The following is a 144,179-nucleotide window of genomic DNA, read 5'->3' on the forward strand; positions in this document are numbered from 1 at the left end:
TTGGAGTAATTACCTTTGTACTTCTTATACAGGATGATTTTAAAAGAACATAAAATTATCAAAATTTTGTTTAGTATATATATTCAGTATATAGTATATTTAGTATATATATACTTAGTATATATGTTTACTATATATATAGGAACATATAGTCAAACCCAATTTTTAAAGGAATTATCACAATATTTTTTCTAATTTTACTAATCTTCAAAATTATCCCCACAACACATATAAGTCCTGAGGTCTAATTTATCCCAAACCCTTGGTAGCCTATCACCAACGATGAAATGGTAGCCATAATGCAGTGCTTCATTTCTTCAAGCATGTGAGTAATATGTGGTACAAACACAGAGTTCTCAGTATATCCCAAGAGATTTGGGTGATCATTCATCCAAACAGTCAATGTTTCAAACAAAACACTCATCTTGATCCAAGGAAAATGCTTATTAAGGAACCACTGGAATGTGTGATGGAAATGAAGTAGAAAATGAAGTTATTAGAGACTTCCTGTGGCTACAGGGGAAAAACTCACTTCCTTAGCTTTTGGAATATGAGATCACTGCCATTACGGTCTCCATAAAAAAAGAATGGACTGAAGATCCATTATGGTCAGCCCTCTGTATCTACAGGTTCCGCATCTGAGGATTCAACAAACCACTGCTCATAATGGGCTTTTTTTACATTCCAGAAAGCAGAATTTGAATTTGCCGTGCACTGGTAACTATTTACATAGCATTTACATTGTGTTAGGATATCCACTTGTTCAGACAATTTATTGGAAAAAACTATCCTTAATCCACTGCTATGCAGTAGCACCACTGTCTAATCAAGCTTCTATGTACTGACAGCTGTATTTCTAGACTCTATTTTGTGCTGTCAATTTATTGTCTCTTCTTGCGCAGATAATAGTTACTCTCTCGTGGTTAGAGGTGGAAATTTATCTTTAATTTTATTTCCATCATCTCAGATTTAAGCAACTTGTTTCAGCTCCCTCAGTATCTTTTCTCAATTTTTTTTTTGGTTACAGCACCCTGATTTTAATGTGGGGAGCCATCCTATCCCCCTTTTCATGTAGTTTTACTGGGACTGTTAATTGAGGTGCCCACCCTTCCCTGACCAAGAAATAGTAATATAACTCAAAATGTTTTTCAGACTCTCTCTCTAATAAGAAACATAAACTCAGTGATACAAGGATAAAAAGTTTGAGCTGATCCATTCCAATCCATTCCTAAAGAGATTATCCATTAGTCCTTATACACCACGAATATTAGCCAGTGAATTTTATTAGAAAAAGCCAATCTGGACACATTGAAACACAAAACAATTGATCAAGTCTTCTCTGAATCGAAGATGTAAAGATATATTACCTCCAACAGTCCACTACAAAGTTATGGATGAAAAAGGAAGATCAGATTCCTTATAAGAAAAAAGATTAAGAGTTCAATATTTTTCAAAAGAAGTGCCGCCATCCAGGTACTAAGGATAAAGCACTGGAAAAGGAAAAAAGACTGCTTTACTTAGGAGGTAGTCTCAACCTAAAAGTGTTCATCCATCAAACTGGGGAAAAAAAATTTTTTAAAGCAGTGCTATCCATTATTGATGAAGGTACAGAGTAATGTGCACTCTCATGCATTGCTGATTGGAATATGAATTGCTGCAACCTCTTCTGGAAGCTAATCAGGTAATATATACTAAGATTCAAAATACATACTCTCCACCAGAAACACTGTGTTGGAGAAATGTATCCTTTAGAAATAAAAGCACCAGTATCTAAAACGCATATACAAAGATGTTTCTTTCAACTTTGCTGAAGTAACAAAACAGAGGACGGGGGCTTCCCTGGTGGCACAGTGTTTAAGAATCCGCCTGCCAATGCAGGGGACACGGGTTCAAGTCCTGGTCTGGGAAGATTCCACATGCCATGGAGCAACTAAGCCCGTGTGCCACAACTACTGAGGCTGCGCTCTAGAGCCCACAAGCCACAACTACCGAAGCCTGCACGCCTAGAGCCCGTGCTCCACAACAAGAGAAGCCACCGCAATGAGAAGCCCACGCACCGCAACTAAGAGTAGCCCCCGCTCATGGCAACTAGAGAAAGCCTGCGCGCAGCAACTAAGACCCAATGCCGCCAAAAATAAATAAATAAATAAATAAACAACTTTATATAAAAAAGAACAGAGAGAGGGAGAGAGAGAGGGAGGGAGGGAGAAAGAGAGGGAGGGAGGGAGAGAGGGAGGGAGGGAGGGAGGGAGAGAGGGAGGGAGGGAGGGAGAGAGGGAGGGAGGGAGGGAGGGAGGGAGAGAGGGAGGGAGGGAGGGAGGGAGGGAGGATGTGTGTGTCTATCAAAAGGAGAATGAATATATTGTGGTATATTCATGCTATGCAATAGTAGTTTTTTAAAAGAATAAGTCAACACTACTGAACTGTACACTTAAAATGGCTAAGATGGTAAATTTTGCATTATGTGGTTTTTAACAAAAAAAGAAAAGAAAAAAAAGTCATATCCACACATAATGATCTAGAGAAATGGTTAGTTGACATGGAAGCATAGAAAAAGGAGTACCACATCACTAGCAGTACCCTAGCACAGGGACTCAAACTGCTTGGTCTTAGTGAATCCTTTTATGGAAGCAGCTATATCAGATTATCTCAGCTTGACGGCAGCAAGCAGTCCAATTACGTAATTATGTCCCTTGTTTTTATTTTCATGGTTACCCCCCCAAAAAAAAACCCACTTCTTTTTATAACTTGCCTATAAGTGTTGTGACCAAAGGATGCTAATATTCAGTCCCTCTGACAGCCATATTTCTCACTGTAAATTAATAAATTGGCTTTTTGGTTTTAAAACAAATACCAAAAACGCAGAGCTTCTTCCCCACCAACCGTCCCCAATCATCACACATACATAGCCCCCAAGATCTTCCTGCTTTCTCCTCCTCAACATTCTAAAACTCCTCATAAACTTTCTAAAATTCAGATTCTTCTTATGTGTGGCAGAAGAACTCAGAATTGGGGAAGTCAGAAAGAGAATCCATAACAAAGCAAATGCATGAAACTGGTCAGAACTTACTTAAAAGAAAAAAAGACAATTTGGGACTCAGAGATCAGAACGCTGATTTCTGCTCTTTCTACAATGAATTAAAAATCAATTATGTTAGACATTTTCTACCCTACTTCCCTACCCACTCACAACTATTTCCCTCAACAACCCCAACTCCCACCTCTCCCCGTCCTCTCACAGAAGGAAACCGAAACTACATTTCAGAAGCAAAGTAGATGATGGTGAATGCTAAGCATAGAAGGAAATTATTATAATTTTCCTATTTATATCACACAATATAAGCAAGACCTCATTGGTTGAGCCTTCAGAATGTGTCCCAGGTAGTCACACCTATTCTCCAACTCCTGTCTTCTCTCCAACACTTTCCCTCTTCCCCTTGCATCTGTGCTTTTTTAAGTCCTCATCCTTCAGTATACCTACCATCTCCTTTGTGAAACAACTACGCTCACCCCACTCCTTCCTTGCATCTTGCAAACTCCACTGCCTCAGCTGCAGCGAATGTCAGTGGAGTCTGCTCAGTCCTCTACAGATCCCACAAACAGGAATGGAAAGCTCTCATCATTTGTATGCTCACTTGTGTGTGTACGTGAGTGCATGAGAGAAAGGTAGAGAAATTGAGAGGGAACAAGAGTAGGAGAGGGAGAGAGAGAGAGAGAGAGAGGGAGAGAGAGAGAGATCTTGAGTTCAAATTGTCTCCATCATCCAAGGCTGCTGGGCCAGGGGTTTATTCTAAACAAACACAAATCTATCTAAATGCAATGTGGTACCCTGAATTGGATCCTAGACCAGAAAAAGGCCTTTATTTAAAAGAAAAAAACCCTGCTGAAATCCAAAAAAGTTTAGAGTTCAGTTAATAATAATGTACCAATTTTCATCTGTTAGTTTTGACAAGTGTCCCATCGTTATGTAATGTGTTAACATGAGGGAAAACTGGATAAGAATATATGGAAACTCTCGGCATCACCTCTGCAATTTTTCTGTAAATCTAAAATAACTCTAAAAGTTTACTTAAAGATATGTATGCATATATATGTATATATAACACACACATATAGCTATATATGTACATATAAGATTAGATAGATAGACAGATAGATTGGAATTGTGAGAATTTTTTTTTTCCTTCAGAAAACCACCAACTCTAGTTTACTCCAGAATGTGTTAGTGAATGATGACAATTTCCCAGAAGATTGTGAGGAAAGATGAGGAAAAGATTTTACATCATTACACAGCACATGAAAAAAACTTAAATCTCTGTAAGATTATTGTTCTTCCCCCAAAATCTCTCTAGCTGTCTCAGTACTCTCTTCTCCCAATACTATTAAGAGTTCTGGTTATCACTACTGCAAAACAAACTACCCTAAAACTTAATGACTTAAACAGCTAATTATTATAACTCACAATTTTGTTCGTCAGGAATATGGGCAGAATATCAGCAGGATGATTTTTCTGTTCCACATGTCATTAACTGAGGTCACTGGGTCGCTCAGCTAGCAGATGGAATGGTCTGGAGGGTCCAAGATGGCATCCCAAACATGCCTGGCACCTTGGCAGGAATGACTAGAAGGCTGGGCACAGCTTTGGTTTTGAACCATGTGCCTACATATAGCCTCTCCACCAGCGTAGCCTCCAAGCAGTTGGACTTTTTACATGGCAACTGAGGCATCCTAGAATGTTCCAAAAATAGGAAGTGGAAACTGTCAGTATATTAAGGGCCGTGCCAAGAAACTAGCATACCATCACTTGTGCCATATTCTAGTCATCAGAGTAGTCACAGAATCTGCTAGTCACTGACTTGAAAGGAAGAGGCTTAGACTGCACCTGTCAAAGGGAGTGTCAAAGAATTTGTGGCTGTCCTTAATCCGCCACACTAAGCATTTAACACACATTTCAGACTTATTTTTCCAATGAATGAGAAAATTAAAAGTTCCTACCTTCAAAAAGCTTTTTTGCCTTGAAGCAGGCAAAAAAAAAATTTTAAATAACAAGTAATGACAAGGATACAGAGCAACTGGAACATTCACACATTACTGGTGGGGATACAAATGGTACAGCCACTCTGGAAAAACTGTTGAAAAGTTTCTCATAAAGTTAAACAAACACCAGCAAACTCTCACTCCTAGAGCAGAGGTTGGCAAACTATTTCTGTAAAGCCCAGGTAGAAAATATTATATAGGCTTTGTGAGACAAACAGTCTCTATTGCAACTACTCAATTTTGTCATTATAGCATGAAAGTCACCACAGACAATTTGTAAATGAATGAGCATGGCTGTGTTTCAATAAAACTCTATTTATAAAACAGGCAGTGGGCTGGATTTAGCCCTTGGGCCTAGAAAAATTAAAATATGTTCACACAAAAACCTGCACACCAATGTTTACAGCAACTCTTTTCATAACTGACAAAAACTGTCCTTCAGTAGATTAATGTATAAACAAACTGTGGTACATCCATAAAATGGAATTCTACTCAGCAATTAAAGTATTGCTATTCAATACATACAACAAAATGGATGAATCTAAAAGGCATTATACTAAGTGAAAGAAGCCAGTCTCAAACAGTTGCTTACTGGTATGAGTCTATTTATATGAAATTCTAAAAAAGATAAAACTATAGGGACAGAGAATAGATCAGTGGTTGACAAGGGTTAGGAGTGGGGGGAGAATGTACCTACAAAGGGTCAGCACAGGAAGTTTTTTGAGGTGAAAGAACAGTTCTGTATTCTGATTGTGGAGGTGGTTACACAAATTTATACATGTGTTAAAACTAAGAACTGTACACACCTCCCAAAAAAGTCAATGTTAACATGTTATTTTAAAAATAAATAATATGAAGAAAAGTATTTTCTCCACTATAAATTCATCAAACAAAAAGACTATTTCTGTAAACAGAGAACTGGAGTGGAGAGACTATGACTAGAACAATATTTAAATTCCCACTCAAAATTTTGAATAATTTACAATAACATAATTATACAATACTATATATAATTTATTTATACTTGCCTTGTTTTTCACTTTTATCCTTGAAGTTCAGACACTTCTCAACTCTCCCAGCTACTATATGCCTGAATGTATTTTCAGCAGTGTCTATTCTTTTTGTTGCTTCTCACGTGGTTTTCATCATTTCATTATTTTACATTCTTTCATTTCTTCATTGTACTCTTCCAATTCATTTTTCACCTCCTTCTGTTGACTTTCTTTGAGACTTTTGCTAAATCTCTTTTCCCCATGAAGAAACACGGAACAGGTTTTCTGAATTTTTTTGAGAGTATGTAGAACAATTATCCAAACTCTTCCTGTTTTCCCATACCTCCTTTGAGGCATTTTCTTTTTTTAAAAGATTTCTTTCTTACTTATTTTTATTTATTTTTGGCTACATCAGGTCTTAGTTGCAGCAAGCGGGATCTTTCGTTGCTGCATGTGGACTCTTTTTTGCGGTGCACAGGCTTCTCTCTAGTTGTGGCATGTGGGCTTTCTCTTCTCTAGTTGTGGCGCACAGGCTCCAAGGCACGTGGGCTCTGTAGTTGTGCCGCGAGGGTTCCAGAGTGCGTGGGCTCTGTAGTTTGTGGAATGCAGTCTCTCTAGTTGAGGTGCGCGAGCTCAGTAGTTGGGGCACACAGGCTTAGTTACCCCATGGCATGTGGGATCTTAGTTCCATGACCAGGGATCGAACCCGTGTCCCCTGCATTATAAGGTGGATTCTTTACCACTGGACCACCAGGGAAGTCCCTGAGGCATTTTCTTAACCTGCCTTTTGTTGGGGTTCTTTTCTGAACACCTCCTGCAAAGAGTTTAGTCAACTTTGAAGTCAACGAGCACAGCCCACATAAGAATGTCCTCACTTCTGACATCTTTGCAAGTTCGGAGGTTCCCAAAACCACCCTTAGTTCCAATGATTCATGAGGAAGATTCACAGAACTCAGCAAAAGCTACTGTACTCCCAGTTATGGTTTATTACACCTAAAGGCTACAGATTAAAATCAGCCAAGGGAAGAAGTGCACAGGACAGAGGCCAGGAGGGCTCCAAATACAGATCTTCCAGTTGACCTTTCCTCCATGGAGTCAGGACAGCATTACTCTCCTGGCATTGATGTGTAACAATGCACACAGAATATTGCCAACTAGGAAAGTTCATGCAAATCTCCATGTTCATAGCAGTCTCCAGTCCCTGGCCTCTTCCAGAGATAAGCTGATACTGCATGATCCAAAGCCCTCACCATAAATCTCATTATTATCTGCTGTGGCCAGCCGCCACCCTAATCACATTAACTACCTAGTGTGATCCAAGGGCCCCATGCAAATAAGACATTCCTATTAGGCACGATTTTCCAAAGGCTTAGAGACCTTTCCAAGCTGAGGACAAAGGTCAGACCTCTTTGGGGGTAAGGTTAAATTCTTTACTATACATCCTCCAATATATTTTAATTTTTTAAAAAGTTTTCATGCACAGTCTAGTTTTTGAAGTGGACTAGGTACATGTTGAAGAAAAGTATAAGCAGGAGTAATGGGAATCAAGCTGGAGAATTTCACACAGATTTGATGTCTGTAACACCCTTCCATGCAATCTATTTTCTTTGCTGCCACCAGTTTTTTTGCAGAGGATCACAGCAACATCCTTTGGGTTAAGGTATTTTGTGTTGTGATTTACTAATCACTCCTTCCTCCACTTCACTTCCCTTCCAGCAACCTCTTTACTAGGACGCAAAATCATAGAAATACCAAGTAAACTAACACCCCTGTAATTGGCAGTTTTCTAAAGAGATATTTGTCACTTCTCCTGTGACTCATTCCAACCCCTCTAAACAAAGAATCAATGTATATACCTGTGAAAAATTTCAATGAGATCTCAATTCTGCTTAGAGAATAAAGAGACAGCTCCCTTGTTTCAGTCTTTGTTTCAGGATCCCTTGTTTACAATATTTGGTAAGGTATGCTATTTTATAGTTTGTGTCTTACGGTTATGGATTTTATAATTCATTAAAAATGGCACTTTTTCTCTACATTCTCATGTTTGTCATTTTCAACGAGTTTCAAAGGAGAAGAGATTTTTTCCCATCATCTTTTGCAAAAGACCCCTCATTTATTTTGTTTTGGGGGTGTATGTCTCTAGTAATATAGGTGGATTTTTTTTTAATGAATACTCTAATAGAGGAATTTGATTCATTAAAATTTTGACTTGGTGAGTAAAATAAATTATAAATGTCTCAGTGTATAAGAAACACTGATATCCTTGAGCAGAATGCAGATATAAATTTAAAATAAGCAAAGAAAAATGCAGATATAATGAAAAGGTAATACTTAACTCATTTTATGACTGCAAAATGAACAAAATTAGAAGAATGGGCCTAAAGTGGTTCCAGGGTGGGTGGTACGGTAGAATCACTCTGAGAAAATATTAAATAGAAACAAAGGAAGGAGTCTGGATTTTGCATAAATACGTAAATCTAAACCTGTGTCACAGGAATGCTGTGTCCCTATTGCTCTTCATATTGACTCCAATCAGGGCACTGTAATAAATCATGTAGCTACTGTGTTCAAACTAATTTCTTTAATTATTACCATCTGTAGAAAAAATCATGGACTAGAAAAAGACAAATGGTCACTATTCTGCTGCCCTGAGTAAGAGGTGACTAGGGCAAATTGTGCAGCCTGTTACTTAGATTGGTCTGCCTACCCTTCCCACTGTCCAGGACGGCTGAGCTTGCCCAGACAAGGGACTAACACAGGGAGTCAACACATTTACTGTAATTACTAATATTTTTAAACTTATTCCTGCCCTCTTATGCCATTTTTCCAATTCTTCATTCTTGTTATTTTCTCTTTCCTACCTTTATTCACATTCATTTTCTTTTCCATTTTATCCTCTAGAAATTTGGAAAATATATAGCCTATTTCTATTCTTCTTATAATTACCCTTAAATTTTGAAAGAATATAACTTTCATTTAAATATTACCACCATGGCCAATATACAATTCTCCATCAGTTTCAGTATCTAGAGCCTTCCTTGCTGGTCACCATCCACCCTTACCCCAACACATACCTTAGCATCTGAGGCAATCATTTGAGGGTCCAGTTGCAGATTATTAAGCTGTTTTACTTTACAGATAAAAAATTACTCAGACTTAACTATTTTGTTTGACTGGTCTTTTTCAGTACTATTTTATCAACCCATCTCTTCCTCTTCCCTGGATTCATTTTGCAGGAATGAAGATTCTAATAACTATTTAATAGGAGAAAGGTAGAGAAATGGATTTAAGATAGTCTTCAAATCAAAATCAGTAAAAAGTCACCCAGGTAAGAGTCAGTGGCGAGGGCTATGGAAAAAATCAATAGATTTCTATGAAACAAGAGGCTTGGGAACACTGGACACCAGCTGGAGAGAAGCCCAAACCAGGAGCAGTAAGATGCGAGTCATACCTCCTCTCACGAGCCCCCACCCCGCCAAAGGTCTGTGGGGGCTATGGTAGGCGGGGGGGGGTCATCTAGCAGGTGTGGAGGAAGGGAGGAAAACATTAGGCTGGGGCTTTCCCCTCCTGAATAAACCATTGATCACTCGCAAAAAATGCTCTCTCTTCTCAGAGGAAAATGCACCCTTGGTAATGCTGTCTTTTGATTAAGAATCAAGAGAGATGAGTATTTGTTCCCACTAATGGAAGCACGTACATTAAGTTATATCTGAATGGTGACTTCAGCCCCAAGTATAAATGGGCAAAAGCCTAGGTAGACTTTGGTTTTCTCAGCTCCAAAAGTACCTTTTTCTGCCTGGACATCATCTCCAGCAGCTACATATCCCATTAAGATTCTGAGGGCCATGAAAAGATGCACTAAGATATGCTGTATCTGATCTGCTCTGTGCCGTCACTTCATTTGTAATAACATGTTATATCCTTAGTTAATTAAATGGGAAGCTTAAAAAAACATATATTTGCATGGGCAAGGACAAGGATCATTCTCCACAACCCACCTGAAATACCCCAAATGGTAAATTTGAGGCCTTGCACATCTAAAAATTTTTATTTTTCTCTTCCATTGAAATGCTTCTTTGGCTAGGTATAGTATTCTGATCAGTTAAAGAAAATCTTTTTCCCCCCTAACTTTCAAAGTGCTGTTTCACTGCCTACAAAGATTGCATTACAACAAGAGATCTGATTATTTCTTTGTTGACATTTTTTTGTCTGAAAGCTTTTTAGAAATTTCTCTTTATCCTTTGTCATCTCAGATTTCACCATAATGTATCTAGGTGTAGGCCTCTTATAATTTATTCTGTTATTTATTTATTTAGGCTTTATTGAGTTTTTCTCCAGATATATTTGGAGGTGGAACATGTGTGATGTGTGCTGCATCCACCTTCTTTATCTAACCTTACCCCACATACAATAAATCTAGTAAAAACCTAAGATACAATATGGATAAATCTCACATACATAACAGCATTAAGCCAAAGGTGACAATACATTCTCTACTATTCCATTTATATAAAGTTCAAACAGGCAAAACTAATCTCTGCTGTTAGAAGTCAGGATGGGGGTTATCTTTAGGGGGCTACTTGGATCTTGGTAATATTCTCTTTCTTGGTCTGGGTACTGATTACAGAGCTGTATTAACTCTGTGCAATTAATTGAGCCATATACTTACAACTTACACACTTTTATGTATGTTGTACTTCAATTAAAAGTTTTTTTTTAAAACTGGATTTAGATTAACTTGAATTCTCCATTCTTTTTATATGGAGATAACTTTTCACTTACTTTAACCATAATTTTAAAAACTGATTAGGGACTTCCCTGGTGGCGCAGTGGTTAAGAATCTGCCTGCCAATGCAGGGGTCGTGGGTTCGAGCCCTGGTCCGGGAAGATCCCACATGTCACGGAGCAACTAAGCCTGTGCGCCACAACTACTAAGCCTGTGCTCTAGAGCCCTCAAGCCACAACTACTGAGCCCGCGAGCCACAACTACTGAAGCCCACGTGCCTAGAGCCCGTGCTCCACAACAAGAGAAGCCACCACAATGAGAAGCCCGCGCACCGCAACGAACAGTAGCCCCCGCTCACCACAACTAGAGAAAGTCCACCCACAGCAACGAAGACCCAATGCAGCCAAAAATAAATAAGTAAAAAATAAATAAATTTATTTTTAAAAATAGACATGAGTTGTTAAAAGGTGAAGCTGGAGTTGGATGAAAAGAAGGTCAAATGTAAGAAAAGTTAAAAATGTACAATTAGTAAGACTTTGTAAGATTAGAACTATAGTAAAGAAAAAGACTGCCAAGGAGGGTTCCTACACTTATTTCCAGTATAGGCAGCTGAAAGAGACCGTAGTATCTTACTTTTCAGATTCAAGGCAAACATGATTCACTTCTCATTACATTTACTTTCATAAGCCTAAATTACTTGTGCTATCTTCCTAAAACCAGATCCTATCACTTTCCTGTTCAAAAACCCTTTAGTAGCTTTCCTGTACATATAATAAAAAAAATTATTTTAATTCAAACATGGTCAATAATGCCATCTATGATTTGGCTCCCACCTACTCCCTCATCATCTTCTCACAACACGTTCCTTCTCACCCACACTTAAAGCTATGTAGCTTTCCTCAGTTCTATAAAATATCAAGATCTTGGTCTCCTCAGGGTCTCAGACATGACTTCCTTCTAAAATTTTAATTTCCTTCCCCACTGTTCACCTCTTTAGGTCTCAGCTTAAATATCATTCCAGCAAACACACCTTCAATGACTGCCCTTCCCCCAACTTAAGTTAGGTCCCCTAGTTATTCTTCATATCCTATTTGTGATTATGTATTTAAGTTGACATGTCTGCCTACCTCCCGCTGTAGACTAAGTTAGGGCAGCGACTTTATCTATTTGATTCTCCTGTATATATCCAGTTCCTAGCACAGTGTACAGTGGTATACAGGAGGTGCTCAAACACTGAATGAATGAATGAATGCACACAGGATGAATAGCAGATTTGAGAGGAGAAAGATTTCAGGTTTGGGTATTTTTCATCTGAAGTGTCTATGCATTATCAAAGAGGAAATACTAGGCACACAGAAATAACTACCTGGATTTCAGGAGAAAGATCTAGGACAGAAAGACTGATTTGGGAGTACTCAATAAGTAACTGAAGCCATCCAAAGGCTGAGAATATACAGAGAGAAGAAATTTTAAGCAGAAGGGGAAGGAGGCTAAGACCAAGAAAGAACAATCAAATTGATGAGAGATAAATGAGAAGTTTGTGATACCGTTAAGTGTGATACCACTGAGGAGATCATTTCAAAACCAGAGTAAATAATGCGAAATACTGCAAAAAGGTAAGGACTAAGAGCTATCTAGTAGATTTAGTGACAAAGCTACTGATGACCTTGGATAGCATATCAATGGAATGATGAGTAGAAATAAGCCTTCAGTTAATTGAAAACTCAATCAGTGGAGAAGTTGAGAAAGCTACCAAAAACTTGGATGCTTATGTTAAAGGAGATGGAAGGGCTTCTTTCCCTTTTATAAGGAATGAAAGCTGAGCATATTTAAATTATCACGAGATGGAGTCGGTAAAGAGAAATCTAAGTTAGACAATTGCTAGAGCTTTGTATCCCATAGGGTAGGAAAGATGTAGGACCCAGAGCACAGGAAAGAGGGTCAGCCCTAGAATGGTAATTCTCCATTCCACTGCAATTAGAGGAAAGATGGGTTGGATTCAGTTACATTTGTAGATAAGGGGGCAATAATTAAGGAATAGTTTCAACTTCCTCTGTGAAGTAGGAGATGAGGTACTCTGTTAAGATTAAGTAGAGGGCTAACATAATAAATCAATAGAACATGAGATTTAAAATGGACACTATCATGAAAAGTAAAGGAAAGGAGAAAGGAATTTCAAGAGGCACTACAGGCTTATGAGTTTGGAGACAATGAATTTCTAAGAGCAGTAACAGTGTGATTCTTTCATTTCCTTTGCAGCTCTTGCCTGAGCCAAAATGGGGAGACTAAGACTGATATAGGATTTGTATTCTGGAGGGCACATGAACAAAAAGATAAAAGGGCAAAGAAGTTAGAGGTATTGGCAATAGAACACTTAAATGAGAGTGGGTAAGGTGGGAAGGGTGGATAAGGAAAAAGGAAAAATAACAGGTTCCTCACAGAAGAGAATGGCGAAGTCCAAATGATGCCAAGTAAAGGTGTGGTAGGAACAATGGGGTAATAAAGCTGAGAGAAGTGTAGGCTGACAAAATGAATATATTAAAGAAGTGATTTTCCCCATGACAGGTCTACCCTAAGTATCATATTGAATGTATATGTGTACACATACGTGCATAAATTATACGATCAATTTTAATCAGTACTTGATTTACAAAGTTTAATTCTGACTAACCTCAGGTTACTATTTTAAAAAAAAATATGTTAATGCCCTGCTTACACGGTAGGCCACAAAATCTTTCAATGACATACTGCTTTGAATAAAGCAAAAAAGTTAAAAATCACTGGTCTAGGTCAACCTGCTGATTTTACAGAAAAGGAAACAGCCTTCCAGAAGTAAAGTGATTTATCCAAATTCAGCAACTTGCCATAGCAACAGAACTTTAAAAATAAATAGAACTTTGCAGAAAATGTTTTTTCTGTGTTGAAAAATGGCTTACCCCTGATCTTTCTGAATAAAAGTATTTCATAATCATCAATCTTTCTTAAAATCTTTGACAGAAATATTTGTCACAAATATCTATCATGCTTACAAATTAAATACTGTGTTCATCATGCTTATAAATTAAATGTTATAAATGATTTATAAGTCTTGTCTAAAGACCTGAATTTATAATTTCTATAAATTTCTTTCCCAAAAATTATCAAAGAAAAAGGACAAGCTTAGTCGATATAAATGCTACATTTTACTTATACTGTTAATTAAAATTTTTCCATTTCTTCTATAATTTTCCTCAACACAGCATTACACACAGCCACTACTACTAGAAAGGACTGAAATTGGCAAGAGAGATGAATCCTATTTGTCTCATCAGCAGTTTAACCACTCAACAGGTTATATTAAAAAAAAAAAAAGAGCTCAGAATATTTGCCAGCCTTTGAGCTAAATGTCAGAAAAACAATAAGATAGGAACTATCTGCTTTCCCATCTACAGACCACATAATAGATGCTCACTAAATGCCTGTTCACATGAAGGAGGAATTTCAGTCTTCTGATCAAAGAGTAAATATTTTGATTTATCTACTACCCTACACCTAAGGATTAAAAAATTATCACACCTCACACTTCCTCAAGGAATTTTAAATCTGGCTATGGAGATGAGATAGATAGGCAGTATATGCATATGGTGATGATCAGATACCGGAACTTTATACCTACTGGATGTTAGCCAATAAAGTACTCATCTGGGAAATAGACAGTCAAAGTTCTACCAATGATATCACAGTCAAAATATTTTATAATCAGCTGTTTCACCAAGAAAATCATTAGTTTGTCAGATCTCACTTTAAACCAAGAGTTGAACTACTTCATTTATTCCCCAAACTCACATTTTAAAACTATTCCACAAAAATTTAACCTGAGGACATGAAAGTTTCTACACACTAATTCTTCCCCAAAGAACATCCTGTAAATTCTTAAGATTTCAAAATAAAATCTTCCAAAACACCTCACAAATAGAACCAAGACCTCCTCCAAGAAATTCCCCTTGATCCTCATATTTGTAGAGTCCATATTTCAAATTCTCCTACTTGCTAAAATTGATTAGCAATCCCCAAATCAATACTCACACTTTCACATCATTCACAGACATGTGGGGGTGGTGAAAAATTTGAATCGCCCAACGCTAAGGTCAAACAAGGCTATGTTCTAACTTCTTATTTCAGTTCTCATACTGTAAACAAGTGTCCTTTCCATGGTCTTCTAAGTGTCACATTTTTTACATTTTTGTACTTTTTGTTGGAGATTTCACTGTTTAAAATGGCCCCCAAGCAAACCAATATATACAGCATGGATAAACAAGGTCCTACTGTATAGCACAGGGAACTATATTCCATATCCTGTGATAAATCACAATGGAAAGGAATATGAAAAAGAATGCATATATGTGTAAATGAATCACTTTGCTGTACAGCAGAAATTAATACAACACTGTAAATCAACTGTACTTGAATAAATTTTTTAAAATAAAATAAATTAAAAAATAAAATGGTCCCCAAGCATAGTGCTGAAGTGCTGTCTAGAGTGTCTAAGCACGAGACTGTGATGTGCCTTAGAGGAAAAATATACATATTAGATAAGCTTCAATCCGACATGAGTTATAGTGCAGTCAGCCATGAGTACAATACTTATGAATCAATAATATATAATAAATACGGTGTCCTTAAAGAGAAACACACATAAAATCAGGTTATATATTGATAGGTTGAGAAACATATTGTGACCAGAGGCTCACAGGAACCTAAGCCTGTACTTCCCTAGGAGCAGTGGTTCAGCGTGTACTAATTCAGCATTCACAGTGACTACATAATAAAACTACCCCAAATAACAAGAATCCACTGTACTTTGAAAGTGACACCTTTATGCATGTAAAATTAATAAGACAGGGCAAAGAATTTGTTCAACAAAATGAACTACCATTTCCCAACATATAGCATTATTCCATGAGAATACTCAATAAATACGTGTGTCAAGTAAATGGTTCAGAAAATTAAGCGCTCCAGTTTTATGGCAAAGACCCCTCCAGTGCAATATTCTTCCCCAGCCAGCACAAAGGTAGACCATTCCTTCGTCATTAGCTGGAGCACACGGACGCAGCCATTAGAAGCTTAAGTGCACAATCACCCGAGTCAGAGAAGAAAAAAGTTCAGTAAGTCTGGTCTTACGTTGCAGTTCTCATTAGTGTATAACTGACCCCTGAACAACACAGGTCCACTTACACAGCGATGTTTTTCAACAAATATATACTACAAGATCCGAGGTTGCCTGAACCCTCGGAGGCAGAACCTCAGATACCGGAGGGCAGACTGTAAAGCTACGGAGGGAATTTCGACCGCAGGGAGGGTCAGCACTCCTAATTCCGCCCGCACCGCCCGCTCCCCTCCGGAGGCCCGCACCTCCCCACCTTGCACGGGTCAAGTGTATTTTCCTTCAGTAGATTTCGTCGGCTTTCACGACGCTTTGAAAATATCCTGTGACCACACATTAATACCAAGCATGAACAAGTGTCTCAATTTTATTTAACATTTTTAAGTGACTGTATAACTCTATGATACACAATACCAAAAAAGTGCAAAACATTCACCATAAGCATGTGATTATGAAGGTGAATACCCACAACGGTTGCATCATCAACCCAACTACGAACTTTTGCGCGTTTAAAGAAGCCACAGCGTTTTCTGAAAGTTTGCCGGACATAAACAGCTGCTCCACATCTTCTCCCACTACTGTCTTCGGTACTGGTTCAGATTGCTAAGCACATACCCACTGGGAGTTAAGAAGGCGGCGAAAAACACCGCGAGGGCAATTGCCACCGCCTGGAAGAGAAGATGAAAAACGCTGTTAGCGACGGCGGCTTCCGGGTACCGTCACTCGCTGCCGAACAAAATAAAGAACGAAAACCGCTCTAAACGTTTCGAGGAGTTTGGCTGTTGTCATCAAAACGGGGGCCTGGCGAAACCTAAAAAGCGGGAGCTGCCTTCCTAGGCGACCCAATAGAAATTTTTGAGGAAAACTCATTTTCCTTCTCATGGCGCCCCAGTTCTGACCTTTGAACTCTGGAAGCTAGACGCTGCCCACGATTTCCAGCGTTTTAGGGGAAATGCTACGTCTTGGCAATTTAGAGGGCGATCGAAGGTGGCAGATATTCTGAGGTGGGCAACGACAGCTCTGCCCCTCGGACTTCGCGCCCATAAAAGGTACCGACGACGAAGGCTCGGCCCTCTGAGGCCCGCGCGCTTCTCCAGGTCCCTGCTTCCCGCCGCCTCAGGCCCAACCCCGGCACCCTCACCGCGACGCCGCCCCGGCCCCCCACCGGGCCTCTGAGCCCTCCAACTGCGGCCCGGCCACCGAAGCCTCCCACCCGAGCGGCGGCCGCATCCTCCCCGCCTCGGCCACACGCTCCCATCCGTCGCGTCCCGCCTGCGCCGCCCCAGCGGGTGGGCCCCAACTCACGATGCTCGACGCGGGGCGCTGGCGCGGAAGCGTCAAGTGGACCAGGCGCTGGCCACGCTGCAGGACCAGCAGGGTCACACGGCGGCGGGGAAGTAGGCAGACAACCGGCAGGCGCGGCATGACTCTCGGCTGAAGCGAAGACGCGAGGCGAAGACGCGAGGCTCTGCGAGGCGAAGTGACTTGAGATGAAGTGAAATGACGCGAGGCAAGGTTTGAGCGCGCGAGCTCCAGAACTGGGCGGGCAACTGGTCTGCGCAGGCGCCCGGGCCAAAGGGTGGGGGGCCTGCTCCCCTTTTCCCCGCTAAGCCACGCCCGTGCCACGCCCCTTCCGCTCCGCACCCTTCTCTGGCCCGCCCTCTCACACGTCTTCCGTCCTCCCCACACCCATTCCTCGTGCACCTCTTCTCACGTCACACGTGCAATACCCCTGTCGCGGTGCCCCTAGGCCCTGCTTCCTACCCCTCCCACAGTGCCCTCTCCCTTACCTACCTTGCCCAGCCCCCCAGCGCTACGGCACACAGTATCTCGATTTTCTGCCGGTGAGGTGCTGAACACCTCTGTACTTACTTCCCCTTATCTTTCATTCCTCCCTACCTATACCTTTCAACATGCCATTACTTCTGTTTGTGGAATTTATAACATTTCTACTCTGTTCTCTAATGTTAATTACATTTTCCATACATGGTCTATAACTTAATTCCCAACATTGAAAACCAAAAACAAGTATCTGCTGTGTGCTGATGATATAAAAATATTCATGACAGGATCAAATAGAGTGTTTGGATCGAGTAAAGAAGGTGATATAATTATATGTCACTAGACTTGTAGCTCTTGAGGGAGAAATGGAATATATTATGATTTTCAAATTTAATACTATAATAATCCTGTATCTACTCTCTAAGATGATCTAGTTTATTCACACTATTTTACTTTTAGGCTTATTACACAACCAGCATTCTAGTGTTTCTTTTAATTGCCTTGTTTCTACTTCCTGAATTCTTTCTCTGTTTTTGGATTCCTATTTCATTTTGCTGTAGTACATCCTTAAGCACTTCTTTCAGGAACGGTCTGTGGTTGATAAATCTCCTCAGTCCTTGGAAGTCAAAAAAATATTTTGCTCCAAACTTAAATGCTAATTTGGCTGAGTATAGAACTCTGGGCTCAAAATCATTTTTCTTCAGGAATTTTAAAGCCATTATTCCCTTGTTTTCTAGCAGCTAGTGTAACTGATGTGAGCCAATATAATTCTCATTCCTTTGATGTAACCTCTTGTTTCTTCTTGGAATCTTTTTATCTTTGGACTTGTGAAATTTCTCCAAGTTAGGGCTAGATATGGTTCTTTCTTTCATCCATTCATGAGACTTTTTAATTTGAAGACTTGGATCTTTCTTTAGCTCTGGGAGATCTACTTCTATGTATTATTTATGTCTTTCCCTCTATTTTCTTTGTCTGTCTTCTCCTTGTGTCTTTACATGGGGTGGCTCTCTGTGGTCTCTTATGAGACAGGATACCATTCACCAGGGCTCTACTCTTGACCTAATCATCTCCCAGAGGCTATACCTCCTAATACCATCACATTGGGAGTTAAGATTTCAACATACGAATCTGGAAGGAACATAAATATGCAGTCCATTGCATCTAGTAAAAAAAGAATGCAAAACATCTCATTAAAAAGTTTTAGTTCTTAAAAATTATCATCACAAGAAAAAAGATTTTGTAACTGTATATGGTAACAGATGTTAACTAGACTTATTGTAGGGATCATTTCTCAATATGAAACCGCACACCTCAGTTGGGACTTGAACCCACAATCTTCCACCTGAAGCCACACAACTCATCTCAGGACTTAATGAAGCTCAGGTTCTTTATGTTTCAGTGCAGAAGGAATTCAACGAGAGGCAAAGTGATAGGTAAGAAGTAGATTTATTAATATCCTTTGTAAAGGGGTTGCAGGAACATGGGGCATGAGAGGATGGTCATGTCCCAGGTCTCAGGTGAGTTCTTGGGATGGGCCACCAGGTGAGGGTCCTTGGCTTCCCGCAGGAAAGCATTCAAGAGCAAACCATAGTAAAGGGAAAGCAGAGATACACATTCCATAGACAGAATATGTTCTGTCTCAGAAGGTAGGGGCAGCCCTGAGAGATGCACCCTCCATAGACAGAGTGTGGGCTGTCTCAGAAGGTGAGAGCAGCCCTGAAATATGGGGTGGTTAGTTTTTATGGGCTGGGTAATTTCATAGGCTAATGAGTGGGAGGATTGTTCCAACTATTTTGGGGAAGGGGCGGGGATTTCCAGGAGTTGGGCCACTGCCCACTTTTTGGTCTTTTATGGTCTGCCTCAGCACTGTCATGGCAGTTGTGGGTGTGTCATTTAGCATGATAATGTGTTACAATGAGCATATAATGAGGCTCAAGGTCTACTGGAAATTGAATCTTCTGCCATCTTGGACCTAGTAGGTTCTAACCAGTTATTGTTGTGTCCTCAATGGCTGTGTCATTCTTTTAATGGTTGTGCCCTGCCCCCTTCCCTCTTGTCTCAGTTATATACAAATAGCAAATCATTATATTATACACCTGAAACTAAAAATATGTTATATGTCAATTATATCTAATTTAATTTTAAAATTTTTGCTTATCTTTTTACTGAGTATACTTGATTTATACTATTATATTTGTTTCAGGCATACAACATAGTGATTCAAAATTTTATAGATTATACTCCATTTAAAGTTATTAAAAATAAATAAAATAAAGTTATTATAAAATATTGGCCATATTCCCTGTGCTGCACTATATATCCTTGTAACTTATTTTATACATAGTAGTTTGTATCTCTTAATCCCCTACCCTTCTTTTGCTCATTGCTCTTTCCCTCTCCCCAGTGGTAACCACTAGTTTGTTCTCTATATCTGTGAGTCTGTTTCTTTTTTTTATATTCACTACTTTATTTTTTAGATTCCACATGTAAGTGACATCATACAGAATTTGTCTTTCTCTACCTGACCTACTTCACTTAGCATAATACCCTCCAAGTCCATCCATGTTGTTGCAAATGGCAAAATTTCATTCTTTTTTATGGCTCAGTAGTATTCCTATATATATATATATATATATATATATATATATATATATATATATATATATATATATATACATCACATCTTCCTTATCCATTTATCTGTTGATAGACACTTAGGCTGCTTCCATATCTTGGCAATTGTAAATAATGCTGCTATGAACATTGGGGTGCATGTATATTTTTGAATTATTTTCATTTTTGTTGGACATATACCCAACCGTGGAATTGCTGGGTCATATGGTAGTTCTATTTTTAGCTTTTTGAGAAACCTCTAGACAGTTTTCCACAGTAGCTGCACCAGTGTACATTCCCGCCAACAGTGTATGAGGGTTCCCTTTTCTCCACATCCTTGCCAACATTTGTTATTTGTGGTGTTTTTGATGATAGCCTTTCTGACAGGGGTGAGGTAATATCTCATTGTTTGTTTTTTTGATGTTGAGTTGTATAAGCTGTTTATATATTTCGGATATTAATCCCTTATCAGTCATATCATTTGCAAATATTTTCTCCCATACAGTAGGTTGTCTTTTTGTTTTGTTGATGGTTTCCTTTGCTGTGCAAAAGCTTTTAAGTTTGATTAGGTCCCATTTGTTTAGTTTTTCTTTTTTCTTTTTTTTCTTTTTGGCTGCATTGGGTCTTCATTGCTGCATGGGGGCTTTCTCTAGTATGCGCACGGGGGCTACTCTTTGTTGTGGTGCGCGGGCTTCTCATTGCGGTGCCTTCTCTTTGTTGCAGAGCAAGGGCTCTAGGCGCACGGGCTTCAGTAGTTGTAGTATGCAGGCTCAGTAGTTGTGGCTCGCGGGCTCTAGAGCACAGGCTCAGTAGTTGTGGTGCACGGGCTTAGTTGCTCCGTGGCATGTGGGCTCTTCCCGGACCAGGGCTCGAACCTGTGTCTCCTGCATTGGCAGGTGGATTCTTAACCACTGCGCCACCAGGGAAGCCTAGTTTTTCTTTTGTTTTCTTTGCCTTAGGAGACAGATCCAAAAAATGTTGCTATGATTTATGTCAAAGAGTGTTCTGCCTATGTTTTCTTCTAGGAGTTTCATGGTTTCCAGACTTACATTTAGGTATTCAATCCATTTTGAGTTTATTTTTGTGTATGTTGTGAGAAAATGTTTTAATTTCATTCTTTAACATGTGACTGTCCAGTTTTCCCAGCACAATTTATTCAAGAGACTTTTCCCCATTATATATTTTTGCCTCCTGTGTCATAGATTAATTGACCATAAGTATGTGGGTTTATTTCTGGACCCTCTATTCTGTTCCATTAGTATATGTGTCTGTTTTTGTACCAGTACCATACTATTTTGATCACTGTAGCTTTGTAGTATAGTCTGAAGTCAGGGAGCATGATACCTCCAGCTCTATTCTCCTTTCTCAAGATTGTTTTGGCTAATTAAAAAAAAATAAAAGAATATCTACTTCCTTAGTTTAGGGGACAGCAATCTACAGCCCACAACCTGTTTTCCTAAGCAAAGTTTTTTGAAAGCCAAACGCCAAGTTTTTATATTGATTGCATACTGAAATGATACAATTTTGGTATATCTGGTTAAAAACAATACAGTATAAAAATTAATTATACCCATTTGTTTTTAGTTCTTTTACCATAGTGACAGAAAGTTTGAAATTACACATAGGTTTCATATCAACCCAATGTTCTCTTGGACAGCTCTGCTCAAGAATCTTACCCTGAGCAATCAGACCCTGCATGAATGTGCCTAGCTACCTACCTAACCTCATCTCCTTGTCTTCACTCTCCTCTTTGTACATCATGCTGAGTCACACCAGTCTCTTGAATCTACATGGCTTCATTCTGTCTCACTTACGGGTCCCTGCCTGAGAAATCTCCCCTGGACATTCCCACAGCATACTCACTTACGTCATTCCATCCTTATACCATCCTGCAAAAATATAGCCCTCACCCTATTCCCCATGGCTCTCTTTCCCCTTCTCTGAATTATTTTCATGTCCCATCAGGACCATCTGAACACGGTAACTGTGTCTCCTTCACTAGGAGGTGAGCACTGCAAGAGCAGAAGTCTTGTCTGACTTGCTCACCCCGAAGCACCCCAAGAGGCACCTCATACATGGTAGGTACTCAATAAATATATGTTGAATGAATGAATAATGAATGCTCATATCTCTTTGCTCTCTTTTCCTTCCCAACTAAAGATACTGTCTGGAGAGAGTAGCCTCTCCGACACAGTAGAAATTGACAACATAGGCAAGGGAGGCCCTAGATTGTGAAGAGAGGGGATGAATGCACAATGACACATTTCAATATTGGTCACCTGTTTGTAGCTGTGATATGGGAGAGCACAGCTGGACGAGAGATATTAATGAATAATTGTTCCCAGACGTTTCTCTCCTGCTATGGGCCAAAGAAGACTTGAGTTTTGCCTAGTCAGTTTCTTTCTCTCCCTCATCCTTCAAGATGAGATGTCAGAACTATCCCTTTGAACTCCTGTAATGCAGAATCAGGAGGAAACAGAAGGGGCAAAGGACAGGAAACTCAAGACACCATTGGGTGCGATTTTCTGAAGAGCTGAAAAAAAGTTTTGCAAAGAATTGCACTGTGTGAGCAAAGTAGAAGGAAAAATGAAAGGGAATTTTTAGAAGGAGTGCTGTAGTCCATATATCCCATTTAGGACATCTGAAAAATTGAAATAAAAAACTTGAAATTTTGAAACTGTTTTGGGGTGACAAATTATATACCTCAATTGACATATCTGAGCCTGCACCACATGGTTGATGATTGTATGTTTAGACCATTTACATTAAATGTAAATAAATATGAGTTTATCATATTAATTTTTTTTAAGATCTAACTATATACTGCCTAAAGAAAACCCACTTAAAAATGAAGATATAGGGCTTCGACTAAAAGTAAAAAGATGGAAAAAGATATACATGCAAATATTAACTACAGAAAGCTGGATTTGCTATACTCTCAAAGTAAATGTCCTCGCAAAGAATTTTTGCACAGATGAAGAGAGACATTTCATAATGATTAAAGGATCAATTAATTAGAGGACATTAAATTCCTAAATGCTTATGCACTTAATAACAAAGTTTCAAAATAGTTGAAGAAGCAACTGATAGACGCAAAAGAAAAAACAGACAAATCTAAAATTATAGTTGGAGAATTTAAAACTCCTCTTTCAATAATGTTTGTTTTCAACAAAACAAATAGAAAATCAGTAAGGATACGGAAAACTTGAACACCATCATATTGAAGTAACTGATGTTTATAGAACACTCTATTTATCAATACCCAAACACACATTCTTTCCAACTATACATGCAATATTTACCAAGATAGAATATATTCTGCACTATAAAACAAGTCACAATAAGTTGAAAGGATTGAACTCATATACAGTATATCATTTGACGACAATGAGATTAAATTAGAAATCAAAACCAGAAAGGTATCTGAAAAATATCCTCGAATATTTGGAAATTGAACAACATACTTCTAAGTAACCCATGGGTCAAAGAAGAAATCACAAGGGAAATTAGAAAATATTGTCAGCTGAATAAAAATCAAAATACATCAAATTTTGTGGGATGTAGCTCAAGCAGTACTCAGAGGGAAATTTTTGGCATTAAACACATGTATTAGAAAACAGGAGAGGTGTAGTTAAGTCTTTCATTTCTAATTGTGAAATGAGAGACTTTGTTTATTATTAGAGACTTTCTTTCTTTCTCTCTAGATGGGAGACCGGAGGGAATACTGGAGAGATGTTGGACTTCAACATCCTACAAATCTAGGTTCAATTCCTGGCTTTGTTATTTTTTAACTGTGTCACATTGGGCCACTTACATCTTCTCTCAGCCTTAGTTTCCTCACTTGTGAAACTGAATTAATAATACCTATAGTTCAGGAATACTTCAAGGATTAAATGTGCCTTTGGTACACAGAGGGTCACACAATGATATCATGCTTTCCCATGTATTGCCAACAGGGGAGGGCAAATTGTGGGTTAGGGCACAACAAATAGTCAAAGTAGATCTAAAGTGCCATGTACAATATAGGGGTAGGGAAGTAAGAAGTACAAGCTAGTAGGTATAAAATAAGCTACAAGGACATATGTACAACATGGGGAATATAGCCAATATTTTTAATAACTATAAATGGGGTATAACTTTTAAAAATTGTGAATCACTATACTGTACACCTGTAACTTATATAATATTGTACAGCAACTATACATCAATAAAAAATAAAATTTTTTTGAAAACAAAACCAAAAAGGAGAACCATGTAGGAAAGTTGCTAGCCCTGAGACACAGAATCAGCTATCATACTGTTAGAGAAACTCAAACTACGGAATGACCTAAATCAAGATATATAAAGCCCAAGTAATGAGATAATTTCTACCCTTGTACTTATTGTTTCTGTAGTACCTGCCTTAACATAAAACCCTAGACATTTTCCTACAGTTTTCTCTGATTGGTTATTTTTTGATTCCAATGTTGTTGACCTCTGGCGTAGTCTGTGAACCTCTTTTTTAGTAGCAGTAGTAGTAGTAGTAGTAGTATTTAACCCTTCTAAAGCACCTATTATGTGCCTGGAACTGCTCTAAGCACTTCACAAAGTATTAACTCTCTTAATCCTCCCATACCCTATAAGGTAGGCCCTATTATTATCCCCATTTACAGATGAAGAAACTGAGGCACAGAAAAATCAAGCAAGTTGCCCATAGTTATATTAGTGGTTCAGGAGCTTTTTCTTTTTTTTTTTTTAACATCTTTCTTGGAGTATAATTGCTTTACAATGATGTGTTAGTTTCTGCTTTATAACAAAGTGAATCAGTTATACATATGTCCCCATATCTCTTCTCCTTTGCGTCTCCCTCCCTCCCACCCTCATAGGGAGCTTTTTTAATCTCAGGAACTCCTTAGAGATTATTGATGCCTCTAAAGAGCTTTTGTTTATGTAGATTATAACTATTAATATTTACTATATTAGAAATACTTAAATATTTAAAATATTTATTAATTCACTTAAAAATAGCAATAACAAGCCCACCACATACTAACATAAACATTTTTATGAAATATAAATATATATTTTTTAAATAGTGAGATGAGTGGCATTGTTTTACTTTTTTTTTTTTTTTTTTTTTTTTTTTTGCGTTACGTGGGCCTCTCACTGTCGTGGCCTCTCCCGTTGTGGAGCACAGGCTCCGGATGCACGGGCCCAGCCGCTCCACAGCATGTGGGATCCTCCTGGACCGGGGCATGAACCCGTGTCCCCTGCACCGGCAGGTGGACTCCCAACCACTGCGCCACCAGGGAAGCCCTGTTTTACATTTTTAAATCTCTTTACTGTCAGGCTTAATAGAAGACTAAACTACCTGAAAAATAATAAAAATAAAAATAAACTACCTGGATTCCACATCTGTTTTTGTGTTCAATCTGTTGTGATGTCCCATGTCATGTAACCTCTGGAAAATTCCACCATACGCTCTCCAGAGAATGAGTGAAAAAGTCAAATATCTTAGTGTTATTATGAAAAGAATTTTTATTTAATTGTGTGTTTTTAATGAAAATAACGGTGACATTGTGGGCCCCCTAAAAGGGTCTAGGGGACTCCTAAATCCCCATAGTTTGAGCACCTGTGTGTTACATGAGTCTTGTAAGAACTGATTTAATACAGCCTATCCCCACTTCCTGGCCACTGTTGATTGGTTTGAAGTTTGGCTCCTGACTCAAATATTGGGCCAAAGCGCCCCTCTCCAGGGATGTTATGCTTGGGATCAGCAGCCTGAAACTCAGACTCTTTTATTCAATGAATGGTCTAACTTGGGAGCCATGTTGTTTTTCGACCCATGGAGAAAGCCCTTCCACGGTGAGTTAATAACGAAGCCAAGCTGTTGAAAGCAGCAGAGGTAAGCAACAGAAGGCACATCCTGACCAAGTTCAAATCCCTGGTTCTCACTGTTCCTGAAACTCTGATACTCTCCTGTCCTTGAGTTCTGGGTCACTCTTTATTTTCTCTATGATAAATCCTGCTTTGGGCTTAAACTAATCGGAGCTGGATTTCTATCACTTGCAACCCAAAGAGTCTTAACAAATGCTCTGTTAGTCAAGTCTTTTTTTCCCTCAGGTTTTCCCCCACTTTTTAATAAAAAAGTCAACAAAAATGCTGAAGTAAGCTAAGAAAGAGCTCTGTAAGAGACAAGCCTGGCTGAACTAATCCGAATCATGAAAAGTTTAGACTGGGGTGCAGCTGATGTGAGAATCAAGCATCTTAGGTCTTTCTCTGTGAAAAAAACCTTAAATTACTTTTGACAGTGTCAGTAAATCTGACTCCAAATTCAGCCACAACACAATTAAGCTCCCTGCCGGCCCACCCCTACCTCAGGAGGTGGCACTTTTAGCTTCTCAAATTACAGGTACAAACAAATTTCCTCCTTTGATATCTCCAAGTCACAAGAGACTAGCACTGTTGACTTAAACCTCTCCAATTTTCAATAAAGGGCTTAGTGAGCCCCGGATTCAATATATTCTCAGTGACCTACAATGTGGAACCTTCCTGCTATAGTTATATAAAAGGGCTTGATTAGAGCTATAGCCTAGAGATCAGGTTTTTGAGCTCTGTGTATACAATGAAAAAGAAAGGCACACTCGCCCACTTCTTTTTTTTTTTTTTGCGGTACGCGCGCCTCTCACTGTTGTGGCCTCTCCCGTTGCGGAGCACAGGCTCCGGACGCACAGGCTCAGGGGCCATGGCTCACAGGCCTAGCCGCTCCACGGCATGTGGGATCTTCCCGGACCGGGGCACGAACCCATGTCCCTTGCATCGGCAGGCGGACTCTCAACCACTGCGCCACCAGGGAAGCCCAACACACTTCTTTTTAATGAGATTTTTATAAATGTTCATGCTCTAAATGAACTGGTGTTAGGGTTCTAGAAAATTATATAATGTACTAAGACTGAAGTACCTCAGGCTCAAACATGTTCAATTCTCTCCTCTCTAGAAAAAATTTTTAATTGCTATTCCAGGACCGAAGGTCTTCGAGGAATGCAGTGCCTCTCTCTGGGTCTGTTTGTGTCTATCTTTACAATTGCATGACCTCAAAGAGAAACTCAAGATAAGAAAGCGGCAAGAGCAGAGAGCTGCAAGGTGGGAAAAACAGTGAGTTATGCAACTGGTAACATCAGTAACACACTTTTGAATTGAAAGCACAATGCTAATATAAGATCCAACAAAAGCTGCCATCCATTATTACAAAGAATCCTGAGAAACAATTGCCCTTCTGCAGTTCAAAAGATAATCTTGGTGTTCCAAGTTCACTCTTTTTAAATTTGTACATTATTTTTTTAATAGAGTCTTTCTTCAAAATAAAATTATAAGCGATGAAAAGTTTTAGTTTTCTTACATCTCTTTTTCATTTTTAAATCCGACATTCTTCTTCCTCTCCTGAGGCACACCCAGATATTCTTCAATGGATTTCTGTTATGCTGGAGTGAAGAGAGATTGTCAGTTGGAGCCAATAGATCAAAGGTCAGACCTCAGCACTATCCTTTACTAGCTGCAGAGCTTTAGACAAAGTAAGTATGGTAATACTTCTCTTAGAATGCTGATATGGAGGAAATAGAATTTTCCTTTTCTTCATGATTTCAAAAACTCAGCTTCTATATTGTATTTCCAGAAAGATGAGCCTAGGGAGAGGCTTTGGTGGATAGTTACATATGGTAGAAAAATGAAGGATCAGATTGGAGTAACAGAAAATGGGGTGACATTCACTGATGGAGGGAGCAGGGAGTGGAAGAACAGAACACTTGATTGCAAGTGACAGAAATGTACTGCTTTTATCCACCTCCAGCTAGTTTAAGATGAAAAAAGGGGAGTTAGGCAACTTAATGGCTCATAAAAACTAAAAGACCAAGGTTGGATTGGTTTAGGGCACAGCTATGCCCAGGAGTTCAAATGATGTCAGGGCTTCCATTTTTCTCAATTTCTGTTTCTTTCTGCTTGTGGTCCCCATTCTCTCCTATTACTCATGTCTTTCTCCTTATAGCTAAGGAAGACAATTCACATTGTCCTTTAAGGTCATAATTCCAGAGATATAGATTAAGAAGAAACATCTCCTAGGAGAGCCTGCCAGAAATTTCCAGAATAGAGTCTCACTGGCTGGCTTGTGTCACATGCCCACCCAGATCTGTCTGACTCTAGAACCCATACTCTTCACTGCTCCTGAATACTGTCTTAGCACTTTTTAAAAAAAATTATTTTTTAGTCTGTCTTCCTATTGGAGTCTAAGCTCCTCGAGGGCAAAGAATCATTTATTTTTTACCCTGAGCATCTAGCATTGTGCTTGGCACATGGTATTGGATGCTTTAAAAAAAAATGTGTGGGGCTTCCCTGGTGGCGCAGTGGTTGAGAGTCCGCCTGCCGATGCAGGGGACACGGGTTCGTGCCCCGGTCTGGGAGGATCCCACATGCCGCGGAGCGGCTGGGCCCGTGAGCCATGGCCGCTGAGCCTGCGCGTCCGGAGCCTGTCCTCCGCAATGGGAGAGGCCACAACAGTGAGAGGCCCGCGTAACGCATAAAAAAAAAAAAAAATGTGTGTAGGACTGAACTGAAATAGACAAATCTAAACTCTGACATATGATGTGTAAACCAAGTTAATTCAGTATCTAGTAAGTACACCTAAGCGGTATGATAAGAAAACACAAGGTATATGACTTAAAGGGTGGAAAAAAATCATGGAACACTTACGCATGATTTCTGTAAAGGTAAATCTTAACCGAACTAGCATACTAGAGTTCTCCTAGTGTTCAGATAGACAAAAGGACAAGGTGAAACCAGCAGACCTTATTTGGCTTTTCAAAAAGTCTTTGATAGATTTACACATCAAAAGCTTTTAGAAAAATGGGGTTACCCTCGGATTTTAGAATGATATTGTTAGTATTGTTTTAATTTTGTTTGTTATATTGTCTCTAGGAAACAGAATCAAAATCAAGCAGTGAAAGTTAGGAATAAATGAGAAAGTGTAAATAGTGGAGACCGATCTTATTTCATGTTTAATAAATTATCAAGAGGTGGTTTGGATAACGGAATTTTTACTTTGCATATAACAGCTCTTTCAGTTAATGCAGTATTTAGCTGAAGACAAAGGCCAAATAATAGAAATAATGGTACGTGCCTTGAATTTAGATAAGATTCAACTGTGCATTTAGGGGGAAGTATAACAGTATAGGGGAATTGGAGGTGGGCACACAGAGCCAAACCTTTGTTCCAACTAGATGGGCCTATTTCCCTTGCATTTTTTCACTTTTCCATGCACTTCTTGTCTCCTGTCCACACATGTGCTCAGCTGAAGAGACCCTTACCAGCTAGAAGGGTCCTTTTTTTTTGGACAAGGGAATACTACAATCTCTGCTACAATCTCCAAACCTTCGAGGCTTGGGGTTGGGGAGAGATGCGTGGGGTGAAAGGGCGAAAAATGAAATAACACAAATTGGAAAGAAATAGTCTTTCCAAGGAAGTAAGGAGGTGATGAATGAGCACAAGAAAGATACATCAAATCTGAAGAAAGTCCAGAGAAAAGTAACAATCATATTTAAAGAGATAAAATACTTCCATTGAAGGATGTTAAAAAAAAAACTTAAATATTCCAACCAAATGCAAAACGTATAAAATAATAAAGGACAAAGAGATGGTTAAAAACACATCACAAAATTGGAAATTGCTCTTATTCTTTTAAGCTTAGAGATGGTTTGAGAGCAACAAAAAGACTTGGTGGCATGACTTGGAAAACTTGTTTCTCAAAGGGTGGGGAGAGACTGAAAATGAAAATATTTTAAAGGGAGTTTAAAATAAATTCCCAGAGGACAAATACAGGATGTATTGCTAGGGCCTGTCATAGAACTGTGAGAGAGAATGTGTCTGATGACCAGGGTCAGAATGTCTGGGTTCTAGTCTTGTCTTGCCTACTTACTAATGCTGCATGTGCGCCCCGGGGCAAACGACTTAGTATTTTTGAGCCTATTTCCTTAGCTGTAAAAGGTTGATAATAATACCCGTCCTGACTACCTCAAAGGGCGGTTTTGGTGTTCAAAGAAAGCCATGCATTTACCAGTGTTTTGCGAACTGTAAGGTGCTCTATAAACATAAGTGTTTTTGTTAGTGCATCGCTGAACTTACTGCAAACTCCCAGACAAGGGGCATCTAGGGAGAGCGATTTGGCTCTCCCACGCGGCGACTGTGTTTTCATCAATCCTTATCCCACGTTTATGGGGGTATCTTGCTGAGGAAAACTTTTCGGTGCCTGATGAAAAAAAAAAACAAATCCACTATACAACTAGCAAGGTGGTGTCTGTAAAAGTACCATAGAGACAGGGCTTAAGATAAACTGCCAAGAAAAACTCCAAGACTGTCAAAAAGGACTTCTCCGTGGAAGCGCAGTCTTCGCTTTACGAAAGATGTGTCGTGAGCGATAGATCATGATGCCGGCCGCCGAATGGAAACATGAATTGGTAGAACCGGTCTGCGGTAGCGTAGTTATTATAATTCCACTCTAACAGATTTAACGATTTGCCACAATTCCCCGGAATAAGCAAGATGCTGCAACGAGCTTCAGACTCCGAGCGGAGGGCGGGAATAATGCGCGCGCACTCGGCTCCAACCGATCCCAGGTCCCGTGAACGCGCCTCCCCGGCCAGCCAGGGCGCGCGCGCCGCCGCCGGCCCACGTGACCCCGGGCGCGGCGGCGGCGGCTGGGACTGGCGGGGGCTCGGGCCGGCTCCGCAGCGCCGCGCAGGCGCCCCAGGCCTGCGCCGAGCCAAGCCCCTCCTGCTCGCTCCAGGCGTCAAAATGGCGGCGAGAGAAACCTGGAGAAGCCCCGGAGCCTGAGCCACTGACAGGAGCTGAGACGGGAGGTGGCGGCGGCGACGGCAGGAGGAGGATGGCCGGGGGCGCTGGCGCCGGTGCGGACGGCGGTGCAGGCGGCGGCGGCGGGGGCGACGGCCGCGGTCCCAGCGGCGGCAGCAGCAGCAGCGGCGGGAGGAGCCTCCGGGGTGAGTGTCCCTCGATGTCTCTGAGGCTGTGAGCCGAGGCTGTTACCGGCGCGGTGCTGGGCGTCCCGACGAGGAAGGGGCTGTGCGGGGGCTGTGGGGGCGCAGGGCTGGGGCCCGGCCGCCGCTGGGGGCGCGGAGCCGGGGAAGGGTCACTGGTCCGTCTGGGGCTGAGGCGGCGGTGGCAGGCTGACCGGTGCCGGTGCGCTCAGCGGGGCGGGCTGGGCAGTGCGCAGCCGTCCCGGGGGCAGAGGCGCGAGGTGTGGCGCTTGGGGCGGGGAGAGCGGCCCGAGGTGGCCGCGGCGGCGGCTCGGCCGGCTCCAGTCTCGGGGCTACGAGGGGCGGGACTCGTCGCTCCCAGGACGCCGGGAAACCGCTCCCGAGACTCGGGCGCGTGTTTACCCGGCTGCGGGGCTGCGACCGCCCCGGGGTGGGCGTGAGAGCTGCCGTCCGGAATCAGGGGTCGAGGAATGCAGGCCTGTGTACGGCTGCTCCCCGGGGGAGAAGTTAGATTGTCCGGGTAAGTTACTGTTTCGGGATCAAACTGGAATTGCGCTTTGACAGGTTGGGAGAGAGACAATACGGAGTCTTTGGTAAAGAATCCTGTGCTTCGAGTGCTTGAAAGGCTAAAAGCATGCATTTTTCAGTGTCTCATCATTTGCACAGCTGTTTATTAGCCTTACCCCGAAGATGAGAACTTTCTCACCGTTTGGGGGGAGGAAGCCCTGAGTGTTGTTTCTGCTTTGAACTACAATAGCACCTCTTCACATACCAGCACAGATAATAAGTACTCTGGATTAGGCCTAATTCGCAGAAGCAGTCTTGATTTTACCAGAGAACTGTTTCCTCTGCTAAAACATCTTACTGTAATGAGGAAATAGGCATTTTTACAGAATTACTTCGTTTTTTCAAGTAGCAGAATCTTTTGTCTCTGAATAGCATCCATTTCTTTTAGATTGCTGAAATCAATTACTTTCTCCCGGAAATGTGAAAGAAAGATTTGAAATTGCAAGAATCATACATGTTAATGGCAGCTGTGATTAAACTTGTCCTGGAATTTTGAAGTCAGAAAAACCTTTAACGATATGATGTGACTTGTTTTAGAACTGGGAAACTAGGCCCAGGGAGATGAGTGACTCGCTGTGGGTTCTGCAGCTGGCGAGGGATAGGACCAAAACTAGGATCTAGGCCTCTCTCCGCCTTACTTAGAGAGCTCCTTTCAGTACACTCCTGAGCCTCGTATTTTTCATTGATTGCATTCTTCACCACCATCCTCATCCCTGGGTCTTTGTACAGTGTAGTTGAAAGGAGAAATCAGAGAGAGCGCCTCACCCTGATTCTTGACAGTTACTGTCAGTTACCACAAGTAACTCATGAAGATTCTTTTCCCTGACCTGAATTTAATAAAAAACCAACTGACATTTCATTTAGAGTTTTCATAGGTCTGTGACTGACTATATTTCTGTCCAGTTATAGCATTGCTTATTTATGCATGCATTCAGTAAAACCAGTATTCTGTCCCACAAAACCTAACTACTATATTGTTTTGTTCCTCCTTACCAGCATTTAAACAGGTTCTTTGTATCAGGCTCTAATTTTAGGATTTAAAACACCTGTGTTGTGTTTGCCAGGTTGTACCACCTGGTTTCCACATAGCCACTTGAGTCACAGCAGCTTTCTGTGTTGTGTGTCACAGGCTAACCTTCAGAAGTAGTCATGTCAAATGCTTCTGATTTCATATTCTAGTCATTGAAACTCACACACCAGAGTTGTACCTTGTGTTCAGTTACACAGGTGATTATTGAAGATCTGCTTTGTATTTTGCAATACTAGGTGCTACTGGAGAAAGAAACAAGTGAAATATGTAGACTTTGCCCTCAGAAAAGATAAGATGTACCCCTCTGAGCCTAGAAAACAATCTATCAATACAAAGTATGCTGTACACGTTCTGGTTAGAGGGAGATGAGTGAGGCCTCAGGAGTCTAAATAACTTCCTGGAACACTTGGGACTTGAGCTAGCTTCTGTGAGGGTTTAGATTTACAGAGAGATTGGAGCAGTTACTTTGTGAGGGAAAAGCAAGAGTGTAATGTGGAGATTAGCTTTGGGGGAGGGGAATAGAGAGGGAAACTAGGATGAGCTGACAACTGAATTTCCTTGGGAAGACATTAGACAGTTGAAAGGATATGTTTGTAGAAGGGTTTGAGTACTGGATTGAGATTTGGATTTTTATCCTCTTGTGCAAGACATGGGGAGACTTTGAAAGTTTGGAGGCCACACATTAATATGTTAAAACTGCCAAGATGCACCTGTCAGTGATCTGTGGGTTGAGTTAGAATGAGGAGAGAGTGGAATGAACCAGGGACAGTAGTAGCTATTGCAGTTACCTGGGTATGAAGAGATGAGATCCTACACTAAGATAGAGTCACTAGGAAAGATGCATAGCAGGTATCTTTTTGTTGTTGCCGTTTTTATTGTGGTAAAATATACATAACATAAAATTTGCCATTTTAACCAGTTTTAAGTGTACAGTTCTGTGGCATTAAGTGTACTTCACGTTGTTGTGCAGCCATTATCACCTTCTAGCTCTAGAACTCCATTCTTCTGCTGCAGCTGAAACTCTACCCTGTAAACACTAAGGCCCCACCTCCCTTTACTCTTAGCCCCTGACAACCACTCTGCTGCTTTCTGTCTCTACGAATTTGATTACTCTAGGTATTTCATGTAAGTAGAATCATACAATGTTTGTCCTCTTGTGACTGGCTTATTTCACTTAGCATAATGTTCATCCATGTTGTAGCATTTGTCAGAATTTCCTTCATTTTTAAGGCTGAATAATAGTCCATTGTATGTATATACTGCATTTTGTTCATCCATTTATCTGTCAGTTGATACTTCATATGCTTCCACTTTTTGGCTTTTGGAATAATGTTGCCATGAACATAGGTGTGCTCATATCTGTTTGAGTCCCTGCTTTCATTTCATTTGAGTATATAGTCAGAAAATTTTACATTCCCACAAGCATGCGTCAGGGTTCCAGTTTCTCCACATCCTCACCAACACTTGTTGTTTTTATTATTTTGATAACAGCCATCCTAATGGGCGTGAAGTGATATCTCATTGTGGTTTTCACTTGCATTTCTTTAAAGATTAGCATCTCTAAAGCTTATCAGCCTTTTGTAAGTCTTCTTTGGAGAAATAATCTATTTTAAGTTTTTTGCCTATTTTTTAATTTAGTTGGTTTTCTTTGTTGTTGTTGAGTTGTAGGTGCTCTTTATGTGTTCTGGATACCAATCCCTTATCAGATAGATGATTTGCAAATATTTTTGTCATTCCATGCATTGCCTTTTCACTCTGTCGAGTGTACTTTGATGCACAAAAGGTTTTTTTTGGTAAGTTTTTAATTTTAATGAAGTCCAACTGATCTAGTTTTTCTCTTGTTGCTTATACTTTTGGTGTTACATCTGAGAAATTATTGCCAAATCCAGTGTCATGAAGCTTTTCCCCTTTAAAAATCTTCTAAGAGTTTTCCCCTCAAAAAAACTCTTATGTTTAGGTCTTTGCATGTGGATATCCAGTTTTTCCAATGCCATTTGTTGAAAAGACTATCTTTTTTCCATTGAATGGTCTGCCCATCTTTGTTGAAAATCACTTGACCGTACATTCGAGGGTTTATTTCTGAAATCTATTGGTCTGTAAGTCTGTCTTTGTGCTGTCACCGTACTGTTTTGATTACTCTCGCTTTATAGTAGTTTTGAAATCAGAAGTGTGAGGCCTCCAACATTGTTCTTTTTCCAAATTGTTTTGGCTGTTTGGGGTCCCTTGAGATTCCATATGAATTTTAGATAGATTTTTCTATTTCTGCAAAATATGTCATTGTGATTTTTTTGATAGGGATTGCATTGAATCTGTAGATTGTTTGGAGTAGTGTTGACATCTCTTCCGGTCTTCCAGTCCGTAAACACCAGATGTCTTTCCATTTATTTGTGTTTAATTTCTTCCCACAACATTTTGTAGTTTTCAGTGTAAAAATCTTTCATCTCCTTGGTTAAGTTTACTCCTGAATATTTTATTCTTTTTGGTACTATTGTAAACGTGATTGATTTCTTAATTTCCTTTGCGGATTGTTCATTGTTAGTGTATAAACACAACTCATTTTTGTGTGTTTTGTATCCTGCAACTTTACTGAACTCACTTATTTTAATGGTGTGTGTGTGTGTGTGTGTGTGTGTGTGTGTAATCTTTAGAGTTTTCTACATATAAGGTAAGGTTGTTTTCTAGCAAAGATAATTTTATGTCTTCTTTTCCAGTTTGAATGACTTTTCTTTCTTTTTCTTGCCTAATTGCTCTGGCTAGGACTTCCAGTACTGTATTGACTAGAAATGGTGAAAATGCACATCCTTGTCTTGTTCCTCATCTTAGAGGGAAAGCTTTCAGTCTTTGACCATTAAGTATGATGTTAGCTGTGGATTTTCCATACATAACCTTTATTATGTTGAGCTAGTTTCCTTATATTCCTGGTTTGTTGAGTGTTTTAGCAGGTATGTTTTAAGAAAAAAATTCAGTTATGGGTGCAGAGTTTCTACTTGGTGAAAGAAAATTCTTGTGTCATTGGTGGAATGTTATTGTCAGGTTGTTTTTTTGAAGCATGATCTTTGTACATTTGCAGTTATGTTCTGGCTGAAAAAAATACTGCTATAGTTATTCAGTGGGGAAGACTGACACTAATCAAATAATCATACAAAATATGCCTGAGTAACTATAGTACTATTTTGCTGCCAGCTGTATTCCCAGCAGCTGCATAGTGCCAGGCCCATAGGTGCTCACTAAAGTTATTAATTGAATTTAAAAGCAGAAGACTAAGATTTAACCCAATAAGCTAAAAAATATATTGTTTATAATTTTTATAGAAAGTGTTTATTCTGTTGTAAACCACCTTCCCTCTTAACCCAGTCTTGGTACAGTGGTAATAAAACAAAATCAGACTTCTCCACTCTAAAAAGAAACAGGCAAGTGACTTTTGTAAAACAATTATCTTTTTTAAGATGAGACATTTTTCTTTTTAAGTTGATGATAATGGAAGTTGGTTATCAGAATCCAAAATTTCAAAGGGAAGCATAGTTTAAAGGAAACTTTTCATGTAGCTACTAACTTCAGATTTATATTGAAATTCAAACATTCAGTACCTAGTTTATTTACAAAACAAGTTCAAAATTTTTTAATGCAAGCTTCAGTTCTTTTAATTTTAAAAATTTTGGTAGTCTAATTTTTTTTTTTTTTTTTTTTTTTGTGGTACGCGGGCCTCTCACTGTTGTGGCCTCTCCCATTGCGGAGCACAGGCTCCGGACGTGCAGGCTCAGCAGCCATGTCTCACGGGCCCAGCTGCTCCGTGGCATGTGGGATCCTCCCCGACCGGGGCACGAACCCGTGTCCCCCGCATCGGCAGGCGGACTCCCAACCACTGCGCCACCAGGGAAGACCAGGCAGTCTAAATTTGACATTGCAAGTTGAGTCTTTCACAGCATCCTTACTATCTCAAATAATGTAGAAACTTCAAAAACATATAATGTACTTAGTTTTATAAATTGACATTAAATCCATATAATGAACATTATGTTAAAGTTGGAATAAACAGAAATCACTTTAATACAATACACAGAACATCCTTTAAATCACAAGATTCAAAAAAAATCTGCTTTTTTGAGCATTGTTGGAGTTTTTAGACATAGTTGTGATGTATTAGAACACTGGACTGGGAGTCAGACCTCCATTCAGATTCTGATTACTATTTATAGCTTTGCAATCTTAAGCAATCCATTTTACCTGTCTGAGGCTTAATTTTTCCTCATCTGTAAGAGGGAAAACACACACACACAGTGTTTTACGTAGCAGCTTTGCCACCTTGTATTTTTTTATTCCATTCTTTCCCTCCCTGTTACCACTTACTTACTAGTCTGGACTATTTATTGAACAGCCTACCAGTGGAGTCTCTGCCATTTGTTCTCCCACTTTTCCTCTCCTTCTCCGGCTGTTCTCTATATTGCTACCACACTTTTTAAAAAATGCAATTGGAGGATGTTACTTCCCTACCTAAAAAACTTGTGTTGACTTCCCATTGTCTATTGGGTAAAGTCCAAACTCACAACAGTTTGTAGACTGTGTCTAATGTTAGATTTCCCATTACGCTAGTCATACTAAGCTGTTTCTTGTTCCTACTACTTCTGCTTTTCATGTGTTTATCCCAGTGCTTGGAGTTCTCCTGTTCTTTGCCATCCAGGAGACTCTGAGAAGATGACTCATCACCCATTTCAGCAGTAGATTTTGATTACTCCAAGCCAATCAGCTCAAGGCCTTTCCCTGTAAATTAATATTTGTCCCAGTTAGATTGAAAGGAAAGAGACATTCTATTTCTGGGGGAGAGGATTTTTTCCCCTATTGTTTGTGAGCAAGAGAACATGTGGCCCCAATCGCCACTGGCAGCTGTCTTGTGACCACAGGGGATGATGAAACATGCCCTGAGGATGGCGGAACAGAGAGGTAGAACGAACGTAGGTGCATGGCAACATTATTTTATACATGTATTGTGCTGGGCCTGGGGCTTTCCCTACCGCGGGATTTCTCTTCGTGAATATATTCCTATTGTTTAAGCCAATTCTTTGGGGTTATTTGCCATCAGAAATCTGATTCTTACAGTCGTCTTTATTCTTCAAGACCCAGTTCAAAAGTTAGTTTTACTAGTAATCATACACTCACTCCCTTAGTACTTTGGACCTTTCTTCTAGTCCTTATTTACTATATTTATCATCAGTTACTCGTGTGTCTGACTCCTCCACGTAACTCTTTGTATTTTGAGCCAAAGCCTGTAGGATGTAGCACAGTGTCTGGTAAACTATAGATACTCAGTGAGTTGTTAGGATGAAATAATAACATGAGTAAGTGCTTTGTAAACAATGTTTTAATAAATATGAGGTATGTTATTGAGTTTAAAACTAAAGTGAGATGGAAAAATCAATTAGGCCAGGCATGCAAAGTGTTCTTTGCTTGCCCTTAATTGTTTTCTAAAAATATCCACTTAGATAAAAAGTTTGACAGTCTCTTCTAGCTACAATTCCTTAAATTTTATGAACACTCTTACCTCCTTAAAACAGGAATCATGGAAGGAGCAGTAATGAATTGTGTTGTTAGCGTGCAGTTTCCTTCCTTCTTTAGGGGGAGACTGAATGCCAGAAGAATTTCAAGTATAGTGTCTTTTTTTCCCTGTATTCTGAAATTATACTTATTTAATTTGTTTTATCTGGAATTTACTTGTGAGTTGTTCTTTAGAGAAAAATTCCATAACATGCTTCATATGACTTAATTATGCTTGCCTTCAGACTTTGCCAAAATATTTCTTGCTTGCTTGAGACTAGACATGAGAATTTTCTGGTTAGGAAAAAAGCTTTGAGGCAGAACTAGATGAGTTTGTAGTGAATGTTAGTAATAGCTTATGACAGAGAAATCTCATTATAGCCTTAATTATGAAGTCATAGTTCTGTCACATGCTTCAACGGTAAAGTCTGACAAGGGAGGAAGGATAGGGAAGGAGAGTTAAAATTCCCAACTTGGTGTACCTCACCATTTGTTGGCTTCAGTCAAATAAAACTTTGACATAGTAATTTGTAGTTATTTTTAAAACAAGGTAAGGAGGAATACAGTACACATTAGAAATTGTAAAATCATCTGTTGGACTGAGTATGAAAAGACAAATTTGTCTATGAAGAACAGCCTTCTTGTTTTGACGTCTAGTTGTTTGTTCCCTTGGTACCTTAGTTTCCACATCTGTAAAATGAACAGTATCACTCTCTTTAGGGTTCTTTGATTAATTAAGATAATCTATGTGAAAACACAATATAGTGTTCTGAGGATAGACGCTCAGGCATTCCTTTTTTTTTTTTTTAAGCAGAGATTATTTTATTTTTTATTTTTTTAAAAATATTTATTTATTTGGCTGCACCGAGTCTTCCTTGTGGCACGTGGGATTTTTAGTTGCGGCACACAGGATCTTTAGTTGCGGCATGCGGGATCTAGTTCCCTGACCAGGGATCAAACCTGGACCCCCTGCATTGGGAGCGCGGAGTCTTAACCTCTGGACCGCCTTGGGAAGTCCCTCAGGCGTTCCTTTTAATATTGAGCTGCATGAGCCACTTGTATATTTTGGAGATTAATCCTTTGTCAATTGCTTCGTTTGCAAATATTTTCTCCCATTCTGAGGGTTGTCTTTTTGTCTTGTTTATGGTTTCCTTTGCTGTGCAAAAGCTTTTAAGTTTCATTAGGTGCCATTTGTTTATTTTTGTTTTTATTTCCATTTCTGTAGGAGGTGATTCAAAAAGGATCTTGCTGTGATTTATGTCATAGAGTGTTCTGCCTATGTTTTCCTCTAAGAGTTTTATAGTGTCTGGCCTTGCATTAGGTCTTTAATCCATTTTGAGTTTATTTTTGTGTATGGTGTTAAGAAGTGTTCTAATTTCATTCTTTTACATGTAGCTGTCCAGTTTTCCCAGCACGGACTTATTAATTCTTGAATGAGAAAAAGTCTGTCGGTTTGTGTGTGTATGTGTATGTGTGTGTGTTTAAGTAACAAAAACTCTCTAGAATAAAGTTCAAACTCCGTTTCATGGATCATATGGCTTTTTGTTATCTAGGCTCTGCTGCTTCTCTGGGCTCATACCTTATTACTGCCAAATACCTCCCCGTTACACTCTGCATGTAGAATTGCTTTAATTTCCTTAGTGAGCCAGGTTTTGTTCTTTCCTTGGGCCTTCACATAGTCAGATTCCTCTGCCTTTTAGAGCATTATTTTGTCATCCCAACCCCTCCCCACCATTACCTTCACCAAGAAAAAAGTTCACACTTATTGTCAGTCTTAGATCTTATCTCAGATGTCACTTTCTCAACAGCCCCATAAGGTAAATACTTTTAAATATTATTATCAGATACAGAAAAGATAAACAATTTGACCAAGATCACAAAGCTTATAAAATGGCAGATCTGGATCCAAACCTAGACAGTTTGGCTCTAGAGTTCATCTTCACTAATCTGTGCTTCCTCTACATTGTAACGGCCTATTTATCTGCTTGTCCCTAAGTAATTTAAAAGCAAAAATTATGTCTATCTAGTTCATTGTTATATCCTCATGTGCCTATTATCAGCACATAGTAGGTGCTCAGAAAATGTTTAAATGAGTGACTGTCTCTTATTTGAGAGTAGAATTTGTGATTAAACTCCTCTTAGTACCTTTCACATAATACATGTCAGTAAATAGTCTTTTCATGCTTATGATACAAAGTGAAATTTATATGATCAAGTTCATTGTGGCTTTGAAATATATTGCACTTTGTAACCAAAGAGAGTTACAGCCCCATTTTTATAATCACTGTTAACTCATTTTATCCTTTTCTAGCAATGTTACTTGGCATCTTAAACTGGTGCTTTTGTAGGCTTCCTTTTCACATGGTATCCCTGTGAACTGTTAAAGTACAGATTATTTGTAACTCATTTCTAAATGGTACATAGGAGATTTTACAAAATAAAATTACACTAGTATATGCACTCTGATCATTTATATCTATTAACCTTTTAATGGACGTGATTGCCGTACATATATGGAACTTAGAAAAAAACAGAAGTACCCACATTTTAAACCTTGATGGTATCCCAAAAGATAAATGGTTTATCTATATAGAATAGTCACAGGGTAAATAATGATTTAAGGCATGCACATTGTCGTTCATGTTGATGGGAGAAATTGGAATGTTGTATTTCAATACACTTTTCAAATAAGTAATGCCTGAAGCTGCTTCCAGGTTCATGCTCTAATCAGGGTCAGTAGGTTAGAGAACCAGAAAAGTCTTCCTCCTGCATGAATGTTCTCACTTTACCAAAGACTTTGCTTCTTTGGTTAATCATTCTCTCTTCTGTATCCGCTATGCTCTGGTACAGGGTTTCTCAACTTTGACACTACTGACATGTTGGGTCAGCTAATTCTTTGTTGTGGGGCGCTGTCCTGTACTTGCAAAATGTTTAGCAGCATCCGCGCAGCCTCTACTAACTAGGTTCCGGTAGTACCCTTCTTCACTCCTAGTTACGGCAACCAAAAATGTCTCCAGGCATTGCCAAATGTCTCCAAGGGAGCAGAGTCACCCAGTTGAAAACTGATGCTTTACTGCATCATCCCTACTCATTTGTTACAATATCTCCCTCTCTTTCATACACACACCTTTCCAGACTTTCACATCCTTTCTATTACTGCCTCACTTCTTGGCACCTTTTGCAGTCTTTTTTGAAAAGAGTTATAAAACATCTCACTCCAGTTTTACTTCTGGTTCAGTTTCCTCTCTTCAGTTCTATGAAACCACATTTTTCTGGTTTTCCTTTACATCTGTGGCTGCTCCATTTTGGTCTCCTTTATCAGCTCTACTCACTGGACAATGGCATAATTTTTGCTTCTTCCTTACTTTTTCTTATCTCGTCAACTCCTGTCTTTCTTGCCGCATTTCTTTGTATGTTGTCCCTCATATACCTATTAATTCTTAAGCTGTTCTCTCTGTTGAAATGACCTTACCTATGTTTCTCCCTATTTAAATTCTAATATCCTTCAAGAACCAAAGCAGATGTCATCTTTCCATGAAAGCCTTTTGTAATCACTAAAGCCTTTTCTAGTCCTCTAACGTCCATGCCATGTTCCTGTTCTTTCTCTCTGTCTTCCACTTGCAGCTTTGTGTTATTTATGTATTGGAATATGTCCTGCACCAGACACTAAGCTCATCTTTGTATCCCTGACATTACCTGGCTAAGTGCCCTGCACATAGTTGGTGTTTAGATAGTTGTTGCAGCAATGATGAGGAGGTAGCAGTAGAGTGGAAAGGATTTAGTAAAAACAGTAATGACCTGAAAGGTTGTTAAAAGTAGGAGAAAAACAAGAAAACTGAAGAAAATTTAAAACTGCTCATGGAATTCTTTACATTCTCTCCTTTCATGGTTTCTTTGATACGGGCCTTTTCTGGTTTCATTCTCCATTTCTAAGCCCCTTATTTATTAAGGACCCGTTATGAGCCAGGCACTCTTCAAGATACTTGGAATACAGTAACTGGAAAAGGAAACTGTCCCAGTACTGTAGGAACTTAGTCTCTTTGAGGATGTAGAAATCTTAACAATTAATTGCCCCTACAGAGTGGTAAGTACTGAAATTGAAGTGTATCCAAAACTTTCTGGTAGCACAGAGGAAAGGGGTGACTTCTCAATTTGAACTAAACCTCATTCAGATGCCACTTCTTACATGCAACCTATTTGGGTCACTACCCAGCCTGATTAGTGTTTTCCATGCTTTCCTTTACTTTGTTCTCTTTCAGCTACCAAATTATAAGCATTTCCTGTGCCTCAGTACTTAGCCTTCCGTTCATTCTTTTATATCCTTCTCTTTAGGAAATGGATTTAGTTTTGAGGCTTCAGCTGACAAGTTTCAAAGCCATACCAGCTACAACAAAACATATTTTTGTTGTGAAATAATACACATGCAAAGAAGCATAGTAAACAAATTTAAGTTTAACTTATTTTTTTAACAAATTATTTTAATGCTGACACCACCATAGTCACTAAATAGAACAGTGGAAGCATGCTCAAAGCCCCACTCATGCCTCTTCTCAATCACAACCACCTTAAAGGTCACCGCTATTCTGCTTTTTATGGTAATTGCTTCTAAGATTTAAAAAAAAAAAAAAGAAGAAGAAGCCCTGTACCTGAATACCAACTAGATATTTATTCCAAAACAATATAGTTTCATTTTGGGAGACTGGGAGACAGAGGTGGAGGGAGACATTTCACAGTATTCTATCTTGTTCTTGCACTGAAACCCCGAAGAACATCCCCAGGTTCACTAGGAGGACTCACCTGACAGAGCACATAGTCATACTCATGGAGATCATTTATTACAGCACAGGATACAAAACAAAATCAGCAAAGAAAAAAGACACATGAGGCTAAGTCCAAAGAAAAACAGGGGCAAGTTTCCAAGAGGTCTCTTCCGGTGGAGTCACACAGGTCACACTTAGTTCCTCCAGCACTGACTTGTGACAGCACAAGTGAAATATTGTCTACTAGGGAAGCTCATTAGAGACTCAGCACCTAGGGTTTTTACTGATGGCTGGTCACACAGGCATCTACTACCTAACATGTATCAAAATTCCAGGCTCCCAGAAGGAAAGCAAATATGCAGCATAAACCATACTGTTTGCACAGACAGTTTAAGTACAGTGAGCTGTCCTTATCAGTTAAGGAATGGCAAAAACACGGAAAGTCCAAGTTCCCAAAGACCAACCAGGGCCAGCCTTTCAAGCAGGCCTTTCTAAGGATAGCAGTTTCAGGCCTGCTGTGGCTAACTTTTTTCTGCTTGATATTTTTCAATTCAAAGTTTAAATAAATAAAAACTCAGCTTTCAAATTGTGTCATTTTCTCTTAAAATGTATCAACACTAACCCAGTGCAAACCTTCACTTTATATATCCACTACTATCATATGATTGAAAGTATGTTCTATGGAACATTGGACATGGCCTATTATTGGTTTTTCTTAGATTAAAGTTCAGGAATACTGAATTAAGCAAAGTTACACAGGTTACTTAGCTGCAGGACTCTCAGCCTTTTGCAGTGATGTGTGTGACCTGGCCTCTATCTACCTGTCTTGCCTCATCTTACATTATCTCCCTTCCCTACTTCCCCTGCATCAGCCACCTTGGCCTTCTTGCTCTTCCTAGAAGAGCTAAACTATCTAAACTATTGACTCTGCTGTAACTCCCCAGCATCACATCACTACTACCTCTGTCAATAAATAATATCACGCTTTATTTATTTATTTATTATTTGGTTGCACTGGGTGTTGGTTGCGGTAGGCAGGCTCCCTAGTTGCGGCTCACGGGCTCCTTGGTTGTGGCATGCATGTGGGATCTAGTTCCCTGACCAGGGATCGAACCCGGGCCTGCTGCACTGGGAGCGCAGAGTCTTATCCACTGCACCACCAGGGAAGTCCCTCAAGCATTATTTATGTTTATGTATTATTTATATTTATGTATGTGTTTAAGATCTTTCTTCTGTATGCTGTATGTGTTCTTTATGTCTTGTGGGCTTATTAATGTCAATAAATCAACTTATTCTTTCTCATAGCACCCCATGCCTTTCATGGTATTTACCTGAGTGTATGATTTTATTTTTGTAATTATCTGTTTAAATGTCCATTTCTCTCACTTGATTGTAAGCAACATGAAAACCAAGACTATTTTGTTCACAACTATAACCTTCAACACTTGGCATAGAGCACATAATTGGTATTCAGATTCTTAATGAATAATATAAATAATTCTACAAAACTGGGCTATAGTAAACAGTGTTTCCCAAACTAACCAAGATTTTTTTTAAGGCTCATTTCATTGTATTTTGCAAGACTGATGTTGTGTAGAATACACTTTGGGAAATACTGATATACTTTAAAGTGTAAAATACTTTACATAGGTAGGATTTGTAGCTAGGAGTTCGTATTTATTGCATATTCTTGATTGAACCTCTGTTAGGAAGATTAATTTAGTGTTGGTGTGCTAGATGAATTAGACTGGAAGCAGAGACCAAGATTGATTTTTGTGACAATTCAAGAGAAGTAATAAATAGTGACTTAGTCTAAGTGATTTGCAGGTGGGTTGGTGAACCAGTTTGATGTAGAGGAGAAGGATGAGGGAAAGACACCTGCAGTTCTGACACTGGATGCCCAGGATGTCTTCAGCAAACGACATTTGAATAGATTGGAGTAATTGAGTTTCTTCTTCCGGAAAGCATCCTCCTGTTAATCTGGAAAATATATCCATCTTGTTTCCAGGCAACACCAGATAATTAAATTATCTTCATATTTAGGAATTAATAAATTTGTTTAAATTAGCATACTGAATTACTTAATAATAACTGTGCTGTAAACTCTTTAACTGTCTAATGACAGCTTTCTGCTGTGGTTGAAGAGTGTGTTTACCTACATACTCTAATCTGGAGATGACAACAAAAATTGAGAACTTTTTTCTATTTTGTTCTAACTACTTACATAGGTATATATAAATCTGTTTTCTGATGTAAAAATGTTTACAGGAAGGAGCATGAAACTCAGACGTTACTAAAGAAAAGACTGAAACAAGTGACTATTTAAAAAATTTAAACATTTATGAGAAAAGCCATCATAGTTTTAAAAGGCTAATATGAATATTCTCCCTTGATATTTTAACATTAATATAAAAAGTGTCACAAATTAATAAAAAGAACAGCCACATAGAAGAATGGGCAAAGATTATAAAGAAACACAGAGGCTGATAAATATATTGAGATTCACTTTCACTTATAATTTTTTAAAATGAAGATTAAAATAATGAGATCATTTTTTCCTCCATCAGATTGGCAAGGATTAATAATGACCAGAGTTTTCATGTTCTCATGCAAAGTTGATAGGAATGTAAATTGCAACTTTTCTGACCAGTATATCTCCAAATTAGAAATATATATACCCATTTATCCAATAATACTATTTCTTTTTTTTTTTTTGGCCGCACCTAGCGGCATGTGGGATCTTAGTTCCCCGAACAGGGATCAAACTCGTGCGGTCTTAACCACTGGACCGCCAGGGAAGTCCCAGTAATATTATTTCTTGATATTTATTCTAATGGTATAGTTTACAGTGGTTAAAGATAGAGGTAAAAGGATTGCAGGACTGTTTATAATATTGAAAAATTGGAAATGATTTTCAATGTTTTGGTGAAATAAATTATGGCATATTTATACAGTACAGTTCTATTTAGGGGTCTTTAAAAGACAAAGTAAAATTTATATGTACACGTGTTTCTATATCCCTGGTATATTATGAAATGAAAAATTTTTTTTACAGAACTCTTTGTTAAATATCCCTACTTAAAACTATTTATGTCAAAAATGCTAGAAGGGCTTCCCTGGTGGCACAGTGGTTGAGAGTCCGCCTGCAGATGCAGGGGACATGGGTTTGTGCCCCGGTCCGGGAAGATCCCACATGCCACAGAGCAGCTGGGCCCGTGAGCCATGGCCGCTGAGCCTGTGCATCCGGAGCCTGTGTGCCGCAGCGGGAGAGGCCACAACAGTGAGAGGCCTGAGTACTGAAAAAAAAAAAAAAAAAAAAAGCTAGAAAAGCAGAAATCCAATTGTTACTTGTTGATGTGGGAAGGGAGGCAGATTTTAGGGAATTGCCTTTTGTCATACTCTCCTGTGTAGGTTTTTTGTTTTTTTGTTTTTAATTTAAACAACAAAAGTATAATTCTCATAAGTGAATGGGGAAACATTAAGGTTCTGGGGTAGGTAGGATAGAGAAAGTTTAACATGTATCTTGTTCTTTGTATATTATGATCTGTTCTACAATCTTTAAAATTCTTTTGAGTCAACGGTGTAACTCTCAACTTTTCAGACTCTAGTAATAGAAGGCAAAAACACTTCCGGGGAGAGAAAGAAATACAACTAAAAATTACAGAGATGCTAAAAATTATTTTTTTCCATATTTTCAATAAAGAAAATAAACTCATTTTAATCTTGTAAAACAGTAAAACTAAGAGGGGGGAGGGGATGTACACTGCTTGATGGTGGTGCTTTTGTACTGTCACCAAATAGTATGATTAGTTTTCTATTCAAATTAGATACCCCATCTGAAAATGTTCTTAGGAGCACAATGACTTTTCATTAGAAATTTAATAATTAAACATAAACGTTGAATAATTATTTAGGGATTTAAAATTCAACAAAACTAATGATCTCTTTATGCAAAGGAAATGTGTGGGTATGGAGAAAAATAATTAGGTTAATAATACGGAGTCCTGTAGCTAATCATCAAATTTGGAAACAACCCCCTAAAATATTGTTCTTAAATTCACCTGCTTGATGTCTAGCAGTGAAACATCTGTAACGTGGTTTACTTTTAACTTTTTGTTTTTAATGACTATTTACACTAAAAGCCATTTCTAGGATAACCTACTTAAATATTGGTATTAATTTTACATTTAATACACATCCAAATGCATGATAGTTTTCAAGTTTAACATTAAATGTACGTTTAATTTTCATAAATGAGAAAATTTCTACATTTAAAATTATTTCAAAGAATTTATTATCTAATTGTAATGATTCTTTCACTGGTTTTGGTTTTCTTATCCTATTTAGAATGATCATCACTAGTTTTCCCTAGTGATTATTCTAGGCTGTTCATGACTCCTTGAAGATTATCTTTTAAAAATCTTTTAAAAAGCTAAGAGATAACATATTTCTGACCATGCTGAATGTGCATTTATGAAGCAGGCATTTAGGAAGTATTTTATAACTAGAAATATTAATACCAAGAATATATAGTATCAGTATGAATCCGCACTGTAGCCAGAGTTCTAAGAACCAGGCTCACCTCATTTATCTGCATTTCCCCTCATTTTCTAGCTTCAAAAATTTTAATGGTTACCCTTAAAAGAATATTGCATAAACTCGTGGAATGTGATGTACTTTTAAGAATATTCTTTTAAGAATATGTTTTTAATCGGAAAAAAAAAGTAGCAGCAGGAGACTGACAGCTGTTTTGAATTATAATAGGTTCTATTAGAAGAAGCCCACATGGGCTTTAATAAGATTCTCCTAAGCAGAACTCTAACAAGTAATCTATATTTGCAGTAACACAACTTAATTTTATAGAAAAATGCAATTTAAAATATATCTTTATTTAATATGAACAAAATGTTTTCTGACTTGCCTTTTATTGGTGGTGGGTAGGTAAGGAAAATACTATTTTTATACATGATCTTGAGCTACTAACTACAGGTGTACAATGTCTTATTTATAATTTGAAATTCTAAGAGTTCTGATAGCCATTTCTTTAGGGAGACTCATTTGATGGCAAACAATGATGTGACCTGAACTCATTTGGCAACAAAACCTAACCTGAACTAACACAGCTTAGTTTAAATGTTTAATATATTTTATTGCAAAATATGGGGTAATATGACTAATCTCACTGGGTGTGTTTACATAGTATACAGCAAATGTTTCATATACCATATTACTTTCTTTTAAAAGAGAGAGAGCATGAGACAGAGAGAGAGAGAGAGAAGGAAAAGAGTCTGAATTTTAGAATATATCTAGCCCCCAAAGTTTCTCGCTGGTAAGGAATTGTGGACTCTTAAACTGGTGTTTTAAATTGGTGATGAACATTAAAATAAACTTTTTATTGGTAGGGCTTCCCTGGTGGCGCAGTGGTTGAGAGTCTGCCTGCTGATGCAGGGGACACGGGTTCGTGCCCTGGTCTGGGAAGTTCCCACATGCCGCGGAGCGGCTGGGCCCGTGAGCCATGGCCACTGAGCCTGCGTGTGTGGAGCCTGTGCTCCGCAACGGGAGAGGCCACAACAGTGAGAGGCCTGCATACCGCAAAAAAAAAAAAAAAAAATTTTTATTGGTAGAACTAAGATTGAGAAACAGTGTAGTATGTAACACTTTATCGTTTAATTCTGTAGAGTTTAATTACCAAATATGCAGGAAGAATATATGAAAAGTAGAATAAGCTTACAGGTTATAGATATCAACTGTAAATTAAAACATATTACTTAAAATTAGATACTGGAGGAGAGAGAGAGGAGGAAGAAGATACTAGCTGATTTCAGTATTGCTCATAGTAGGGAGCCAGTGGATAGTAGCCAGAAAATAGGGAATTTGGGTATTGTATAAAAATATTAGTGAAGTTACTTGTGGGGTAGGGAGAGACTAGGTTGGAGTAGACGGGGAGCAACTAGTCTTTGAATATATCTTACTTTGTGGTTTTGACTTTAGACTCATCTAAACATTTTACAGAATTATGTAGCAAAAGTTAATTAAAAATGCTGTGCCTAAAAATCAAAAGTGAAATAAAAGTGTACTTCCAGTTAGTGATGTAATCACCCAGAGCAAACTATTCCAAGTGACTTACATACACAGTAATTTATAGGATATCCTGAGTTGGGTATATCCTAAGGGTAAAAAAGAATTGCCAGGAAAAAAAGATTTTCATTTATCGTAATGTTGATGATAGTGTTGACATTTTAATTCTTGGCTATTGTGTGTGTATTGTGGGATAAAATAAATGAACAATTATGTAGGCAGTGTTGAGAACAGGGTTTTGACATGTGAGAAAGGAGAAACACATGTAAAGTTAATGAGATTAAGTAAAAGCCCTCTAAACCTGAATTTGAATTGGAAGCATCAGTATACACTCAGGATGTATGTGTATCTAAGTACACATGTGTAGAAAATTCCCTAACTCTTGTACTAAAAAGGCAGCCAGCACCCCCTAGCACCCAGACTGTGGTTTCTAAATACCATTTTTCACTGAAAGGAATTAAGTCTCCTTTAAAGAGATGGCTGATGACAGGTCTAAGGTAAGAAAAATACAAGCTATGCCTAGAATAAGGTATAACCCTAGAAAGCAAAGAAGCTCTCAGAGACAAGTAGTGTTGTGTTGTATGATCTCAGGGACCAATTTGAATAAGCTTCCACTGTCCAAATATGGGACAATTTGAGCCTCAGCTGGGATAAATACAAATAATTGAAAGCCATCAAATATGTTTAAATCCATGAACACATAATTTTTTAACTTGCTGATCATCTTTAGAGAATGCTAGGATGTTAATTGTTCTGAAAATTAGTAAATAAAGGTAAAGAATCATTTATTCTTACCTTTCTGTGCAAACAACTGAATAGTTGATGAGTTCCTCTTACAGAAGTATTCCAGCTAATGAATAAAGAAGGAGTGATAGAATATCACCATGTTGCAGCCCCTAATGAATTAATGACTCTAGTTGGTGATTACTGTTAATTGTTAATATTAGAGAATGAGAAGTAGACGTTTGGTACCTATTGTTGGAAGTACACATCACCACATGTGAAGCAGTCTTGACAAAATAAACTTTAAAAGTACAAAAATGACACTAAATCTGATTAAGTTGTTAGATCTATAAATTTCTGTAAATACAGGGCTGAGAGGAACATATTAAGCTACATCATGGTGATGCATTTGCCAAAATTCAGACTATGGGAAACTACCATATAACCTGATTTCTTCAACAACAACAAGGAAAAAAAATTGCAAGGGGGAAAGGGTTGGGGAGGGACCTTTTAAAGGAGATTTAAGAGACATAGTCGTCCAGTCACAATGTATGGGCCTTATCTGGATCCTGATTCAAACAAACTAAGAAAAAATAAAACTGGTGGAAATGACAACACTGCCTGGGAAGTTCATATTAAGGAATTGTTCATAATTTTAGATGTGATAATGGTACTGTAGTTGCTCTTTTCTATCCTTTCTTTTAGAGATTCATAAGGAAGTATTTACAGATGAAATAATATGCTATCTGGGATTTGCTTCAAAATAATCCAGAGAGATTGGGTAGAGAGTGGATTGGGATGTAGTGATACAGGACTGCCACAAATTGGTAACTACTGAAACTTGGTAATTGTTGAGCTTTGTCTTACTGTTCTCTCTACTTTTGTTATATTTTTCTCTCCATTATTACAGAAGCTGCAAAAGTATCTCCTGCACAGGAGGAAAAAATAAGTGATAGATAGGAAGGAGTGAAAATAGAGAAGCATAGTCATATTTGTCTTTGGTGTTTGAATGCTGAGGGATTTGATATTTATGGAGTATAATCCACAATCCAGAAACTTTTTATTGTTCACCAACAATGAGGACCCAACGCAGCCAAAAGTAAATAAATAAAATAATTTATTAAAAAAAAGACTTGTGACAAAAACAACAGTGTAGTTAGACATATAGACGCATAAGGAAGACATTGGCTGTTCCCATCAGAAAGGTTGGTATAGAACTGAGAACTTTTTGTTTGTTTGTTTTGCGGTCCGCGGGCCTCTCACTATAGTGGTCTCTCCCGTTGCGGAGCACAGGCTCCGGACGCGCAGGCTCATTGGCCATGGCTCACGGGCCCAGCCACTCCGCGGTATGTGGGATCTTCCCGGATCGGGGCGCGAACCCATGTGCCCTGCATCGGCAGGGGGACTCTCAACCATTGCGCTACCAGGGAAGCCCCCTGGTTTTTTTGGTTTTTTGTTTTTTTGCGGTACGCGGGCCTCTCACTGCCGTGGCCTCTCCCGCTGCGGAGCACAGGCTCCGGACGCGCAGGCTCAGCGGCCATGGCTCACGGGCCCAGCCGCTCCGCGACATGCGGGATCCGCCCGGACCGGGACACGAACCCATGTCCCCTGCATCGGCAGGCGGACTCTTAACCACTGCGCCACCAGGGAAGACCAGAACTGAGGACTTTTAAGGTACTTCCTTCTTTAGGGGGAAAAACACTGAATTAGGGATCAGAATGACTGGTATCTAGTTTTGTCTTTGCCATTTTACTGTATATTAATATTTTACTTTGGATAAGTCACTTCATCTTTTTACCTTAATTACCTAATTCAGAGATTAGAGAATGAAGCCTGTCCTATCTACATTGAAGACTTAATGTGAGGATAAAATGACTTAATGTGTAGAAAAGCATTTTGTAAACTATATATCCCTGTTAGAAGATACTCCTGCTACAGTCATTAAAAGAATGTAAAAAAGGGGAGCACATGTCATTGCTTTTTTAGTGGGGCCTTTTTTTCCATTTACTTTTTAAAAATTACGATTAAAGATACGTATAACATTAAATTTAACATTTTAACCAGTTTTAAGTGTACATTCACATTGTTGTGCAACCATCACCACCGTCCACCTCCAGAACTTTTCATTTTCTCCAATGGAAACTCTGTACCATCAAACACTAACTGCCCAGTCCCTGGCAACCTCCATTATTCTTTCTGTCCCTGTGATTTTAACTACTGTAGATGCCTCATATAAGTAGCGTCATATAACATTAGTCCTTCTGTGCCTGGCTCATTTCACTTAACATAATATCCTCAAGGTTTATCCATGTTGTAGCATGTATTAGAATTTCCTTCATTTTTAAGGCTGAATGATATCCCGCTGTACATATATACCACACTTTGTTCATCCGTTTGTCTGTCGATGGACATTTAGTTTGCTTCCACCTTTTGGCTGTACCACCCTGTTTGAGTCCCTGTTTTCTTAGTTGAGGGGTGTGTTATATAGCCAGAGGTGGAATTGCTGGATCATATGGTAATTCTACGTTTAATTTTTATTTTTAAATTTAATTTTTGGATGGATCATGGTGCTTTTTTTTTAAACAATACTGTTTATATATTTTGAAATACCTCAAAAGAGTCATATTTGAGGCTGTATGCACACTGTGATCTATACTTTTTTTTTTCCCTAAGAAATGTTTTTTTACCTAAGAACTAGTGCAGTTTTAATTAAATCACACTCTTGTAAGAGGCTTAGGCTGTATATGTGGAATATGGATCCTGAGAAACAATTTTTGGACTGAAGAGCTCAAAGAATGTTTACAAACAAGTATTTCCTTATTAAACGGTTATTTTTTAAAAATTGATTTCATTCAGCTGTTTTCAGCTCAATACTTTGTATATGCCAGGCACTGTTCTATGTGCTGAGGATTTAGTGTCAAATAAATGAAGTTCTGGCTCAGTGTAAGTGGAGCTTACATTGTAGCATGAGACAGTTAACAAGCAAACAAGTATATATTCAATAATTTCAAGTGCTGAAAAGTGCTACAAAGAAAAATAAAGTGAAGAAAGGGGATAGAGAATGATGGGATGGGACAGGATGTTGTTTTTAGAGGATGATTAGGGAAGGCGTCTTTGAGGAGATGGCATTTGAGCAAAGGCCTGAATAAAGTGAGAGAGTGAACCGTGTGAAGACTTTGTGGAAAAGTGTTACTGATGAAGGGAATAGCAGGTCCCAAGGTGTGAGCTTTTAAAGGAGACAACTCAGAAGTTAAATGAAGATCTATCTCAACCAGTACCCAGTACCCATATGAGGAAATGGATTGGTTTAAGATATCTCATTGGAAAGAAAAGAGAAAAATAAAGATGGAAAAAATGCTAGGGAAATTGATTTGTATATTCTGTTAATGATTTTCGAACTTTGGGGACTTCCCTAGTGGTCCAGTGGGTAAGACTCCACACTCCCCGCGTTCCATCCCTGGTCGGGGAGATAGATCCCGCGTGCCGCAACGAAGATCCGGCACAGCCAAAATAAATAGATAGATAGATACATGCATACATACATACATACATACAACTTTGATAATTCTGGAATCACGGTGGGTGATAGAGGCTTAAGGGCTCATATACTATTCCCTTATGTATATTTTTGAAATTTTTCATGCTACAGTTTAAAATCAGAAATATGTAAATATGAAAGAGCAAATAACATTTTTTCTAAATGTAAAAATTAAAATGTACTACATTATTTCTGGCAAATGTTATAATTTTATAAAATACTGTTTATTTCATTTGATGTTGAAATATATATATATATTATTAATGGGTGATAAAATGAAACATTCCTGAAATGGAAGGATTTTGCCTGTCTAAATATTTTTTCAAATGAGCTCTGTGATGCTTGAAGAGAAATATAGTAATAACTATTCTATTTTACTTTACCTGGAAGAGATTTCCTTAGATAAGTGAATTTTTAACCTTAGTCATAAAGCTTCACAAATGTATATTTTCTGATGACAATAGTTTTTTGATGGCAATGTTTGTAAATTTTTTCAAACTTTAAATTGTGGTAAAATATAACACAAGATTGACCATCTTAACCATTTGTAAGTGTACAATTCAATGGTATTACATACTGTTGTGCATCTGTCACCACCACCCATCTCCAGAACTCTTCATCTTTCAAAACTGAAACTCTCTACCTGTTAAACACTAACTCCCCATTCCCTTGCTCCCACCTCCAGCCCATGGACACTACCATTCTGTTTCCTGTCTCTATGATTTTAGCTACTCTGATTGCCTCATGTAAGTGGAATCATACAGTATTTGTCTTTTTGTAACTGACGTTTCACAGCATAATGTCTTTAAAGTTCATCCATGTTGTAGCATGTATCAGAATTTCCTTCCTTTTTAAGCCTGAGTAATATTCCATTGTATGTACATGCCACATTTTGCTTTTCATCAGTTGATGGACACTTGGGTTGCTGCCACGTTTTAGCTACTGTGAATAATGCTACTATGAACATGGGTGTACAAATATGTCTTTGAGACCCTGCTTTTAGTTCTTTTGGGTATATAGCCAGAAGTTAAATTGCTGGATCATATGGTAAATCTGTTTTTAATATTTTGAGGAACTTCAGTGCTGTTTGCCACAATAGCCATTTCCACAGTGCACAACAGTGCATGAAGTTTCCAGCTCTCCACATCCTTGCCCAACATTTGTTACTTTCTGTTTCATTGATAATAGCCATCCTAATTGGTTTGAGGTGGTATCTCATTGCGGTTTTGATTTGCATTTCCTTAATGATTAGTGGTGTTGTCTTTTCATGTGCTTATTTGGCTATTTGGCTATATATCTTCTTTGGAAAAATGTCTATTCAAGTCCTTTTCGCATTTTCTAATCAGGTTTTTTTGTTGTTGAGATGTAGGAAATTTATATTCTGGATATCAATCCCTTATCAGATATATGATTTGCAAATATTTTCTCCCATTCTATGGGTTTATAATTAATTCACTTTCAAAAACGAGGTTGACCAAAATAAAATTGAAGTCCCTTTTAGCTCCATGAGTCTGACTTCTCTGCCTTAATAAGTATGTTTAATGGAACGTAATTTCACCTCAATGAGTTGCTGCTATCATAAACATTCTTGTTCTGTGTCACTGGAATGAATAGGGTTTGTGGTACTGGGTGGAGGTCATCTGCCTCTGTGTTAGATGGCCCTAGAGAGACATATGAGCCTAGTTGGTGGCTTTCTAAACTCTCACTCTGATCTCATCTATTTGAAGATGCCTTCAAAAGGCAGAGGTCTCTTGCTGACTGCTTCTGATTTACTGTTCACAGTCTCTTTTTGTTTTGTTGTTCTTATTAGGTGTTCAAGGATAGAACTGAAGGTTACAATATCTGTGACTTTAGGCAAGTTACTAACCTCTCAGACTCATCAGTTTAAAAAAGTGGGGAGCAGTATTTGGAGAATTAAATGGGTTTAATACATATAAAGGCTCTAAGAACAGAGTCTGGCATATAGTAAACCCTCAATAAATGTTAGTTGTTATATTAAGTAAAACATGTTTGGGTAATGAGAATGGGCATACAAAGTTATATTCTTTTAACTTAGTTTTTTTTTCTTTTTAAGCTTTATTTCTAGCTGCTCTGAAAATGTGAGATTTGGCTATAGAAGTGATCATTCATCCCACTTTGCCTCATTAGGCCTCGGCTGTACCCCTTTACACTCTCAAGCATCCTGATTTGAATGATATGATTTGAATGATGTGGTCACCTTAGATTTGACAGAAGTGAAATATTACTATAGTTTTGCATTTCTTTTTAATTATAATTGTTTTTCATATTCACATATGCCCCACATTCCTGTTCTTCTATAATTATCCGTAAAAATCGGACTAAGTGGAAAGCATGTTTAAATTCCAAAGTCCAATTGCCTTTTTTTTCTCTGTACACTAACATTTAATATAGAAGTACCCCCCCTCCCCATCCTCATTTTCCAAATCAATAAGTATTACAGCTTCAGCGGATTTTAGGAACCCTGTTTTGACGTAATTTATAGATGTTGCAACCCATACATTTCAGTTTAGGTTTACAAAAGCTGAGACTCATAGAAGTTAAATGTAGCTTATCCTGTGTAAGTGGTAAATTAGTGACAAGAGGGAGAACTCTATCCCAGATACCTGACACTCATTGTTCTCTTTGCTGCCTAAAGTGTAACAAGTATTTTTATGCAAAGGTCAGAGTTTTCTAAACTCTGCAAGTGTTCTGCAAGTCCATTCTTTTAATGCTCTGTGGGGCAAAGGGCCTCCTTTAGATTATGCTGAATACTTCCTCTTGGAGGTTCACAATGCACCTTACCACTTTAAAGATGCCAAAAAGTTCTGAAGTAAAGAAAAGTAAAGCTTTGTTTAATACTGCATTTTCCAAACATTGCGAAAACTGTTTGGAAATGCTAGCCTAGGGATTTTGGGAGGAGAGAGAGGTTGATTTTTGGTTTTGAAATTTTTTTCATAGGGTTGTTAATTCTCTCTGTTGCATTCAGCATGATTTTTCTCCCTTAGTTGGGTCTACTACAATCACTGAAGCTTATTTTAAGCCAGTTGGATCCTCTGATTGAGATTGGTCATTGTCAACTATTAACAGAAGGAGCTCCCCCAGAAAGGTGATTCTAGGAAAAGGGTTTATGAGTTCTCTAGGGCTATTTGCATCCTCTGGGCCTCTCCCAGTCCCATAGGCCCTCTCTTTCCCTTTCCTTTCCTGTCATATCATACAAAGATTAGATTTCATCTTGTTCTGTGTAGGATACAGACAAAGCTTGCCTGGAATGAAAACATCCCTGGAGAGGTAAGACCGTGACTGACTCTCACTCCCAGCATTTAAAGGCAGTGGATTCGATTAAGAAATAAATAACATCATACTGTGTTCCACTTGGCATGAGGTTTTGGTTACCTAAGAACCAAAGAGAATTTTCTCTGAGAATTTTGAGAGATACAGCTTTAGTAACTTAGTCAGGGTTACCCCCAGGATTTGGAATTGGGGACGCAGTGTGGACTTAAGGGTTATATCTGATCCAGAAAAGATTCTCCCACCAAGTCTTTCCAAGGCCTGTGTTTATTTTAGTATTAGAGCTCTAGTAGAAGATATTAATGTCACCCAAATCAGTTCATCTTGAAGGGGATTTCCATTGACTAGGAGCTACCAGGAAGAGACTCTGTCCCTAAGTCCCAAAGACATTTTTATTTCAAGCCACATCACCAGAGTGAGACCCCAGCTGTCCTGGTGGTGCTAATTATAGTGGCAAATGGCCAAGCATCTATATCTCAGCTGTGACTTCTCTAGTGCTTGCTAGGTGTTCTTGTGTCTTCAGTGGGTCTGGTGATGTCTTCTAACCCTTCTGTGGTTGCTTTAGAATATTTAATTGTGCTCATCATAAAACTGAGATTTTTTAAGGCATTTTTGGCATGGTTTAAATCTCAAGCAGACCAGTGTAATAATGTTTGGTGTCCCTGCAAACTGTACAAAATTCTCAGATGAAGATAATTCTCGTATATGTGTGTGCACGCATTTATGTGACAAAGTGAGAACAGTTAACTCTGTCCACTTCTATAGATGCTGTGACTTTTCTTCATCTGGAAGCAAGCCTCCATTCTTCCTCGGTTTGTTTCGACAGCATACTTTGCGCTATGTTAGTGAGTTTACTCTGCAGTCATTAGAAATCAAAAAGCAAAACAGAACAACAACAAAAAATGAAGCAACATGGAACTTCAAGAATTGAAGTTGGAAGAATGGAACTTCCTTCCTTAAAGAAGGAAGTGAGACGAGGACTACCATTAGAGTGACACTTTATTATTTATTTTTTTAACATCTTTATTGTAGTATAATTGCTTTATAATGGTGTGTTAGTTTCTGCTTTATAACAAAGTGAATCAGCTATACATAAACATACATCCCCATATCTCCTCCCTGTTGCGCCTCCCTCCCGCCCTCCCCATCTCATCCCTCTAGGTGGTCACAAAGCACCGAGCTGATCTCCCTGTGCTGTGCAGCTGCTTCCCACTAGCTATCTATTTTACATTTGATAGTGTATATATGTCCATGCCACTCTCTCATTTCGTAGAGTGACACTTTAGAAACACTTTATCAGCACTTTCCACCATCTTCCATTACTTCCTGATTTAAAGCTCATCTTTTTAATCTTTTTTTTTCTCACTTTGGTAAAGGCTTTTATTTTGCATGTTTTTATTCTGGATTTTTCTTAATATAGTTCAAACTTTTTTTGAGAAAGGATTGCCTCTGCTGTTTTTATGTTTTAAATACAAATCTTTAGTGACTGAGAATAGGATTTGACCTGTAAATGAGGCCACAGACTTGGCTTTCCAGGATCCTATTTTCTTTTCCTTTCTTTTTTTTTTTTTAATATTTAACTATGGTTGATTTACAATATTGTGTTAGTTTCAGGTGTACATCTTCAGATTCTTTTCCATTATAGGTTATTACAAGGTATTGAATATAGTTCCCTGTGATATATAGTAAATCCTTGTTGTTTATATTATATATAGTGTTGTGTATCTGTTAATCCCTTATCCCTCCCCTTCCCTTTTCCCCTTTGGTAACCATAAGTTTGTTTTCTGTGTCTGTGCATCTGTTTCTGGTTTGTAAATAAGTTGATTTGTATTGTTTTTTAGAGACCCTATTTTCTTTTAAAGAACCAGTAAAAATGCCTTGATAGAAACTTGAAACTTTTTAAGGAGCTCAATTTGAAACCTAAGATTTATTACTTAGACTTACTGTTTTTTAAAGTTTGAACTGAAATTAACACAGGCACATTTAGTTACTATTTTATAAAAGTTGACAACATTCGAAGTGAATTACCAAAAAATTGCTTTTTCTACCTTTTTAATATTTAAGAATAGAAAACTGTGAATTTATGTACACTGAGCATCAACCTTTAAGAAAACTGACTTTTCTGGAAGAAGTAATTTTCTTGATTAAACCCTCTGGATTGCTAGCTGGGTAGTTCTTAACAGAATGTACTGTCGGGCTTCCCTGGTGGCACAGTGGTTAAGAATCTGCCTGCCAATGCAGGGGACACAGGTTCAAGCCCTGGTCCGGGAAGATCCCACATGCTGTGGAGCAACTAAACTTGTGTGCCACAACTACTGAGCCTGCTCTCTAGAGCCCCGAGCCACAACTACTGAGCCCTCGTGCCACAACTACTGAAGCCCACGCACCTAGAACCCGTGCTCTGCAACAAGAGAAGGCACCGCAATGAGAAGCCTGCACAGCACAGTGAAGAGTAGCCCCTGCTCACTGCAACTAGAGAAGGCCCGCGTGCAGCAATGAAGACCCAACGCAGCCAAAAATAATAATAATAAATAAAATAAATATTTTTTAAAAATCTAAAAAAAACCAGAACGTACTGTCCCATCTCTTGCTGCCGTGCATCAGTAACGTGCACTGAAGTAACGAGTGTATAATGTGCTGTGTTCTCCTAGGGTAGGTAGGTAAATTTCAAATAGGAAATTAAATTTGCTCATGTGAGCATACGATTTGATTGAAGTTACTGCTACTTTGCATAATATGTAATTAGTAGAAAGTTTCCCAGTTTTCTCTTGAACACTCTAGGTAGATAATTCTATGCTTAGATAAACAAATTTCCACATATTTATAGTAGGAAAAGATTGAAGGAAAGGACAAATGTAGAGTGATTTTCTTAAGCTTGAATTCCTAAGGTTACACTGTGTAACAGAGATGAAAATAAATTCCAAGAATCTTGACATAGTTCTGTTTTCCAGCAGGTTTTTTGTGATATGTATGTGTGTGTGTTTAACTCTTATTTGTTAAAACGTTTTATCCTTAATTATGAGGCCAGATTGACTGCCTACTGGTTGGTTTCCTAACAGTTCCAATAATAGATTTTAAGTTGTGTTTTCTCTTAAGCCATTATTGCTTTTGGTCAAATAAATTTTATATATCTGGATGGTATAAATATTTTGAAGCATTCCTGTTAACACTCAGAGAATTTCTTCTCTTTGTGCTTATATCTTCTGCTTGCAGCTCTGAGAGTTAAGGTTCCGTGATGTAGAATTTAATCTATAATTGTTAAAATTATCTCTTAAACTGGTGCTACCCTGTCCCGGTTAAGTCATAATATTAGGTAAAAGAAAGTGTTTTTATTTCAGGGCTTTATGGAGAGGAATGATAAAAGTTTTTGTTTTTCCTTGTGTCTCCTCACTGTACTTATTATAACTTCTCTCAAAATTGCTGTAGGACAAGTAGCCTAAAGATAATTTAGTTTGAACTGTCCACCTTTCCTTCCCCCTCTTTCAGTAAAATGCCTAGTTACACAGATTAAGGATCAATTTAAACAATTTTATCTAAGGTAGAAAAACAACAAACCATTCAACTATCTGTTCTCTGTATGTCTGCATCAACATACATGCATTTGCACTACTGGTATCAGACACCTCTTAAGTGTTTGTAAATGGCTTAGAATGTTAGATTATATTGACTGGTGGTTGCCTCTAAGGAGAAAAATTGTTTTGAAAAGTTTCTTTTTAGTCTAAATACTTTTCCCTGTGATTTGAAATATTCTTTCTGTAACTATATTTAAATAAGTCTGATGTGTTACTTTTTACTTTCTTAGAAAGTATATAATTGGGACCTTTTATGGCTCAAGATTACAGATAGTACTGATTCATAGTTCAACTGTTTGTTTACATTTTCTGAAATTTTTACATGTGAATTTTACAGCATGTCATTATTTGCAAATAAAAGCAGTTTTCAGTAGCTTGCTTTTTTTTAACTGTACAATTTGAGATACATTTGAAAAAATGAATTAAATTATTTTTGTTTCATATCAAGAAATGGATGAAAAGAGGCTCCTGGATCCAGGGTTGAAAGTTCGTAAAGGCCTCTGGGATTATACTCTGAAGAACCAGCAGATGGAATGCCTGAGTGACTGAAGAAAATGGGTGCTAATGCATCTAACTGTCCTCATTCATGTTCCCCGAGGGTAGGGGGAAGTTCTCAAGCCCAGCAGACTTTTATAGGTAACTGTTGCAGTTTTTCTAACTTCGTTTTCTTTTGTGAGTATAAATAGAATCGGGTTTTCGGTGGTCTTTTTGTATTAAAAAAAGGATTAAGCTATGGAAAAAGTTATTACAGATAATAATTCTGTAGCATCCAGATTTTTTCCCATCAAATGTAAATCTGGCTTATATGATTTTTATCCTAAGCAAGCTGCTATAGCACAGTTGAGCTTTTCTTTGGTTGTCTTAACCATAATTGCCAGTTACCCTAGGAAAACTAGGAATCTCCATTGGTGTGGAAATAGCAAAATATGTTTCTTGTGTCTTGGTCCATTTGTTTTGCCCATACAAATGCAGCATTTTTTACAATTAATAATCTGCTTTGTTTGTCCCTATTCTTTCTTTAATATAAAAATGAGTTATCTGAACTCTTTAGTCTTCCTTTATGAAAACAGAAATCAGTTTTATTTGAATGGTTCAGAAATGTCTGTCTGTAAATATTTTTAGCACAAAATGCGTATTAAACTGAATGCTGAAAATGACTGTCACGAAAAAAGAGACAAGTTTTCATTTGTTTAATTTCCTTCTTAGGGACATCATCCTATTCTCAGCAAGGCTATGGTTGTGAATCAAAATTATATAGCCTTGACCATGGCCATGAGAAACCACAAGACAAAAAAAAGAGAACCTCTGGCCTTGCCACCCTCAAGAAGAAGTTTATCAAGCGTCGAAAATCTAATAGGTCTGCTGATCACGCCAAGCAGATGCGAGAACTCCTCTCTGGGTGGGATGTTCGAGATGTCAATGCATTAGTGGAGGAATATGAGGGAACTTCAGCCTTAAAGGAGCTTTCTCTACAAGCCAGTTTGGCTAGACCAGAAGCCCGGACATTGCAGAAAGATATGGCCGATCTTTATGAGTACAAGTATTGTACCGATGTAGACTTAATATTTCAAGAAACTTGTTTTCCTGTTCATCGTGCCATTTTGGCAGCAAGATGTCCATTTTTTAAAACACTACTTTCTTCCTCACCCGAGTATGGGGCAGAGATCATAATGGACATCAGTACAGCTGGTATAGATATGCCCATGTTTTCTGCGTTGTTACACTACCTTTATACAGGAGAGTTTGGAATGGAGGACTCAAGGTTTCAAAATGTTGATATCCTCGTTCAGCTTAGTGAAGAATTTGGAACACCAAATTCCCTTGATGTAGATATGCGTGGACTCTTTGATTACATGTGTTATTATGATGTCGTCCTTAGTTTTTCTTCAGACTCTGAACTGGTTGAAGCTTTTGGTGGAAATCAGAACTGTTTAGATGAAGAGCTCAAAGCTCATAAGGCTATTATTTCAGCACGGTCCCCATTTTTTCGAAATTTATTACAAAGGAGGATACGGACTGGTGAAGAAATCACAGACCGAACTTTAAGGACTCCCACAAGAATTATATTAGATGAGTCCATTATACCAAAAAAATATGCGAAAGTTATATTACACTGTATGTATACTGACGTGGTGGACCTCTCCGTTTTGCACTGTAGCCCCTCTGTGGGGAGTCTCAGTGAAGTTCAGGCTCTCGTCGCAGGGAAGCCAAACATGACTAGGGCAGAAGAAGCCATGGAACTTTACCACATAGCACTGTTCTTGGAATTTAACATGCTTGCACAAGGTATGAAATTCTGATTTTTAATCTTGATTTCTAAAATGACATATTTGTCTTCCAAATTGAAAACACAACCAATATGTTCCATGATTTCAGTGTCTGGGATGTAACAGGGTCAGTTTTTTCAAATCTGTAGTTATGACATCTGAGACAGAATGAGGGTTAGTTTTAATGTGGCTCTTCATTTGGTATTAAAACCAAGCATTCAAAACTAATGACTAAGCAATAGATGAGACTTGAGGCTCTTTCTTCCTTAATGTAAGATGATAGGTGTGGGAATATATAATTACCCAGCTACCATCCACCTACACCCTGTCTGCTCTTGAGCTTTGAGCTAGCCCTGTTTCCCAGATTTCAAGGTTATTCTTGATCTAAGACTCCTTGGGTGACTTAGATTCTCATATTTACACCAGTACCTTATTGATTCTTAAATATTTAGAATAAGAATGAAAGTTCATTACAGAAATGAAGATAGTCCCATTTGGATACAAATTAATTGAATCAAAGAATTGGGCAAGGTTTCTGACTTAAATTTTAAAATATTCTATATCTTTTCAAGTTCAACTTGTACCTCAAGCAACAGTTTACAGGGCATAAGGCAGAGTTAGTGCTTAGACTCGTGCCTTCATTTAATTCAAACTGAAACTAAGTTAGAATGGCACATTTTGTGTGTTACAAGCAAATAAATACATGAAAGTTACATTAAAAGAATTGTATATCTGTTGGTAAACCTTAGAATCTTAACATTTCACAGCTGGAAAGAGATCTTCCATGGGAGAGCAAAGGGAATTTGCTGGCTTGACAGAATGCACTCTTAGCTTTCTATGGCTGTATATTAAAAGAAAACAAGCTATATGACATGAAACTACTTGAGAAATTTAGCTGGTGAGGGTTTGCTAAAAGAACACTAGAAGTTGCCAATTAGAAGAGAATGTTAATGGTTTGGGTAAAAGACATTAAATAAGGAAAGCTAAGCACATTTTTCTAACTTGAAAAAAATGTATGGCTAAATCAACAAATTAATAAGACTTTGAGAAATAAAAATAAAAGCCCCAGTTAAATAGCAATGTCAGTGACAAAATGAATGAGAGAGATTATCAGAAGACATTATAAACATGAGTGAAAAAGTTAAGATTTCTATTACGTAAAGAATCTTTTAAAATCTTATTTTACCATTACCTGTGTAGCAATAGTACTAATTTTGTTTTATTACCATAATCAAAATGTCATCAAAATATTTTCTTACTAGTTTAAAACAAAAATTATTAGTAATAGTAGACTATTAGACATCAGAATATAGGAAAATATGTCACAAAAATAACCTAGCAGCTTGACCTACCATTCTTTCATTCTGTAAAACCAAATTTGTCAGAAAATGCCTCTACAGAAAAATTTAAAGGTTGCAACATTACCAAAAAGAGATAATAATCTCTATTTTCTCAAAATGGCTTTATTTTTTTGACAAGTTTAAATAATAAGAAACCAAAATGTACTGTGTATACTTTACTGTTTTTAAAAATGAGAAAGCACCCCTTAATGTTTTTTTGTTTTGTTGCTGTTAAGTTTTTAATGGAAAGTAAAATGGTGAGCCAGTTCTGGGATCTTGGATAATACTTGATCTAGAGTTCTTTTATGTTAAGTGAGTTAAATTTTATATATATATAATTTAGCTAGAAATTGTATTTTTTGGAGCACATTTAAAGCTATAAAACAACACTCCTTGCAGAACCTTAATTTTGGTTACTTAAAACAAGCAAACAAATATTCCCTTAAATTTGGGTGTACATGGGCTTCCCTGGTGGCGCAGTGGTTGAGAGTCCGCCTGCCGATGCAGGGGACACGGGTTCGTGCCCCGGTCTGGGAAGATTCCACATGCCGCGGAGCGGCTGGGCCCGTGAGCCATGGCCGCTGAGCCTGCGTGTCCGGAGCCTGTGCTCCGCAATGGGAGAGGCCACAACAGTGAGAGGCCCGCGTACTGAGGAAAAAAAAAAAAAAAATTTGGGTGTACATGACTCTCTGTTTCCTTTAATTATTCAAAATATAGAGTTTGGGTTATTTGGTGTTTTGTTTTTCACACCCCATGTAGGCCTTATCTTTCTTCCATACCCATTATACTGTTCATACTAGGGTTTATAACAGACCGTAACTTCAAGGTAATTTTTACCTATTCCCATGGGAAGGAGAATATTTAGTCACTTGGAGAGGGATTTTATATCATAAAGCCTAAGACCTCAGGCTCTGGTACCAGACAGGCTGGATTTGAATCATTTACTATCGTGTTTTAACTCGTTTGACCTTATAAGTCATCTCTCTAAGCCCCTGTTTTCTCATTTGTAAAATAAGAATTGGAATGCTATAAGGTAGGTTTATGAGGATTAAAGGAAATAATATATGTTAAGTGATCTGAATAGTGCCCAGTACATAGTAAGCATTCAATAAATGTTAGCTGCTAAATGCTAATCATCACAACATACATTGCTCACTCCCACAGTCTTTTCTAAAACTAACTGTTTAAGTTTTAAAAAATAATTTTATAATTATATTGACTAAACCGCATATTGAGAATAGTTTACAGATTTTTTTTAAGTAATTACTGTTTTTAAGATTTTCTTATAATTTTATCACTAGTGAGTTGGTGCATACCACTTATCAAACTATTGTATCTGGCTGTTTGTCACTCCGCTCTCAGCCAGAGTTCTGCAAGCAGATTAAACCTATTAATCCTCTGAGGCATCTATTATGTGTAATGAATTAGCATCTCTTCCATGCATCCAGCATGATACTAGTTACATACCATTTTGGAGAGAATTAAGAAAACAGTCACCGAAATAATTTTCTGTGTTCTATGATTCAGACGAGGACTCCCAGTTAAGAAAGGCTGTGAGACTAGACTGGCAACTTGAGGATAGGACCATATTGTTTTCATCTTTGTGTCCCCAGTGCCTGGGGCATAGTAGGCACTCAGTAAATGTTTATGAATTAATGACTGTTACCTTTTATTCCAAATTAGATTTAACTTTAAAAGTTAAAGCCCAGTTTCAAAAGGAGACAAATTCTATCGAAGGAGGCAAGACCTTGAGGCAACATATGCCCTTCAAGGTGGAGAGGTGATTTAATAGTTTTAAGAACATTATAGGGCTTCCCTGGTGGCGCAGTGGTTAAGAATCCACCTGCCAGTGCAGGGGTCATGGGTTCGAGCCCCGGTCCGGGAAGATCCCACGTGCCGCGGAGCAACCAAGCCCATGTGCCACAACTACTGAGCCTATGCTCTAGAGTCCGTGAGCCACAACTACTGAGCCCACGTGCCACAACTACTGAAGCCCACACACCTAGAGCCCATGCTCCGCAACAAGAGGTGCCACCACAATGAGAAGCCCGCACACTGTAATGAAGAGTAGCCCCCGCTCACCACAACTGGAGAAAACCCACACATAGCAGCGAAGACCCAACACAGCCAAAAATTAAATAAATAAAAAAATTTATTTTAAAAATTAAAAAAAAAAAAATAACATCATAAAAGGAGGCAATATAGGCAGACAGCCGGAGTGGTTTGGCAAGTAGATAAAAGGGAGGATTCCTGGCCTACATTGAGAATGTGTTTTATTCAGACAAGTAGGCAATCACTGTTAAGGAGGTGAATTAATAGGTAATGAGGCCTCAACTTACTGTGTGCCACCCTTTATTAAGCTCCCATGAATACATGAGTTAGTACTTTTTCATTTTGTTTCAGTGGTCCATCTGTCCTTGCATTAATATCAGTTGCAACCAGGTGGCAAATCCTGACCTCTGCCCCCTCAATTCCCTTCTAAACACAAGAGACCTGAGGTTTATTTTCAAACGAAGTCAACTAGAGAGATTCCACATCTGGAGATAACGATAAAGAAGGGTCGGGGTAAGGCTCAAGGTTGAAACCTAGAATTATGTGAAAGCCTACAAACTAAATGGTGAAGTCATTCCCTGACCTTCACCTGCTCTGGTCCAAGCCCGGACATCTTGGACATTTACTGTCCAAGACAGTAAATTTGGCTCCAGAAGCGGTGAACAGCCCAAGAGCATATAGACCTGTTTCAGGGTTTCATGATGAAATTACACAGTGAAAAAGCCAGTATACCTTCCAGTGGTTCTACAGAGAAGACTACAGTCAGCAGGCCTCCTTCTGTAAGAGCTTCCAAGTAGGTATTTACTGCCTCAGTCTTAAATATAAAAACCCTGGACATTTGAGGAAAGCTTCCAAATTGAGACAGAAATAAGAACATAGAAGAAACAGACAATGAAGGGAGCAGAAGAAAAACGTCAGTAGAATCAAGATATCCTTACAGAAAAGAGCATTTTATTGAACAATGAGACATAAATAGAATGCTATAAAAGTAAAAACAGGAGCTTCTGGAAATGAAAACTGTAATAGAAGGATTGAAAGGGAAAGTTAAGAAATCTAGAAAGTAAAATAACAGAGGGACAACAGTGGAGACAAATAAGAAAACTAGAGTATTCATCCAGAAAGTGTAACATCTTAAATAATGGCTTTAGAAATATATACTAGAGAAAATGGCAGAGAAGACAGTATCTAAGGAGTAATACAATCAATATTGCCAAAGCGAAAGGGATTTCTATATTAAAAGTTTCATCCCTTTCACTAGAAAACACCAGGGAAAAAGAGAAGATTCTGAAACGATTTAGAGAAGAAAGAATTAGTTTCCATACAAGAAATAGGAATCAGAATGGTATTGAACTCTTCAGTAGCAACAACTGAATTACATATTGCCTTTAAAGAGCTGATGGAAAATTGTTCTAAACACAAAATTCTATACTTAGCCACACTGTCAATCAAGTGTCAGGCTAAATAAATGCATTCTTCAGTCCTGCCTCGAAAAACTTACCTCCCGTCTACCCCTCCTCAGGAAGTTACCAAGGATGTGTTCCACTAAATGATGAAGCAAACCAAGAACAAGGAAGTGTGGGATCCAGTAAATGGGGTCTAACACCAGAAAGAAGGAAAGAAAATCCTAGGCACGAGCTGTATGTTAGGTGTAGTGGGCGTCTAGTCTAGACTGGACTAGGAGGAGGAGGAAAGGCTCCAAGAAGTAAATATCTGGGAAGAAATCAATTACCTGAATGTTTGAACATTAAGTGACAAGTGACATTGAAAAAGGTGTTACAGATCTTTTGGTACATTTATGAAGAATTAGCTATTGTTAATTTATAAAAAATGAAGCAAGTGAGAAAAGAGGAAATTAATATTTGCCAGAAAAATTTAAAGTCACATATGGAGGAAAATGTAATTCTAGTGTCCAGCCTGGCTCAGCAGTAAGTAGTATTTAAATAGTCATCATAGGGACTTCCCTGGTGGGCCAGTGGTTAAGTGCTTCCACTGCAGGGGGTGTGGGTTCAATCCCTGGTGGGGGAGCTAAGATCCCACATGCCTTGTGGCCAAAAAACCAAAACATAAAACAGAAGCAATATTGTAACAAATTCAATAAAGACTTTAAAAATGGTCCACATCAAGAAAAAAAAATAGTCATCATAATTTGAGCATTGAATGTTGGTTTAATAAAATTTCTAAAATTTTATTTTCATAGAATTTTATAAAAATTATAATAGAGATAAATACCAGAAGATACTAAAGTACTAAAAAACTGAGAGTAGTTGCCTCTGGGAAGCAGGACTGGTGTGGAAGAGAGATAGGACAGGAGGTTTTATTTTTAGAGTAAGCTTTTTATTGCTAAGTACAAGATTTTCTAAATTATGAGTGTACACTGCTTTGATTACAAAATTGATTTTTTATAATAAAATAAAGATGACATCAGTACCCAGAAGAACCAGAGAGATCTAGATTGGCCACAGTCCTGAAGAACTGGGGGATTTATCATATCTATCAGGACTGTTAACTAATGAGATCATGCTTATAATTTTGGTCTACACAGGGCTTTCACTTTCCTCTCATTTGGTTATCTTGACGACCTATGAGTATAGTAGGGCTCAGAGATTAATAACTAGCCTTCTCCTAAGCTTGTAAGTGATGAAGTTGTGACTCATACCAGCTCTTCCAACCCCAAGCCCAGGAATTTGGGCATGGTGAGGCACGGGAGCAGTATGAGAAGCACTTTTTGAGGATGATGGTGGGAGGCCACTGTGGCCTAGTTGCAGGAACAAATCAGCAGACTAGTGATTGAAGCATCAACTCAGAGGAGCCTCGGCTGTAAGCCTGGTGGGACTGAAGCGCTTGTGGATGGGGCTAAACACATATGTGGGGGAATTGTGGGCCAGCTGGAGATTTAAATACCTGGGTACGTCACCACTCAGACTGCTTCAGAGCACTTCGCCAGAGAACAGAGGGCTTTGTACTGAGCGGGCCATTCTTTCCTGAATAGGCAAGTATTCCAATATCAGTTACTTGACTTTTTCAGCTGCCCAGAGTAAGGAACTCCTTCCTAACATTGGGAAATTCCTCACTGTGTAGGTCTTTACAGAAGGCAGAGCCCACCTCCCAGTGTAAAAACCTAAAAGGTTGGATACTTGCTTTTTCAGCCTTCTCTGTGTTTAGGGCTTCAGCACATGACCTAGGCTTTTTCAGTCTAGAGCTGATGGCACAGAGAATCGGGGACTGTAGAGAATTCTTTCTGGAAGCAGGGTAGGAGCAGCAACACCAACACCTAGTGGAAAAGGAGAGAAGTCAGTGACAGTGGTACCAGTGATGGCATTCACCGTCCGGGAGTGGTTTTGGCCAGGGTCCCAAGGCTGCACAAGGTACTCACTGGACTGTTTCTGTGGTGTAGTACTCACTTGAAGCCTTCCTTTGTTGTTTGTTTTCTGAGTCTGCTCTCCAACTTTCCCAGCAGCTCTGTACTGACAGTATCCTTTCAAATAAATTCCGTTTCTGCTTAAGCCAACTAGAGTTGTTTTCTGTGGTTGCAGCTTAGAAGCCTAGTTCATAACAGTACCTATATTAAAAAGACTAGTGTAGGGCTTCCCTGGTGGCGCAGTGGTTAAGAGTCCGCCTGCCGATGCAGGGGACACAGGTTCGTGCCCTGGTCTGGGAAGATCCCACATGCTGCGGAGCAGCTAGGCCCGTGAGCCATGGCCACTGAGCCTGCGCGTCCGGAGCCTGTGCTCCGCAACGGGAGAGGCCACAACAGTGATAGGCCCACATACCGCAAAAAAAAAAAAAAAAAAAAAAAAGACTAGTGTATAAAATTCCAAAATAGAAGACTAGGTTGGAAGAGCCTCAAAAGAAGGACCAGGTGTTTGATCACTGACTTTGCACAATGACCTTAGCATACGCTGTGTAAGCAGCTCTGAAAATGTGAGAACAGTGAGAATATACTATTGATTCATAATTTTTTTTTAGTAAAAATCCACTCTTTAGGAGAACTACAGGTTTTCTCATGAACTTTAACAACCCACAGGCCTACCGTAAGAACTTATGTTTCCATGTCATAAATACCATTGACCTCAGAACAAAATAGCCCAGAATTAACACCAACATCTACGTGCATATTCCAGTCCGGGACATTTTACAGTAATATGCTTTAAACAGATTTATTTTTTCATATTGGTCAAAACTGTATTTTTCAATCTTTGGAATATGAAATTTATAACTTTAGTTCCAAAATAGCCTCTGAAATTCATTGTCCATATTTTTAGGCATAATACATGTGATTATATTTTATTGGATTAAAAATCTAACAGAGAAACAACTGAAAGCAATGACCTAATTTTTTCTCTTAGCAACTTGGTCAGATTCCAAGAGTGTGTGACTTGAAACGAATGCAAAATAGCAAAGACTAACTGTCCCCACTCTAATCCATTCCTCCCTCCTCCCATCCTCTCCATTGTCCCCATGTTGACACTCTTCCTTCTGTCTCGGTTTGGTTGAGCTGACAGTTCATTTTGCTTCTGTCTGTAGTTATTTCCTCTTCAGCAGATTAGTCTGGATATACTTCCTAGAGAACAATGGAACTAAGTTAAAGACCATTATCAGCAGATCAGAGTAGTAAATATAGGTTTCAGTTAAATATGTGACATAGATGAAGAATTAATCTCAGTTTCAGGAATGGCAGTTCAAAAGACTCAAGTTACACATCTCTAATCACAATAAAATTTAGCTTATAAAACTTACTCAAAATTGTAACATGTAATATTTAAAATATTTAATTGCACATTTTATTTTAGAACTTAAACCGTTTTTCATATAAACTATAAACTCTTCACCTCTGACCCTCTACTCACACTTTTCTTTGGTTTTGTAATATCTTTGACTTTGTTCACTAAATGTTCAAATCCCACCCTTGTCTTTAAGACCAAACTCACATGCTACTTCCCTTGTTTGGTCTTAGGCATTACAAATTAAAAGTATTTTCTGCTTCTTGCAAACTTCTAAAACACTTTGATTATTCTTTTAGGTTTTTACATCTTCTGACTTATTTTGAAATTAACCTATATAACTGTTTCATTTCCTCTACCAACTAGTGTCAACTATATTCTCTAAAGATAAGATCAAAATCTGAGTCATCTTTGAATCACCCAGAAAACCTAGCACAGCGCTTTGCTCCTGGTAGACTCTCAGTTATATATTTTGAATTATGTTTAGAACCTATGAAAACTGAGTAACTTTTTCTTTTAAAAAGGGGGAGGGGTATAATAAATGTTTAACCTAGAAGTTGCAAATAAAATGAAAGCAGGGAGCCTCAATTGAGATAAATATGAAGTATTATTTATAAAAGTAAATTTAGATGTGGTCCAAATGATGTATAACTGTGTACTGTTAAATGCAGTTTTAAGTTAAATTTCAAGTAAAATTGTCTCATCAGCTCTTTACTTTGTTGGTCCATTGATATGAAATAGAATATCAATTGAATTTAGAATATTCTTGGAAGCCAGTCAAGGCTATTAATCTTTTGAAGCCAAAAAAGTTTAATCTAAGTATAATCTTACCTTTTGTGCTAATTATAATTTAGATCAAAGAACTAATTATGTATCTAAAATCTCACTAATAAAAACATATTTACAGTAATAATGCAAATATAATTCAAAATGTTAAAGTAACTTGGAAATTCTTATTCTAAATTAGACATCTTTTTACTTCTTATTTATCCTGTTTTTTGTTTTGTTTTGTTTTTGCGGTATGTGAAAAATGGCCCATAGAACTTTCCCTATGGTACGCAGGCCTCTCACTGTTGTGGCCTCTCCCGTTGCGGAGCACAGGCTCCAGACGTGCAGCCTTAGCGGCCGTGGCTCACGGGCCCAGCTGCTCCACGGCATGTGGGATCCTCCCGGACCGGGGCACGAACCCGTGTCCCCTGCATCAGCAGGCGGACTCTCAACCACTGCGCCACCAGGGAAGCCCTATCCTGTTTTGTTAAAGGAAAATAAAATTGTAAAGGAGTTGCCATTTTCTTGTCTATTGAAAGTAGAGTGTTTATTCACCCTTATTTTATATACTTAGAAGACAGTGTAAATATTATGGCTTGTTATATGACTTTCTGAATGTAAATGTAATATACACCAGGCACTTTGCAGTCATAGCAAGTGTTATTTTAAAATACATACAGTTTATTTGAAGTAAAGTCTATCAAATGTCTGTTCCTCTTTATTTAAAATTATGCGGAGTTTAATTAGAAGCCTTTTCTCAACACTAAGCGCAACCTTTTTTCTGTAATACTGAAATTCCAAGGATGCCACAGTGAAGGGAAATGAAATAGAGGAAGATTGGTTTGGTTTATTTCCCCCAACCCAAATTGTGTGTTTATTATAGTCAGTGTCTAAGCAATTGGATTTAATTTGAACTTTATAGATATTAATCAGATAGAAGATGAAATGCTATACTCAGGTCAGTATGGATATGAACACAAAACTTTGAACAACAGTACTACTTCTCTGAGATAAAGAGCTGAGCATTTATATTATTTAAAGAGTGTGTTGAATTCTGGCCACTTGGAGGTAGCAGATAGCATCTGCAGTGTATTCTGAAGCAGAGATACTTGATTTCAGGTTAACTTTTTTCTTTCTTTTTTTTTTTTTGCGGTACGCGGGCCTCTCACTGTTGTGGCCTCTCCCGTTGCGGAGCACAGGCTCCGGACGCGCAGGCTCAGTGGCCATGGCTCACGGGCCCAGCCGCTCCGCGGCATGTGGGATCTTCCCGGACCGGGGCCGAACCCACGTCCCCTGCCTGCATCGGCAGGCGGACTCTCAACCACTGCGCCACCAGGGAAGCCCAGGTTAACATTTTTTGAACACTGTTGCTATACAAGATGCAGTGCCAGGGAGAAGAGAATTAACAGTTTTCAAATGCTGCTGTGTACCTAGCAGGCACTTCAAATATGCTGATTCATGTCATCTCCCATTTGCTCAGAGAGGTTCAGAGATAAATAGCAGTGCCCAAATTTAATGGTATTTTATAAACAACATTAGATGATGTTAGATCTGTGTTCTAATCCTGCCTCTGCCACATACTAACCATATAAATTCTGTCTGGGTTCCTCAGCTTGAGCTCGTTTATTCCTCTTCATAGAGGTACAGGCACCAAGCACAGTGCCTGGCTCACAGTTGGGCTTTAACAAATGGTTTTAAAACTGGAATACATTAACTCTTAAGTAGACAATTTCTAAAGATAAGAATTGAGTTATTTTCCTTACACATAATTTGACAGTACACTTCCAAGTCTCCGAGGTCTAAAAAAATTACCAGATTCAGACTTCTTTTAAAAGCAATGATGCAATTGCAAGAAACATCCAATGCTAGATGGCAAAACAGAGCCATTCCAAAAAATGGTCCATAGAACTTTCCCTATGGTGGTGGGCTATTTGGCGTATACTCCCATTTTGCTTTGATTCAGTTATAGTTCCCTTTTCTCTTAGAAACACTAAGAAAAACGGCCTAAATTGTGACCTTTTCCTAAAGCCCCAACTTATTTTATTTTTCTGACTCTGCCATCGTCAGATTTTGACCTTCCTCTTATACCTTCTATTGCCAAGGAGTGCAGAAACTAATGCAGTCTAAGATGCAGGTTATACCAGTACAAGGAAAATGGGATTGGGAGAGGTCATTACTAGTGAGTTAGGAGGGGAAATGACAGGAGGAAGAACCTCTGTATTATACAAATATCCTGGCTTTTCAAACTCAGCGTTGAGATACATAGTTGACGTTTCTGCCTTAAAACCAAATATTGCACTTAACTCCTAAAATATCCAGAGTAGAAGGACTCTGCCCAGATACAAGTATTCTGTCTACTTCTGGTTTTAAAAGTGGCTGCAGGAAACTATTCCAGGAATTAAGATAGATTAAATGTTTTAGCTATTACAGTGTGCAAAACATTGAGCTAAGCCCTTTTTGTGTAAGACCTCCCTTAATCTTTACAGTAGCTCTTATGGTAGCTGCTGTCATCCTGCCTGTTTTAGAGATGAGATGAGTAACTTACATTGTTACTTTCCCAAGGCCACTTCTATTGATCAAAAGATGGACTTCAAAACAAGAATTTACCGACCACCAACTCTATATGCAGTAGCTAAGCTTCCTATATACTTTGGTTTTTTGGCCGCCCCAAGCAGCATGCCAGATCTTAGTTCCCCAACAAAGGATCAGATCCGTGCCCACTGCAGTAGAAGGGCAGAATCCTAACCACTGGACGGCCAGGGAATTCCCTATACTTTGTACTTTTAAAAAGTTTGTAGACAGTGTGTTTGGTAACATTCATAAGTAAACCATTCCTTGTAACAACTTTAAATTTGAATGAATTTATTTCAAAAGCAGTGTATGCTCATTGTTGAAAAAGGAAATCGTACAGAAACATAGCCTAAAGTGTATTTTCACCTATTACCACTCCTTTCCCCAAATCCTTATTGATGACATGATTTGAACAGTTTGAGTTTCCTTGCAAACCTTTGCATGTGTATGAGTGTGTGTGTGTATTTCACATGCATATCTTGTTCTGTTGTAATATAATAGTACCATACTATACATGTTATCCTGTGTCTCGCTTTTTACATACTTAATAAACTTTGGGAAAATTATGTCGTTACATAATAGTTACTTTATTTTAATAACTGTATTCTTGTTTGTTTCTAAAAATGTAAGGATGCCCTGGTTGGATATTCAGATAATAAAAATAATACAAAAGGTGTTGAAGAGCCTTCAGAATCACTACTCAGTGAAAAACACTTAACAAATAGTACCTTTTTATAAATATCTCCTGAAGACTGAATCTGAGTTTGGAGTGTTAATTTATGAGCCTGCTAAAACATTCAGTGAATATAAACTGACTAGAAAGTTCTTCCATCCAGCTGTTTTTTCATATATGTAGATGAAAAGGAGTATCAATTCCTATTATAAATTAACATGAGCTAGCCTCACTAAATATGTCTCCACGAAGGGGGTAGCTTTGATATATTAAAAGACTTTGAGCTCTGGTTTTGTTCTCTCCACTGAAACATGCCTCATACTTAGCACTGATGTGTCCATAAGACTTTGAATAAATGTTTTTACATGTCAAAGTACTTGAAGGTGAAATATCCACACATCTGAAAGTCATGCCAGAAAACTGAAAACACTATTTGCACAGTTACATGGCTTTGTTTTTAACCATGTTCCTCTTCAACCATAATAGACCCCTGAAGTGGGTTTGTTTTAATACTGAGTTTTCACTGTCAGTGTTCCTTCCTAATGAAGTTTACATTAAAGAACAATGCTGGAACTTCCCTGGTGGTCCCGTGGTTAAGACTCTGGGCTTCCACTGCAGGGGGTGAGGGTTCAATCCCTGGTCGGGGAACTAAGATCCCACATGCCGTGTGGCACGGCCAAAAAAAGAAAAAAAAACCAATGGTGAATTTTGGAACCTGATTCACTAAACTATTTCTAGAAAATACGTGGGCATCACCTTGGTTTTCTAAACCTTGATATCTGTCTGAGCTTGTATCTAATTATGAGAGGTTCAGAAATGTATGATTAAATAATTTCTTTGTTATTTTTATGCCTCATTGTAAATTCTAGATTGATAGTTTTTTGTTTATAAGTGTAAAGAAAAATATTAAGTATCTAAAGTCTTCAGTGGTGTGAACTCCCCCTCCTAACCTAGTTAAATGGAAGGTAGCAAGTACTAAGTCAAATAGTAGATAGATACAGTGTCGTAAATCTGTTCATCATGATAGGTCTGTAAACCTGAGAGAACAGCAGCTGCCTGAGTTTTCAAGCAAATAAAGGTAACAATGGGACATTATGGGGGGAGGGAGGAGTGTAACCTGTTGGTTCAAATGGATCCTTGGTATAGAATTAGCACTGTGACTCCTATACTTTATTCATTTAGCAAACACTTATTGACCTCCTACTGTACGCCAGACCCTGAGAGTAGAGAAATGAATAAGATAGTCCAGTGGTGAGTGCCAATAGGCAATTCCAGTGTCAGTGCCCTAATAGAGTAAAGCACTGAATGGTAGGGAGCACATAGGAAAAGGAGGAGCCTCAAACCTCTATATAGGGAGTTAGGGAAGGAGAGACAGGGAAGGAGGGACAGTACCAAGAAGAACTATACAAGAACTTTACAGGGAAGTGACCTGGAGAATGAAAGGAGTTAAGTAAATAAAGGTTGGAGATAAAGCACATATCAGGCAGAAGGAACTGCAGGTAGCAAGGCCTAGAGATAAATGAGAGCAAGGCACTTTTGGCTGGTGGGAAGGGGAGGGGTTGCAGAGATAAGAGAGGTATGGTATGGAGAAATGAGGCTATAGCAGCCGTCAGGGCTGTGTAATGAAGAACTTGGTATACCATGCTGAGACATTTGGCCTTATCCTGAGCCTGTGGCCTGATTAAATTTACATTTCTGAAGGCTCTCTTTGGTTGCAGCATGCAGAGACCACAAGAAATGTTCCAGAAATAGTGTTTTTATTTTAAATGCATATGTTCTTTAAGCAGGTAAAATCTATTAATTATGCATCAAAAAGTACTAATTCTTTTTAAAAAGTTCCTTACTCTATTCATTTATTTAGTAGAATTTTTTGAGCACCTATTTTTTTGCCAGACACTGTGTAAGCTCTTAGCTCACATTACCCTCTGTGGTAGGTATTATCTCCATCTTACAGATAAACTGAGGCTTGACAATACTGTCACCTGGGTTTACAACTAGAAAGTGTTAAGGCCTAAATTTGAATCCTGGTTTTTCCAACTCTAGAGCTACTCTTTCCCATTTGAGGGGGAGAGGGAATATGATCTCTGTAAGAAGAAATCATCTGTGAGGTACACTGTTTCAAAGGGAGAACACGATTATATTGAAGAGATAAAAACCAGTAGATATCAAAAAGTTTTCTGAAAGTCATAATTACATGGCTCTACCCCAAGAGCTTTGGACTTTTCCTTTATTATGATAATGGAATTAAGGATACTAGCTTACTGTTTTGTTACTAGTGGGAAAATGGTTTAAGAATAATAAACATGGTATAGGTATAAATGGGTATTTTTTGTTTTTAGATAAAGAGGCATACACTTCTGAGTTTTTCACGTAATAAGTACTAGGATTATTTTTATGTAGCATTTTAATAAATGATCTGTGAGAGAAAAGTGCACATTTAGGTTGTCACTGACCCTTTCTGTTCCCTTTATGATCTTTGACTTGCTCTGCTGTCTTAAGATTATGCTCCCTTCCTACCCTCTCCTACCCCCGCAAATGCTTTTGAATTAGAATGCACCAGAATGGTGCGTGCCCTCTTCAAGGGAACTTAATTATAGTAATAGCTGCCATTTATTTAATGTTTATCGTATGTTTATGTGCTAGATGCTGTGTGTATATTTTCTTATTTAATCCTCAAAAATAACCTGATGAGGGAGATTTTTAGGATTAGGAAACATTTTTCAGATGAGGAAACAGGCAAAATTTCATACATCACACAGCTAAAGGGAGTTGGGATTGGGTCTCGGATCAGTCCGACTCTAGTGGTGTATCTTGGCATCTCTCTTCCAGTAAGATGCCCGCACGTGAGAACGTGTGTTCAATTTCAAGGAGTTCAGGCATCCTGTAGGTCCCAGAATTAGATCCCCTCGCGTTTTAGTTTAGCAGAGGCTTATATATAGTGTTGGTGTGCAGAGAACGGACATCCCCGTGAATGCTTCTCCCTTTCATTATGCTGTTCTCACCCCAAAAAACACTTAAGCACAAATATTAAAAATGTCATATTAGAAACGTTAATTTATAACAGACATTAAACAAATATAAATCTATATTCAACTAAGTATCTTAGGGATTCTTAGTCTTTTTTTTTTCCTTTCATGGTATAAAGAGAAATCTTCAGTCTTTTGTCAGTTGTCTGTGTGCTTTAGCCTCCTCCTTTAGTTACTAAAGTTGTTCTTTAGACATTTTCAGCTTCTTTCCCATCTTTGTTTTTCCCTTTCACACAGCTTGGCAGAGCTGTAAGAGTAAAGAATACAAGCACTCTTTGTACATTTTCACACACAAGTTACATGAATGTCAGTGATTGTGTCTTTCCCATCAGAAGGGAGTAATGTTCTCAAAGCAGCGAACCTTCTCCTTTCCTTCCCAATATTTGCTTGGATTTTGTGGTCGTTGATTGATTTTATATTGAGCATTGAGGGAAGGAACTCCTGGCACCTTCTATAGCCTGGTGTTTTTTGTTATTTTTTTTATTATTTGATTTTTTGAATAGATAATCATTCAACTGGAACAGAATTCAAAAGGTGCAAAAGGGTACTCAGTGAAAAGTCTCTTGCCCTCTCAACTTTTTGTCCCCCAGCCCCTCTGTTCCCCATCACAGAGGCAACCAGTATTATCAGTTTCTTGTATATCCATCCAGATAGACAATCCAGAGATTGTATTAGAACATAACTTTTAAAATATACTGAAAGGGAATTTTAAAAGATATTTGGAATGGATCTATAATACTAGTAATGCTTTCTGGCATTTAGCTATTACAAGAAAATCTTACAAGGCTGTTAAAAGGGGCAGAAGTTTGAAAGACATACTTCCACATAGATAAATATGTTACACTTAAGTCTCTGCCTGTATGTTAATGCCCTTCTACCCAACACGGACAACCAGGTTCTGAACATTAGCCAAAAGAGTATAAGAAATAAAACCCAGAAAAACTCAGTCTACTTTTTTTTTATAATGAAAATAGATTTTAACCCAGAGTTATTTTCCCCCCAGCTTTATTGAGCTATAATTGACATATAGCATTGTGTAAATTTAAGGTATACAATGCAATGATTTGATATATGTATACATTGCAAAATGTTTACCACAATAAGATTAGTTAGCATATTCTTTATCTCACATAATTAACATTTTGTTGTTGTTATGATGAGAACATTAAAGCTGTGCTCTCACAGCAACTTTCAAGTATACAGTACAATATTGTTAACTAGTCTCCATGCTTTACATTAGATCTCTGGACCTTATTCATCTTATAACTGAAAGCTTGTACCCTTTGACCAACATCTTATTTTCCCTGCCTCTCAGCCTCTAGAAACCACCATTCTATTCTCTGTTTAATGAGTTTGATGTTTTTAGATTCCATGTATAAGTGATACCATATTTTTCTTTCTCTGACTTATTTCACTTAGCATAATCCTCTCAGGCTCCATCCATGTTGTTGCAAATGGCAGGATTTCTTTCATTTTATGGCTGAATACTAGATCTAGATTATAGATATAGATATCTCACATTTTCTCTATCCATTCATCTGTTGATAGACACTTATGTTGTTTCTATGTCTTGGATTGGCTATTGTGAATATTGATGTGATGAACATGGGAGTGCAGATATCTCTTCAAGATAGTGATTTCATATCTTCAGATATATATGCCCAGAAGTGGGATTGCTGGATCATATGATAGTTTTATTTATAATTTTGTGAGGAACCTCTCTACTGTTCTCTGTGGCTGTACCAATGCACATTCCCACCAGCAGTGCACAAGGGTTCCCTTTCTCTCCAACCTTGCCAGCATTTGTTGTCTCTTGTCTTTTTGATAATAGTCATTCTAACATGTGTGAAATGATGTCTCATTGTGGTTTTGATTTGCATTTCCCTGGTGGTTAATGATGTTCAGCACCTTTTCATGTACTTGTTGGCCATTTGTATGTCTTTGGAAAAGTGCCTGTTAAGTCCTTTGCCCAGTTTTTTACTCAGATTGCTTGCTGTTGAGTTGTATGAGTTCCTTATATATTTTGGATATTAGCCCCTTGTTATTTATGGCTTGCAAATATTTTCTCGCATTCCGTATGTTACCTTTTTATTTTGTCAATTGTTTCTTTTGCTATGCAGACACTTTTTAGTTTGTTATAGTCCCAGTTGTTGATTTTTGTTTTTGTTGCTTGTGCTTTTGGTGTCATATCCAAAAATACTTGCTGAGACTGATGTCAAGTAGCTTTTTCCCAGTGTTTTCTTCTAGGAGTTTTACAGTTTAAAGTCTTTAAGTCCTTAATCCATTTTAAGTTAATTTTTTGAGTGGTATTAGATAGGGGGTCCAGTTTCATTCTTTTGCATGTAGGTATCTAGTTTTCCCTTTACCATTTATTGAAGAGACTGTCCTTTCCCTCACTGAGTATTCTTGGCTTTCTTATCAGTCCTTCTTTTTTTTTTTTGGCCAAACTATGATACACCTTTACCTAAAATATTGATTGCAGTTCTTACTGCTCTTCAGAAATGTAGTTACGTTAGACATGTTCTGAGAAAAGGCAGCTAAAGCAGATCAAAGAAATGAGTACTATGGCAGACTAAAATGATTAGGATTGTCTAGTATGTCAGAAAGGATATTGCTAAGATGCTTATAAACTTACTGTGGGGCTTCCCTGGTGGCGCAGTGGTTGAGAGTCCACCTGCCGATGCAGGGGACGCAGGTTCGTGCCCCCGTCCGGGAGGATCCCACGTGCTGTGGAGCGGCTGCGTCCATGAGCCATGGTCGCTGGGCCTGCGCGTCCGGAGCCTGTGCTCCGCAGCGGGAGAGACCACAACAGTGAGAAGCCCGCGTAACGCAAAAAAAAAAAACAAAAAAAAAAAAAACAAAAAAAAAACTTCCTGTGACCCCTAATGATCCTCACCTACAGGTATTCATACCATTATGCAACCCCCTCCCCTTAAGTGTGAGTGCGACATAAGACTTGTTTCTAACTAATACAGTATGGTAAAGATGATGGGATATCACTCCCATGGTTTCATTATATTATATAAGACTCCATCTTCATAGTAGACTTACACTAGAGACTTTTTACCTTGCCAGCTGTGAAGAAGTAAGCTACTATGTGGTGAGATGGCCTGTTGAGTGGGCTGCATGGCAAGTACTGCAAGCAGCCTCTTGGAGCTGAGTGTGAACCCCGCAGCTAATAGCCAGCAAGAAGCTAGGCCTTTAGTTATACGGCTGCAGGGAAATGATTTCTGCCAGCAACCCAAATGAGCTTGGAAGCAAATTCTTCCCCAGTTGAGCCTTCAGATGAGAATGTAAACCCAGTTGGCACCTTGACTGCAGCCTTAAGAAACCCTGACTAAGGACCCAGGTGACCCGTGCCCAGACTCCTGACGCACAGAAAATATGGGATGATATGTTTGTTGTTTTAACCCACTAAGTTTGTGATAATTTGTTACATAGCAATGGAAAACAAATACATTATTTAATCTTCTGATTTTCATAGGTTAGAATGGTTTAATATCAACAATTCCATGTGATTTAACTTAATTAGGGGAAATCAGTAATTTAAGTCTAATTTATCACAGAGCCTGCAAGGTGATAACCAGCCACACCTCTATAAAAGACTCAGTTCAGGAAAGATGGTGCTGTTAGCCACAGTCCCAGCTGCTACAATTGGCTGGAGGCTATAATTGATATTCTCATTGTAACTATATCACTCAGAGTTCAGTCAGGGAAGCTGAGCAACTCTGACTTTCGGGGTAGGGGAATTATTATAGGAATTGGGCCTTACACAATTGTGGGAGAAGCTGGGGAAGTGAGGGTCTGAAAGGGAGAGGAGTTAGACCCAAAGGAGTTAACAACCAGTCAACCTGGGAAGCCAAGGACATTGAGCCACTAAGGTGGAGCTGCAAAGGGGGAAGCACACCCGATAGTGGCTCCGTGGATCTGCAGCCAATCATCTGGTGGTTGCCTGGGGCTGGTGTTGTCAACCAGGGCTGCAGTTGGGAGGGCGAGCTGGATGCAGAGCTGCAGAGAGCAAGGACAAGCTAGAATCCACGGGCACCTCTGTGTCTGCCTGTCACCACATCTAGCTACAGTGACTGTTTTTGTTGCTTGTTTTCGGGATTTTTGGTGGTTTTTTTCTGGGTTTTTTTTTTTTTTTTTTTTTTTGGCTGCATTGGGTCTTCGTTGCCGCGCGCGTGGGCTTTCTCTAGCTGCAGCAAGCAGGGGCTACTCTTCGTTGCGGTGCACGGGCTTCTCATTGCAGTGGCTTCTCGTTGCAGAGCACGGACTGTAGGCACACGGGCTTCAGTAGTTGCGGCGTGTGGGCTCAGTAGTTGTCACACACGGGCTTAGTTGCTCCACGGCATGTGGGATCTTCCCAGACCAGGGATTGAACCCATGTCCCCTGCATTGGCAGGCGGATTCTTAACCACTGCGCCACCAGGGAAGTCCCTACAGTGACTTCTAGAGAGTAATGGCTGCTGCTGCTGCTTCCTTTCAAATCACACATTTCTGTTTTGGCCAACTTTAGCTTAGAAACAGACAGGGATGGAGATCGTGGAAAGGAGTTTTAGCTTAAGCAAGTTTAAACAGTACAGGTCAGCACAGTCTCCCTCTTCCATCACCCAACCTAGATTTTCTTCATGCTTTGCCAGCATTTCATCAGGTCTAGATAGCCTGCCAGGTGAGATGACCCAGACCTTCATCCCAGGAGTATCTGCAGTTGCCCAGCCCCCATTATCACTGAGCCAGGAAGCACCAAAAGGTACTGCAGTTGAGTCCCTCGGATTCTGGACGAACACCGTCCTGCTCCTTTTGCACTGCCCCAGACCTAGCCCCCTGGCACAGCACTCTCAGTATCTGCTCTCACAGTATTTATATCCAGGTCTTGTAATTCCTTGGGTGGGTGTGCTTTCTTCCCAGAACAGGAACTGTACCTTCTCTCTCAGAATGTGATTATGCTTGAACAGATCCTGATTATTGGTTTGGAGCTAGTGAGAGGAGGCAGGGGCAGATGTTGAAGAAGACAAACCCTGTCTTTTCGGGCACCTCCAGGGTCTTCTGGCAAGAGAACGCTACTGTCCTCTAGCAAGGAGTTGGGAGGCGCTGCTCCTCCCAGCGCGGAAAGTTCAAGTGAATCTTGGGGTTTAGCGTTCCTAGCTCATCCACCCAAATATCCCCCTTCCAGGTTTCTGTGTCCACCTGTTCCTATCAAGACCCAGATTTTGTCAGAGGTTTGCCAAGACTTTGCTCAAGTCTTCTTTGTAGTTCTGATATCCTTAAAAATTAAATCTTGAGCCTGAGTTTTGGCAGTCTTTTCTGCAGCTGCAGGAAATAAGGGTCTCTTTGAACACTGATCTAGAAGTTTCCTGATTTTGACAAAATTCTTAGACTTGAGGGGTGACTGTCATTTTCTTTTTTTCATGACTTTTCATCCAGCCACATCAGGTCCTTCGAATTACTAATGTTTCCATTCAAGTTCACTACTACCGAACTAAGACTTCACTTAGTGAAGAATCTTAGTATTGTCATGCTGCTACAGGCAGGGGTTATCACCACCCCACTTGTCATTAGGAATGGGGTCCTCTTCGCCATCTTACCAGTGAGTGATTTAGTTCCAGAATCTCACTCAGGAATCTTATTTCCTAGGGCCACTTATCTTACTGTCATAGTGTGGGTGTCTCCTCTCATTCCCCCATAACCTGTGCTGAAACAGCCTATAACAAAGGCTTGCTTGCAGGTACTTTATTTGGTAAGGCATCCCATGAACAAGAATGAGAATTAGAGGGATTGAAACAGGGGAGGAAGGAAAGCAGTGTAAGAGTGGGCCATTGTGTTGGTTACCACTGGAGGCTACTGGGCTTCAAGCCTGCTTCAAGCCAGGATCCTTGAGGAGTTTTGTAGAATCTTCTTCAGAATGGTCCTCCTGAAGGATAGCAGAGAGGAACGTTTATCCAGCCAGCTCCCAGATGTTGCAGAGTCCAAGGACTAGCAATGAAAAACACTAAGGCATAGATTGACTTGTCTTCTAACTCCCATGTCTCATGCTTATTCTCTGCCTTGGATCTGGAATTCTGGTTGCCTTTTTGAAATAGATGTGCAGGGATCATATGTTGATGGTGGTGTTTTAGAAAGCAAACCTTTCGGCTGCGTGATCATTATAGATTAGAATACTGAAGGGACAGAGATAGTGGGAAGCTTTTCTATAATTAATGTGGGAGGTACTGAGGATTTGAACCAAGGTGGTGTTAATGGGAATGGAAAACAAAGCTAATCAAAGAGCATTTTGAAGGAAGAATCAGTAAGAAACATTAACTAGTTTGTTTTGTGTGTGTGTGTGTGTGAAAGAGAGAGAGAAAGAGAGTTGGCACAGCTGATTTAAGATTTCTTGCCTAGAAAAAGGATAGTGTTCATGGACACACTGGCTCCCCAATATTATTTAACATAATCCTCAGAACTCTGATGGAATTATTTCATCCTGGATGTGAGGAAATGAGACTAACAGAGGGTGGTGTGCTTTGATCTAGTACAGGCTGATAGGTGAGAGCCAAGGGTTAGTGCTATAATTACCTGAATTCAAAGCCTTATATGCTCTTCCTGCTACTTCATGCTGCCCTCATTTCCCTCTTGTTTCATAATTCCTTTCCTTAGGATTTGGCATCAGTCATGTAGGGGTTAGTAGGAAAGAACTGAAACAACTTTTCTCTCAAGCCTATTTGCACTTGAAGTCTTCATTCTAACTCTGGTGCCACTGAAGAGTCACTATGCATGCTCTAAGGCCAGCCATCCTCTAACCTTATTATGTTGTTTTACGTTGCATGACAAGCCGTAATCTCCGTAATTCCTTTTCTTTCTTCCCCCTTATTTCTTTCTTCCGCTTACCACCTCAAACCCAATATGAAACTCTAAATTTGGAAGCAGCTTATACATTTCCTGTTGGATATGAGACAATGAAAAGGTTTCCCACTGATATTGGTGAAACATGTATGAGGGTATATACCTAGGAATAACGAAGAATATGAGAGTGGCAGTAAAGACAGATGCTGACAGTGTATTATTCAGGAAATCTGTCAACGTTGAAGTGCATTTTAGTTATCAGAGGAGCACGAAGAGGAGAAAAACAAAAATGTTCATAATAAAAACAGAAAGTGGTCCTATTTAACATGCAGCAGTAACAATCATTTGTATTACTAAATGTCAAATTAATTCGTTTCACTTTGTATTTCTGCCTTGATCATTCATGTTATATAGCTCAAATATTTGGAGAGAGGCATTTTTGCCACCTTAAGTTAAAGATAAGAAAGAAGATATTCTGGTGAAAGAGAATAGAAGAAAGGATATAAAAAGTTGGAGATGGATCTGTAAAATGGGGTTATCACACAAGCAAAAAGAATTGTAAATTGCAAAAAGACAGACTTCATACTGTCTGCCAGCCTCACAACAGCATTGTTGGAAATCTGCTACCTGAGCAAAATACATGGGCATCTTTGAGCCATTACATGGCTAGGCTACAGATGAGTTTTTCTGTTACAAGGAAATCATTAAAAGCTTTGATTCATCCAAAAAGGTGTATGGTTTATTAGTCATTGCTGTGTAACAACCACCAGAGAATCTCAGTGGCATTTAATAAAAAACATGTATTTCTCACAAATTTCCAGGTCAGTTGAAATCCCAAATTTAAATTTGCAGCACTGGAGTCACTCTGATTGCCACCATGGTTGAGTAGGGCCGGTGGCTGTGTTCCCACTGCTGCTCATTTTCCTCCTGGGACCAACAAACTAGCCACAGTATGTGCTTCCCATGGCAGTGGCAGAAGCTGAGAGGGCAAGTCTAGTTCCCAAAAGTACTTCTGAAGCCTTTTGTCACATCACATTCACTAACATTTAATTGGCCAAAGCAGATCTTATGGCCAATTCCAAAGTCTTGTGGCAGCGAAATACACTCTGCCCGTGGAGGTGGTGGGGTAGGGGGATCAGAAGGCTGGTAGTAGTGGATATGTCTAAACAGTAATCTAGCACATGTGGATAGTAGTCTAATAAGCTCTAAAGTTCTAGTTTAAAAAGATAAAGTAGTCATTCTGACTGTGTCATTTAGTTGTCTTTAAAGGAATATATGTACTGTTTAGTCTGTAGTTAGGAAATGGAGTCAGTAAGCTCTGTAGGGAAAAAAGAGAGCGCGTGCCCTCTCTTATGTTTGTTTTTAATTAATTATTTACCAGGTGTCAGGTAGATAGATAGAATCAGAGATAAGATGGGGCCACTACTGGAACTTCCCTGGTGGTGCAGTGGTTAAGAATCCGCCTGCCAATGCAGGGGGCACGGGTTTGAGCCCTGGTCCGGGAAGATCCCACATGCCACGGAGCAACTAAGCCCCGTGCGCCACAACTACTGAGCCTGCGTGCCACAATTACCGAAGGCTGCACACCTAGAGCCCGTGCTCTGCAGCAAGAGAAGCCACCACAGTGAGAAACCCACGCACCTCAATGAAGAGTAGCCTCCTCTCACTGCAACTAGAGAAAGCCCGCACACAGCAATGAAGACCCAACGCAGCCAAAAATAAATAAATAAATAAATTTATTAAAAAAAAAAAAAAAAAAAGATGGGGCCACTACACCAAAGGAGCGCTCAGTCTGATAGAGAATTCAGACAAATATATCAGAAAGATAAACTAGTATGAGAGTTTAATGCTATTACAGAGAGAAACACAGGGCACCATGGAAACTTTTAGGTAAGAGGAACACCTGACTTTTGACTTAGGCTTTGGGGAGCAGGTTCAAGATAGGCTTTTGAAAGAGGCAATATCTAAGCTGAGTCTAAAAGATGTGGAGGAGTTAGGAAGGAAAATTAAGAGCATTTCAGAAAAATGGAGCAACATATGTAAAGGCCTAGAGGTGAGAGAGTTCGGTGGAATTCTAGGAAATTGTAAGTAATGCAGTATGACTAGAGTGCAGGATATGAGCCGAGTAGGGGCTGGAGAAGTTGGCAGAGGCCAGATCACCCAAAAAACTGCAGTTTGGATTTTATCTTGAAGTCAGGCTACTGAATAATTTGTTACATATATAACAAAGTTGTGTGTGTGTGTGTATATGTGTGTGTATATATATGTGGGTGTATATATATATGGGGAGGGCAGTGCTAGAGGAGGGAGGAGGAAGGGCTAGATTTCCCAGAGGAAACGAAGTGACTTGGATTAAAGATGTCTGCAGAATATCCATGTGAACTCTGGGAAGTTAAGGAATGAGTATGGGAAGTTTAAGAAATGAGTCTGGATGTCAGGAGAGAGCTCTAGGTTGGACCTTGAAAGACATAAGGATACAATGGGAGTTAAGGCCATGGGGACAGGTGATATTACCCAGGAAATTGTGCAGTAGAAAGAGCTTTGTAATTACAGCACTTGGCAAGTAGGTACTCCAGAATGTTCGAATGAAGGAAGAATATCATCAAGGATACGGTCTCATTTAAATCTCATATCATAACCCTGAGTTAGGAATATAATCCCAGTTTTACAGATGAAAACATTTCAGGCTCAGGGAGGGTAAGTGATTTGCCCAAAGTGACTTTTCTGCTAAATGGTCAAGCTGGCATTTCAAGTCAATTTGATTTCAAAGTCCATTTTTCCTGTCATGTCTAGCTTCTTTGTAAACCTCAGAAGTTTAAATATATGATGTTATCTTTAATTCCCTTTCTTCCCTCTGCCAATATCCTGGTTTTAGTAGGATTGTGACACATTCTTTTAAAAGCCACATTTTCTCTAATTTGCCTGGCTTTGTCCCCAAACATGTCTACCGGATTGCCTTTCCTGTCATGTTGACTCATACTACTTGACTCCATTTCAATGCCCGCTTTGAAACAGCAGACTGACAGGAGTCCTCCACTGGCTGCTGCGCGAGGCCTGTCCTCAGCTTGGCATTCAAGGCTTACAGTAAAATCTTGAGAACTGTTCAGAACTTTTCCATATTTCCCACTTCTCATCAGCACATATTCATGCCTTTGGTGTTGTTTACATGCAGATTTCATTTATAAGGATCTCATTTTAATGTTTAGATTAAATAAATTTATCTTTAATCTTTAGATTTAATTACTCTTATGCTTACTCTGTTATTTCTAAAAACGATTTTATCTTTGTGGCAGAAAAAGCTTGGCTGTCTTCCTACCTTAGTTCCATACCCAGTGTAAGGGTTCTTGGTACTCTACTCCTAATGCGACAAGCTAGCCTCTGCTCCTGCCTTTTTCTAGAGGGATCCTTTTGTTGAGGGGAGGTAAGGAGAGCAGTTCTAATTGTTAGAAATTTCCTAATAATGAGTCAAAATCTCTCTTCTTTTACCATCAAGTGTTTCCCAGGACTTGCCCTTGCAGCCACAGAGAATGGGTCATTTCTTTTCTGCCTCATGAGGTTCCATCAGACATTGCAAGATAGCTCTTATGTCTCTCCTCAGGTTTCTCTTACATAAATCAATAATAATCTTGTTTGTTCAGAGCTTTTCTTCAGTAACAGGTCTCAAACTCTCCACTGTACTTAAACCCTCCTCTGAGAATTCTGGAGTTTTGTCATTGCCCGTCTAAACACAGGGCTCAGAACAGAGCACAGCACCCCACAGGAGAGCAGTGCAACAGTATTCCTTTGATTATGACTCTATGCTTGTATCTTAAAAGCCTGAGATTGCTTTAGTTTTATAGCAGCCATGTCACATTTTGCATTTGTTCAGTTAACATACCCAGATATTATCTTTAAATAAGGGGTTATAGTTAAGCTAGCTCGCCCCTATCTTTTACTGTGCCGTTGCTTTTCTTTAATCTAAATATAGAACTTTCTGATTTTTTTAGTTAGATTTCATCTTCATTTCGATCCATCTTTTTAGCTAATTATGATCATTTTATCCAGTGTATTTTTAACTGCGTTTCCCAGCTTTAGGTCATCTCAAGACTTTGAAGCATACTTTCCACAACTTAATTCAAATTCCTTTTTTTTTTTTTACATCTTTATTGGAGTATAATTGCTTTACAATGGTGTGTTAGTTTCTGCTTTATAACAAAGTGAATCAGTTATACATATACATATATCCCCATATCTCTTCCCTCTTGCATCTCCCTCCCTCCCACCCTCCCTATCCCACCCCTCTAGGTGGTCCCAAAGCACCGAGCTGATCTCCCTGTGCTATGCAGCTGCTTCCCACTGGCTATCTAGTTTACGTTTGGTAGTGTATATATGTCCATGCCACTCTCTCACTTTGTCACAGCTTACCCTTCCCCCTCCCAATATCCTCAAGTCCATTCTCTAGTAGGTCTGTGTCTTTATTCCCGTCTTACCCCTAGGTTCTTCATGACATTTTTTTTTTCTTAGATTCCATATATATGTGTCAGAAAGAGAAAGTCAAATTCTTGATTAACATCGGAAAGACAGAGACTCTCCACTCCATCCCCGGAGTTAATCAGTGCTACTTGCAAATGGTTCTGTTAGCCACTGTTCTGTCATCCCTCCATATCTTTCTGTCTTATCTTCAAAGATCTCATTTGTACATTCAGCAAATTTTTATTTAATGCCTACCATGTGGTAGAAGGTGCTAGAGATACAGTGAAGACAGCGGCCCCCGTCTTCTGTAGCTAACAGTCTAGCGACATCATGAAGTGTTTTGTTAAATGCTTTGCAGAAATCAGGTTATACAGTTCTCTATGATATTCTGCTTATCTGGTACCATATCAGAAAAGGGGAGGAAGCATTACTTTTTACAGACTCGCTATTGGTTCCTAATGATCTTATATCACCTGAAAATGGGAGTTGTTATCTTTCTCTTTTCACTTTTCATAGGTTCGCAAGAACTTTGAGCTTTGGAAGTCTCCAGAGTTCACTGCTGCCCTTTCTGTCTTTTGCTACTCTATCTTTTAAACCTCTGAGCTCATTAGAGAGCAGCCTGTTTAGCCACATTTTTGTTGTTGGTGGTGGTGTTTAAATAACCCCCCCATTATTGGGGTTCTTTTTTTATTTTATAGTAAACTTAGTTGTGAAGAATTTCTGTCCAACTTTAGCCGTTTTCCCTTACACAGTCTTTGTCACTGTAATGTGACTTACATTTTATCTTTGTATTTTGAAATTATCTTTCCTAAGGAAAATAGATGACTATCCTCAGATTTTCTTCTTCTCTTCTTTGAGCTTTTAAGGTGCCATAGTCACTTTCTCCAGGATCCTGGTCCTTTTCACTTAAACCACATATTTCTTTTTAGTTCACCAGATGAACAAAAAACTGCAGTATTTTATCTGTATTCTGAGGGATTAAGCTATCTGCGATGCGAAGTGTTGGTTTTTTATTAGAATAATACAAAAAACAGATGTCCTCATAGTTCCTAGAGATAGCCCACCTGTCTTACCCCCAAGGGTGGATTCTCTTATCAGTCAGGTGTCATCCAAGCCTTCCTCTTGCCAGTTCCCAAAACTGTACCATTTCTACCTATTCTTCTTTCTTTCCCCTTTGGTCCAGTGCCCTCCACTATAATGTCTTACACAAATTGTTGAGTTGCACATAGATGTTTATTTTCTTAAACAATTATGAGGGTTCCTTGCCTTTTTCTATGGATCTGTCTTTATGGAACAGCAGATTTCCTATAGATGTCATAATCTATTATAGTTACCAATTGTTACCCCATCCCACCAAGTCTTGGTGATTACCATGAGATTTTATTTATCTCCTTGTTCTTTTTTACCATTGATACTTTTAAGGTTGGTGTCTAACACACTGATGTTCAATAAGTAATATTTATGATTAATCTCAAGAAGTATTTGCCTTCTCTTTTAGGCTGTGAGGATATCATTGCTGAAAGCATCTCATTAGATACCTTAATTGCCATCCTCAAGTGGAGCTCTCATCCATATGGCTCTAAATGGGTACACCGACAAGCTTTACATTTCCTCTGTGAGGAATTTTCCCAGGTCATGACTTCGGATGTTTTTTATGAACTCAGCAAAGACCATCTGCTTACGGCCATCCAGTCTGACTACCTACAGGTAATCATTTATACACCTCTCAAATTCATTGTCATTCATAGGTGCACCAAGAAACCCATCTGTACTCTGTTACTCTCCCATCTAGGGAGATCAGCCCACCCAGGAATACCCTCTTCATATTTGTGCAGCCACAACCTTCTAGCTCTCTGGCCCTTTGTGCACTCTGCCGCCATGATTCAGCATTGTGAACCGGCCCAGGTCCTAACCAACCACGCCAAAGGGGTGTGACAGTAGGCAAAAGGCAAGGTCAGAAGCATATCCCAATGGTGATTCTCTTGGCTTCTGTTAATAATAGATTCACTGTAACGGTTTCGTTTATTTGGTGAAGTATCAGAAGATAGTTAGTTAGTTTAAGCAGCACAAAGTAAGAATAATATTCAATTTCTGACCTACTCAGATGCTTATAAAAACTCAATGTGTGTGTCCTGCTAAAGTATAGTAATGTTTTCAACTACTTATTTTTAGTCAGAAGTACTTTTAAGCAAATTCTTGTGCCCTTGACTTATATGTCCTTCATAATTAGGTAATTTAAACTAACAATAGATTTAAAATATTGTAAAAAAATACTTTCAGGTAGAATATGTTCAAGCTTTTTTTTTTTCTTTTTTTCTCCTTTTGCATTGGCTGTATGAATTTTATGCTAGAAACTGTACAACAGTTTTAATGTTATGAAGTCATAAACTCATTGAGCCATTTCCTGTTTCTTTGTATTTGTACCAGAAAAATTATGAAATGCTTCCATCTCAGTCAGAAATGAAGATTTAAAAAATCCATTTAGCATCTGTGTTTTTCCTTCATATATTGCTTTGATTGCAGTACAAATGTTGTCATAATTGCTTTTGATTTATTTAGTATCTGTGTTCATTAACCTTATTTCACTGTCCTGATGCAGACATTATGGGAGTTAGGATTTGTCAGTTCTCTCAATTATTGTTTTTAGAAGCTTTGCATTTCTTCATAGAAAGTAAAAACCTTGGACAGCAGCCTAGATTTTGCCCTCAGATTTTAAATAAAGTACAAAAGAGGGGCTCCCCTCGTGGCACAGTGCATAAGAATCAGCCTGCCAATGCAGGGGACACAGGTTCAAGCCCTGGTCTGGGAACATCCCACATGCCGCGGAACAACTGAGCCTGTGCGCCACAGCTACTGAGCCTGCACTCTAGAGCCCTCAAGCCACAACTCCTGAGCCTGTGCTCTAGAGCCCACGAGCCACAACTACTGAGCCCACGCGCCACAACTATGGAGCCTGCGCGCCTAGAGCCCATGCTCCGCAACAAGAGAAACCACTGCAATGAGAAGCCCGCGCACTGAAATGAAGAGTAACCCCCACTCGCTGCAACTAGAGAAAGCCCGCACACAGTAACGGAGGCCCAACACAGCCAAAAAAAAAAAAGTACAAAAGAATGAGGGGCACATTGCCATTTCACAGACAGTGCTTGAAGGGTCCTTCGCCATTCAGTAGCATACTTTGTGGAGATTGTAGTGTCTTCTGCCAAAACAAGTTGCCATACTTGTTTTTTTCTGCTCCTGCAGGAGATAGCGGTCACACTGTATCCTTACACTTTTACTTTCATCTGTTTATCTCCATATTGTCCCAAAAAGAATTTAAGCCAGCTGTATCGAAGCCATATAGTAAGGTAAATTTAAAACGGGAAGAAAACAGGATAAAGAAAAAATAACGATGGAAATAAGAATAAAAATTTAATTAGAGCCAAGAGTGAGGTTACTGGACAAAACACATGTCATTCGGTCTTGTGTATTTGCTGCTGATACACCACAGGTTTAGCTCAGACATTGGAAACAGCCAGTGTAAAGAGTGAAGCGTGACAAGTTGCACGTTGTATTTACTTTATGACCTAGGAAGAGTCATTAATGAGATTAACCATCTATCTGATTGCACTAAAATAAATGTAAACCGTTTTTTATTATAGGCAAGTGAACAAGATATCCTTAAATATCTGATTAAATGGGGTGAGCATCAGTTAATGAAGAGAATAGCGGACAGAGGTAAGCTCAGAAAACTAGCTTGCAACTGTAAGCTTTTCCTGGAAGTTAGTGAAGTGCGTGCCGCACATCAGTCTTTTGACAGCTGCCACTGTTGCCTGGTGAAAACAAATTTTTACAATCAGTAGAATCCTTTAGTGGAAAAGGTATACTTTTATTAGAAATAAATATACCAGAAAATTTAATTTTGCAACTTTAAAGCGATACTCTTAATGTTATCTTTCTATGTGTTTAATAATATATGTTGACTGATTTATGAAAGTATTAGAGTGAAATTTTTCATTTAATTAAAGTGTTACAAAAGCATGTCGATGAAAATGTTCTAGAATTAGATAGTGGTGATAGGTGCACAACATTCTAAAGGTACTAAAAGTCCCACTAAGTTGTACACTTTAAGATGGTTAAAATGATGAGTTTTATGTTATGTGAATTTTACCTCAAGGAAAAAATATATATATGACTACCCAAAGAGAGTATATTTGTTGTTTATTTTAAATTTTTGTGGAAGGTAAAGGAGAAATAATCCTTTTGAATGGCCTCCAGCTGGAGATACTGCAGAAGAGATAGAAGCATCATATGTAGCTTATGATTTTAACTAAACTTTGGAAGCTTATGATTCTATAGCAGTCTTATATTTATAGCTAGGTTTAGCCCACCCACCTGTGCTCCTTCTTTCATAGAATATTGTGTTCCTCTAGGTAGTGAACTCAAATCAAAATATTAGAAAAATTAAATGCAGGTTTCCCTTTCCTGTCATTTTCAACAGCTTTATGTAAATATAATTTACATACCATAAAGTTCACCTTTTTAAAGTGGTCAAGTCAGTGTTTTTTAGTACACTTACAGAGTTGTTCTGCCCACATTTTAAAATATATTTTAAAAAATCAAGCTAGGGCTTCCCTGGTGGCGCAGTGGTTGAGAGACCGCCTGCCGATTCAGGGGACACGGGTTTGTGCCCCGGTCCGGGAAGATCCCACGTGCCGTGGAGCGGCTGGGCCCATGAGCCATGGCCGCTGAGCCTGTGCGTCCGGAGCCTGTGCTCCGCAACGGGAGAGGCCACAATAGTGAGAGGCCCGCGTACCACAAAAAAAAAAAATCAAGCTAAACCTGCCTTCAAATCTTTTTATAGTGTCCCTTTAATATACTACCACCTAAGCACTAGGGAACAAAAGCAGTCCTCCTATCTTATTTTTCCTAATTTATCTTTTGCTAAAAGCCTTTAGCAATTTCAGATTTGAAATTTTTTAAATACAAAAACCACTACTATTAATTTGGGACATTTTTGAAATGCCATTATACAGTCTATCCTTATTTGCAGAGTCTATATTTTCACATTCACCTACTTGCTAAAATTTGTGATCCCCAAATCAGTACTCATGACACTAGCATGTTCCCTTGCAGAGATGTGCAGAGTGACACAAAATTTGAGTCATACGTTTCCAGCTTAAGGTAGAACAGAGTGACACTCTGCCATCTTATTTCAGCTCTCAAAGCAGTGTCCTTTTCACAATCTTTTTAGTGCCGTGTTTTTCACATCTTTATGGGTTTTTCTGGTGATCCCACAGTCTAAAATGGCCTCCTAGTGTAATGCTTAGTACTGTTTAGTGTTCCGAAGTCCAAGAGTGCTGTGATGTGCCTTATGGAGAAAATATATGTGTTGATAAGCATAGTTCAGGCATGAGTTACAGTGCTGTTGGCTGTGAGTTCATTGTTAATGAATCAACAATATGTACTAATAAGGTGTCTTTAAACAGAAACACACATAAAACAAGGTTATGTCTTGATTGGTTAACAAAACTAATGTGACCAGACACTCACAGGGACCTAACCCTGTGTTTCCCTAAGGAGCAGTGGTTCAGTGTTCACTAACTGTAGTGGCTTTAGAGAACAAAACCACCCCAGATAACAAGAGTTGATTGTATATAATGCTACATAATCATCATAGGCTTGTTCGTTGATGTAAGGCTGGTAATGATGAAATGTCATATTTATTTTGAGCAGATAATGAACATCCTTGATAAAATTTCCCTTAAAAAACAGTGGTTTTGGGCCTCCCTGGTGGCGCAGTGGTTGAGAGTCCGCCTGCCGATGCAGGGGATACGGGTTCGTGCCCCGGTCCGGGAAGATCCCACATGCCGCGGAGCGGCTGGGCCCGTGAGCCATGGCCGCTGAGCCTGCGCATCCGGAGCCTGCGCGTCCGGAGCCTGTGCTTGGAAGGCTCTTTCACAGGGATGAGGAGGACGCGGCACCAACCAGGGTGCCCTTTGTTTCAGTCCCCTTCATACATAAGGTTTCTGCCCTTACGTGTTACATATTTGGGAATTTCTTGTAATGTTTCATTTGAAACCAGGACACCACTACTTTGAGAAAAAATTTCTTTTGAAAAGCAGTGTCTTTTACAAGTACTGAAGCCAAAGCATAGCAAGACAAGAGAAAAAAAAAACCCTGTTTCACACACGTGCAATAATTTTACTTTGAATGACTCCAAAAATATCTTACCCTCTCAAAAAACAATATCTCTTTATCTAGCACGTGATTTAAGGGAAATACCAGTTTGCCTGTAGTGTTTGCAAAAAATCCAGCATTTATTTTTGTGAATGATAAAGATCTTATTTTTTTAAGGAAGAAAAATATACAGCCCCCTGGTTTAAAGATATGATTAAAAATTCCGCAAATATGAAATTTCCTTCCCACCTCAATATCAAAAGCATATATATACACTTCAGATTTTCCCCTTTCACTAATACTAAATGAAGAAAACATTTTATTCTCTGCTCTGGACAGTGGTATTACACATCAGATGTTAAAAGGTTCACTTTTATGCATTAACATTCCCATATTACGAAAATTTAGGAGGCTCATAAAATTCTTAAAGTCAAATAGAGTGTACATTAGGTTTTGCTGCTTTAAGATACCAGGTGATATAATTTTAGAATCTTGTTAAATTGCTGTTAAACATACATAGTAACCTAATGAGCATGCTGATAACCTACAGTGATCAGAAATAACATTTGGCCTGCATTGCCCTTATTGTACTTTTTAAAAAACTGGTCACCAAAGTGAGAAACCTTAAGAAAAAGACCTTGGTCAAACTAGATTTTAATAGATTGTCTTTTTTTCTCCTTGGAGTTAGTATATGGAAAAGAATTCTGTATTCTTTAATGCAGAACAATCATAAAGAATGTTATTGTACTGTTGACACCATGCTTTTTTCTTTGTCTGAGAGTATCGCTATTATGAAAACTTCTTAAGACATAAAAATAATTTACTTATAACGCTTTTTAAAGCAGATATACTTAATGTAAAGAGTGTTACTGAAAGTGTACCAGAGAAGAAAGCAAGCCTTTCTCTGAAAATCTGGATTTGGTTGGAGACTCCTCATTTTCTGTCTCTGTCATAGAGCCAAACTTACTGAGTGGCACTGCTCATAGTGTGAACAAGAGAGGTGTCAAAAGACGAGACCTGGACATCGAAGAGCTTAGAGAGATCCTTTCTTCTCTCTTACCTTTTGTGCGAATTGAACATATTTTACCTATAAACAGTGAAGTCCTAAGTGATGCAGTAAGTGTCTTTTTTCATTTATCCCTTTCATGAAAAGAAAGTGTCTTTTTTAAAAATCATTGTAAATAATTTCTACTAATGGAGTATCATGAAACTAAATTCCATGAGGACAGAGACAGATGTCTGTTTCGTACTGTATCGTGTCCCCAGTGTCTGGCACATGGCCCAAATAAATGTTTGGTGGATGAGAGTTGAGTGGATATGTCAGTCTTACTTTTGCAAGAGGATAGTTTCCAGTGGAGGTGATCCAGCCATTTATCAGTGTAGATCAAGTAGTCCTTATTAAAAAAGGAAAGGGTAGAAATTACCTTTGGAGACTCTTTAAGAATAGCAGTAAATCAGAGAGCAGGAGAGGAGGAGATTAGTTCATTGTAAAAGGGATGAATCTGGTAATTGTATTTCAGGTAAAAATTAATGGAGCTGACTGTTACTTTCATAATTTTTAAGTGAATTTTTTAGACTGTAAGAATTGCTGTAATTAATGGATGGGAAAAATAAATATTCTTCACATATTGGTTTATAACTTTAATATGTTGTAAACATCATAATAGTTTATTATTCAAGTGCACAGAAATATTATAAAAGTCATCTGGAAAAAAACTGATAAGAATTCTTTTAAGTTCCCTAAAAAGAACATAATTAAGGAGGGATAACTCTTCCATAATGTAAAGTATATTTTAAAACTCTGTTAATCTGTGGTGCTAGCATAATAGAGAAGACAAAATAGCCCAGAAAAAGATCCTAATTAATATAAGAATTAAACATGTAATAAGCGAGCTATCACAAATCACTGCAGTGCTATACTAACCCATCAGTGGGAGAGGGAAGAAGAGTGCTTAAAGTTAAACCCTCATTTCACTTGCACACAAAATTAATCCCTGTTAGATTGAAGAATTAAATATTAAGTTGAAATATGGAAAAACTAGAAGAAAATAATTAAATATTTATGGACTCTGATTAGAAAAATGTTCAGTCTCACTAGTCATCACACACACACCAAAGAAAGCAAAATAAAACAGTAAGTTATCATTTTTTTACCTATTAGGTCACTGATTTTTGAAATAATATTACTGTTCCATAGGGGAGATATAGCTGGTACATTGGTAGCATCATCATTAAATTTTGGGAAATAGCCTATGTATCTAATAACAGGGAAAATAAATTACAGTACGACTCCTTGACAGAATATTTTGCTGCCTGCCCTGACCAATGGTTGTAAAGACTAATATAGCAACATAATAATGGAATATCATTTTAGAAAGAAGGCTAAAAAAATGTGGGTTTTTTTAAACTTTTTTTTAAACATCTTTATTGGAGTATAATTGCTTTACAATGGTGTGTTAGTTTCTGCTTTATAACAAAGTGAATCAGCTACACATATACATACATCCCCATATCTCCTCCCTCTTGCATCTCCCTCCCGCCCTCCCTATCCCACCCCTCTAGGTGGTCACAAAGCACCAAGCTGATCTCCCTGTGCTATGCGGCTGCTTCCCACTAGCTATCTAGTTTACGTTTGGTAGTGTCTATATGTCCATGCCACTCTCTCACTTCGTCCCTGCTTACCCTTCGCCCTCCCCGTGTCCTCAAGTCCATTCTCTAGTAGGTCTGTGTCTTTATTCCCGTCCTGCCCCTAGGTTCTTCATGACCATGTTTTTTTTCTTTTTTATATTCCATATATATGTGTTAGCATACGAAAAATGTGTATTTTTATGTATTCTAAAATTTAGTTAGGTAAAAATTCATTTGAAAAAGACTGGAAGGAAATATATCAACATGATTACAGTTGTAACAGATTAGAGTTGTGGGTTTTTTTCCTGTTTTCAAAATATGTCTATTGCTATATTTTAATTCAACATGATTTTAATGCAGCAATTAGACGCTTATTATATTTAACAAGAATAATATTAAAGAAACAGTGTTTGGTTTTGTTTAAAACCTGGGACTCAAACCAAATTGATCCCTGAATTTGGTTTAGAAAAAAATTTTAGAACTTTTGTTTAATAGACTTAGAAAATATATATCTCTGCTCTTAATCCCCTGCCTAACACATAGCAAGTCCCCAGTAAAAGTTCACTAATAATGGCTGTGAACCATAACGCTCTTTCAGTGTATGCTAAGCACTGTGCCAGGCGCTGCTTATCTTCCTTACCTTCATTTACTCTTCACAGTCACCTCATGGGCTGTAAGGATTTGATTTATAGTCTCCTAGCGTAGATATGGGAACAACAGGGCCACCACATTTAGTTAGTCGTGCAGTGTCCCATCTCCAGGGCTACCTAGGGGCCCTTAAGGTGAGGCCCAGGTAAAAGGAGATGTCCATGGTCACGTGGCTGTTAAATGGAGAGTTAGGGTTTGAGCCAAGTTCTCCTTCCCTTAGAGCCCCTGCCCCTAATCACCTGCAGCAGACTGTCCATCTTTGTACTGTAGATACAGGCCCAGGAATGTGCTTGTTTTGTCTTGAGAAGGGTAAGGTGGGGAGGAATCCGTTCCCAGATGAGTAAGGAAAAAAACAAATTGGTTCTCATTAAGGGTTCTGAAAGTTAGTCTGACTCATTATATTTTTAATTAGTACAGCTCTTGTTTTTAAAACATCATTCCTCTATGTAGAGAAAAATGGAAAATTGTAGTACCTTTTTATGGCTTGCTGAATCCTTTAAATATTATTGAACATTTGAAGTATTTTTAAATTTCACTTATATTCCTAAATTTGTATTTAAATGCTAAAGTTCAAACATGTTGATTTATAGGTATAATTATTTTTATCTTTGTAATACTGCGGTGCTACACAAATCTCTGTTTCTGTAAAAAAAATTTTTTTTTCCAAGATGAAAAGAGGCTTGATTAGTACTCCTCCATCAGATATGCTTCCTACAACAGAAGGTGGAAAGTCAAATGCCTGGTTACGGCAAAAAAATGCTGGAATATATGTTCGTCCTCGACTGTTCTCTCCCTATGTAGAAGAAGCAAAGGTAATAAAAACCATTTTAAGATGTTAGACTACTTTGTTACACACTATAAACACAAAGACATTTATTGTGATATTACTTAAATATTTGGAAATAGTCTAAATGTCCAGTAATAGGGAAAGTGAAAGTAAATTCTAGTTTGACTACTCACCAGAGTAGTTTTCCAAATGTTGAGTTATCAAGCATGTTTTTATTTTCATAACTTAGGTCATATTAAATTGCATTTTACATTTTTCTCATCAGTTTTTCTTGCAAACTGTTAGCTTGGAAAAAATTTTCATTTTAATGAAATGGTCGTCAGTATTTTGTGATCTTCAGGGTGGGAGAAATGTTTGAGAGAAGATTGCATACATATTTTCTTCCTTTTGTAAACTAAAGAAATGCCATGGCTTCTTGTAACATATTTTTGTAGTGACTGCTGGAAATTGTGTTTAGTTTTGGAATAAGTATACAAACTAAGACAAAATTTTAGGCCTATTAAGTAAAAAGTTGGCATTATGTATATTATAACATAAAGAACTCGCCACGTAAATATGGTAATGGAAAATGAAATACTGCAATTTTTATTAGAAATGTTCAGCCGTAAGATCTTTGGGGTGACCTTTTGAGGAACTGACAGTCTTTGAAAGTCAGAAATCACCAGTAAGCTTAATGAAATGAATTAACAGGCAAAACAATGTGTTTGGGTATAGAAACATAGTTATCTTAAACTTTTTCTCAGTTTTATTGTTGGAGTCCCTAGTTTAAGGTACGTCTACGGAAGGATTTGTGAGAGGTTTCTTTTATTGAATAGGATGATAATCTATCCCTTATTGAGTAGTTGACACTTTTTTTTTTCCAGTTTACCAATTTTATTTTATTTTTAACTAATCTCTATTGGAGTATAGTTGATTTACAATGCTGTGGTAGTTCCTGCTGTACAGCAGAGTGAATCAGTTATACGTATGTCCACTCTTTTTATTTATTTATTATTTTTATTTTTTTGCTACACCGCACGGCACACAGGATCTTAGTTCCCCGACCAGGAATTGAACCCGTGCCCCCTGCATTGGAAGCACAAAGTCTTAACCACTGGACTGCCAGAGAAGTCCCTATCCACTCTTGTTTAGGTTCTTTTCCCATATGTCACTGCAGAGTATTGAATAGAGTTCCTGGTACCATACAGTAGGTTCTTATTAGTTGTCTATTTTATATATAGTAGTGTGTATATGCCAGTCCCAATCTCCCAGTTTATCCCTCCCCCCCACCCCGAGTAGTTGACACTTTAAATAGTTGTAAAACAGAGGAAAAAAGCAGAATGGTTGGGTCTGGTCTTTCTGAAGTAAGTTCAATGATGAAAGTCACTCAAGCAGCTGAGGCCTCTTGGAAGGTTGAGTCTGGTGATAAAAGGCCCGTAATAATCTAAATCTACCCTCCCTTCTGCTCTGTCTCAAAATGGAGCAGCAGTGAGCTGATCAGACAGTCCTCCTGTACCCATGCATAAGCAGAAAAATGCCCCCAGTAAATGTGGAAAATGTTTTTACATGATGCCATTTTGACCGTTCTGCAGTTTGTTGAGATAGATTCATCTGAAACTTACTTAACAATTAGGTTTATGTATAGGTCTGTTGAATTTAATATCAGTCTTTAATATTTTATATTTTGAGCATTTCTTGTTGGCTCTGATATTTATATACATTGTTGTATATACATACATATATACATATATATGTGTATTTATATACATATATACATTGTTTTCTTTATAGTAACTTTATGTATAAGTTATTTCTGATTAATTTTATATCCCTTCTTCAAATTTCAAATACTTCCCTGGTGGCGCAGTGGTTAAGGATCTGCCTGCCAATGTAGGGGACACAAGTTCGAGCCCTGGTCTGGGAAGATCCCACGTGCCTCGGAGCAACTAAGCCCGTGCACCACAACTACTGAGCCTGTGCTCTAGAGCCCGTGGGCCACAACTACTGAGCCCGCATGCCTAGAGCCCGTGCTCCACAACAAGAGAAGGCACCGCAATGAGAAGCCCATGCACCACAACAAAGAGTAGCCCCCGCTCACCGCAACTAGAGAAGGCCCGTGCATAGCAACGAAGACCCAATGTAGAAAAAAATAAATAAAAGTAAATTTAAAAAAAAAAAACAGATTTTTCAGAAAATGATTCTTTCTTTTCAAAGATGCTCCAAAAAGATCCTTTAAAAATTAAAGAGGTAGGGCTTTCCTGGTGGTGCAGTGGTTGAGAGTCCGCCTGCCAATGCAGGGGATGCGGGTTTGTGCCGCGGTCCGGGAAGATCCCACATGCTGCGGAACGGCTGGGCCCGTGAGCCTGCGCGTCCAGAGCCTGTGCTCCGCAACGGGAGAGGCCACAGCAGTGAGAGGCCCGCGTACCGCAACAAAACAAAACAAAACAAAAAACAAAAAAAGATTAAAGAGATTAGGGTACTTTTTCCTTTCACCACTAATTTTAAGCTTCATACACTGGAAACAATAAATTAATTCCCTTTTTATATGATGATGGCGGTAATCTTTCTCTAAATGTGATTTAGCAGAGGTGTAAGGTTGACTAATTCTGTTAATACCGAATTGTTTTCAGTCAGTGCTAGACGAGATGATGGTGGAACAAACAGATCTTGTGCGTTTGAGAATGGTTAGAATGTCCAATGTGCCAGACACACTTTACATGGTCAATAATGCCGTGCCACAGTGCTGTCACATGATCAGCCACCAGCAGATCAGCAGTAACCAGTCAAGCCCTCCTTCGGTTGTAGCAAATGAAATCCCAGGTAAGGCAGTAACCTTGTTTCAGGCATTATATTTAAATGAATGATCATATTTTGGATAGTCAGGACTCAAAAAATTATTTGAATAAAAGAATGAATATATTTAAAAGACTTTTGAAATATCCTGAGATTCAGAAGAGAATATATGCAAATAAAATTTTATTTGGGCTGTGAACGAATAATGCAGTTCAGGAGCTGTTTGGTATTACCAAGAGCCTTTTGGACACAGTGAAATTTTAAAACCTTAAAAAATAATTAGAAGTATATAAATTACTATCTTTCCAGGAAATTAAAATACTATCAAAAATTTATGAGAAGATTCTGATGCAAAACACATGCTTTTTTCTTGCATTCAACAGGTGGTCTTTTGTGTAGCTCAGGTATTGTGCCTACAAACTATTTCTCTTCTTCCAGTTCCTCGTCTCCTCATTATGAAAGACATGGTCAGACGTCTGCAGGAGCTACGACACACTGAGCAGGTGCAGAGAGCCTACGCACTTAACTGTGGGGAAGGCGCCACCGTGAGCTATGAAATTCAGATTCGAGTACTGAGAGAGTTCGGGCTCGCAGATGCTGCTGCAGAGCTCTTGCAGGTGGGAAACGGCACGAAACCATTTAAAATAGGGAGCCTTGTGTTAGATTGTCAGTTATTATTAATAATGAAAATATTATGGTATTCTTTTGGATTCTGTGATGTTGTGTTATATGTCATATTTTAAAATTTGCAATTTGTGATTTCTAATTCTAAATAAATATTCAATTTTTTATACTTGAAAAAAGATCAAAATATAAGGAGCCTTGACTGTCACTCAGGCAGTATTTTACATATCCCAAGGAGCCCTCGTAGCATGTCTTTTTCTTTGTACGTGCTCTTTGACTGTCCCTGGTGTCTTGGATGACCTGAAAGCCCCCAGTGAGAGGCAGTGTGGTAGAGTGGACAGGGCGCAGTCTCTGGAGTGAGAACTGGGCTTATGTCCTGGCTCTGCTGCTCACCAGTTAGTTAACTTGGAGCAAGTTACTTCACCACTCTGTGCATCAGTTTCCTTACCTGTAAAATGAATTGTTGTGAAGATAAGAGCTGCTGTATGTAAAGCAACTATGCCTCTTGTATATATTAAGCACATAAATGCTAACTGCTAAAAGTTCATGGTGTGTACGCCCAACAGAAGTGGAAGAGAAAGTAGAAAATTCTGACCTTCCGCTGCTTTCTGTCCCTGGTTTGGTCACTAGGTATCAGGTTTTAGCCTACTACATACTTAACAGACCTTCCATATGCCCCTCTTTTCCCCTCTCTCCTCCCCTTTATTATAAGAATTTTTTTTTTGCATGATGGTTCAAACCCTATAAGCATGAGAATCAAGGAATGAGTGCTTTTTATTTTTTTTTAACTAGCACAAAGAAACCCATTTCTAGTAATTATTTGGTACAAAAAGCAGTAGCATTTTTGTATAAAATGTGTAAAGTAGTCTTCACAGCAACTAAAGTAGAACCTAAAATAAAATTTAATTTCATCTGGTCAAGTGATTGAATTGTTTTCTTGCCACTAACTGCAAACCACTTTAGCCTGAGTTTTCAAAGGGGAACATGCTATGGTGGCCTTAGGCAAGGAGCAGGGCATTTTTAGGTTCTTTTTTTTTTCCACCATTTTTAGGTTCTTGATTTTCAATTTTTACTGTGGTTTCCATCTCTAAAACAGGCTTGTTTTCTGTTCATTTCTATTCTCTTTGCCATTCTAAATTGTATCTTAATTTGATCTCTTAAATTGTGTAAGTTTTACAATTTAAGAATTTCCATATAGTGTTTATCAAAATATTAATCAAACTTATTTCTATATAATAGGTAAGGAATAGTATTTTGTAGTTTTTATTTCAGACTGAAAGTGTACAGACGTTTGTCAGAAAGTTCTAGAATCCTCACTTATATGCCTTTTCCTCCTTTTTAAAAATTTTGTCAATTTTTTAAACATCTTTGTTGGAGTATAATTGCTTTACAATGGTGTGTTAGTTCCTCCTTTTGTTTTTATTTATTTTATTATTATTTTTTTTTGGCGGTACGCGGGCCTCTCACTATTGTGGCCTCTCCCGTTGAGGAGCACAGGCTCCGGACGCGCAGGCTCAGTGGCCATGGCTCACGGGCCCAGCTGCTCCACGGCACGTGGGACCTTCCCGGACCGGGGCACGAACCCGTGTCCCCTGCATCGGCAGGCGGACTCTCAACCACTGCGCCACCAGGGAAGCCCCCTCCTTTTGTTTTTAATGTTAATTTTATTTTCTTGGCAAAGACATATTTGCATTAGGTTTTATTTCCTGTTTTTGATTATCACATAATCTTGCAAGAGATTACTGACCTGCTTTCTGGAGTATTCAGTTATACCGCTCTCCTTGATAGCTGCTGCGCTCTACCCTTTTATACTGTTTTTGAGGTAATTTTTCCTTGGGCTTCTGGCCTAGAAAAGTCTGTTGTGCCTTTTACTGTTGCTGAATGTGGTTTTTCTAGGTACTGGCTTAACTCAGCCTGTAAATTTCTGTCCAGGAAATCTGCTAACAAATATCCTACCTTGTTTACCCCCCACCCCATTCTTTCTTAGAATCCTCACAAGTTCTTTCCTGATGAACGTTTTGGAGATGAAAGTCCACTCTTGACAATGAGGCAGTCTGGGAGATGTCGAGTTAGCAGTAACCCCGCTGCAGAAACCGTGTTTACAGATCCGGACTCTTTTGTGGCCTTCCATCCACCCTTGCCACCTCCACCACCGCCGTACCACCCCCCAGCTACCCCAGTCCATCACCACCTCAAAGCGGGCTGGAGACAAAGACCTCCCAGCCAACACCCTTCACGTTCGTTCTCTTATCCCTGTAATCATTCACTGTTTCACTCCAGAGCAGCTCCTAAAGCAGTGCCCCCTCCAGTCTGTTTGCCGGGTGTTCAAGCAGCAGGACCTGACTGTCCCGGCACCACGGGGCTGGGGAGACAGACGGGAGCCGCCGCCGCCTCAGCAGCAGTGGTGTCTGAGAGACAAGTGGTGAGTGTACAGCTCAGTAAGCCACCTAAACTTACGAGCTGCTGGAATGTCAGAAGCAATTTCCTTGGCCCCTGGGACTCAGCGGTGCCCAGAAGAGTTACTGACAAGCTGAAAGCATAGACTTAAGGGAGTATGGAAAAGGGAGAGAAAAAGAGAGTGTAGGGGGATGAAAAAGGACGGAGAAGAGAGACGAGGTGTTTGCGGTGGAAGTAGGCCAGGGCCTTCCCTTATGTTCGCGTGCAGGTATCCAGAAGGGTGGGGTTACTGGACAATGCAGGTGACGTTACCGGTTTCATGGTGTGCTGTTCAAGCACGTGTCAAGAGTCTGGCCCCGACCTCTATTCTGTAGAGTCTACTATTCTACCAAAGGCTTTGTTGGGGCAGGAAGGGGAAGCTACTTGTAGCTGAGTATACCATCGGGAACAATGTGGCAGAAGACTCCTCATTCATAAAATGGGCAGAAAGTTAACCCGCACGCATGTCTCTGCCTCTAGCAAGCTATTCCATCAGGACACTCATTTGACTGGAAATCACAGTCGCTAGCGCTAGTAGGTAGTAAATTAAGCAAGAATTCTTTGCTTGATCTTGCCCTGCATTAGAGGTTGAATTTCTGTTTCATATAATACATTTGGAAAAAAACTGGTGAAAAAATCTTTAAGTCTGCCTGCTTGGTCACATACCGTTATTAGTGTTCGGTATAGAGAAGAACAAAGATACATATATACATATACATAAGGGAATCTTCATTAAAAGATGGCCTTTTGGAAGCTGTGGACTAGTGTACGCCTTGGGTCAAATTATGGTCCTCACCTTATACCCTTCTATCCGCTTTCCCTGCTGTCCCCCCGAACCCCTCCAAAAAGAAGAAACAGCAAAGACTGATAGTGTTGAATAAACCAAATTCCCATCTTATTGGCCTGGCCCTCAGTTCTACAGTTACAAAAGTTCTACTACTGTATATTTTATTTATTTATTATAAATTTATTTATTTATTCTTGGCTGCGTTGGGTCTTCGTTGCTGCACGTGGGCTTTCTCTAGTGACGGCGAGCAGGGGCTACTTTTCGTTGCGGTGCACAGGCTTCTCATCGCAGTGGCTTCTCTTGTTGCGGAGCACGGGCTCTAGGCGCGTGTGCTTCAGTAATTGTGGCTCGCGGGTTCTAGAGCGCAGGCTCAGTAGTTGTGGTGCGCGGGCTTAGTTGCTCCGCAGCATGTGGGATCTTCCTGGAACAGGGATCGAACCCGTGTCCCCTGTATTGGCAGGCGGATTCTTAGCCGCTGCGCCACCAGGGAAGTCCTACTTTATATTTTAAATAAAACTCCCGTCAAAGGTGTTTTATCTGTATGTTCATTACAGTCTTGATTATAATAATGAAAAATTGGAAACAACCTTAAGGTCCAACAGTGGAAGAATGGTTAAGAAGTCATGCTTCATCAATACAGCGGAGAACAGTATGCAGTCATTTAAATAGTATTAATGGCAGTGTTATATATGCACTAAATTTTATGAAAATATGTGTGCAAAATATAAAAGGTGAGAGAACTGCTTCAAAATGCTAATAACAATGGTTATCTCAAGTAGGGAAGTTTAGGGTTTTTGTGGGGGTTTTGCCTTATAGCTTTCTATATTTTTATCATTTTAAAAATAATCAGGGGAATTCCCTGATGGTCCATGGAATCCAGGTTAGGACTCCATGCTTCCACTGCTGGGGGCCTGGGTTCGATCCCTGGTCGGGGAACTAAGATCCCACAAGCTGCATGGCACAGCCAAAAAAAAAAAAAGCATGTATCATTTTTCTAATGAGGAAACAAAAAATCAGTGAACATCATTTGAAAAAGAAGGAGTCTTGGGCCTTTTTCTTTTAACCCTCCCCCTGTTTTGTTTCTGTTTGCAGTGTACACAACCTGTGCTAAATGATCTAATGCCAGATATCGCCATGGGAGTGTCCACACTGTCACTCAAGGACAGGAGGCTTCCCGAACTTGCTGTAGACACAGAATTAAGCCAGTCAGTTTCTGAAGTAGGACCAGGGCCTCCCCAGCATCTATCGTGTATTCCACAGAGGCATACACACACGTCTCGAAAGAAACACACACTAGAGCAAAAACCAGACACTCGAGAAAATCAGCAGGAATATCCAGATTTCTATGACTTCTCGAACGCTGCTTGTAGACCATCTACTCCGGCTCCCGGCAGACGCAGCCCCTCCCCTTCGCAGGGTGGATATTTTGGTCCCGATTTGTATAGCCACAATAAGGTATCACCAAGCGGCTTAAAGTCAGCCTACCTACCTGGCCAGACCTCTCCTAAAAAGCAGGAAGAAGCTAGGAGAGAATATCCACTTTCCCCTGATGGGCATCTGCACAGACAAAAGAATGAGCCGGTACACCTCGATGTTGTTGAGCAGCCTCCCCAGCGGTCGGACTTTCCTTTGGCAGCCCCAGAAAATGCCGGCAACGGTCCAGCCCATGTCAGGGGGCGGACAGCAGTGGAAACTGACTTGACTTTTGGGCTGACTCCTAACAGACCTTCACATTCTGCATGTAGCTCTGAAGCTCCAGAAGAGAGATCTGTTAGAAGACTGGCAGACAGCGAGTCCTTGGGCCATGGAGCTCAGCGAAATACAGATTTGGAAAGGGAAGATTCAATCAGCAGAGGAAGGAGGTCACCAAGCAAGCCAGACTTCCTCTACAAAAAGTCTGCCCTTTGAGAGCAACCTCCAAGTCGTCTGTGCCTGAGATGTGAAACATCCCATTTTATGATGTAACCCAACAACTTAGAGTATTGATGCCAGCTGATAACTCAGTTTCACGGTATTTTATTCTGGTTTTTGTATATACACGTCTATTAGACATGGCATGCTAAGAGGGTTATTCTGAATGCTGCGTCTGTCTATTTTGTGTTGGAACAACTGTGTGGGGGAAGCATTTTTAAGAGCAAGCAAGCTGGCACTTTTTTTTTTTCTCTTTACAAATGATGGAATTTTTTTGCACTTGTACTTTTATCTGTATTGTTTTTATATCAGTATGTTAAACTTTATTGCCACATTTAAAGGACTGTATTTTCATACTTTTTTGCATTTTACCTTTCATCTAGCAATTTCCACGTGCATTGGATTGCACACTAAGATGTATTTTCTTATGAAATAGTTCTGTGTTTATTTTTTAATTATAGAAATTCCAAAGAACAGCACATCAAAATGCTCCTCTCTTTTCAGTCATTGTTTTAGTTCAGAAATCTTGCCGCTCAGTCTTCATAAATCTAACGTCGTACTTTTTAAATGAGTCTTGGGAGCTGGTCTTCATTCCTCCAGCAGGAATCCAGTCAGGATCCTGAAGTTTCCTGGTTCAGTAAAGAACAAGAAGGAGAAAAGCCTTTTTGTCCAGACTCAAGCTATTGCTTTATTCACAGTGCAGATGCTGTTAGAATCACTGCAGATTCTGGTAGTGTGGATTAGAGTTTCACTAGATGAGGTTCTAAAGCGATCGGCTTTCCTGGAATCCTAAAGAAGTGGAATTAGCGAAGTAACTTAAGCCTGCCCTACGGGATTGCTGGTTCTGAGCTGCGACTCTCCAGATGAGTCCGGGGAGTGACTGCTTGCTGCCTTCAGTTGTCTTGCTCTCTGTGGGAAAAAAACAAAAGGGCTTCAGCCTTACGGATGTCATTTGGTGTTTGTAAGCATATATTTTCTTTTAAGTGTTTTTCAAAGTGTGTCTGAATTTTGGTGTCCTTTAAAGAAGTTGTTGTATAATGCATAATGCTTTGTCACCAAAAAAGAAAAAGAAACCTTTTTTTTTTTCCTTCGGTGAAATACTACATGTCCTACTTGAACTCCACTGGGGACGCTGGTTTGGGATTTTACTGAACCACTGAGCACATGGGATCTTTTAAGATCCTCTCCCTTAGAAGGGCAATGTGTGAGCTAAGGACTGTTTTTTTCTTACTCTCCAATGTAAATACATTAGTATTTGAGTTTTTAAATCACTTCGACATTATTTGAGCATTCACTTTCTATTTTTACACATACACACACAGCCGTGGCACTTAGAAGAAAAGAGACTTTCTGAACACTCCCTCCCGTGAAGGATGTTTGGGAGCCTCTTCTCTGTGTATGTATATATATATAAAACTCTGAATCACTCACACTCACTCTAAAACTATGCAGGGCTAGGGAGCCTTTACAAGCTACCATATAAATGAATGACATGCACTTTTAAGTAAATAGGTTTCTATTGGGTGTCAAGAACTCTGATTTCTCCCGAAACTGTAGTTTCTCTTATAATCTTTTCCTACTTTTACCCTGTGGATATACACTCAGGAATAATCTGACATTTAAAAAAATCCTAACAGTAGGTAGTCTTAAAGATGGGAACACATCCGTTTGTCTGTCTACACCGGCGAACCGCTGCCACTCGCTCTGCTGCCTGGCTAGTTAGCTGCTGCCCGTACGTCCCTCGATGTCGGCCAAGCTACACACCGAGCCCCAGATCTCCCAGAGTCAACGCCAGGCTGCTGTGAGGTCAGCTACACGTCGTCGCCGTTGAGGCTCCTTTTTTTTAAAGATGAAAAACGTTAGGACTCTGTTCTCATTTTTAGTAGGTTTTTGACTTTATGATAGATGACGGTGTCTTTTGAAGCCAATCTCAGTCTGTCTCTCCTCAGAAACACAAAGTGTTAATTCCATCATATTCCTTAATGTGTATTTATATACATGTGTTGACATGAATTATTTTGATACAGTTTTAAATTTCTATTCTGAATTCAGACTGTGCTGTGCTGGTACTGCAAAGAAGAGGGAGTAGACATAGTTGGTGGGGGAAATCTTTCTCATCTCCAACCTGTTTTTTTTAAAAAATGTTAGACAAGAGCTATTGGTGCCACACATGCATTTTTCTGAAAATTTATTAAATATTCTTTCACGTCCCTAAAATATAATTATAAAAGAAGTGGCCACTGTTCATAGTTTTATTTAATTTATGAAGTTTGCTTTTAATAATTTAGTAGCATACCTGGCTAAACTCTCTGTATAGAGAGGAACGTGCTGTGGATCGTGGACTGCTGTGACTTCCAGAAGGGAAACAGATGTGGGTTTAGTGTTAGGGTAGGTGTTAGTGGACTTTTAATGTATCTTGTGAAGTATGGTCAGTAGGGTAGGTTGAATAGCTGTGTGCCTCTGGCTTTTGAACCCATCTATTCAGTTTTCTTTAATGCTTACTAAGCATTAAAATCTTTCAGTGCTGTACGAAGATAAATGTGAAGTCTGAGTAAGATTGCTCTCAGAAATAAACATGTATAGTATAAAATTTAGGCCACGGGACCTAGCATTTTACTCGGTGTAGAAATTTCATGAGAACCAAATCTCAACATACCAGATCTCCTCTCGAGGCCATGGACAATCAGGCCATTAGACAATCGCCACCTTTGGTGTCCGCCGAGTCGAGGTTAGCGAATACCAGTTAGATCCTGGAGCGGAAGGAGAAGATCTGCATTTCTTCAAGACGCTGTTGGTCTGTTTCTTATATTTCTGTTTTAGTTTTGTGATTTTGATTAGTAATTTCAGTTCAGAGTCACCTGTGACTCCTAAGGGAAAAAGATAGCAGCATGAAAGGCAAAAATTATTCCTGAAAAAATCGTTGTTAGAATTTACCATGTGCTATTCATACTCTTTTTCACACGCCCCTGTAGCTTTTTCTAGGCATGTCCCTAGACCTCATCTCTCCTGACATTTTGGTAACCAGGTAGACTTTAAATGAGTTCTTTTTATTTGAGTCTTTTGGGGTTTTTTTTTGGTTGAACTCTATGAAACTTTGCTTAATTCTTGTTTATGCTTCCTTAAAAAACTGTTCTTTATTGAGTTTTCTTTGGATTTGTTGTTCAAGCTCTAGTAGCAGTGGACCATACTTGTCCCTTTGGATTTAGGTGATGATGGAGGGGAAACAGCGTATGCAGCATCGGCAGCGGGGTGCAAAGATGACCCCCACGTGCTGGCAGCAGCGGGACGCAAAGATGACCCCCGCGTGTTGGTCTCTAGAGGTGAAAGATGAACACCTCTCAGTAACTACTCATCAGAATATGAATTTTCATGTTGAAATCCGCCTTTTAGGGGAAAATGTGTTTCCTGAAACACTTGTAAGATACTGCTTTTGCAATTCTAAGGCATTTATGTTTTTATCTTAGGACTGAACTCAAAGGGAAATGTTTGCCTTTTTTTTTTTTTTAATTATTTGGTTGACCTTCAACTTACTGTTGAACGTTACTATTAAAAGCAGCAGTGATGGGTGCTATTCCCCGTTCTGCAGTGGTTTACTTTGTCTACTAAGGAGTTTACTTTAAAACCTCATTACAGATAACCTTACTAAAAGAATTACCGTCACACACTAAAGTGTATTGTATTATTTTCCATTAACACTGTTGTACGAACAGTGTCTTATGAAATGTTAAGTTGTCTTTTTGTCCTGTCGATTGCAATAGGTGTTATGTAATTGTTGTATTGGCAAGTTTTTTGATTTTTCTTTTCCTATAGAGAAGCCTCAGACCATGAGTCAATCTTCCATATTCTGAATATTATAATGCTGTGGCCCTTTCTATAGAAAGATTACTTGCAAGTGTTGTGTCTTGAAAATAACTTCTTGTGTCTGTGTGTTTACGTGGGTTCTGTCTAAGAGCTGAAACGAGCTCTGGAAGCTTCATCGTGTACCTGCACGTGACTGTGTATCTGGGTTCCATGGGCACGTGGGACGGAATCCTGCTCTTAGGTGGGGTGGCTGAACGATAAAGATTCCTGAACTCCACTTGCTGTTTGTGTACCACGTCTGTGTGTCAGAGAGGTGGTATCTTCTACAACACTGCATTTCTTGTGGTTGTGCTGTTACTGGTATAAAGTCAAGTGCCTTCAATGCTAAAGGCTCAGAAATTTTTCTTAAACTGATTTCACGTCCTATGCAAGTGTTTTCTACAACCTGCGTAACCAGTACTTTGTAAAACTTGTTTACGCTTCAAATGTACATAGTGTTTTTTAAAGAAATATATAGTATTTTTATTTAGGTACCTCCAAACTTGAATTCGTCTGTGTGAAGCATTGTAAAATGATACATTTCTCTTTTGAGCACCATTACAGTTGTACAAAGGTTTTCACTGGTTCTATTTTTCTACTGTTACTGACAAGCATGTAACACTGACTTTATCCTACATATAGTTGGCGTTTCAAATAAATGGCTTGGATAGAACCCGCTGAGTTGGATACAGTCTGTTTTAGCAGGTAGCACACAGCCCTCAGTTATAGAAGCAACGTTGTCCCCACCACTAGGTAGAAGTGGAAGGTTTTCTAGGTGGACTTCTCCTCTGTCTCTATGCTTTCAGTTATTCAGAGGCTTCTTTAAAGTATTACGGATTTCTTGGAAATACCATGTTTCATTTGATTCAAGTTCAGAATTTTCTGTGATTTCACTGGGATTTTTCTGAGAGATTTCATTTTACAATTTGAGCAAAAAAGTAACTTGCACAGGGGTCTCCAGAGGAAGTTCAGCATTCCAAACACAGGGACCCAGCAACTGGAATGAATCAGTCACTGGAAGGGCTGTGGTCAGTCGGTGAGAGACCCAAATGCACCCCAAGATTCACAGGCCTCCAAGTGTCAGACACCTGGCTTAGATTCAAACTCAGGAGCGTTAATATTTTTCCATTTGAAAGGGAAATGGAGTCATGATCTAGAGTCTAGTTTTCCAAAAAAACCATGCAAAATAGAAAGTTTTCCAATTTCCGTTTTTTAAAATCACTATTTAAAATTTTTACTTTAATCATTTCGCTAATAAGTTCCATCCTAGCATTTCACCCTTTGTGCCTCACTGTGGCAGTTCTCTTTTTATATTTCGTAACCATCTTAGGTTTAACTGTGGAATATCAAGATAAAATAAAACCTAAGGTTTCTGAAGGTGAGCTTCCTCAAAATCTAAAACAGGAAATTGGGTAAGTCAACTTTCACTTCTGTTCTTGTGGATTCCCCTGGAAGAGTGAGTTCAGGCCAGCTACCCTAGCTACTTGAGGCCTTACCTCTCCTCAGTGCATTAAGGAATATCTCTTGAGTCCACTCTTCCCAGAGTTTGGGAATGTGGAGCAGCAGATAAAGCAGACAGGATACCTATTCTCAGAAGCTTTAAAGTAGGAAGAGACTTCCCTGGTGGTCCAGTGGTTAAGAATCCGCCTTCCTAATGCAGGGGACGCGGGTTTGATCCCCGGTCGGGGAACTAAGATACCACATGCCGCGGAGCAACTAAGCCCTCCCAGGGCAACTAAGACCCGACGCAGCCAAAAAAAACACACAAAAAAACAAAAAACAAAAACTAGCTAGAGAGACAATTGGAACAGTACATAGCAATAGGAGGTTACTGTGGCTGAGGGGAAGGCTGGCTTGACATGGCCCAGGAATGAATGGGAGGAGAAACACGCTGGATTCACTGCATAGCACTTTATTTTTTTCCCCTGTAATCAATGAGTTAAGTATTGTTTTCTTTAATCCTCTGTGAATCACCTACTATTATTAGTGCATTTTACAAATGAGAAAACCAAAGCACAGAGATATCAAGTGACTTGTCCAAGGTCACACAGCTAGTAAGTTGGCAGAGCCTGAGTTCAAACCCAGGCATTGTGGCTACAGATCCCAAGTTCTCAACCACGGTGTTGTACTGAACACCAGAAAGCATTGGTGGCCCAGGCAGGGGTACCATAGTGTGCAGAGAGTGGAGGTAGTTACAAGCATGGCATTTACTTGCTCAAACATTTATCCAATAAGTAAGCAACTTCTACCTGCCAGACCCTGCTAGGCCCTGAGGTGACAGGAATGAACAAGACAGTCACAGCCCCACCCACAAGAACGTTAGGGTCTCAAGGAAGAAAAGACATCGTACCATTACAGAGGTAAGGCTGGGGGTCTTACTGGTCCTGGGATGGGGAAGGCTTCCATGGGGAAGTGACCTTCAAAGCGCAGGGGAAGGTGGAGTCACGGGGCTAGGAGGGGCGGGTTTCCTGGGAGGTTTCGGGGACGAGGCAGAACCTGAGGCAGGAGGTCCTGAGCACTGGGGAAACCAGTGTGGGCTGGGACAGAGGGTTGAGCCCATCTTGCCAGCCCTTCCAGGGCAGGCCAAGGATTTTGAAGTTGATCCTAAGAGGATCAACGGGAAACTGCTGTAGGGTTTTAAGCAGGGGCATAAATGTAATCAGATTTGCATGCCGCACATCACTGGATTGAGGCGGAGCAGGAATGCGTCAGGAAACCAGGCAGGAGGCTGCAGAGAACAGAGGAATATGGTCAGGAAGTGATATCTACAGGACTTGGGCATTGCTTGGACGTGGGGAGAGAGCGGGAGGCGTCAGATCTAGGGGAAAGACCATGGGTTTAACGTTGCTTGTGTTCACTCGGTGATTCCATGTAAGCTGGGAACTCAGAAGCAAGGGGCCAAGCTGGAGGTGCCAGGTGGGAATTGTCCACATACGTGGGTGGCATTGAAAGCCTCGGGAGTAGATAAGGTGACTTAGTGGGGAAGGTTTAAAGATGAAAATAGAGCCTAGGAATGAACTTTGGAGGAACTCCGACCTTTCTAGGTCAGCTTGAGGGAGTTGCTGACCAAGGGCGGGCTACCAGGTAGAAAGAGAACTAGTGTGGTACTCAGAAGGCCAGGCAGAGGCTGTTCAAAAAGGACGGAATATGCGCTTCAGAATTTATAAAGTGAAAGGAGTAGAATACAAAACAGGGCATATGGACGCTCCCACTTGTGGAACAGACAAGAAAAAGGAGCTACATAATAAACTTGTATATTCATAAAAACGTCTGCAAAGACCTATGAGGCAGGACTGCCTCTGGAGAGAGAAGGGCATCGTAATCGGGTGGGGGGAACTTAGCTGTATACTTTTTGTACTGGTTGAATTTTTAAATTACCTGCATGTATTACTTTTTCAAGTTAAAGGTTAAGAGATGAAGGATCAATTCCACCCCTCCCCAAAAGTTAACTCAGTGGCTGCGGCTTGGAGATTTTGGAAAATCAGGCTCAAAAGATGCTTTGGGTCGGCACCGTGGAGAAGGTGAGTGGGGCTGGCAAGAGCGGTTTGGTGGCGGGGTAGGGAGAGAAGCCAGGTGGGGTCGGGTTGGTGCGGGAGTCTGCGTGGGAGATGAGGCGATGGCCTGGGTGAGGAGCTCAGGGTGGAGAGGCGCGGAGAGCACGGAGGCTGGGGCAGTGGTGAGGTGTTGGGAGTCATGGCCAGCCCCCCTTCTTCATCTCCACGCATCCCTCATGAGAGACTGTCACACGCCCATGTACAGCCCAGCTGGGGTCTATCCCCACGGAAGAGGAGGCCAGCTCAGCATAATTTGTTCTTAAAAGACTCAGTTCCGGGACTTCCCTGGTGGCCCAGTGGTTAGGACTCCATGCTCTCGCTGCCGAGGGCCCAGGTTCAATCCCTGGTTGGGGAACTAGGATCCCACAAGATTTGCGGCACGACCAAAAATAAAAAAGACTGTTAGTTCCTGATCACAACTACTTTCTCCAAGTATCAGAAATCATTCAGGGGCTTCCCTGGCGGCCCAGTGGTTCAGGGGACACGGGTTCGAGCCCTGGTCCGGGGGGATCCCACGTGCCGCAGAGCAGCTAAGCCCGTGCGCCACAACTGCTGAGCCCGCGTGCCACAACTGCTGAGCCCGCGTGCCTAGAGCTTGTGCTCTGAAACAAGAGAAGCCACCACAATGAGAAGCCCGCGCATCGCAAAGAAGAGCAGCCCCCGCTCGCCGCAACTAGAGAAAGCCCACGCACAGCAACAAAGAGCCAATGCAGCAAAAGATAAATAAATTTATTTTAAAAAATCATTATCTATGTCTTTAAAAAAAAAATCATTCAGCAGTAGCAGGAGTTCATTTTAGAATCCTCTAGGGAGGGGCTTCCCTGGTGGTCCAGTGGCTAAGACTCCGAGCTCCCAATGCAGGGGGCCCGGGTTTGATCCCTGCTCAGGGAACTAGATCCTGCATGCGTCAAGTAAAGATCTCAGATGCAGCAACTAAGATCCCACACACTGCAGCTAATACCTGGTGCAGCCAAAATAAATAAATAAATGTTTTTTTAAAAAACCTCTAGAGAACCCCAGTAAAGGTCCCTGTCCTTAGTTGCCAGAACCTGCCATCCCATCCCCCTTGTAACAGGACCAAAGCAGATGAACTGAGACATTGGTCATTTCTAGTATTGGTCATCTGTCCGACTGACAGTAACGCGACAGCTCCCCGGAAGGGACCCTCACGCTCCCCAGACCCCCCCAGACCTTTGCCTCCACGTTTGCTTATTTGTCCGAGTTTGAGGGATGCTCCCTTCACAGAAAGTATGGAAGTGAATCGTGGGTCTGCGCACCATCATCCGCTCAGCCTACATTAATTGTCCCGGCTCCAAACGCAGCTTTACACCTGACAGTGATAACGACATGGGCCCATGGGCCCCACCTCGGTCTTGACTTTACCTCACGGACCCACCGACGTGTCCCTTGTCTGCACACCTTTTGCCCATGGGCTTCTTTTTATTTGGTCTCCAAACCCCCAGAGCTCACCATTCTGAATAGCCTCAGATGCTGGCCATGAGCCTTTGCGTCAGCATCAGAGTTAAGACGTCCTCCTCTGATGTCTTCCCAGTGGGTGAGCTTCACATCTTGCAGAGCCTTGGATTTGGGGCCAGCGTCACTTGTCTGTAAATTTCGAGGCACCTGCATCCACAGAGTCTGGTGTCTAAGCATGTTTGTGACCACTGCTGGATGGTGGCCGAGCTTGGGAGAGAGTGAGGAAGCCGAGGCCAGAAACCCCGAGGGAGGAGGGGCTCGTGTTCCGGAGGGAGACTTGCCTAGCGGGGACCGTCACCGGGCACCACGAGGAGCCTACGGGTCCTCATCCTTAAATGGGGTGACAGTAGTTCACAGAGTTCACGGAGTGAGCTTTGACTGTGGACTTTAAGTATTTTGCCACATAATCCTCGTCACTCTGAGTCTTCTCCCCATTCTCAGGTGAAGAAGCCCCTCAACACCCCTGGCAGGCCTGCTGTGAGGGTCTGTGGGCAGTTGTTGCCTTTCGCACTCTCCTCCTGAAATCCCTCACCTTAAACCCACGTAAACATCCTCCATTTCTGGAACCTTCCATCAGAGGAACCAGATACCTCGCCACCCTCTGTGACCAAACTAAAAACATCTGTTCTTCCCATTTCTCCACATTCTGAACAGATCCACCCAAACTCTGGTTAGTCCAGGTGTGGATGGCCCTGAGAGGCCCGAGTGCCCTGACTTCCCAGCATCCCCCTGCGGCTTCCAGGACTGTGCCCTTTGCAGCGATGGGGTCCGTCGTCCCCCTGGACCTGCTGTTCCCGCTCTCCCAGGTCGCTTGCACAGCCCCCTGGATTCCCAGGCCGTCCCCCAACCCCATCCGCGTTGCCCACCTTTCCTGCATGCTTCCCCCACCTTCCCACTCTCTCCTCTCCTGCCTCTTGCCTTAGCTGAGGTCCAGCCCTCCTCCCGCCCTGCAGGCCTCTCCCGAGAACTGGCGTCTCGCACTTTACACACTTTAGGGTCAGGATAGGCAGCGTGTGGCGGCCCCCCTGTAACACCCCTAGCACCTCTGCGGCCCCTGCCGTCTGGCTGTCCCACTCTCAGCTCGTGACCGTTACGCTGTCACTCGTTTCATACCCCGAGGCCTTGTCGCAGCCTCCCTGTTGTCCTCTTGTTCCAGGCCCGGCCATCAACCTGGGTAGCGCCGGGGACCATCTCCAGCTACCTGCTCTTCTATTCCCCTCCCCGCTATTCTGTGACCTTTCCCCTTGTCCCCAGAAGGGCTCCACCTTTGAAACCTTAGCTCACTTCCTGCTCTCAGGCCACCATGTCCCAGATGCCCCTCCTGTCTTCCTCTGGAACGTCTGACCTCTGGCCTCCTTGCTCCCCTCTCAAGGACAGCCCAATGTCCCTAGGTGTTGGCCTCCTCAATTTGCTCACCTTCCCACCAATTTTCTGGCCAAACTCGACCCATGAACAATGGACATGTCCATCTCCGGGGTCTGGACCCAGCTTTGGGGGACAACTGAAGACAGTTGGACAGCCACAGTCCCCACGGTCCCCACGGCGCCCAGTCTCCCCGCCTCAGTGCCCAGGCCAGCTGAGTCGGCCCTCACCCAGCTCCCGGCCACTTTCCACCCTCACCTCCTCTCGTGGGGGCCACCCTCCAGCTCGCTCCTCACTCCTGGACCTCGTGGGCAAAATAGCCTGCCACCGTTTCCCTCGTCCTCTCTTCTGTGATACTCCTTGTGGGCGAAGGCTCCACACTCTCCTCTGGGGTCGCCATCCGTTCCCAGCCTCTAGCCTGGGGACGCCGCGCTGGGGTGGTGTTTCTTGGAAGGCTTAGGAAACCCTCCCTGTAGTGGTTTAGATGCTGGAAGACAGTCCAATTCTGTCATGTAAGTATAAGTGAATTTACCAAAACAAAACCCAGAAGAGAGTCAATGTCCCTCCTATCCCAGGGCAAAATACGACACCCTGTGATTTATGCAAACACTATTGGCATCTTCCATCATTTCTGCTCCAAGAATGTTTTTGGCCGCGCCACACAGCATGCAGGGTCTTTGTTCCCCGACCAGGGATCGAACCTGTGCGCCCTGCAGTGAAAGTGCGGAGTCTTAACCACTGGACTGCCAGGACAGTCCCTGCTCCAAGATTCTTAACTGTTCCTGGTGCCCCACTTGCATGAGGCCAGATGTTGAATGAAATGAGCTGGGAGTCACCCTGGCAAGCTATGGATCCCCGGTTTCTCAGAGCCTCAGTTTTCACATCTGTAAAATGGGGACGGACAGTCATACTCTTCAGGCTGCTGTGGGTGGGTGAATGAGATCAGGCGCACAAACGCATGCAGCCCGCAGCTGCGCAGCGGGGCCGGCGGCCCCCAGGTTCCAGCCCTTTAACCATGAGCTGGAAGGACAGTCCCTGACCTCGTGGAATTAACCGTTTAGTGGGGAGGACAGATACTAAGCAAACTCACGAATATGTCATCACCAACAGGGCTAAGTGTTGTTACGAAGTGATGATCTGAATATTAGCCACACGGCAGTGTCTCTCCATCCATAATGAAGAGGTCGTGGAGGGGAGGGGAGCGGAGGCTGGGCAGGAGAGAGCCGGAGGCCTCCGTCACAGCAGCTGACCTGCCGATGCACCGAGAACAGAACCTGAGAATGGAATCAGTGGCTGGCTCCACAGCTCTGTGAAGAAACTGGTGGGGAAGGTGCATCTGTCATTCTCAGCAGCTTCTCTCTCCTCAGCTGCTGCCCCATTTTATTCACAGCTCCAGGCCTGAGGGAGCAGAGAGCCCCTTCCCTCGCGGCTGGGGTGCTGTGACCCCAGCGTGGTCTCAGGGAATGGCCTGAGCGGCACCTGCGACCCAGAGAACGTAACAGCCGGGGCACAGGCCATGACTCCAGGCCCCAGGCGGCCTCGCTCACTCCACAGGTGCTGCGCAGGGTGGAATGAGACAAACGGGTCGCTTGTTGTGATGGCTGATTTTCTGTGTCAACTTGACTGGGCCGTGGGGTGCCCAGACATTTGGCTGAACGTTATCCTGGTGTGTCTAGGAGAGCGTTTCTGAGTTAGAGTAGCATTTGTACCTGCAGTCTGAGTAAAGCAGATGAGCGTCCCAGTGTGGTGGGCATCATTCAGTCCATTGAGGGCCTGAATAGAACAAAAAAGCGGGGGGAGAATTTACTCTCTGCCCGTCTGAGCTCGGACACGGGTCTCCTCCGGCACTAGGACTGACACTTACATCATCAGCTCCCCTGGTTCTTGGACCTTCGGGGTGGGACTGGAACTACCCCACTGTCTTTCCTGGGTCTCCAGCTTGCAGACAGTAGATCATGGGACTTCTCAGCCTGCACAGTCATGTGAATCAATTCCCAATTCCTTGTTAGAGAGAGAGAGAGAGAGAGAGAGAGAGAGAGAGAGAGAGAGAGAGATGGATGTATATATCCGCGATTGGTTCTGTTTCTCTGGAGAACCTAATACAGCTGTAGAACTTTTCAATTTGGCTCATTTAACTACAGGTCAGCTGCATCCAGGAGCCTTAAGGCCTGAGGCAGAGGCAAGAGAGGGAAGCCAGGAGTCGGGGACGTGATCCACACAGGCCACAGGCTCCACACAGGAGGATAGATGGCTGAGGAGAAACCCAGCCATCTCCGGGGGGATGGGAGTCTCCAGGTGGGGCAGCTGAGGCAAAGTTAAGCAGGGGCAGCCAAGGCATCCCTGGGAGAATCCCTGGGAGAATCAAGACCAGAACAAAGACTTGGATGGGAGGCCAGTGGGAAAGTCCAGAAGTGTCCAGACTTTTTCCACAGGAAAAGGCACCAAGACTGGGAGAGCAGGGGACGAGTGCCGTGTGCAGTAGGGGGCACTCTGTCACCAGAAGTGCTCAGAAGCAGGAGCTAGAGAACCGCAGAAGTGTTCCCTGCTACGGAAAAGTCTACGAGCCGTATGAGCTTCAGACGAGACTAATCCAGTGGCTCAGTGCGCGCGTCACCGAGGGCCTGGTTTTCTCTCCTCTCCACCTTCCAGGCCGTTGGCTTCTCCTAAGCCGGGCTCCACAGGGCTCACAGGATTTCTGCCCGCAGCGGAGAGAGAAGGCCAAGGCGCCTCAAGTCACCCGGCAGGGAAGGGGAGGCATTGCCACCAAGAGCATGGAGGCATGGAAGCCCGGTGGCCAAGACCAGCACTGGTCCCCTCTGAGCATCACCCGCGAGGGAGGGACCCCTTCCCGACAGGTGAGGCCGGGTGACTTCTCCGATCCCTTCCAACCTAGGGATCCTGTGACTAAGGATGGAACACAACCCGTCTAAGGCCCAGTGGTTCGGGGCACAAGTGAGTAGAGTATGGCTTTGGCCCCGTGCCGAATGCCAGATGCCCCGCAGGCCAAAGCTTGTGCCTGGCAGCCGCTTCCAGGTGAGCTGACTGGGAGGCAGCCTCACTGGTTCCTGGGAGCCCTGCTGGGTTGGCTTCCTGTGCTCCCCACATTCCCCAGAACACACTCACCCTCCGTGGGAGCTTCACTAGGTCACTGCCAAGGTCCGATTGTCACTGGGGCTGCTCTTGCAATTTTCTTCCAGTCCGCTAGGGTCCTCTGGGGGAGCTGGGAGAACTGCTGTTCCCTGTAATCCTGCGTGTTCAGAGATGAGGGCAGCTCCAGGCCTACAGAGAGCACTTCATTCACTTGAGCTTAACTCACCACAGGTGATGACCTCAAGTGTGAATCATTTCCAAGGAAGCAAGAGCTGCGGGGAGGCCAAAGATGGACCTCTACACTGGCTTCTTGGTTTGTTCTCACATTTACTTTTGAAATAATGGCTACCATGGAGGTGGACCTCATCTCTTCCTCGGCCTGTGGGCTCCCAGCCCTCTCCCCTGCACACAGCAGGACCTGAACACATTGCGATAGGTCATGACCGCCCATTTCTTTGTTCTCTGTTCATCTAGGCCCCAGAGGGAATCATGGGACCCCCCTCCTCAGAGGTGTCCTAAAGTGGGGGTGGGGAGGGGAGTGAAGGAGCTCTGCTGGCGGGACCTGGGATCAGGCTGAATCGGATAAAACAGCTGCAGAGACAGGAACCGTCCCCTCTGCTGGAGCAGGGCCCCAGGGCAGGCAGAGCTGCCGGAGTGGACCCATTTTCTTACAGCCTGCAAAGGGAGGCTGTGTACATTTAAAAGTGACTAAAAACAGGGCTTCCCTGGTGGCACAGTGGTTGAGAATCTGCCTGCTAATGCAGGGGACACGGGCTCGAGCCCTGGTCTGGGAGGATCCCACATGCCGCGGAGCAACTAGGCCCGTGAGCCACAACTACTGAGCCTGCGCGTCTGGAGCCTGTGCTCCGCAACAAGAGAGGCCGTGACAGTGAGAGGCCCGCGCAATGTGATGAAGAGTGGCCCCCGCTTGCCACAACTAGAGAAAGCCCTCGCACAGAAACGAAGACCCAACACAGCAAAATAAATAAAATAAATTAATAAACTCCTACCCCCAACATCTTCTTTAAAAAAAAAAAAGTGACTAAAAACAATCTGAAAAACCACTATTCTGAATTGGTTTATTTAAATTTTACAGAAACCTTATTAGAGTTAAGTATGTAATTATAAGTCCAGTAACAATTCTACAAAAATGCACATACAATGCCAGAATTCCTTAAAAGTAACTAATACCATATTCCTGTTTTGCATAAAACATGCATTAATATCAACTGCCACATGTTGGCCAAAATCAGTCTCTACAAGAAGAGACAGTCCAATACAGTCAATAAGAAAACTAGTTGTTAACAACAGGTTAAAAAAAGAGGTTTTCTGGTTAATGTAAAAGCAACAGTACCTTTCCTAAAACAAGCCCTTCACCACTGGGTGATCTGTGCTCTGCCGCACAGTAATGCGTCACCTCCAAGACCGGGTCCTGAGCTGTCGTGAGGAAGGGAGGAACTTTCTGATAGTTAAATCAAACGTCTGAGAAGATAGAAACTTTCAGGCCACAATGGTACACAACTAGTACCACCTTGCGGAGGGGGTTCAAAAATCCTCAGACTTGGGCCGGAGTTCCCAAGCTGGGGATGTAAACCACCTTGAAGATGCCGTGAGCTCTCACCCTAGCCTTTCCACCCTTTCTACAAGGCCAGCTCAGAGCACACAGGCATCTCCCGTGGCCACAAGACCTTCCAGCTCCACACGTCCCTCTTCATCAGGATCTGTAATTAGGAGGTTTGATGCAGAAAAACAAGTTGTACTATTTCTTTAAGTCCTTGACTTTCTGTAGGCCTAGTTCACCTTATCCAGGGATCGGTGGGCACTTGTGACTGCTGGACACACAAAAATATTAATATACACTTGTGGCCCCAAAGCCTCAAATGTGTATAGTCTCACACCTCAAAGTGTGTCGTCTACTGTCAGGAAAGACCACGCTCCTCCAGAGGGAGAGAGCAACTGAGGGCTCTTTGTTTATCAAAAGGTGTTTTCCACACAGACTGAGGGGCTTTAAAGAGATTTCAAACCAACTGAAAGGACATCCCCTCAAATATGGGGTTTTATACAACATCCCATGAGGTTCTTCAAAAGATCTCACAGTCATTAGGGACTCAGCTGTGGACAGTAACGTTTATATACATAAAGCTCATCATTTGCACATGGGATCTCTTCCACATCGTCTCCCAAAACAGAGCACTCACTGCCCTGCTCGCTACAAGTAAGCTAAGCCAGTAGCTTTTTTCTTCAGCACAGATTTAAGGGGAAAAATAATAATTTATTGGGGGTTCTAATACCATTTTCTTAACAGAACAATATCAAAATAGGCCTGTTTATAATCTAGGCTTACGAATATCCCTGATAATATAAAGAAACCCAGAGGACTTTGTAAACCACCATGATTTCACAGGGTAGTACCCGGTCTATTTTCTAGGCAGTAGAGAGGGACCAGTATAATGGCAGATTTCCTCCAGGAAGCCCTGTGAGCACTACAGTACTGAAATTCTAATATTCTAGTGCCAGTAGACTTGTGAATGAAATTTTCACTTTAAATTTTTTAGTAAAATTTGTAACAAAGGTAGTCTTCCTCAGTCCTGCCATCAGCCAATCTCCTTGCCTGTGATAAACATCTAGGCCAGAAAACCATCAGTCCTGGCTACTCTGGAGGTTCGGCCTGGAGGAAGCAAGCTCTGAGATCCCTTCTAAGCTGTGACCAAAGCTCAGAAAACAGAGATGTGGGAGAAGGGGCAGAACAGGCTTGAGGAAGCTTCGATCCAAGGCACCATGATCGCAGGGGTGGGGGGATCTACGGAGGTTGGAGCTGACAGGAAGAGAACTTGACAGAGCAGGTCCTGGAAGACAGCGGCTCTGTGACAGGGCAGACACACTCGGGAGTTAAAGAGCAAATCATAAGGGGAAAAAAAAAACTAGTTTACTTTCTCAAAACCAAATCAAACTTCTTGAAACTCATGAGCAAATAACCCTGGCTGGACTGGCGTGGTGGGGCTCAAGTCTGTGGAACGAGCTGCATTTAGCTGAGTCAGAAAGAATGCTGGTTGTGAAATCAGCAGGAGGCGGCCGCTCCAGGGAGGACAGAATGAGGACCGAAGGTGAAATATGCCTCTTTTATTCCTGGAACAGCAAGTGGCATCTTCACTGGCTGGATGAGAAGGTGCCACATCCCAGTCTAGCTGCAATAATACTGCATCCCATCCACTCTTCTTCTCTTTTTTGACTGAAATTCTTCAAAGAACTGCTGGATGTCCTCTCTCTTAACCACCTGTTGAGGGAGAGCGAAAATTAGGCAAGGGCACATCACAGAACAGCACTAACAGGTTGTAACATTCACAATCAATCCAACAGTACTGCTGATAAGGACTGTGTTAATGTGTAACTAATTATCCGATCTCCACTGCAGACAAGCGCATCCTGGCTCAGAGACTGGCCAGTCAGCGTCACGCGGTAGGCAGACAGCACACTGGTACGGAGCGTGGGTTCCACCACCGCCCTTGGTTTCCTCATTAAAATGAGATGAAAGCAGCACCCATCTAACAGGGCCGTCTGAAGAGCAGATGAGATGTAATACCTGTAAAACACTGCCCAGCACAGAGTAAGTTCTCAGTGAATATCAGCTGAAAAGAAAAGCGGCAGAGCCAGGATGAAAACTGAGGAGACCAGTGGTCTCCTGAGGCCACTGCTCTCCTCATGACACAGCTGTCTTGGGGATGTCCTTCAGTCCCGCAGAAGCACCCACAGCAAACAAAATCTGCTTTTCTTGAGATTTGTGCTCTCTCCTTTACTGAAAAAAAAGGAACCCCCAAACTCTTCCCTCTTCAAGAGTCCAAAATTAAAGATGTTTGCTATATAAATAGAAAAATAATTGGCAAAGACCATGGAAGTGGTACCCCCAGTAAATGGAATGCAAGAAAAATGAGAAATTTATCTTGTATTTTATCGGAAAAAGGACTAGAACATCACATAGAAGTGTTTCTATTAGCAAAATAAAATATGAAAAAATAAGAAAATAAGGGGAAATATGGATAAAAAAGTAAACCAGGCCTACCCGGAAGGAGTCCCTGCTCACCCCAAGAGTGAGTCGGTGCCGCAACTGACAGGTTTGTTAACATGGTTTTCAATTACAAAGGTAACACATTCTTATTATTATAAAGGAATAAAGGTGGGGCGGGGAGAGGGAGGGAAAGAGAAAGAGAAAAAGAGAGCACTGTAATACAGTGAGCAAGAGGGAGGGGGGGGAGAGAGAGAAGAAAGAGGACAAACACTTGAGTGTAAAGCGAAAACCTCCCTCTCCACTCCCCAGGGGTAAGAGCGCGACATCCCCAAATGGCACAGGCAACCTGAATAACTCACTGGGGCGAGACATGATCTGACAACTCCTCGAAATGAAAGAACTCCACACCAGACTGGCAGCTGACACACCAGTCTCACAGGCACCAAGAGTCAGCCGGGGGTCAACCTGTGAGGAATGAGAACCCCTCACAGACTCAAGACCGAGATGCTAACGCACTCTGAGGCAACCACAGCTCAGAGCTCTAAGGCCCTGGGCTTGGGAATGCACACTTATAAATGCTATTAAATAGGATACTGGGGAGTTCCAATGTGAAGGATCTGCCCCTAGCTCAGATCAAACATTAAACGCTGAAAGGCAATACAAGGACATTTCTCTGGCAAGGAAACAGTAGGAGGAGACCTAAAAGCCCACAAATTACACAAATTAGAGTGTGTAATCTTTAGAGTTTCTAGGCATCCTCAAATGGTCACAGCCAATATGCAGAGTAGAAATGTTAAAGAATAAATACCTGGGTCCAATAATGAATCATTTTATTGGTTTGATCTAGAAAATTTGTAGTGTCTAAGTGTTATTATTTTTTTAGTCAGACACAAACATTAAATAAAGGGCAGTCCCTCATTTGACAACACCCAGACCGTATTAGCATTCTCTTCTATAGCCAAATACAACCAAAGCACATGAGCTTTATGACAACTTAAGGTGTTTGTAATGTCGAAAACAAACAATAAAAAATATTTTTCTGTCCTTTTAAATCATCACATCAGATAATCTCAGACTCATAAAGAATGGCTCTAGCTGTCACAAAGATCCATACACTGAAGACACATGTGAAGACTCTGGATAAAACTGTTTCAAATGTGAATGGAAAAAGACAACATACCTACTTTTTTTCTTTTACGTGAATTTAAGTGTGTGTGTAATAAAATCAATAAAGAGCACAGCAACCACAAACTACACAAAAGCAGAGGCAAGAGCATGTGCTTTGACACACCTGAAAGACCCTGAACGTCCACTAACAGTGCCGAGGTTAAAACAGTTACACCCGGGGCTTCCCTGGTGGCGCAGTGGTTGAGAGTCCGCCTGCCAATGCAGGGGACACGGGTTCGATCCCTGGTCCGGGAGGATCCCACATGCCGTGGAGCAACTAAGCCCGTGCACCACAACTACTGAACCTGCACTCTGGAGCTCGCGAGCCACAATTACTGAGCCCATGTGCCACAGCTACTGAAGCCCGCGTGCCTAGAGCCCATGCTCTGCACCAGGAGAAGCCACTACAATGTGAGGCCCACATACAGCAACGAGGACCCAATGCAGCCAAAAATATATAAATACATTTATTTAAAAAAAAAAAACAAAAAAACCCCCAAAACAGTTACACCCTCTTAGTTCCAGTGAGAGAGAAGCCTGAGGCTGCATTAAGCAGAGGACAGCCTTTGCAACAGAAACGAGAATAACTGTTAAAAGAGCTGCTGGGAAGCAGGAAGACGTCCGTCCCTAGTGACAGTGAGGAACATTCTCTAAAAATGAAAAAACCATTTAGGAAGTCTCTTTAACTTTGGACTTCACAATTCATTTTGCAGAAAGGCAGCATTGCCAGATATCAAGGCAGCTACAAGTTCTTCCCACATTTATGAGAAAGCACTCAGTTGGCAGAGACTTCTTCCAAGAAAACAAGTTTCCGGGCACGTCCCGAGTGTCCGTCAGGCCCACGTCTGACTTCATTTGTCTGTCTAGCTATAGCAGAGCAAAACATTTTCTGTCCAGAAGGACAACTGCAGGCCATGAAAAGAAAAGTTTTGCTTTATATCTGCCTTTGGAAGATAAAAAAGTACTTTAGAAGAAAAAGTCCATCATAAATGTATGAGTAGTAAAGGGCCAGGAGGTATTTGTAAATTCATCTGGAAAACTATTTTATCTATTTATTTATTTTTTGGCTGTACCCTGTGACATGTGGGATCTTAGTTCCCCGACCAGGAATCGAACCCACGCCCCCTGCAGTGGAAGTGTGTTGTCTTAACCACTGGACCAGCAGGGAAGTCCCTGGAAAACTATTTTAAAAGATTACATGGGAATTCCCTGGCGGTCCAGTGGATAGGACTCCTTGCTTCCATTGCAGGGGGCATGGGCTCATACCTGGTCGGGGAACTAAGATCTCACGTGCCACGTGGCCAAAAAAAAAAAAAAAATTTATACATTATAGAGTTAGTGTCACCCTTAAAAGCATATAGACCGTCCTAACCAGCAAGAGAAATGTTTTAGCCCCCCAATATAAAGTTGTTTTATTTTAAACTAGAACTCAAAAATCACAGAAAAGCCGTCTGGCTTTCATTTTTCCTTCCTTCTCCAAAAATCCCTGCTTGAAGGTCAGGACTGAGAGAATCAGTATGGCTGATCCAACGGCCCTCTCCTAAGCTACGATTCTCTCCAGATCAGGCATGACTGCTCCGTCCCTCATCTGGAGGGTTAGGAAGGACTCCTGATGTGGCTAGTCCATTGGTGTTTCACTACTATTGATTTCCCTTTCCTCTGCCTGCATTAAGCTCTCAGTCATCTTTTTCATCAAAGAAAATGAACTATGGAAAACAGTACGGAGGTTCCTCAAAAACCTAAAACGAGAACTACCATATGATCCAGCAATCCCACTTCTGGGTATGTATCCAAGAAACTGAAAACACTAATTTGAAAACATACATGCACCCTAATGTTCACAGCAGCATCATTTACAATAGCCAAGATATGGAAGCAACCTAAGTGTCCATCAACAGAAGAATGGTTAAAGAAGACGTGGCACACACACACACAATGGAATATTAGCCATAAAAAAGAATGAAATTCTGCCATTTGCAACAACATGGATGGACCTAGAGGGTATTATTATGTTTACTGAAATAAGTCAGATAGAGAAAAATAAATATTACATGTTATCATTTATATGTAGAGTCTAAAAAATAAAACAAATGAATATAACAAAACAGACTCACAGATATAGAGATCAAACTAGTGGTTACCAGTGGAGAGAGGGAGGGGGAGAGGCAAGTGAAGGGTAGGGGATTAAGTGGCATAAACTACTATGTATAAAATAAACAAGCTACAGGGATATATTGTACAGCACAAGGAATGTAGCCAATATTTTATAATAACTTTAAATGGAGTATAATCTATAAACATGTTGAATCACTATGTTATACACCTGAAACTAAAATAATACTGTAAATCAACCATACTTCAATAAAAAAGATACTTTATTCCAAACATACAAGGCCCTGATTAAAACTCTAACTAAACTTACTGTGCCTTCATCAGCAAATCTCTTGAGATAGTCTTTAAGTTCAGTCTTCAAGTCATTGTATTCTAAATCAAAACAACAAAAAAAGGACATAAACTTTAGATAAGCCATTTGCATTTAGAAACAAAATATTTCTTGACCATTGACATTTGAGTATGTTAGTCTAAACCACATTTTTCTTTAAGTGAAATCTGCAGAGAAACTTGTTCTCAATTTCTCTCAAATTCCTCCATTTTGACATCTGGGACACTTTTCCATTTAAAAACCCTCAAAAAACAGAGATATCCTCATTTCCAAAATGATTAGCTAAGAATTTTTTTTAAAGTTTTCCATCTCTCTGGAATTCTAGTGCTTGAAATATCTTGGACTTGTCAAACATTAAGTTTTAAAACTTGCGCACTCACTCAACAATTTATATTATGTACAAGGCACCTTGAGGGCTACAAAAATGTTTTAGATGCAGCCTCTATCCTTGGAAAGCTTTTACTCCAATAAAGGTAAAAGGAAATTAATCAAACAGTTACAAATACAAGACAGGAATAATCAATGTCCAAAAAGGGGCACAAAAGTGGTGGCATCCGAGTAGAAATGGCTAGGATGGAAATCACTAAAATAGGCTGCGCATACTGGGGGAAAAAATGTAAAAGCCTGTAATTAAGGGTTTGGGAATGTTTCCCCTCTAGTGGTTTCCTGTGAACCACTGAAGTATCCTCAAGAACTGTCAAAAAGATGGCATGCTTTGCTCAAAAAGATGACATGTAATGTTCAATGAAAATTATTTCAGTGGATGGAAAAAGAAATTGATTTCCTTTTATTCTTTACTCATACATCTACCCTTAGTCAAAATAGCATGTTATGGTTTCTCAAGCATGTAACCCTAATTCAATGGAAATAGCAGCTAAATACCCAGCAACATTACAATCAAGCAAGTGTAGGTGAGGCCTACTATACAATTCCAAATTTAAACCATCTTTGTGTTAAATTAAAATAGGTTATTAGTTGTCTTCCTTATACGTAAGTTTTTTTAATGGTGAAGGAAACTTCATGAACTTCATGAACTTTCACAAACAATATTTACCACAAATAAGTTCCACTTGCTGGACTCTGTTCATGCTGTTAAGGGTGTCCATTAGAGGGTCTCTACTGTCAGCTGCCTGGTCAACCTTGCCTTTGTTTTCATAAGCCAGAACTGTGTCACATTCATCTGTCAGGAACAGGACATCTAGATCGCCATACATTTTCTTTAAAAAATAAAACCAGTTTCCCCATTAGAACTGTATGTCATTCTCAGAAAGTCAACCTCATGAGAATCACTAAAAGTTTATTTAAATAATACCCAGAAAAACCTGAGCCTTTTAGCAGAGTTGCTTGAATGTTTTATTCTTTTTGCCCAAATCTTTTAGAAACCTCCCAACTTCCCAGTAGATATTATACGATCTAAGAGATGTTTATTTAAAAACCACTGACTTACTGTAACTTTCAAGTAATACGTGTTTCCAAGCAATTCTATGACATAAAAAAGATAAGCTATTTTCCACTGAAATGAAGCTAATAAAAAGTATTGCATAATTCTTAATTTCTTCCATTAGCATTCAGACTGCAAATACTATTTCATAAATTTGCTTAATATAAAAAAAGTTTTCAGTTCTCTATACTCTAATATCAGTTTCATAAATATACTTTTCAGGTGCTCTTATTTTAGGCATCAGTCCACAAAACATACTAATATTGAACTTGATCAGGTACTTACCATACAGTCTTTGCAGGTACATAACTTGCTACGCCAGTTCAGGGGCCAATAGGTGGCAGTGTCTTTCTTTAGGAACTGCTTAGCTTTAAGCTCCTCAAGTTTGCAGCCAGACTGTGATTCTGTGTCGAGATGTTGATTCTTAAATGCTGTCTGAAATTAAAGTAAGTTTTGAAGTGTGTTTTTTAAACTATCATAGTTTTCGTAGTTTAGATTTTGTCAAAGGATTTCTTTAGGCAAAGGGTACAACTGAAACCCAAAGCTATATAGGTTACAGAATTAATTTTGCTTAAGTTTTATTTCTTTTATAGCTCAGATTTCATGTTACCTGGAGATCAGCTTCAGAACTAGAGCTGGTACATGGTTCGTTCATCTGCTCTGCTTTAACTTCCTTCTCAGCAGCCTTTCCATGTTCTGGAACATCCTCTTTGAGGGCACCATCATGATGAGCTCCATTTTCAGGTTGGATAACTTCCTGGTCACCTACCGCATCAACATTCAGCAGCAACCCATCATCTTCAGCAGTCACTTTGGTTACTGTGGGTTCAATGAAAACACACACACACACATATCCACAGACCTGTTAGCCAATGAAATCACTTAGTCTGATTAAAACATACTTCAGAATCTGGAAAAGGAGAAAGTCAACCTTAATCTCTGGAATAATAAGAAAGGAAATAACACTTTTTTAGTTTATGCCTGCCTAATCCAAAGAGTCAAATAACTGCAAAGATCATTTAAAAATACCAATCACTACTTAAGCACTTTTTATGTAAAGGAGAAAAAAAAATACTATAGATGTTAAAGACAGGGACACCTCAAGAAGCAAGAGGCAATAGGAAGAGATTTAACTGCAAATACAGGTAGAAGGGCACTTTTAGAAAAAACAACAGCTTTTCTTTATGAGAGAAGGAAATCAGAAAGAGTGCGTGTAGAGACAGAAATACTGTGGAGAGAAGAGAAATGATAAGGGAACTCAGTTTGCATGATGGCATTTCAGTTTAGTAGGAAATGAGGCCATCTGCTGACAGGGAAGGAAATGAAGGAGGGGCAGAGGGGAACTGTTAAGAAAACCTGATGAATGTGAAATAAATTCAGGTCCAGCAGAAAGAGAGATTTAATTGTAAAGGGTATGAACAGAAGGAAGCACACCAAGGTTAAGAGCTTCGAGACAAATCAAAATGTCTGAGGCTGCTTGTGGTTTGTATGGTGAAGTGTTCCCTAAAGGTGAGAAGGGCAAGAAATTATGAGGCCAGAGCAGGAGACAACTGACACTTTAAAAATAAATTAACACGGGCTTCCCTGGTGGCACAGTGGTTGGGAATCTGCCTGCCAATGCAGGGGACGCGGGTTCGAGCCCTGATCTGGGAGGATCCCACGTGCCGCGGAGCAACTGGGCCCGTGAGCCACGGCTGCTGGGCCTGCGCATCTGGAGCCTGTGCTCCTCAGCAGGAGAGGCCGTGACAGTGAGAGGCCCGTGCACCGCCATGAAGAGTGGCTCCCGCTCGCCACAACTAGAGAAAAGCCCTCACACAGAAACGAAGACCCAATGCAGATAAATAAATAAAATTTAAAAAATAAAAAAAATAAATCAACACATATAGCATTACAAATAAAATAAAATATTTAATGCCTCAAGAACATTCATTGCTGATTAGTGGTTTGGGGTCAATTTCTTAAGAGTATAATAAAAGCACTATATGACAAACTATACCACCACCCTCTCCCCAACCAATAGCATGTCTTACATTTAAGAACAATGTTTATCTCTTTATCTTTCAAAATCCCGTTCAAAACTGCTTCCTCCATTTTCTCTAATTCTGGTCTCATCCATACTCTGCATCACGCCATTTAAGTACAAATTTGTTCTTGGTAGTCTCCCAATCTATCTATAAGCACCTTGTGGAGAAGGAACAGATCTTATACTTTTTTCCACAGAGTCCAGTTAAAACTAGTAGATAAAAATTACGTACTGAACATACAAATTGTTCTGAACATACAGCACAAGTTGGCGGAATACCAACTCCACAGACATTTACCTGCCAAATGTGCAACATAAGCCCACAGAAAAGAACAGCGTTTCATGCAAGCCTGGCACACCATCTCTTGGAAATCTCCACTCTCAGGGGGAACGGCACCAAGATGCTGTGAACACAGAAAATCGAACATTTTCCTTGTGATCACCAAGTTGTCCAAAAAGCCCATTATTTTATAAAATATTGCGGGACTTCCCTGGTGGCACAGTGGTCAAGAATCCGCCTGACAATGCAGGGGACACGGGTTTGATCCCTGATCCGGGAAGGTCCCACATGCCGTGGAGCAACTAAACCGGTGCGCCATAACCACTGAGCCTGCACCCTAGAGCGCACGCCCCACAACTACTGAGCCCACGCGTCGCAACTGCTGAAGTCCAAGCGCCTAAAGCCCACGCCCAGCAACAAGAGAAGCCACCACAATGAGAAGCCCGCGCACCACAACGAAGAGTAGCCCCCGCTCGCCGCAACTAGAGAAAGCCCATGTGCAGCAGCAAAGACCCAACGCAGCCGGGGGAAAGAAATATATTGCACTAGTATGCTGATCATATCTTTACTATAGTTTTAGAAGAGTAATTACAACGTAAAATATAGTAAATTCCAAAAGACAAGATCTTTTCTCTTTTTGTAAAGACAATGTCTTTAAAAGGTAAAAGCTTTCCTTACCCTTCCATGGAACCAGTCTTCACAGACTACACACTGGATCATTTCATCTGGAATCTAACACGGGAAAGCCATTTGTTTGTTAATGATTACAGCGAATTCTGGGATACCAAAGTAAATCTGGCACACATTAGAATTAGATATTAAATAATTCTCTACCAATTCTGTAAAACTGCTATCCACATGCCAGAAGTCAAGAGAACAGGGAGAAACAGCAATTCAAGGGGCCAAAGAAGTTCATTCTCCATGAACTGGTGTTACAGAAGGATTACATTAAGATAAGCACTTTGTGAGCAATGATCAAAGCTTTCATATCAGTTACTTAATATATGATTCCCATAAAACTTTATAAATAAGTAACGTATTCTCACTTCAGACGTAAACCCAGGCCCAGGGAGGTAATGTGAATTGCAGCAAGTTGCAGATGTGAATGCACAGAATTTTCACTTTTGTCAAAATAAAACTAGAAATTAAAACTCACATTCACCCACTTATATGTGCACAGAAAAAGGTTTAAAAATACATATACCAAAAAGTGTTAACAGTGGTTGTTTCTGGGGGGTAAGAAGGTACAGGAGTGAGGAAGAAGAAAAATTCTTTTTAAATTTTGTGTGTATGTCTAATTGAAATTTTTAAGAGGATCCAGTTTGTACACCCTATTTCTTTCCTTGCAGGGATGTAAGAAACGGAAGGTCATTTTCTGGAAAGTGTTCAGGGGAATGGAGCAAACAGGCAGGCAAAGAGGGGGGGAAAGGAAAAAAGTTCTGGCCTTGAGAAAGTCCTGTCCAATATTTCATTCTCATGATGTAAGAATGAGAATAATAGTTGGGATCTGTTCTGGTTGTAGCTCCAGCCCAGATTCATAAGAAGGGATAAATCTAGAATCCTTTCACAATCCCCAAATCCCTGCTGAACAGCTAAAGGGTCAAATATGACAAAAGGCTGAGGAGTGAAGGCTAAAGATGACACAGTCCCGGTGCTAACCTCTAAATCTCTTACCTCATCTTCAGGATCAGGATAAGGTCTCTTGCAAATGCAGTACAATCCAAAAAAGTTGTCATTGTACTTATTGCCACAATTTATCTTTGCTTTGTCCTGAAAGATATTAATTTCAATATATAATATGGTCTAACTTTAACTATAATTTCATGCATCATGAAATTTATGCATTCAATAAATTTGTGCATTAAATATCTCCACCCACCAGAAGCTGGTCTTTAACTTTCAAAGTACAAAGGAAAAAAATTCATTCCTATTAAAGGGATACTTTTTCCAGGATACAGGGAAAAGTTAAAATTTATTTTCTATGTCTTCTTTGTAGCAATTGGAGGAAAATGAATCACAAATATTAATTATCAACCTATGTAAGCTGACATTGGCCTAGAATTTCAAAAGACTTCTTAATGCCCAGCTGTGATAGCCAAAGCCCCCAGGTTACTAGGAGGCAGACAAGGAAATTATCTAAAAATAATCTTTGAGGAGGGAAAAAGCATGACAGTTTTAGCAATACGATTGAATAATGTCCCTTATTTTCTCTTTCATTTCTGTTATTTCATTGAAAGTTAGCGTATAAGCATAGTATTTTTTATCCAAAAAGCACTGAAAAACTTCTGAGTGCACATTACCCACTCATTATTGCCAAGTTTTATTTATTCAGTTTTTAAAGTCATCCCCTTTGCTTTAAAAACCTTAAAGCATAACACAATCAACAAAACTAAACCTGAATCACTTTAGAACATTCCCCCACAAACCCTTCATATTAATTACAATCTACACTGTAGGCTCTGAAAAGGTTACTTAGTTTTCCAAAAAGTAATAAATGGGATGCAGTCTAATACAGATTTTTCCATTTACAAAGAATAAGCATAAGAACTTCCTTTTTGGAAAATACTTGGTTTTTATCCACTTGGACAAATATCAATCTCAGCTACTTTTCATGCATTTATAGTTACGGTGCTTACTTACAGGAAATAATTTGCATTCCAAATTTTTAAACTTGCTGTTTCCACAATCACAACGAAAATTTCTGAAACAAAGGAGGAAGAGCCGATTTAAATTTTTCTTTTAAATCTAATGACTTACTCTTTAAATTCATGTCATAGCCTCTTCCCTTTCAACTGGCTTCTAGGATCTAAAAAGTGACCTTGGTTGTTGTTCATGTATCCAATCCAGAATTTCTCCAAGCACATAACAATAAAAGATTTAATAATTCTAGAGATTAACATGCATAAAGACAAATATCTATATTACACAAACACTAATAAAATCATGGCAGAGCAGCAGGAGTAGTTGAGTTTGCACCATAATTTTATTTTAAAGGGCCCTTGGGGGACTTCCCTGGTAGCACGGTGGTTAAGAATCTGCCTGTCAGGCTTCCCAGGTGGCGCAGTGGTTGAGAATCTGCCTGCCCATGCAGGGGACACAGGTTCGAGCCCTGGTCTGGGAAGATCCCACATGCCGCGGAGCAACTAAGCCCGTGTGCCACAACTACTGAGTCCATGTGCCACAACTAGTAAGCCTACGCTCCTAGAGCCTATGCTCTGCAGGAAAAGCCACCGCAATAAGAAGCCCATGCAGTGCAACAAAGAGTAGCCCCGCTCTCCACAACTAGAGAAAGCCTGCGTGCAGCAACAAAGACCCAACACAGCCAAAAATAAATTAATTAATTAAAAAAAAAAAAAAAGACCCTCTGGAAAAACTGCTCTCTCCAATTATATTATATAAAAACACATTACGTTTTACCAGTGCACAACTACTTTGAATGCAAAAAAAAAAGATTAAGAAAAAAAGTGCAGCTGGAAAAGAATCTAAATATTTGAAAAGCATTCAGCATCAGTCTCTGACCATTTTACCTTTTTGTGTATAGCTCAAAAAGTTTATGACTTCCATGACATTCATAACTGCAAGCTAGGCAAATTCCTGCTGGTTCTTCTCCCTCTGGGGTGCAGGTACTACAGGCATATAGTGCTTGTCTCTTTACTGAGCCCTAAAAGACAGCCCCAAAATGGAAAAAGAGAGAAAAAAATTGAAGAAACATGGCAGAGTCACCTAATGCCCATACTATGATCTAAGAAATAATTGAAATCAGATTACCTGTGGTCAAGATTTTCCTGTAAAAAACACTGAGGCTAATAAAAAAGCTTATTCAACAGAATACCAAAACACTGTTGCATGTTTCATACACTAGTGCTTGTTTTCATATAATCTTTTCTTAAAGTGATAGAAAGAAGTTTAATATTTTCAGTCAGCTGTGAATAAGCTGGTCTGCTTAATCATTTCAACACAGAAAAATGTAGGAGAGGGCTTCCCTGGTGGCGCAGTGGTTGAGAGTCCGCCTGGCGATGCAGGGGACACGGGTTCGTGCCCGGTCCAGGAAGATCCCACATGCCGCGGAGCAGCTGGGCCCGTGAGCCATGGCCGCTGAGCCTGTGCATCCGGAGCCTGTGCTCCGCAACGGGAGAGGCCACAACAGTGAGAGGCCCACGTACAGCAAAAAAAAAAAAAAAAAATGTAGGAGAACGTGTCTAAGTTTATGTAAGTAATAATCATACTTAATTTTGGAAAATGCTTGTGGTTCTACCAAAGAGAAAACCAATGCATTAAATGAATCCCTTTGATTTTTAGATGTATGCTGAAGTATTCAGAGGTGTACTGTCATGGTCTGCAACTTATTTTCAAGTGGCTGAGGAAAAAAGAAAAAAGAAAGTCTATTACAATGAAGGGGTAAAAGAAAAAACAAATGTTGTAAAATGTTAAAAAGTGAATATATGTGAAAGTACACAGGTGTTCATAATATTATTCTTTCAACTTATCTGTAGACTTAAAATGTTCCAAAATAAAAAGTTGAAAGAAAAACAAGCAAATCCTGATAATGGATAGTACCTTCTTCTGGAAGGGGGGAGACACAAGGAAGATACAAGGAAGCTTCTGGTATGCCGGTAATGTTCTATTTCTTGATCTGGGTAGTACGTACCTGCATGTGTTTGCTTATTTTTTTTATTTTTTGTGGTAAGCGGGCCTCTCACTGTTGTGGCCTCTCCCGTTGTGGAGCACAGGCTCCGGACGCGCAGGCTCAGCGGCCATGGCTCACAGGCCCAGCTGCTCTGCGACATGTGGGATCTTCCCGGACCGGGGCACGAACCCGTGTCCCCTGCATCGCCAGGCGGACTCTCAACCACTGTGCCACCAGGGAAGCCCTGCATGTGTTTTTGTTTATGCTTTCCCAAGACTTATACATGGTTTGTGCACTTTTCCACATATTTCACTACAATAAAAAAAATGTTAAGGAAGTCCGTTTCAAAAACCTAACTACATTTCAAAGGTAACTTACAGACTTTTTAAAAAAAGGAAAGCAGGGAAAAAGTTGTTTCAGTGGTGACCAAAGGTTTTTAAATACCAGACAACATTAAATACATCTGACACAAGGTGTATTAAAAAAAAATGTAACCACTTTGCACTGTAAACTCAACTGGACAGCGATGACAACTGGTATTATGATCTCAGTCCGCACCACATAATGACCCCAAATCTCTCTCCACATCCTTCAGCGTTCCACTCCACCCCCTTGGAAGGTAACCTTCTTCGTCCTACCAATTCTCACTTCTTATTAGTTTTCTTCTACCCACCTTTCTCCATTTTTGTACCTAGAAATATAGGATGAGTCACCAAACAAAGACATCACACCCCCTCAAATCCCTGTTCACGACATCTTCCAAATGCTTTCTCTCCTCCCCTCCCCTCCTCTGCCAGTGCCACCAGCTGTTCCGGTCCCGGTCTATCGCCCTGGGGGGCAGACTGCAGACAGATGCAGAACTTGCTTCTTCTCTCCAAAAACCCAGCTAGCACTTGTCAAACTAAATTGCAGAAGAACCAGCTGTCCAGGAGCCCAGCCTACACGGGGAGATTTTCAAATCCCGAGCTCTCTCCTTTAACTCTGTTTTGACTCTCCCATTCGATTCCTAATAAATGGTCTGAAGATGCGAAAAGTAGAGACAAAGATGTCTGGATGTGAGAGGTCACGGGGACGGTTTCGTGAAAAGCAGCTGAGGCACCGAGAAGAGACGGGAAAGGAACGAAAGAGCAGCCGCTCCAGGGCCAAAGGCTGGAGAATCGTGGTGGGGAGGGGCGGCGGACGGAGGAAGACCGAGAAAGGAGGGGAGCCCTGCTGGACACAGGCTGAGGAAGGGGGCTCGGGAGACTAAGGGTAATAGGACAACTGGGCCTGCGATGGGGAAACGTACTACGAACAGCGGCCCCGGACCACCAAGGGGGTGCCGGCCGCGGCAGGCGGGAAGAGGGTAAGTCCAGCGGGGAAGAGAAGGTTCAGAGGAGCCCGGGGGAGGCGAGGCCCGGGCCGCGCGCCCACCTGCGAGTAGGAGCACTTCTCCGAGTCGCTGCCGCCCAGGACGGCGCACGCCTCATTCTCCAGCTCCTCGTCCTCCTCAAGTACGTCGACCAACGATACCACGGGCTCCAGCTCCGACTGCCGCCCAGCACGCTCCTCGGCTCCAGCCATTCTCAACTGTCACCCGGACCGCCTCTCGGCCCCGGCGGAGGCGGGAAAAGCGCCCGCGAGGGGCGGGGCCGGAGGAGGCGGGGCCTCAGTGCCAGGCACCAATCCCAGAGACGGGGAGCGAAGGAAGGGGGAGGAGCGACTTCCGACAAACGGAAGTTACTCCTCTCCCTTCTCCCGCCTGCGCCTGCGGCGAGCTGGCTTCCGCTTCCGGGTGGCGCGTCATCGCTGCGCGCTCTGGAAGTTTGGTGGTGTCCATGGAGTTGTTGGCCGAGTACGTCGGGCAGGACGGGCAGCGACAGCAGCTACGGGTGCCCTGTGAGGCGCCGGGCGTCGCCGACCCTTTCCAGGGCTTGTTATCGGGCGTGGCTAAGATGAGGGAGCTGGTGACCAACCTCCTCGGCTCCCCGGTACAGCGGGAAGCACAGGACCGGGTGGCGGCGGCTCCAGAGAAGGCGTTGGACGGTGAGTTCTGAGACGGTGCTGGAGCGACAGATGGGTGGGCAGGGGCGCCCGGGGAAAGTCTGCTCAGGGAGCCTGCGTGGAGTGGCAAACTTGGAGAAAGTGAACCTGGGGGGAAGAACTCCAACTAAAACTTGTTAGCACCTTCCGCCAGATCTGGGCTGTACCTGGGCTCATTTACCAGGGCTGCTTTTCACGATTCTCTTTGCAGTTAAATCACACACACACAAAAACGTGCTGAACGTCTACTGCTCTATGCCAGTCATTGGGCTGAGCTCTGGAGAAAGAATGAAACTCAGTTCCTGTCCTTGTGGAACTCTGACCGCTGAGGGGTTAGACAGACAAACACTCTTATTAAAGAGTAGAAGGATGACCCTAGGCTCCTCTGTAGCTATTGCAAACCTAGAGAACCCAAAAAGACTTCAGAGAGGGCGTGAATTCTAAGCTGGGTGTTGAAGGATGGAAAGGAATCTTCCCCGGTGTAAAATTACGAACAAATTTGGAAGACTGCCATCTGTCACAGAATAGGAGCAGGTTCCGAAGATTGCAGCAGATTTCAGATGAACAAGTCTTAACTCTCAGGGACTCCTTTCCTTTCCCAGTTTTGTAGGTGCAGTTTGAAAGTAGAAACGGGAAATTTAAGTGTATTTGTTTTTTTAAGTCTTGTCTTGACTACCCTGAGCTGAAGAACCTAAGAACTAAATATTAGAATCAGGACTTAATTCCTCTGTAGAGGAGCTTAAACTGTACTGTACTTTCCTTTCCATCTTGTTTACATCTTGATTGCCAGATAATGTGAAGGAACCAATTCAGAATATTACACGAACTTCAGATAATAGATTGTTTCCATGAGAGAGAAGTCCTGGTTCTTGGCTCCAAAAGTTCCTCTCTGATCCGTTGAAAATATTATCATTGGAATAAGGACAGGTATAGGTAGAGCCATTTATATATATATATATATATATATATATATATATATAAAATTACTTACTGGATAAGTAACTGCTGTCTGTTCTAATAGTGGGTCAGTAATATCTTCATACAGGAAGACATGCTTTTGTATATTTAATGAGGTCCCCATAAAGCTTCTGTTTGAATTTCCTTTGTTAAAAGCTGTAGAGATTAAAATGACAGATTTTATCTTATATGAATCATATCTTAACAAATACAAAATTTTAAAAATGTAACAATTATGAAAGAAAAGTGATAGAACGCAACACTAGAAAGACAAATAGTGGTGATCATTTTGTAATGTACAGAAGTATTGAGTCACTGTGTTGTGCACCTGGAGCTGACAGTGTTGTGGGTCAATTATACTTCAATTGAAAAAGAGTCATCATAATGACCAAAAAAAAAAAAAAAGAATCCAGTTACCAAAATGTGCAGAAGACTTGAACACACAGTGCTCCAGATAAGATACACAAATGGCCAGAAAGCACCTGAAAAGATGCTCAACATCATTGACTTTCAGGGAAAGGCAAATCAAAGCCGCAGTGACATACCATGCCATGCCCACTAGGAAGGCTGTAATCAGAAAGAACAATAACAAGTCTTGGCTAGGATGTGAAGAAATTGGAGCCCTCACACACTGCGGGTGGAAATGCAAAATGGTGTACCTTCTTTGGAGAACACTTTGTCAGTTCCTCAAAAAGTTAAACCTAAATTTGTCGTACGACCCAGCAGTTCTACTCCTAGGGATTCCTAGTTCCACTCCTCGTTCTCCCGAGAGAACTGGAAACATGTTCCCATTAAAAACAAACGCACAAATGTTCATAGCTGCATTGTTCATAATAGCTAAAAAGTGGAAACAACACAGATGTCCATCAGCTCATGAGTAGATAAACAAAATATATATCCATACAATGGAATATTATTCAGCAACAAAAAGGAATGAAGTACTGATAAATGCTATACAACATGAATGAACTCTGAAAACATGATAAGTGAAAGAAGGCAGACACAAAAGGCCACATGTTTTACGATTCATTTGTATGAAGTGTCCACAATAGACAAATCTAAAAGATAGGAAAGTAGATTAGTGGCTGCCAAGGACTGAGGGGAATGGGAAGTGACTGCTAATTTGTATGAGATTTCTTTCTGGGAAGATGAAAAGTGTTCTGGAATTAGTGGTGATGGTGGCCCAACCTAGTGAATATCTAAATAAACTGTATGCTTTGAAAGTGAATTTTATGGTATATGAATCATATCTCAAAAAAAACTGATAGAAAAGAAAGGTTTTAAACACCAAAATTCCCAAAGTCTTTTTAACTGTACATATTTCTAATTTGATATATCCATTGTTCTATTAATCCCTAAAGTGAAATGGTCTCATTATCAGCTGCTTTAGCTATGTATATTTCTTTCAACCAATGAACATATTGTCATACAACAAATATTTATTTTAAAAGGTGATGATGAAGATGATGCAGAAGATGAAAATAACGTTGATAACAGAACTAACTCAGATGGACCCTCTGCAAAACGGCCAAAAACACCAACTTAACTGTAGCTTTTATGAAATTTAAAAGACTGCTATGATATCTTATTTATCACACACTGACATTTAAGGAAGACTTGTGCTCTAATTTAGAAAGCATTTGCTTTGTTCCCCTGGGACAATTTTGTCAAAGAAGAAGCTTTTCTGCTGTTTCCATCAAAGAAAGATAGAATAAATGTTTTGAAAGGAATCTTTTTTCTTGAGTGAGAAGTAAGTTTCAGACCATGGAGATAAAATAGACATTTAATAATGTATAAAATCCACTATGTTGGCAACTGAATTCTTTCTTTATACTTTTTAAATACCCTCTGGATTAAATTGTGTGATGTCTACATCTTTCAGCTTCTGTTATAAAAAGTACATGTCAAGGTTCATGGACAATTATATTTCAAGGAACTGACATGAACAAGTGGTGAAAATTGGGTATTAAATTTAAGAATGGCAGTTCTGTATAAGTAGAAGGAAAATGGGAATAGAGAGAAATACTGAAGAGAAAGGAGAGCCCTTGAGAGAGATCCAAGGAAACCTTGAATCCACACTCACACCCAGTACACAGACTTCTGGAGACGATACCACTCAATGGATATATGTTTAACCTGTACCTTAAGAGAGTTATAAATGGGGTGCGCTTTTAGGCTGTGATGTGCTATTTATGTTAACACAAATATAAGTCTTTAGGTAAGCAACCTGTGTTGAATATAAAAAGATATTTCGTGTCATCCTGTAGTCAAACTTTGATTTTGCTTAGCAAAGGACTATCAAATCCTTTAAATATACATATGTATATATTCCTAAAATATATGTGTGTGTGTATGTATTCCTTTTCTGCTTGTCGGAGGGACTAAGGCATTTTTCATTTACTCTGCGTGTTTCCTCATTCATTTAGATAGCTAAACTGCAGAGAAATCAAGTAGCATGTACCTACTGAAACACAAATTGTCATAGAATTTTAGAGTTGGAAGTAACCTTACAGATTATATGATTTATTTCAGAGGTGAATCAAATGTGAGGTATTTGCCCTGAGTTACAGAGCTTATTGGCAGAGCTTGGGTTATACACATAGCGTTTGAAAGATTCCGGTAGCACTTTCCCAGTTACACATTCTGAAACCTGTAGCTTACAAAGTACATGCTATTAAGGAAACTGAATTTACACACCTTTTCATATCTTTAAAGTATTGTTTTACTTGGAACATCAGCCTTCCACTAAGTGCTCTTATGTAATTAAAACAATACCAACTAGAAAAAGTTTTATAAATGGTCAGAAATTACCTTGTTTAGTTTGTGATAATGTCTCTAATATTGGGATTTCAGCTCAGTGACTGATTTGTAATAATCTTTTATCTTTATACAATCCTTAAAAAAACAAGCTGTATAATTAAAATAGTTCATACGTTTAAAGTAGTAGCTGAACTTTGCTCCTGAACATTTTGTCTCCTTCTGTGTTTAGTAAGTATGTTTATGAAGAAGAAATGTCAACATATTTTTGCTTGTGGTCTAGTGTTTGGAGGTCTGGGTTATAGGTCTGATCGATCTTTTTCTGATTCTAATACTGTCTTCCTAAGTGAGCCACATGCATGACAAAAAAGATTTTGAAGGTTTGAGGGACCAGCTTGAAGGACCAGTAGAAAAGAAATGCCTTGACTGGTTTTCTAATCTGAAAACCAGAGGTAAAACTGTTGGCCACAGGCATACAGGATACAATTATTCTCTGAAACAGCTCCAACTTTACTGTTATACAAGAAAGTCAACCCCACAATCCTACCTAAAAATAAGCTTGATGCTAGACTTAGGTAATTTTTTTATTATTATTATTTATTTTTTTTTGTGTGTGTGGTACGCGGGCCTCTCACTGTTGTGGCCTCTCCCGTTGCGGAGCACAGGCTCCGGACACACAGGCTCAGCGGCCATGGCTCATGGGCCCAGCCGCTCTGCAGCATGTGGGATCCTCCTGGACCGGGGCACGAACCCGTGTACCCTGCATCGGCAGCCAGACTCAACCACTGCGCCACCAGGGAAGCCCTTAGATAATCTTTTAAAATATGAAACATGGAGTTCTAAATATGAAATATATGGACATATGCAAATATGTATATATGTAAGTGCTTTTGTGTCACATTAAATACTTATTTTAAGAGTTCTGTGGCCAAGGACAAGAACTTTTACTCTTTTATAATAGGTTACTGTTGCTTGGCTGTAATATTAGTTAGGAAGTTTGAACATTTAAACATTTCCTTCAGCAGAACTTTCTCAGCTTCTGAGACAATGTTAGGTCCCCATACTATATGTTTCTGTGGAACCTGGCCCCCTGTACTTACCCCCTCATAAAATGTACTTTATTAGAAGTATTTCTTCAAGCTGCTCAAATTTTTTTTTTTATATATAAAGTTATTTATTTTTTGGCAGAGTTGGGTCTTCGTTGCTGTGCACGGGCTTTCTCTAGTTGTGGTGAGCGGGGGCTACTCTTCGTTGCGGTGCGTGGGCTTCTCATTGTGGTGGCTTCTCTTTGTTGTAGAGC

At 40.2% G+C, this 144,179-nt stretch overlaps 4 protein-coding genes across 4 annotated transcripts; 2 read left to right on the forward strand and 2 right to left on the reverse strand.

Moving 5' to 3' along the window:
* Positions 1-30,874: 30,874 nt before the first annotated feature.
* Positions 30,875-32,583, reverse strand: LOC136118328 (uncharacterized). The gene is made up of 3 exons (XM_065871637.1): positions 32,538-32,583; positions 31,544-31,725; positions 30,875-31,438 (listed from the first exon to the last, which is right to left on the reverse strand). The coding sequence occupies exons 1-3, from the start codon at positions 32,581-32,583 to the stop codon at positions 30,875-30,877; spliced, it is 792 nt and encodes a 263-aa protein (XP_065727709.1).
* A 28,367-nt stretch (positions 32,584-60,950) lies between these two features.
* On the forward strand, positions 60,951-107,834 carry BTBD7 (BTB domain containing 7). The gene is made up of 10 exons (XM_065872500.1): positions 60,951-61,032; positions 61,603-62,682; positions 90,587-90,795; positions 92,727-92,802; positions 96,200-96,360; positions 99,189-99,332; positions 101,917-102,106; positions 102,518-102,696; positions 104,691-105,125; positions 107,019-107,834. Exons 1-10 carry the CDS (start codon positions 60,951-60,953, stop codon positions 107,832-107,834), a joined length of 3,372 nt encoding a protein of 1,123 aa, XP_065728572.1.
* Positions 107,835-124,340: 16,506 nt separating this feature from the next.
* On the reverse strand, positions 124,341-138,706 carry UBR7 (ubiquitin protein ligase E3 component n-recognin 7). The gene is made up of 11 exons (XM_065872330.1): positions 138,557-138,706; positions 136,044-136,177; positions 135,157-135,217; positions 134,191-134,286; positions 133,195-133,248; positions 132,535-132,640; positions 130,824-131,032; positions 130,499-130,648; positions 129,827-129,989; positions 128,752-128,813; positions 124,341-124,433 (listed from the first exon to the last, which is right to left on the reverse strand). Exons 1-11 carry the CDS (start codon positions 138,704-138,706, stop codon positions 124,341-124,343), a joined length of 1,278 nt encoding a protein of 425 aa, XP_065728402.1.
* A 207-nt stretch (positions 138,707-138,913) lies between these two features.
* Positions 138,914-141,915, forward strand: GON7 (GON7 subunit of KEOPS complex). The gene is made up of 2 exons (XM_065872593.1): positions 138,914-139,168; positions 141,574-141,915. Exons 1-2 carry the CDS (start codon positions 138,961-138,963, stop codon positions 141,666-141,668), a joined length of 303 nt encoding a protein of 100 aa, XP_065728665.1. The 5' UTR covers positions 138,914-138,960; the 3' UTR covers positions 141,669-141,915.
* The last annotated feature ends 2,264 nt before the right edge of the window (positions 141,916-144,179 follow it).

The sequence above is a fragment of the Phocoena phocoena genome, chromosome 2, assembly GCF_963924675.1.
Source record: "Phocoena phocoena chromosome 2, mPhoPho1.1, whole genome shotgun sequence".
NCBI classification, from domain to species: domain Eukaryota; kingdom Metazoa; phylum Chordata; class Mammalia; order Artiodactyla; family Phocoenidae; genus Phocoena; species Phocoena phocoena.

Excerpts from the sequence above, each read along its gene's own strand:
- LOC136118328 (XM_065871637.1), bottom strand. The coding sequence starts at position 32,583 with ATGGTGGTGAAGAATGCAATCAATGAAAAATACGAGGCTCAGGAGT. Across the intron at positions 31,726-32,537 it reads AAAATACGAGGCTCAGGAGT|CCCCGCAGCCGGGTAAACAC; the intron begins GTACTGAAAGGA and ends GGGCGGTCGCAG. Across the intron at positions 31,439-31,543 it reads TCTGCCCCCGGGACGGCTGC|CGGCGGCCGGGCCCCAGCCC; the intron begins GCACTGCCCAGC and ends CCGCGCCCCCAG.
- BTBD7 (XM_065872500.1), top strand. The coding sequence starts at position 60,951 with ATGGGTGCTAATGCATCTAACTGTCCTCATTCATGTTCCCCGAGGGTA. Across the intron at positions 90,796-92,726 it reads TCCAGTCTGACTACCTACAG|GCAAGTGAACAAGATATCCT; the intron begins GTAATCATTTAT and ends TTTTTATTATAG. Across the intron at positions 99,333-101,916 it reads CCTATGTAGAAGAAGCAAAG|TCAGTGCTAGACGAGATGAT; the intron begins GTAATAAAAACC and ends AATTGTTTTCAG.
- UBR7 (XM_065872330.1), bottom strand. The coding sequence starts at position 138,706 with ATGGCTGGAGCCGAGGAGCGTGCTGGGCGGCAGTCGGAGCTGGAGCCC. Across the intron at positions 134,287-135,156 it reads TGGAATGCAAATTATTTCCT|GACAAAGCAAAGATAAATTG; the intron begins GTAAGTAAGCAC and ends AATATCTTTCAG. Across the intron at positions 131,033-132,534 it reads TTATGTTGCACATTTGGCAG|TAACCAAAGTGACTGCTGAA; the intron begins GTAAATGTCTGT and ends TTGAACCCACAG.
- GON7 (XM_065872593.1), top strand. The coding sequence starts at position 138,961 with ATGGAGTTGTTGGCCGAGTACGTCGGGCAGGACGGGCAGCGACAGCAG. Across the intron at positions 139,169-141,573 it reads TCCAGAGAAGGCGTTGGACG|GTGATGATGAAGATGATGCA; the intron begins GTGAGTTCTGAG and ends TTATTTTAAAAG.